The sequence below is a fragment of the Mchenga conophoros genome, linkage group LG7 (genome assembly GCF_057382185.1).
Source record: "Mchenga conophoros isolate Kocher_MC1m ecotype Shallow Benthic linkage group LG7, M_conophoros_male_GT1.1, whole genome shotgun sequence".
NCBI lineage: Eukaryota > Metazoa > Chordata > Actinopteri > Cichliformes > Cichlidae > Mchenga > Mchenga conophoros.
This window is the reverse complement of record NC_140532.1, coordinates 47807107-47951285: the sequence shown is the minus strand read 5'-3', so window position 1 is coordinate 47951285 and position 144179 is coordinate 47807107. Positions and strand designations below refer to the sequence as shown.

The window sequence follows — 144179 nt, the reverse complement described above, 5'->3', positions numbered from 1 at the left end:
AGACTGATAGGCTCGATAAAGGGAATACTATTAGAAGAGATAGTGGGAAAAAGGATGGGATGATAAGAAAGAACGGCGGTGGAGTGTGTAGCGGGGTATTGAGGGTGGTCAGGTCACTTGCAGTGTGCTGAATCAGCTCTTACCAGAAAGATCTATTCCAGAGTTTCCCCAGGGAACAGTTATGTTCTCATGGCTGCACTCTTTATATAACGGCAATATTCATAGGACTGTACAGCACTTAGTGACAGGGATCACATTACTAGAATGGTACAGAGGCTCCACATAACTGCACACATGTCCAACAATGAATCTAAACTTTAAAAACAAAGCTAATTTGATTAGAAATGTAAACAGGTGTTGTTTTTAGCTGTGTCACCATGTGGCGTTTTTTTCTATCTGTCCAAAGAGGATATACATGAAGTCAAATAGACTTAAATAAAAGTCTTTCCACATCTGTCAAAACAGTACTGTTCGTCTTCGATTCGCTCTTCCTCACACTACTTCCCACATTCAGCCGACTCAGTGCATCTAAACAATAGAGAGAAGAATAGAGTAGGTCAAGGCTGTCAACCGTGTCACTTAAAAAGCAGCTGAGCGGACCAGACCGGCCAGAAACTTAGACGTACACTTCTAATTGGCTGTCAGGAAGGAAGTGGATGAATACCAGGAAGTGAGGTTCATTGAAAAGACCCAATATGGCCTTGCTTGCTAGCTGTGCGAACCATGAAAATTTCATGAGTTTGCTCAAGTCTGGGTGCTGTTGCTTAGCAACACTGATTAAGTGTAATCACAGAGGGACTTTTATCTATTTATCTATTTTATCTGTTTGTGACAGTAAAGTGTGTCCTGCCCTTCGGAGAGGTCACCCCAGATAATCCGAGTGTATCTGAGCATCGCCGAACCAATTAACTATTCGGCTCTAGCATTTCTAGTCTGAGTCAGTGAGTCAGTTTATTGGAGAAAATCTTTCACGTTGGAGTGCTGGAAGGAGTCCAGAGGTGCTCAAGGTAACAGCCTTCAAGGTGGTAGTAAGCAAATTTAAAATAGGTTCCCACGTGGCTCCTCAGCATATTCATCATTCGGTTGTATATACAGTTTCAGTTTTGGTTTTGTTTTTTCACAGTTGATTTTTAACTTCATAACTGTATCTTTTAAAAAGGCTTTTAGGGTAATTATGCATAACCTCTGCTTGGCCACTGTATGTGTTAGTGTTTATATAATCCATTCATTACTATTGTATTTTTTACTTTGGAAAAATTAAAAAAGGGACAACAACCTTAAAATTCTTTAATCTTACTGCAGCTCCATAAACAACTCTTTATTGTGACCGAAAAATCCAAAATGTAACTAGCTGGAGGGGTTATGCTTGCTAGCCAGTGGCTCACTTATACTAGTAGAGTAAAAATAGGAAGGCAACTTTCTTGTGGCTAGAAAATGTGGTGATCGCAGTGAATTTTTATTTATTTATTTTGCAGTCACAAAAAGTAGAAAAGTCGATTGCAGAGCGCCTATGTCATTCTAGAGTCAAATCATCATCCGGCAGCAACTATGTCACTCTTTATAAAGGAATTTGTGAACTGTTTCAAATCTCGGAGGTTCTGAATGAAAGTGATCCCAATTAATCATTTTAGTACCACATCCATCCATCCATCCATTTTCCTCCGCTTATCCGGGGCCGGGTCGCAGGGGCAGCAGCCCAAGCAGAGAAGCCCAGACCTCCCTCTCCCCAGCCACCTCCTCCAGCTTATCCGGGGGAACACCAAGGCGTTCCCAGGCCAGCCGAGAGATATAATCTCTCCAGCATGTCCTGGGTCTGCCCCGTGGCCTCCTCCCGGTGGGACATGCCCGGAAAACCTCACCCAGGAGGCATCCTTGTCAGATGCGCGAACCACCTCAACTGGCTCCTTTCGATGTGGAGGAGCAGCGGCTCTACTCTGAGCCCCTCCCAAATGGCCGAACTCCTCACCCTGTCTCTAAGGGAGAGGCCAGCCACCCTTCGGAGGAAACCCATTTCCGCCGCTTGTATTCACAATCTCGTTCTTTCGGTCACTACCCACAGCTCGTGACCATAGGTGAGGGTAGGGGCGTAGATCGACCGGTAAATTGAGAGCTTCGCTTTTACGCTCAGCTCTTTCTTCACCACAACAGACCGGTACAGCGTCCGCATCGCTGCAGCCGCTGCACCAATCCGTCTGTCAATCTCCCGCTCCCTTCTCCCATCACTCGTAAGCAAGACCGCGAGACTCCTACCACAAACATATTGCATGTAATTGCCAACTCAACTCCATTCGATTACAGACTGACAGCAGATAGCAGCCTGACTCCATCTTATTGCCATTTTATTGCAGTCATGATGCACCAAAGTCACTTTGAATATGGGGACTGACTGCAGGGTCTTCATCCTCAAAGGAACCAAAGGCAATGAGATTGCAAGTTCATTGCCCACATCGGCAATAATTTTAGTCATGTGGCAGTCTCCAACTGCTGTTTTCCCTAATAGGACTCTGGTATAATCTTTGTTAACTATTTCTCCATTCATAGAGGTATTATAGAAATAGAGAGATCAGGTTTTGTGCAGATTTGCAGCTCCCAAAAAATATCAATAGACCAATCCACTGTTAAAGTTGGTGCACAGAGCATATGAAGTCAGTGCAGAAAAGTGCACTGACTGCTTCTGCCCCTGTTGGTGATGTTTTCATTATCCATTTATCAAAAACACAATTATTTAGACTGTCTGTCTGTTTCTCCACAGCACATTCCACACGATCAGCACTCTACCTTCTTTTATTCCCCACTCGGTTTTTATCTGCAGACTTTCCTCTCGATCTCTGTCTGCTCTTTCTCTCCATCTCCTTGAACATTCCTCTCTCACTTCTCTGCCTCTGTCTGTGGTTGAATGGAAACAACAGGTAAGCCTCTCTCCTTCAAAATTTGCTGGCTTTGCAAGGTCAAAGACAGGAGGGAGCGGGCTGTGTTGTTATTTCAGATGCAATAAATAATTTAGTCTAGACATGAAATCTGATCATTTTGTATTTCTGTATCAATTTCTCTTGGGTCGATGCAGAAGTGAAGCAACAAAAAAACATGCAGGGAATAAAAAACAATCAACAAATCTAAAAAGAAAAAAAAAATAGCCAAATCATTTTTACTTGATGAGATTGGTAACATGAGTATGTTATTCCATATTCTGATGTTGAATCTCAGTAGTGTCAAAGCACTCTGTAACACCAAGCACATCTTCATCTTCTTTCAGCTCTATGCCATCTAAAAGATGTTTTCTTATCTAGCAGCACCTTAAAGCAACACAAACATGCGGCAGTAGGACTTCCTGTTTCTTTGTTGACAACACAGACAGCACGCACAGACATATGTAAGCACTTTGTGCCACAGGACAGAAAGAGGCAGCTAGCAAAACCACAGAGGTTATTAATCAAACCACTGATATGAAGAGACAGATGGCAGGATGTGTGTGTGTCTAAGACAGCTGTGGCTGTCATACTGGTTTGACGTAAACTTTTACCAGGTGTTGCCTCCTGGGCTTTGCTGAGGACGGCTCAGTGGGCGCTGCATTTTTCTGCGCATGTTTGTGTAGATGTGCGCTTGTCTCAGGGGAAACCATTCCTTTCATGAGTGCGTGTATGGGGTTTTTTCACTCGGGTTTCAGTGGTAGTTTACTGCACAAGTATACGTGTCAAGTCATGCCTTCATCCAGGAGAGTGTTAGCTGTAAATCTCATGCTGTGCCTTAAAGTCACTGGTATGAAAGACAAAAGTGATTTTCCTCACGTGTGCATTCCTCTCCTGTCAAAGCCCAGCCAACACCTAGATGAAATAAAGTAAAAATATCTTTTAGTTATTGCACAGTGGTTCACAAAGTTACAATTAGAAGAGAGGTAGATAAGCTCACTGCTATATATTCAACATTCAAAGAATACCAACCAAGCAAAGGGCTGAAAGCCACCTCATTACACTATCAAGTGCAATCCACGTTATTCTTTTACCATTTAGCATGCAATTTACCACAATTTGAAATCATTCATACATATTGAAACCAATCATATGGCCACTATGAATGCTGGTGGGTGCAGCGTGGAACACTGGGAAGAACTACAACCATGAGCATGCTTGTAGTTCTTCTTATCTTGCTTGGCCTTCTTCTTCTTCTTACGTGCACAACATAACTTCAAGACAGTATATCCACTCAGCCAAAATAAATAAAAGTTCACCATTTTTATATATTGATCCAGTGCCAATTACACCTACTAATGTGAACTTAGATGTGCGTCTGTTAAAACTGATGGGTAGAATGAAGCACTATTAAGTGGTACCATTAAGATCCCAATATATTTTTATACCAACCACTTGGGTGGCCTCAGAATCTCATCTCTGCTTTTCACGGATGATGTGGTTCTGTTGGCTTCATCAAGTGATGGCCTCCAGTTTACTTTGGAACAGTTTGCAGCTGAGTGGGAAGCGGTGGGAATGAGAATCAGCACCTCCAAATCTGAGGCCATGGTCCTCAGCCGGAAAAGGATGGCGTGCCGACTCCGGGTCAGGGATGAGTTCTTGCCCCAAGCGGAGGAGTTTAAGTATCTCGGGGTCTTGCTCATGACTGACGGGAGATCGACAGACAGATTGGTGCTGCAGCTGCAGGATGCTGTACCGGTCTGTTGTGGTGAAGAGAGAGATGAGTGTGAAAGCGAAGCTCTCAATTTACCGGTCGATCTACGTCCCTACACTCACCTATGGTCACGAACTGTAGGTAGTGACCTTAGAGATACGGTGAGAAGTTCGGCCATCCAGGAGGGGCTCAGAGTAGAGCCGCTGCTCTTCCACATCGAAAGGAGCCAGTTGAGCTTGTTCGGGCATCTGACAAGGATGCCTCCTGAGCGCCGGGCATGTCCCACCGGGAGGAGGCCACGCTGGAGAGGTTATATCTCTCGGCTGGCCTGGGAACGCCTTAGTGTTCCCCCGGATAAGCTGGAGGAGGTGGCTGGGGAGAGGGAGGTCTGGGCTTCTCTGCTTGGGCTACTGTTCCCGTGACCCGGCCCCAGATAAGCGGAAGAAGATGGGTGGATGGATATATTTTTATATAACCACTAAAACAAAAAAATTAACCAAAGTAATCAGGGATAAATTGACGAAATCATTAACATTGTAGTGACAGAATAAGGAGATATACCGTAGATCATAGGTGTCAAACTCTGGCCCGTGGGCCAAATTTGGCCCGCAGCCTAATTACATTTGGCCCGCGAAGCCATACCAAATTACTATTAGAGCTGGCCTACTGGTATTATACAGCTAATATATATATTGTTTAGTATTAAGCTTTGCTTGTTCCATATTCAGTTTTCCAGCAAAACTTATTTGAGTCCATAAGAAAAGATTCATTCTTATATCTGGAGGAAGATTTTTTTTTCAATAAATATTAAAGTTAGCCCGCGACTTTGTTCCAGTTTTGAATTTTGGCCCACTGTGTATTTGAGTTTGACACCCCTGCCGTAGATGGTCACCAAACATGCTGTATTGCAAAAATGACTTTTTGTTCATTTGACTTTAGCTGATCTGATTTCAATTACACCATCAGGCCGGAGTCTTTCTGTCTGGAGTTTGTGTGTTCTTCCCTTTTTGCGTGGTTCTCTCCTGGCACTCTGGCGCCTTCCCATAGTCCTAAGACATGCAGTTAGTGAGGTTCAGTTAACTGATGATTCCAAATTGCCCATAGCTGTGAATGTCAGTGCAAATGGTTGTCTGTCTCCATGTGTTAGCCCTGCAACAGACTGGTGACCTGTTCAGGGTGTACAAGGCCTCTCACCCAAAGACAGCTGGGATAGGCTCCAGCTCCCATTTGACCCTGAACTGGATAAGCGGAAGAGGATGGATGGACTTTTGCTGACATTGCATTAGCTCAAAATGCATCATTTTTTTCATCTGACCTCTTAATCATTGTCTGTGCATCTTTCTGCTGACTCTGAGTCTTGCAACAATCTCCTTTTAATCGGTAGATTTACAGATTCTTTTCTGACTGCATTCATTTGAGTGCATAAATTGACAATCAACATACTAAGTGACTTTTGTTGATTTTAGGGTGTTTTCCTTCTGAGATTAATGTACCTGGGAATATTTTTCACAGTAATTTGCTGTAAATGTGATTACTCATATACAGTATAAGTCATGAGTAACACTGAAGAAAAAAGTCAGTATTCGTGTGAATCAGCTCATACACAATAGACTTTTATGGCTTTATGTCTTGCCGGTGAGTCTGCTGTGTCAGTCATTTGCCTTCTTATCACTTCCACATTCCTGTAAAGCATTGATCACTGGCACCACATCACTGGAAAACTCTTAAACAGTGAGGGAAGTGTGTGACTTCAGATCGTGATGTGGCTCGACCTGAGAGAGAAGTAGCTGTCACCTGCCAGAGTCACATGGACAGGAAGTTGGTCACTTACTGATTTTGTTTCACTTCCCACTGCCAACTCAAAAGCAGGAAGTCAGACCGATAAGCAAGAGTGACCACAGACAAGGACCAACTGTAAAATACAATACCACAAAATTAGTGCATGGTCACAGGCCTATATGCATCAGTTGACTGACCTGAGAGTGAGTTGATGATTGCGAAACATGATTCATGACCAAAGAAGTGCTTGCTTTGTTTCCCTTTTTGTGCGCTACTCTAAATGAGCTTATTGTTTCACTATCTGCAGAAAAAGACTTGGCAGTTTCCCCCCGCTATGACCAAAATTCATCATATTTCCCACAAAAAGTTTTTTCTCATCAAAAAAAAGAAAAAGGCCTGATGGAAACAAAGGACTGCGCTCCGAGCTCGCAAATGGAATCAGCAAGTGCAGCGTCGCAGTTTGGAAATAATAATGCACACAGGCACACATTCAGATAATTCAAAGATTAATCAGCACCAGGAAAAGTGCTACACTGTGTGTCTGTGTGAATTAGAGAAAGAATTAATCACATGCGGCAGGCTGGCTGCTGTCCAAGCAATGAGAAACTGCGTGTTTCGGTTCTGTGAGTTCATCAGTGAAGGGACCTGCAGACTCGCAGTTAAGGATGTCCTGCTGGTAGTGATGCTTCCTTAAGGAAAAGAGATGGAAAGGCTGTCACACAGTGGTATTTTTGTCATCCGGAGATGAGGATTTGTGTGTGTGTGGGTGTGTGTGTGTGTGTCTGGGAGATGTTCTAGATGCCACGCTGAATGAGGTTAAAAGTAACTGATGATTAGCATAACCCTTTTTTTCTACACAGTAATTATACACTCACTACAGCAGCAAACAGAACCTGAAGTAGCAGATCTGTCATGCTCAAGTTTGCGTGTAGAGTTAAACAAATGCACATTTCAACATTTACTGTGTTAGGACTTAGACACACGAGGATAGTTAGGGGTATAGTAGCAGTAGGTTTTTAAACTGTCTATTTCTTTTTACAGTCTATTTTTACATCCACAGCATTACCCTCAATGTCCCAAGAGCATGTGATTATATATCCTGGGTTACATGTTGTTGTTTTTTTGTGTGCTGTTTAACATAAAAAAAAGTCATTTTTCATAACTAGCACATCCACTGTGTAGTCTTACAATTAGAGATAGAATTAGAGATAGAATAGTGTGTAAATCATGATTATGCATAGAGCTAACCTCAGCTGATTTTTTATTTGCATGTTGTTTACACAGAGTATACAATGATGATGTTGACTCTTTCATTGCAATATCGTTCAGCACATTAGGCCTCAATCACACAGGCCTTGAGATTGATCATTGACCCACTGGTAAAATCCACTCACGAGGGAGAAATGCTTTGGTGAATAGTTGCTGGAGGTTCCTGGGTCTCACCAGATGGTTCTCCTAAAAACCTTATTGTGAGTTGTTAGGTTGCTAGCAGATGCTAGCCAGAGTACCCATGCGGACATAAGGAGAACATGCAAACACAGAAAGGCCTCAGACTGGATACGAATCCAGGACCTTCTTGCTGTGAGTCAGCGGTGCCAGCCACTGCACCACTGTGCCGTCCATTACCCCAAATTTTGATGGTAAAATCCACATTAATGTTTGAATAATTTGTTTGTGAAGGCATTTGTGTGCAAAAAGTTGTCTGGTCCTGAATAAAGGGCATCTTCGTTGTTAAAATATTCCTGACCAGCATACAGCATTGTTTACATGTCTAATCTCTAATCCGATGCACATCCTTTACCCCCATTCAAACACACAGACACACACACAGACACATTTCCCTCAATACCACAAACAGAGCATAGCCAATTAAGTAAGATGACCAGCAAAGCTTGGGGTTACTGGAAGCACACAAAAGGCTTTTGTATAGCTGCCTCAAAGTGACACACACTGGTTGAATGTATGGGAAAAGATTAACCATGCGTGCTTTACAATGTGGCCAGCAAGCATCAACAAGTGTGATTCACACGCATTGCACTTTTCTATATCTTCACAATACATCACATTAAAATCTATTTGGAGAACTGTTTGGAGAACTGCAGCTTGTAAAAAGACGTTCATCATACATCCTGAAGGTTTTCCTGTGTATTCGAGCAATGCTTTAGGCAAATCTAACATTTCTATCATTTAAAACAAAGGGAAAAATGGAAACTTTGAAAACTGTGGCCAGAAATGGAGGAAAATACACTGTAGTGGGGAGAAAGCCGATGGTGAAAGAGAAAAAGAGAGAAAAAATGCAGGAGATTGAGTGGCGGGGGGGGACTGGTGGGACAAAGACTGACCCTTCAGCAAAAAAGAAGAGAATAATAATCACTGTTCAGGCAGAAAAAGAATCACTACGAGACAAAGAAAAGGAAAACAGTAAGAAAAGAGAGTCGGGACAGAGAAGTGGGCACATCTTGGCTCATTTAGACAGACAATAGTTGAATGATACAGTGTCTACTCTGATAATAACTTGCCATATTTTGCACTGTTGTAAAGGAAACACAGAAAAGACAAGCGTGAAGTGCATAGCTTTATAAATTCATATCTTGTGGGAGTTCTTGTATATAAAGTATAGCACAGGAATTATCTTCTGAGTATAGCAGCAGCAAAAATTGTAGCAAATGTACATTTACTGCATTATAGGACATTTCACCTTTTCCTTTTTCCTTTCCCTTTTTATGTTTGATTTCTAAGTTATGTTGGCCCTGAGATGTTAGTGTGCCTCAGCAAAAACAAAGCACCACTGAATAAAGAGCACACCTTCACTAATCTGACAACGCAGATGGCACTTAGATAAAATGCTGCAAATACAGAGTCAAGCTGAAAACAGATGCAGTGTGCGGAGCCCTAAGAGCCACTCGATGAACACCTGCCAGCTCACAAAATCCATACATAGAAGACATCACGCATGCAAACAGAGACACTGACAAGCATACAAATGAAGACACTTGTTTTGATTCCATTACACCCACTGCTCCAAAATGATCTATACAAGTCCTTATAGAACTGAATAATTCATCTTCACACACACACACACACACACACACACACACACACACACACACACACAGGCACACACACACACACACACACACACACACACACACAAAGGCACAAACACACACAACTAGTACATTCACCGGTGTTGCCCTCCAAAAGCATTCAGGGTCAAACCTGTGAGATTTAAAAGTCTGAACTGCATGACTATATAAGAGCTGTGAGATGGTTCAGAAGGTTGTTCGTCTTTCAAGCAATAAAGATTTTTCTGGATATTAGCAAAGCTAATACAACTATCTGTTAAAAAGGGAAACAAAAATCTTGGCATGGCAAACCAGAATTTCTGCTCACCCTTTCTGACCTTTGTGATGTGCTAAGCTAACCATATTTTGCCTCTTGTGGTCATCTTCTCTTTCATGTGACTCTGCAAAGTGAATAAAAACATCTGGCAAATGCTGAAGCGTGCGTTTGTTCAAGCGATCACATGATCATGTTATGTGGATCACATGTAAAGCTCAAAAACCTGATTCTTGTTTTTCATGCGAGATGGATCGGGGTGGGGGGGTGATGCATCTGTTTCCTCCCTGTTCAGAGCAGGATCAAGGAACAAAGGTTACAACCCTTAAGGACTCGCTGGATTGATGTGTCTCTCCTCTTTGATGGTGACAGCATCAATAAGGAATGTGGGTCTCATCGTTCCCACTGAAGGAAATGGTCCACGACAAAGTAGTCATTACACTTTCCATTTAGACACAGAGAAAGGGAGAGTGTGCTGCCCCACCGTCTGACAGATAGCTTGCTACACAGAGCTATCTGCAAAGAAAAGGGTAGTTTATGGCATGTGTCTTACAAGGTGTTTTTGCATGTGTAGGATAACTCCACTTGCCAGAATTCAATACCTGATGAGCTAGTAAACAGTGACGACGATGTTTGATAGGTGCTCTCCATGTAATATAGCCTCCGGCAACTGAGCAAACACTGATCTGTGGGTGATTAGATGAATGCCGGATTTCAGCATTTGAAATAAGCAATGCAATCACTGGACCTGTCTTTAATAGCTTGCATTGCATCATGCTGAATGGCCTTTAATTGCACAAAGGAGTCTAGTCTTTATACCAGTGAGGACTGGGTGATCAGAATGTAAATTAATACTACCAGAAAGGACTGCACAACAGGTTCATCCCATTAAGTATTTCATCCTGAAAATCTGTCCATAAAAGAAAAAAATAGCAGTCAGCACACGGTCACTGCTAAATCAACAGCTCTGAACTCCTTCTTGTCACATTACAACTTTATCTCTTCAGCATATTTTTCCAGTATGTGAGGTACTTCCAAGTAAAATTTGTGAATTTGATGGAAAACAACAAGAGTCAGAGTGTGAATTGTGTGATATGACTTCTATGAACTAGTTTGTTAAGTTTCGAAACTACATCCTTTGAGTTTGGGGGTTACAAAGCTAACATTTCCCATCTGCAACAAAGCTTCTCTTCCATTTCCACGGTTGCCATAGTAATGTGTCCCACAACAGTGACTACACAAAAATGCCACATTTTTGAAGGGATACACTGTGACGCCCAATGTGAATTTCTACTATAACTGATCGCTTAAAATTCTTTTTAGTACAAAGTCCCATTAATATACCTAAGCACCTTGTCTCTAACTTTAATTCGGGGAAACCAGCAGGGATAATTCAGCATGCAAACTAAAGTAGCAGGGGCTCAAACTTCTGACTACCGCCACCCTGTTTCTTAATTTAATTTAGTGTAGTAACCATGAAAATAGATAAAGATATAATTTTCTAATTAAAAACTGCATTAAGCTGACAAGAAACCAGCAACCAATCACAATCCACATGCCAAAGACAGAAAAGCCGCCAACATCACTAAGCCTCGATTATCCTCTGTTATGGACACGGACAGCTGGAGACACCATGGCCGAGTAGTCATTCCTGTTATACTTCTTTGTTGTGCAGTACTTGAACCGGTCACAAAAAGAAACACTCACAAAAACTGAGCGGGAGTGTTTTCCCTCATAAGCCCCGAGGTTTGCTGGAAGAGGATCCAGAGCAAAGTAGTGCGTTTTTCTCTGCTGTTTCGCATATCAGAAAATGATCAGTAAACTAAATTTTTGGCAACAGTTTTGAGTGATATTGTAGACAATAAAGCTCAGATAAGAATGCTGCATACGACAGCATGATTGCTTGGGTGCTTTACTGAGCTGCCAGGATTCTTTGTCTGTTTCTGTGGATTGCTTTTCCCATGCTGCGTCACAAATACTAAAAAGCAGCTTTAAGTTATGTTTTTGCCAAACTCACGAATGCTAGCGTTAGCTTACCCTTCCATCTGAGTGTTTAGTCTGAGGTGCACTGTGCATATGTCGAGCCTTTCGCTGCCAAGGATTCTGAACTTGGTGTTAATCAAGTTTATTACTTTGTAATGCATCAAAATGTTTATGATACAAAGTCCACACTGCTTTGAGACTGAATATTTAAGCAATTAAAACACTCTTGGCCTCGTGTGCATTAGAGGAAACTTTGCCTTACTGCAAGGTTCTTTTTAAACAGCCCATTAAGTTGCTGCTCTAAAGTGTGAGGGTGAGGTTGTCAAGTATAAAAGAGGACTGCAGACCAAACAGAACAACCCCAGAAGGGCTGGATGAAATAATAATAAACACTGACACAGATGCAGCATGCAAGAATGCAGGGTGACTGCTCAGTGCTGGCATCAAGATCGCACTTTTCAGCAGAACCTCAGAATTAGGTGCTGAAATTCAAAGCATTTTTTAAATATAATTAATTATAAATAAACAAGGATCACATCTGTTCAGCCATTTACAGGGTCATTCACATGCTGCTACTAAATAAAGTAAAGCCTTGTTTAGAAATAAATAATGAAAACATCAGCGTGTTTCCTTATCCACGACGTGTAAAATCAACTAAGGAGATATTTTTTACCCCTCTCTTCCCAGCGGCAGAGTCAGTCTCTGAGTCTTCATATCATCTATTACTGCTGCAGGCCAGCATAATTGCACAGAGCCCATTTTCTGATTCAGCGTTTCCCCGGTGTTAGAACAGCAATCAGAACTGTCCCACAGCGATCCAGTTTATTGCTGCGCTCACTTCGTCTTATTTCAGATGATGTGAAGTGAAACACGGAACGATGGGCGGTTATGCTCCAAGGCCGCATCAGGGACAAGTTTTTCTCCATCTTGCCTAATCATGCTGTCTGCAGCCCACCGGGGTCATCTTCCTCCTCCTCATCCGCTGCTGAGGTTTGCACAATAGGAAGATTTAGAAGTCTCTTGTCTCATCACTCAGGATCGTCTCTTATTTGAAACAATAAAGATCCCATTAATCACCCTCAACCTGATTTTTTGCATTTATTAAAATGGAACTGGACATGTAGTCCATCATATTTGCATCTTATATCTTATATCATGGTTTCTTTACTTTTTAAAAAATAATAATCATGTCTAAAACATTAGCACACATGCGGCCATTTGCCCATTTATTTATTTTAATTCCAAAGCCAAAGCAGATTGATTGGAAGGTTTTGCATAAAGGCCCATTTGTAATGGCTCTGTGGGCGAGCTGATGAACCGCTGTAGCATCTCGATTAACTTCTAACACACCACAGTCGCAACGCTTGATTAAAACTACTTTCTCAATTTGGGAAATGGACTTTGATCTTGTAAGAGGGAGAATACATGCATTCAAACATATAAATGTAAGTTTACTCTCTGTTTTTAATTTATCTAACGTTTGAAGATGGAAATGCTAATCATCCAGTGATGAATGAGCATAACTCCAAACCAGTAACCACCAGCGGTGGGCTCGTTGTGCAGAATATCAGCCCAATTATGACCCAGTCCTGTGTAATATAAAAGAAAACCAACAGTGCATCTGGAATGTCTCACAAAATCCCCACAGAAAGATTGCTGTGTTTCTTCAACATGACACTGCCAAACCCAAAGTTGCCATTTGTCCATATATTAAATTCCTGAATCATCCCACAAATGAGTGTGAGGAAATGAGCTGAAGACTGAGGAGAGAAAGAGATGACTTGACTGCAGTCACTGGTTAGACTCGAGGCCCAAATCCTCCACTGAGCCCCCTCTGAAAAGAGTAATAGAGCAGGAAAAACCTGCACCTGTGGCTGTTACATCAACAAATGACAAGTAATCAGTGATCCCTGTTGTGATGGGGCTTACCAGACACACAAAAACCAGACAGGAATTTCTGGTCTCTCTAAGACAGGTGCTTAGCAAGACAGCAAAGCCCTTCTTTCTTATCCTTTTCGTGGCCTATTTAACTGAGGTCAAGAGCCTGAATGTGAGAGAAAATGCAACACAGAGAGTGAGATGGAGATTTTATCCAGGCCACCCACCATCCTCAGGACCGATGCCTTGTTTTTCGTTCTTCCGAGTAACTAAAAGTGGGACAATGTGCCAAATTCCCCTCCGCAGTTTGTCAGCTGCTTGTTTTGTGAACCCTTCAGAGCTCTGTTTAGGATAAATAAGCAACGATTTTCTATTTACTAGATTAACGCAGATAAAACCTGGGCTTTGTCAGCTTCCTGGGAACCTGTTTTGGAATTCCCAGACAGACAGGAAATCCATATAATTAATAAAGCTATTGAAAACAGATTAGAGACTTGTTTTGTTACTCTGTGCCCTCTCTCTCCTTATTTATAAGGCATTATAAAACCTCTGTTTTGTCACTGTTTTGTTTTTCATGAGCGAGCGTCTCCCATTCTCAGTGATAGTGACTCTGGACGATCGTCGGTTCTGCTGAGTGTGGCACTCTGAAGCGAGCTCTGCTTTTAATATTCTCGCGCTTGTTGTGGCTTTCCTAACCCTGCTCTTAATCTGGAAGTTGTTTGATATGTGATGCCAAAGTGCTCCAGGGTTTCTTGTGGTGAGTATGGATGTAGAGTGGTATGTTCTTTATGAATCAAGGATCGGCTAGATGGTGTGGGAGCTGGGACAGCATTCCCTGTGTGGGTTGATGGGAACTTTGTGGTCAAGCTGTTTTGTTTTTTTCCCTCTCTTTATATGAGCAGCAGGCATTGGTGCAGTGATGGATCGGACATGACAGCTGCCCAAACTGTAGACCACTTTTTGCATTTTTCATGTGTCTGTTGCATTACTTGTGGGCGGGCACTACTTTATGACTCTCCTTCAAAAGAAAGTTTGTGTGACTTTAAAGACCTCATTAAGCTTGGTTGGATGGTTACTGTAACTCATTAATTCCTACTTTGGCATGGGTCAGTGCATGTGTATGGAATCAGAAAACTAGTGTGAAAGCTATGAACCCGATTAAGGAAGTGAGTAAAGTTTACACTGTCAAGTATAACTGTATGACAGGCAAGGCAGGACCCGAACGCAGGACTCAGACACAAAAGGATAAACTGAAAGAAACAGTGTTATTTTTGTGACTACTTAAACATAAGAGCACTAACAAACCAAAACTCAGAAACAAGAAACTTGAAGCAAAAAACTTGAAACAAACAGGAATTTACCACTAGAACTTAACGAGGGAGACGAGGGAAACATGAAAACACAGGAAACGGGGACAACACGCAGAGGGAGACTGAGGACTTACTCACACAGGATAACAAGAGGATGAGCAGCAAGAGGAACAAATCAGGCATAACGAGACTAGCGAAGCAAAACTGAACACAATGCACGTGAGACACAGACTACCAAAATAAAACAGGAAACACAACACAGAGACACAAAGCGATGGAAAACACAGACAAGACCGAGAATGCCGGGATACGAAAGGGAACCGACTAAATGAACAAGTAACTAAGAGCTAGAAATACAAATGAATAAACTAGGAAGCACAAGGAAAAGCTAGATACACGCAACTAGAAAGAAACTACATAATAAACCTAGAAAAAAACCCAAATCACAAAGGCCAAACAACAGATCAACCTTCAAAAGAAAAAAAAATAGTTAATGAACAGGAATTGTAGCATTCCTTGTACAATGGTAATGTTTACATGCAAACGAATGGTGTGTAGGGTTAGTATCTCAGTTTCTGTCCTCACAAATGCGGCAGAAACAAAGTGCAGCAGCTACAAGTATACATTTGTTCCAACTGATAGTTCCATAACAAAATTCAGAGTTAGTATAGTATAGAGTTCATATAATTCACCCTATAAGCACTACGAACATTACCAAATGTTATAGCATGCAGTTATTTTCACATCACTATGTTCTGTAGCATCATATTTAACACGCATGAGAATAATATCCCTCCTAGCTCTCAGCAGGAATGCAAAAGCCCTCCTAACAAACATATACTTACACCATGGAGGGTTCACTCACTCATCTTTACAAGGGGAGAAAATTGATGCTGTTTTGGTAGCTGCAGTCATTAGAGAATGTAAGACTGTAATGATTTATATCCTCCAATCTGCTGTCAGAGCTTCATCTCACGCTCTTCCTCCATCAGCACACGTAATTATTAATCATCACATTTTAATTTAGCATCATAAACACCGACCTCCACTCAGTGTCTGATAATAGCTATAAAGGGGAGCAGGTGCTCTCATCGTCTAAATGCAGTAATGCGATCTCTTGGAGAGACAGGTTTTAAGCGAGCAGTTTCCCACTGTCATCTCTTCAAATCCCACGGGGCAAAAGTTACGCTCAGCTGAATTATTAAAATGGACATAAGTCTGAATGATTTATCATCACGGGATTTTTTTTGTATTTGTCACCTTAGATCACCTATCTTGCGTTTTGTTTTCCTAGGTATTGTTTGCAGAATTCGTCTTCCTGATGTTTCGCATTTCTAACGTGCTACGTAAAACCACAGTGTAAAAGACCTGCTCTGTTTCTCGAGGCTGAGATAGAACGTGGCATACGTGACAGGGAAGTGTCTTGTCAGTTAGTCCCCAAGTGTGCAAAGTCATCCGTGTGGTCAACCATCAGCCATATAGCCCTGAGTGCCAGATGTGGCCTGATACATTATAGATGACAACAGTGTCAGAAAACATGATTGTCTGCTGCACATTGTCCCTTCTTTGCCCAACTCTAAAATCATTTAGCACCTTATTTTGTTTGGTTTTTAAAGTATTACCAAGTATTTATTGATGTTTTGTAGTTTCAGTATAGATTTTGGCAACTCTTAGGAAAACACATTTTTAATTTAATAAGAGCTTCAACAGATCTTTGCTTTGGCATGGCTCTCAGTTAGTGGTTTCTATTTTTAAATCCTATTTTCCCCAACTAACAGAGTGAGAGAGAAATGAGAGAGACCAGAAGTTATGTCAGAACTTCTGGTCTCTCTCATTTCTTGTAGAGAACATTTGTAGAGGCTTATTTAAGGGTAAGTTACAAATAGATCACTCCATATTAAATCAAACGATTTCTAGAATATTTTCTGCTGGATCATCTCCAATTTGTGTAAAAACTTTATGGCACAAAGTCTGAACATATATAAGGAGTGCTGTGATATTTTAGCTTCATATATCAAATGCACACCCATATTTGTTAATAAGACTGCACATTTCAGCGTGCAACAAAAATGGCATGAACGCGTGTCAATGGAAGGTTATTCCAAAAAATGTATCTGGAAAACCTTTTGGTATATGAAGGTAAAATTTCACAGCAATCATTATATATGTTCAAATTTTGTGCCATAGCATTTTTATGCAAATTGGAGATGGTCAAGCAGAAGGTCAGTGTGGATTTGAGACAGAATGATCCAAATACGATATGGAGGCGGTGTGATCTGAAGCAACACTCTTTTTCTTCTTTTCTGTGTCTGAAAACAAGTGCTGAAGGGAGTAAGGCATACATAAAACAGATCAGAACATTCTCAAAATAAATAAATAAACACAAAATAAACGCAAGTTGTCTATATATATGTTGCAGCTTTGTCTGAGTGTGTCTTAAACTCCTAAGACTATTCGTTCTTCCTCCTTTTTCTTCTCTTTCAGCTTGTAATTGGTGGGCAGGTGTTTGGGTGCAGCAAAGGCTAATGCATCATTCTCCCATCTCCTCTGAGACCTGTGCACAAAGTCATGTTTAATGCCATTAAAAAGTAATTGTGATTAATGCATACACACACTCACTGGCAACATGTTCATTTAATTAAAGCAGGACTGTATATCTTCTCTCAGAGCGCCTCATATGGCTTTCAAAGTATGGTCTTATTATATTATACGTTTTAAATCACAATATAACCAAGTAATTACTCCGTCCCTTTTATTCCGAGATCACACTGGCTCACCGGCATAATGCTAACGTCCACACTTTGCTTCGCATAGCTTCCATTTTTCTTCCTGCTTAGAAGACAGGGGATTTAATCAAGACGGTTGTGTCATATAAAGAGACCCTATTAGTCATTACTACAAGCAGTTTGTTATAGCCGATAGTTACGTTTGATTAAAGGGTGACTGGGGGTGTATGTGTTCAGAGAGCTGGGCTGTATTCAGCCCCCAACAGAACCTAAGAAAACATTTACTTAAAAGTGCAGAAGACAAGTTGCAGCTTCAGCCAGAACCATCCAAAACGTGGAAAAAAAAGTACATACTTGCACTTTCACAGCCATCCTTCATTATCAGTAGATCTGCACATTCTTATAGGCATTTGTTAACTGTTTTATGTCAACATGATGATAAAGGAGTAGTTCTGATTTTTTTTTTTTTTTATTGTAATTTTATTATTGTCACAAAACAGTTCTGAAGTAAAAGGTGGTGACGGTGATAAAATGTGGAGAGAAAAGTGTTGGAGAAGGAGTATAGAAGAGAGAATATTCCTCTTCCTCTCTTCATCCCCTCAATCTCGTCTTCTTTTCAGCTTTCCTTTTTGCCTTTTGTTCCTTGCCTTTTCCTTGTTGTAAAGTTGGGCAAAAACCTGACACCCTGCCCACCCCAAAACAAAAAAACAAAGAGCAAACATGCACTGATTAATTAGTCTGTCTGTGACACAAGAACAAGCTGTTAATCCACCGAGTCGTCTCCCCAGTAAATTGCAAAGTCTGTATGTGTCTGTGTCCATCTGTTCTTTCTCTTTCTCTGTGACCATTCATCCAATCGGCTTCAAACTTGGCAGGTGTACTGCTGCGGTGCCAAATTTGAGGCTGTTTGGATGAAGGCTAATGACCAATGGCGGCACAGAATTAGAAGTGGGGCAGTTAGCGGGGCGATCAAGAAGGTCAAGATCAATGAACAGAACAGAACTGCCTGAGAAAGTACGATTTTACAATCAGGACAGCAACTGCAGTGTTTTACTGCATGAGTCGGCAAACTGATGAGCTGAAGGTTGGACCTGAATTCTCCTGTTTTCTTGTGTGAGGAGGCTCATTTCTTCCTCCTTTTTTTTTTTTTTTTTTTGCTGCAGTAGTTCCTGTGCTCTCTGCCAGCTTTTTAATGCACCCATGATAGAGCCACCATGTCTGCATGAGGAGGACCTGGAAAAGTTAATCATAAAATGAATAACAAACGATGACAAATATCTTGTATTTGCTACAGTAATTTGACCTCTCTCTACTTCTGTATAACGTGTTTTGTGCCTTTTGGGCCAAAGTACACCTGTCCACCCATCACAGGTAAAATGCTTCATGGACAAAGGACCTACATGGTTGCTGCAGGACATTTAAGCAAACCCTTGGGAAATATAAACATCTGCCAGAAGTATGATTACTACCTGGGTGTTGTCAGTCAGTATGGTGATTGGGGTAAATTGTTGTGTGGCTAAAAGCTTCCCATGACCGCCACAGCTTACCACACTGCTTAAACACTGATTTGATATCTGACTCACTGTGTTTATGAAGGGTAGAGGACGGACAATATTTAAAGGAAATTGGTGTTTTTTGCAGAGTGCAGTATATACATTCCAGAGATCTAGTTAATTTCAAATAAAAGCGTTATATTCAGTGTTGACAGTTTCTCTTAAGGTGGTATGATTACCATTGCATTCATGATTCAGTGTATCACAGCTGCTGACATGCACAATGCAAGAAGTTGCGATGCAGAATGCAGATGAGGCATCCTACTGAGGGAGAAGGAATGTTTATAGATGCCTCTCTCTGTGTGAAACTTGGACATGTAAAACAGGTTTATCTTCAGGGGCTTACCAGGAGGAAACACACTGCACATTTCTTTCATCTGACATCATATTCTGCGTTACACTGCGGATATGTTTGTTTTGTTTTGTCACTGCTCAAATATATTTATTGTGACACGCTTCTGTACTCTAATAACCCTCACACGACTAGCTCTGAATTCAGCTGGTGTGTTTCTCTTTTGCTTTTAATAGTTATTAACAAGCTGGCTGGATATTTGATCACCCTTTTTTGGCAGAATTGGCCAATTTCCCAGCACTGATCTGGCTTTTGAGCTTAAACCACAAATTTTCAATAGCTTTGAGGCCAGGGCTTTGAAAAGGCCATTTTAGAGGCTTAATTATAGCCTGCTATCCGGTTGTTCAGTGATGACGTGACGAATCCTACTTCCGGGCCTAAAGTAGTCTGCGTTTAATATGGCATTTGTGTTGTTAACATGTTTAATGTTATGTATTTTCTTCTATTTGATCTCAAAAAGCTCCTAAAACAGTCAGTGATCACTGCTGACCTCCCTCGGCTTTTATTACCGCTAATCATTTATTTAAGCTCAGTTTTTAAAACCTTAGGATGTAACAACAGCCCAGCCCATGCAGCAGTATATGAATGACTAACCTCGTATTGTGGATGGATTATCTCAGTTGTCCTCCTGGCTGAAGTTTGGTCCTTTTACAGCATCCTGCCATGCTATTACATTTGTTCCTGACCACCGAGAACACTCACGTTAACTTTTATCGAGTGGGAAAAAAAAGTTAGCTTGTTTATATTATGCTAACATAGCTGTGTCGCTAGCGGTCACGTAGCACATCATTATATACCAGCTAGCCAAACTTCAGTAACCCTACAAACGTCACTGCTGTTTAGTTTTCTGTCTTCATTTATGTTGGAAGTGATAACAGAGCTGTACGTTTTAATTTGTCTCCAAAACCCCGCAGTCAGGACATGCTATATTGTATTTGGATAGAAAACTAAACTATCGTATACACCAACCTGTAAATGCTCTTTTTGCACAATATTATTACTGGATTTTTGCACTAACTTCTTTACTTCCTAGTCTTCCTTAGATAGTTAGTTTTTTGTTAATTTATGTTGTAATTTATGTTAGGTCAGTTTGTCTTGTCTCTGCTAGCCAGCTAACTAGGCCTCTTAGTTGGCTAGTTTAGTGTTAACTTATGTTGTAAATTTATGTTGCATGTAGCACCTTGGTCCTGGAGGAACGTTGTTTCATTTCACTGTGAACTAAATGTATACGGTTGAAGTGACAATAAAGCCAACTTGAACTTGAACTTGAACAATGTACCACATCACATGCAGCAAAAACAGCCCCAGAGCATGATGTTACCACCACCATGCTTTACAGCATATACGGTGTCCAGTCATACCACTCGTAGCTCAATCTTTGTCTCGTCTGACAATAAAACTTTTCTCCAGAAAGCATTTGGCTCGGACATTTGGGCAGATGAAGATTTCAGTAAAGCTTGAGGGTGTTGATTTTGAAGGTGGTGTCTTCTTTCTGGGTGAGCACCCTCTCACCCCATGGCGATGTAAAGCTTATGGACAATGATGCTGCTGTTCCAACATACTCAGCAAGAGCACACGTTTTACTCACATCTTTAGCAGAAACGACTCTTGAGAATCTGCAAATTGTTTCCTGTGAAACTGCACCTAGTTTCCCGGTTTCAACACTAATGTCAAGCAACATGTAAACAAATAATCATTGAGCCTCATGCAGTCTCTGTTAGGGTACCTAGGTTTATTTATTAGGTGCTCTGTGTATTTTATATTTCCTAATCCATTATGCTTGTACTCGTGGGTTTATTCTGGATTTCTAGTCTTGGTGTCGCCCCTGTGCATCCTCCCCTGTTAGGTCAGTCCTGTCTTCATGCGCATCTGTCTGTTCCCCTAGTCAGTCTGCATCTCGGTGTACTTCCTGTTTTACTTTGATAGTCTCCCGTCAGTGTTCGTCATGTTCTGTTTTGCCCTCCCCCGTCTCGTTTGTCTTTCCCAGGTGTTTCCTCTTTGCCCTGTTCCCCTTTTGTATTTAGTTTCTGCGTCTTCCTCTGCTCATCATCACACTCTCCCTCATACCTCACTGTGTGTTCTGTCTGCCAGCCTGCCTGTTTGTTTAGTTTATTTGTGTTCCCAGTTTAGTTAGCGACAGTCTTCCAGGTGTTCAGCAATAAAGCTGTTTTTTGAGTTTACCTTTTGCCTGCATTTTGGGTCCTCCATTCCTGCCTGCCGCACACAGCCCGTGACAGACTCCACTAAACCCAAAGCTTATTGTCTCTGGTTATGATTCTATGCAAAAAATGTCAGAATCAGTGGATTTAAAGGCTCTCTGCAAATTCATCTGACTTTTGCTAACCTTTCAAGGTTTTGTGATCAAGTTGGATTTGAGAGACTGACAGAATTTGAAATGATGTACATTGTTTTAAAAACATTTCCTCAGAAGCAGAGTATAGAGAGGTCTACTGGGCTCAAGCTACAGTTTTCCATGGACCAACCCAAAGTATTTTTAATTGCTAAGAAATGACTACATCATACAGGGTGTTGAATGTTCGCATAGATGCTTATGACTAAGTGCTCATCACAAATAGTTGCTGAAACATGGTTTCCTTTTGTTTTGCACAGTTGACCACATCTACGCAAATGTGCAAGCAAGTTTACTGGAGGTGCAGAAAAAACGGGCTTCAGGGTGAAAAACCTCATCTAAACTTAGAATAACCTCTGCCACACTCACTTCATACTAGCGTAGATACAAAGTTGCAATAAACCACAGCCTCCAAATAAAATGAAAAGTAAAGCCATCCAAATATGCTGGTTTCATTTTTGTTACCAAGACGGACAAAAACTATTTCTGAGAACACTATCAGCTATTTTTACATGCTGGAAATGTCACCTTCGTGTTTGTCGTTTCTCTGACCCGCTTCACCCGTCTGTCTTCTCTGTATCCCACTCAGTCTGTGCTTAAAACCACAAATTTAACAAGAAAAAATGAAGACTCAAGTGAATCACACCCAGAGTCTGACTCTTTAAGAAATGTGTTTTCCTCATCTGCTCCTGTAATTTCATACCAGTCTGCATCTACTCTGACTAAATTGCCCTCTTGTATTCTTGCGCTTTGTGAAAAGCATGCTTTGCTATTTTCACATTCCCATATTTGTTTTCATGCTCTCAAATTCATGTTATAAGGGGTCAAATGAAATCTTGATATTTCTCAGTACTGTAGCAAACAAACTGTTTGCATACACATGGAAAAATTAGCTTGTTAGAGCTAACTGCAATGGCTGTTGAGAAATAGACAGAATTGTGTCTTCTAATACAATTCTCCTTTTATGCAAATAAACCAGTTAATACATAGATCTGTTTTCCTTTGAAACCTTCTAGCATAAAATAAATGGTCTGCTCTATAACATTCTTTGGTCAATACTTTTTTTTAAATCTGTAAATGTTTTTGTATTTGGAAATATTTATTGCAGGTAAACCATGTTCAGAGCAACAGTATCTGTGGGTGAAAGAAAGCACATCTCACTTGAAAGAATCGGTCTGGCAAACGCAGCAGCGATGTCGGGCCCACTGGCAAAACAACTCCAGGCTCTCGATGAAAATGTTTGAAGCACGCATAACTTTTGCTGTCTCACAACTTGATCCAGTTAAATATGTGCAAACGCACATTGGTGCCAGATTTGTTTTAACATGATTGTTGTGTTAATCTTTGTAATCTTTGTGCTCAAAGATGAATTGTAACTTTTTGAAATGAGGCTTTAAGGTATGAAAACTTGAATTTGTGGAATATATTGATAGATGTATGAAGATGATGTTCAACCTGTTACTCATAGATAGATCTCTAACACTTGGATGAATTGAAAAAACCTTTGTTTAACCAGCTTCTTACTCCTTGAGGATGTTATTTCCATTAATGCCATTACTTGTCATGACTAATGAAATATTCTTGAAAAAAAGAGTCTGAAATGTAGAAGCAGTGTTTTGTTTACCCTCTTAATAGGATGGTAAATGGCAGCCTGGTGCCGCACATGATCAACTGGTCACCTGCAAGTGTGAGTATCCCTGTAGAAGCTGTTTTGGCAGGTTGCTGAGTTTTCAGGTGTGTGTTAACACAATGCAAAGTAGGAAAGACATCAGCATTGATCTTAGATCAATAATTATATATGATACCAAAATAATGATAAATAATAATGGATTGCATTTATATAGCGCTTTTCGGGACCCTCAAAGCACTTTACAATACCACTATTCATTCACTCTCACATTCATACACTGGTAAAGGCAAGCTACAGTTGTAGCCACAGCTGCCCTGGGGCAGACTGACAGAAGCGAGGCTGCCATATCGCGCTATCAGCCCCTCTGGCCATCACCAGTAGGTGAAGTGTCTTGCCCAAGGACGCAAGTGTCTTGCCCAGACCGAGACTTTCCGAGCAGGGGCTCGAACCGGCAACCTTCCGATTACAAGACGAACACCCAACTCTTGAGCCACGATCTCCCCATGTAACAACGTCTTTTTAATCCAAATTTAAAGAAACTTTTAACAACCTTTTCAGCCAGTCACAATATCTTTTGACTAAAAATATATGCAATGTGTTTATTCATAATTTGTTTTCAATGGTTATGCTTAGATTGTCACAGCATTGGTTAAGGTGTCTCAATTATGAAATGAAAAATCTCGGTGACTTTAAGCAAAACACATTTACTTTTTTAACATACAAGTGTTTTCCAGGCACTAGTTTCATATTGGGGAACAGAACAGGATATTTTTAGGCAAGTCCAGCTTTGAGGAAAAACAGCCATTCAAGCACAACAGCTTAGTAAAGTGTAACAGAATGGGAATTGATATAAATACATTTAAAAAACACATAAAAGAACCGGTCAGCACTGACTGAATGCACTGCATGTATCGGACACACGAAGGCTGGTTACAACTGTTTTTATGCGCAGCTTTGGCGTTTGACATGATATAAAGACATGTTGACCTCTAGGAGAGAGATGAGCCACAGAGGAGGGGGGAGGTGAAGTCTGGAGCAAGCATGCGTCTGGGAACCAAGTGTGATTCACACGCTACTCATCCCCATACAACTCTGTTCTATAAAGAGCCTGAGGCACTTCACTAAGAGGGGGGCTTTGTTTGGAGTCCTCTGAGTATTTGTGAGTGAGAGTTTAAAAAAAAAAAAAAAGACCTCCCATGAAACAAATGTACGCTTCATTTGTTTCCACCTGACTGATCAAGGGTTCATCATTTATTCATTTTCTTTGTTTTACTGACTCAACACCCTGGAGGAAGAGGTCAGAGATATTATCTGTTTCACCAGGAATTGAGCACAAGACAATGCTACATTCTTAATAATGAACAAAGCGCTCATTTTGTTTTGTTTTTTAACCTGAGTGTGCTCCCTGTGTACAGGTTGTAGGAGGCATGACACAAGGGAGCCACACGCAATATGAGACTATTACCGATCAGTACAAATCACACCACCAGACATGATATTGCATTAGATGGCTGACAATGAGAGTCTGACATCCACATGCTCACATGCACCTCCTTCAGATAATAGCTCGGGAAAGTTAAGGGCTGCAGTGCATGGGTGAAGGGGAAAAGCGTTGACCTCTGATGTTTCACCATAAGTGGAGAAGTGTAACAATTTGAAGAGGGGTGTTATATAATGCACCTGCTCTTGCCTTCTGTTGGGCACCTAAAAATGACAGACAGCTCCATGTAAATTGCCTCACTGACACTTCTAAATTTATTTCAGGCCTGTTTTTCAACAACCAGCATTAAATTAATCTGGAAATACTTAAATTTAAAAAAAATTACAAGAGGAGCATGCTAGTATTCTGAGTGACCACGCCCATTGAAAGGTTGACCTTCATTCACAGAACCATGGTTACCTTGGTAACCCTCTGCTCTCATCATTGGGCAGTTACTGGAAGGTGAGTTTACATGTTCCTTCTTTGATATGACTTATTTGATTCCCAAGCTGAGAAAAAAAATGTTTACTTCATCTTCACCCATCATCACTAGTGTCAAGTAACAGATTACTACTATGATATATACTATTCGTATTAAAACAGCTAATCAAACAGGTGCATTATATAAGCTCTTCAATTTCGTCTGAATGCATGCTCAATCATCCAGGTAAGTAAATCTCCCAAAGTTGATTCTGTTCGTCTGGACAGTGGGAGACATCCAGATGAACAGAATCAACTTTTGGAGAAGCTCTTCAATTATTTGTATAATTATTTGTATTTGTATTCGTATGGCAGAAAATTAATCAAAATTGCTTTTATGTGCAGAATTACGTAGCCACCTGACAGAAATGCAATTTGCACCAAAGCCCAAAACAACAACAAAAAAATGCTCTAAAACCATTGTGTCAAGGCTGAAAGGACAAAAATGCAATATGCTAAGGTCTCATTCATCAAAAATACTTTATTTAAGCTGGAAAAAAGGCAAATGCATCAAACAGACAAAAGAAATCATGGAAGGTAACAGTCTTTAGAGCAGGGCGATATGACCAAAAATATTTATCACGATATACATTTGAAAATTTGCGATAATGATATAACTGACAATATAATTGACACTAGACAAAACAATTTACAACTCCACAACTTTATTAGTGCAAAAAAAAAACATGGATGTATTTTCACTTAAACAAGCAGCTGTTTTTTATGTGCATTAAAGTTATATAAAAATTTAACAGTGCAAATGCAAATTCCTTGCTGACAGTTTAACCAAAAAGGCATTTCCAGTGGAAATTGGCCGACATATCCTCAGCATAACCATGTATAATATCCACAAAACTTAAAAAGAGGTTATACACACACAATACGGTAATATTATGTTGAAGCACAGTACGTATCACTCCGCGAGGTGCCTGCAGTAATGCTCCGACAATCCATCAAGCGGTGCGGCTTCGTAGCTTAGCAAAGTCGTACTAAAACATTTGACAGATTTTTGAGCGCCGTTTACCACATAAAATCATTTCGAGGTCAGTAAACACAACCAGGCAAGGCACACGGGATTATAAGGGGCACTGTCGATTGTCAGAAAAATCAAAGGATTGATTTTAAGTGTAATAACGACGGCCCGCTAGCATGCTCTACCAAAAATAGTGCTTTGTTGTGTATCTGACGGACGAAAGCTAAACCAGTTCCACACCACTGAAGCTGGAGCATTTTTACAAACCACTTCTGTTTCATCCGTTTCATTCAACGATCCACTTTCGCTCTTCTCATTCTCTGTCGCCGCTGTCATACTTTTTCCGCCATGTGCGTATGAAAACAAAGGCACTGCGCATGCGCGTTTTACCCATATTCTATCGCGATATTTCATTTTCTTATTGTTGCCCATTATTATACCGGTATTACCGTGATCCCTAACAGTCTTTGTCACACTGTAACATATTGGAGTATTTATACACATCAAACTGACTTCAGTGACCAATTTTTAGAGGCTTTGGACCCCCTCCTTTTGTGGGGATAACATCAGTTACAAGCTGTGAAACCCGCAATGTTCAGGCACTGTGGTTGAAAGACTGGAGCATTTTCAGTTGCAAAGTGCAAGTGTTACTCCTCATTAACATAACAGTCACTAAAACTAATGCTTGTTCTTAAATAACAGGCTACTGCATGGATTTAGTGCAATGTTTAAAGGAGAGCTAAAAAGATAGGCCACCCCTGCCTACTTGTTTACCCACTGCCTTATCTTTGTGAATGATAAGAAGTGATCTCATGGTAAGACTGACAAAGAGAGAGTGCAAATCCAGTCACTCAGACAGACAGACTGTCAGAGTTTCACTTAGACGGTGATCAATCTTCTGGAAAACCAGAGGCAGACAGAAGGAGGAGCCTTTAGATGAAATCATCTAAATTATTGGACGATTTAGCAATATTTGTGGTAATTTCAAATTTAAAAACAGCTATGAAAGTCTCAGCTGGAAAATATGTGAAAGCATCCCTGTTTTTAAAAAAAACAAACATTGTATTTGCACTTTGAAACAGGCCGATCACAGTTGTTTACTGCATGGAATTAGGGCAGTTCCCACTGAGACTAATCATTTTCTTTAGTAATTATATGTTCACTCTCTTGAATAGTAGTAATGTGGAATAAATAAACCTGCAGATTGGATTTAACTCATAGTGGCTTAATGAAGTGTATCTATTTTGCTATTGCCCATTTTAATGGTATGTCACATCACCTCTAGTAGCCTACATGACTCGCTCTCAGCAGCCCTAGAGGGATATCCAATTACCTTGTGATCTGTGGTTTCTCTCTCTCTTTTGTTTTCTCTTGTGCTTTTTTTTTTCAGTCTCTTACCTCAGTTGGTTTCTGACTGCTGGTTATTACTCGCTGGTCCTGTCAGTACACTCTTGTACAGTCATTTCAGACAAGGTTCTGTTGTGAAACCGTACAAGTAAACCAAACTAGTTGTATAAAGCATCTCACTGGCTCTTTTTTACTAATTGCGGGGCTGTATGACTTCACATTTGTTGAGGGAGACAGAAAAGACGTGGAACAAGTCTAACCATGAAATCTGAGTCAGTTTTGAAACAGATGTTTTAGAAACTTGTAGCATGAAAAAGAAACAGATACAGTCAGTGAAGCAGAACAAGCAAAGTCCATTAGTCAGCACATCTTAAAAATGACATATAATAGAGAACTTCTAAAAAACTATTTTACACACTCAGTTCTTAGTTGGGTCGACTTTAACAGGAATTCCTGCATCATTGCAGCGTGGTATGGACATCAGCCAGTGCTGAGCTGTTACTGAAGCCCACATCGTTTTTATAACAACAGATATATATGGTATATGGTATATTTCCCCATTCATTACATTTGATAGTTATTTTTAACTTTAAAGACCATAATCCATTATTTTTATGTGCAATATTGCATCAGGATATATACACTTTCTTGAATTTTTTTCACCGTGTGTGTCTCTGATCTGTGCTTAAAGTCCAAGTAATAGATTCAGTCTCTGATTTTGACACAAAGCTCAGAGTGGGTGCATAAATGTTAATACGATTAAATAAAAAAAAATCAAAGTGTTCCTACATGATCAAAGCCCCCTGTGAACCCATGAACTCACACATGCTGCTACGGTAGTTGATCCTGCTCTGACCTGAGCATCTGTAGACCACTAATGCCTCTGGCAGATGGTTTGTGTGTGTGTGTGTGTGTGTGTGTGTGTGTGTGTGTGTGTGTGTGTGTGTGTGTGTGTGTGTGTGTGTGTGTGTGTGCACATCTGTGAAGATATTAACATTCATGTTTGTGTTTATTTGTGTTAGTTATTCAAGCAGAACAGCGCCCCAGGACAAACAGGTCAATAGTGTGTCTGTGAGTCAAATCAAAAACTAAACTGCTGATATGCCTGACTGCAGAAATCTATCAGCTTTCAGTGAGACTGTAAATAGACACTTTCTCTGAATAACCATATAAGATTTTAAGTGCTTCTTGTTAGTATTCCATGTAGATTTATCATGCAAATTATGCAATATTATAGGATGATTTCTGATTAGCAAGCAAGTGCAAAATTGATTTTAATCAAACTAGGACGCCTCAAATATAGACCCAGAGCAAAGCAGCAGGACTTGCAATACTTTGATTTAAATTACCATATTACCATACGGTTTTATTAAAATGTCATGCTATGAAAAACACTGACTCAAATTTTGGTCAGTCTATGCCTTTAAATACCACAAATCCCACAAATATCTACCAATCACAGCTGATGCAAAACCAAAAATTAGCAGGAAACCATATCAGTATTTATAGTAACCGTTTTCTTCTAAATTTTGCAGTGCGCCTATATATTTTTAGTTTATCCATCAAGTTTGTATGGCTCTTGACACATTCATGTTAACTAGCTCACAAGTTGAAGAAAATCACAGTCATGCTTATAAGAAAATACACCCTGTTTTAATTCTAAGGTTTTTCACAGCAGGACATTAAATCAATCTGGTGCTTACCAGGTTATGTGCCATGTATTGTGGTACATCTGTGGTTGCAGGTATGCAGATTTCTTAAACAAAATGTAACCTATATTGAGGTGAAGGAAATAATTATACATTATAAACTCCACGGAAGAAAGAAACTACACTGAGATCACATACAGAAGAAGAAATACATAAAACAGTATGACTCAGCAAAAGAGCTAAGACAAACTGAGGCTTTAAGCATACACGCGAGGTAAATCAAGGGAAGTGGACAAAGGAGGGTGATAAGACACAACTAAAATGAATTGAACACAAGGAAGACAAGGAAGTAAAATTGCAGGGTGCAAGAGACAAATTACCATTACAGTAAATCAGGAAGGGGATAACTGAAAACAGTGAATATGGAGAACTCAACACAGGAAGGGGAACAAAATCTCATAGGAAACAAACAGTAACCAAAAATCGAACTAATGGGAAGTGAGAACACGGAATACAAGAAAACACATTAAAAAACAAATCAGCATCCAAAACCATGAAACCCTAATGAACAAAAGTAAATCAACCCCTGAAGAACAATTAAACTCAACTACAAATTGCCGGACGCCCTTCCTGATGCAACCAGTAGGGCTTTGCAAAATGGGGATCTTTCACTTGTCAGGCAAGTGTGTAAACCACTACATTACAGGCCAGCTAGCTTCCTCTGTGACAGTTATCTGATAATGTTTAACCTTTTGCAACAAGCGCGTGCTCCCCTGCTTCTTTTTTTTCTTTCTTTTAACTTTGAGCTATGCTTTGTGTAGAAAATCATGAGTTTTAATCTGTCTCATCGGCAGTCTTTTGAATCTAAGGTCACAGATTGTCCTGGATTACATAAGTGCCATTGTAAAGGCTTGGCCACACTATAGGCTACAGTATATCCTCTGACTAAATTGCATTGAGATTATGTAAGAAATTCCCCCCATCTCTATCAACAAATGATGTGTTCTGAAATGTCTCAGTGTTTAATTTGTTTCATAATCAGATAGTCAGCCTGTAAGGACAGGTATAGGAATGCTTCAGAGGACACAGCGAGAAATATGACTGCGTAGCTGATAGAAGAGTTTACAGAGTGGGTTTGTGCGTATTGTTTTCATCTGTGTGTAACGTATGTGTGTGTTTGTGTGTGGGGTGTGGCTCTGCCTTGCATTACCTTTGCATTCCAAACTACACCAACTCAACTGCACGAACGCTATGGCAACTCACAAGGCACTATAAATCAGACACCCACCTCTCCTTTGAACACGCTATTAATTCCTGCTGCCTGGGTCTCAGAGGCATACGGTTACACAAGGGGGATACCTTTGAATGCTCAGGTTTTAAGAGGGACAACCTGTAGAGAATAAAGCGAGTCCTGAGGGACAGGGTCCCCCTCTCGCTCTGTGTAGTGTTTCCGACAAGCAGTAAACAGACTGACTGCAAACAGAGGTTTCTCCATTCTTTCATCATTTCTTTCAAGCACCTGTTGAAAATGTTCCAATTTCACTTTTTTCTTTATGTAATTTTATTTTCAGCTGAGGGAAGTATTGAGTTTCAAATGAAAAGTTGAATGTCTCCAGTGATGGCTTAAAGAGTAATCTTCGCATGCAAGGCCAAATGCAAACAAAGACCTTTTGGCGTTGTGACAGGATATCTTTTTATGGGGCCTCCTGTGGTAATGGGAAGTGACACTCAGGAACAGACAGAAACCTGAGCAGCACAGTACCTGGTTTGTGAATTAGCCCAAACAAACTGAGTGAGAGTGCAAAAGCTCTGAACCTCTCCTTCTGGCTAGGGTATTTGTGTAATGTGAAGAGGCTTCACAATTAGCAAAAAACAGTGCCTGCTCATGTGTACTGAATGGCATGGGAAATGACCAAAACAGCATTTCATTAAGTTCTTGTAACCACGTCATTTGATATGTGCTGCTTTTGTTTTAACTATTCCCCACCCGCTTTGGGGCTGAATGTCAGCAGAGCGCTGGAGAGGCAGCACTGAATGCATCTTCAGGGAACTTGTGATGTGGGTCACGATTGATCAAGCAAATGTGTTGTCACACCACAGCAAGCATCAATAATCACAGCAGTACGTGCCATTTTACAAACAGGACCATCAATAATCGAAAAAACGGGGCATTGGAGAGCACTTCTTGTACCAATAAAAACGGGATACAAACACATTAACTTTTAGGACATGTACCAGTTGAATGTACGGCTGAATGATTAAATTGCAGGTCATACAATTCTACAATGAAAAGGACAATGAGAACATAATACCAACGCTTTACTATCTATGGGTCTGAAAATCTTCCCAACTTAAATGTCTGCATGTGCCTTACATATAACCAACCCCACACTGGTATACACTCAAAAACGGTTTATTACTGAAAACATACTGATACAGCCTGTGTGTCTATACAAACAGTGCTCCTTATTCTACACAGAGTCACTCACTGCACTACAGTACATGCTTAAAGGGATGCTGTAAATAGTAAATGGCCTGTATTTTGTATAGCGCTTTACTAGTCCCTAAGGACCCCAAAGCGCTTTACACATTCAGTCATCCACACATTCACACACTGGTGATGCCAAGCTACATTGTAGCCACAGCCACCCTGGGGCACACTGGCAGAGGCGAGGCTGCTGGACACTGGCGCCACCGGGCCCTCTGACCACCACCAGTAGGCAACGGGTGAAGTGTCTTGCCCAAGGACACAACGACCGAGACTGTCAGAGCCGGGGCTCAAACCGGCAACCTTCCGTTTACAAGGCGAACTCCCAACTCTTGAGCCACAATCTGTAAGTCAACATTTTAACAACCGGCCTGAAGATGGACTTTAAAAGAAGCACTGATGTGTTTTTTGGTATTTTTTGTTTTTGTTTTTCCTAAAAAAAATTTAAAGAGCAGGAAATGTGGTTTTGATATTTAAAAAAAATTCTGAATTAAGTAAGACAATTATGATGAGGAAATACACAGTGCTGTGCAAGTCTTGAGTTACCCTCTTCATTTTTTACATGTGGTTAAAAGTGCTCAAAGTGCTCTGAAGCAATAGTTCTCGAGGCTTTCTGAATGACTTTCAAAGTTTTTCTTTGGACATTAGCTGCCTTTCCACTCTCATTTCCAGTCCCAGCCTTGTACCAGATCATTTCCAGAGTGATTTTTTGTTTGTTTGATTCGTAAACCATTAAACACCGACCGCTGAAGCACCCAAGTATAAAAAGGACACCTAACATCTAACTAATTTCTTCCCATTTCTTTAGCTGAAGTTATGAAAAATTACAGCAATAACACAGTTTGACAGTCCAAGTATTTTGGACCAACAAGGTAATTGCCTAATGGGCTATTAGCAGACAATTTGGCATATCTCAGTATACTGGGCAGTGTGTCCTTAAAAACATGACCTGACATGACCAGGCCTGAAAAGACAGCAGACGAACAATACCTGAACATCATATCTATAAGAAATGGGAAAATAATGCGCAGACCTAAAATAAGACCTGAGAGATCTATTCAAGCCTTCAACTGATCCATCTACTGTTCATTTATAACTGTCAAGAAACCATCTTAATGAAGAGAAACAGGGAGAAAAGTCTGAGACGCACCAAATTATACAAGAAGAAGCTGCAACAGTTTTTACATAGTGATGAGTCCAAATTTGAAACTTCTGGTGCAAATCATCATCGGTGTGTATGGAGGTAGTCAGAATAGAGGTACAACAGTGAGTTTCTGTAGCCATCTGGAAACCAATCTAGAGACTCTGTCATGGTTTGAGGCTACATTACGGCCAGTGGTGTTCGGGATATTGTAAAAATTTAAAAGTGCTCCACTGCAAAGCATCTGATTGGCAAAATCTTCATTTTTCAGCATGAAGACCTCAACATTATTGAAGCAGTGTGGGATCATGTGAAGCAGCCGACATCCAAAGAAGAGCTTTGAATGCTCTTCAAGAAGCCTGGAGATTGTTCCTGAAGACTACTTACAGAAATGGGAGGAAAGCTTGGCTCAGAATAAAGGTGTTCAGACTAAATATTGACTTTCAAGCTCCTTAGTTTCCAAAAAACGACTGCACCTTTTTCCCATTACCGTACATACATGTGCGTCTATGTATTAAAAGAAGAAAACCTAATAGCAAGACATATATTTTATTGAATATTCAATTTGGACTGGCTTTCTAGCTGAATAATAGGAACAGTTTTCACATTATTTCTTTCATTTTACAGCCCAGTAATTCACTCTGCAGCGCATTAATGTAAAACTGCGAGCTTCTTAGCTGTATAGTCTACTTTATTATCACTCTACTTATCAGGACTGACAGTGCTGTTTCTGTCTGACCTCAGTAATGTCTTTAATTACCAGAGGACTATTTCTTCTATTTCCTTCTATTTCTTGCTACTTTGCATTAAAACCCAGTTATCTTCTCTGTGAATTTAATTTTAAAGGATTGCCCCTTTAGTAATTCACAGGGAAGCGAGAGCGGGTAGAGTGGTGTTATTTCCAGCAGCAGATTGGACACATAGATGTGGGTGTTTAAAGCCTAAATCCGTCTTGCCCTGCGTATAAAAATGCACTAACATTAGCGTTACAGAGTCATTTTAATTAATTTATTCTGTACCTGTGTGGGAGTGATGATGGTGTAGAAGTAAAGGGACATCAGGAGGGAAAACAACCTACATCATGCAGAGGTGTCAAGGCCATGCTCATATTTCACTATCCTCGTGTTGTATCTGTGGCTGGGACCTGGGCAATGTGTGACTGGCTCTTTTCCAACAGCATCCTCATGTCGCAGCGTATAGGGACGTTAGCTCCATCTGAGTCTCCTGAGCTGCATACACAAACTCAGTGCAGCCTGCAGCATGCCAACAAACTGCTAATTCAACAGTGTTGATAGTATGGCAGAGGTCCTTCATACCAGCCAAATTACCATTCACTGGCTTTGGCTTTCTTCCTAATTTATAGCATCATTGTAAAAGTTAAGCAGCTAAAAATGCTTTATAGAGCACACTGTACTCAATCCCAACAACAAGCTCATAGCACATTTCGGTTATCAGTCATAAGGAATTTATTGTACATTTCATTAGTATACTAGACAGTATAGTATAGTAGACATAGTGTATTTAGTGGAAATAACAGAAGACTCTATACAGTCATGCAAAGAAAATGCTTTATACAGACGAAGGTCACTCATATCCTGTTTCTATAGGAATTAAGAAGGTAAGTCACAGCCAGGTGCTGCTAATAAATACACTTAACTGATTATCAGCTGGTGTAGGCGCCTCTGTAAGAGCAGAGGTTTTGGCAGTTTGCTAGTCTGAAGGTTTCAGGAGTGTGTAAACACAATGCTACAATATCCCTAGAAGTGGATGTCCCAGCAAATTTACCTCAAGGTAAGAGAATGCAATTATCAGAGAAACAAGAAAAAAACATCTCAGGTATTAGTTATCATGTTAAATATTAAAGTTCACAACAGCGCAATTAGAAAAAAGACTGAACAAGTTTGACAAGTTTGGAAGAATTGCCAGGAGCAAGTTTCTCCAAAAAGAGCGTTGCAGCACATCATAGGTTTACAAAGCTGCATCGGAACAAACCTGGCTGAAACTGGGTCACACAGCAGGACAATGATCCCAGCGCATCGGCAGCTTTACAGCAGAAAAGAATCAAGGTGTTGCAATGGCCCAGTCAAAGTCCTGACTCCAAACTGGTTGAAATGCTGTAGCCAGGCCTTGAATAAAAGCCCTTAAACTTCAATAAACTGATGCAATTTTGGAAATAGCGAGCCAAAATTCCTCCGCAGCGATGTGAGAGACTGATAAAGTCACACAGAAAACAATTGCTTCAAGCTGCCTCAAGCTCCTGAGTCATGATGTGTACTGTTTTTCACTGGGCGCCCTGCTACTCAAGGAGCCACACCCCTTAGTGATGCTTATCATTAAAACTTAGTGAGTTATAAGTAAATGAACCCCTAACAAAGGGGATAATATGCTGTAGAAACCAACACTTTTTTGTAGCAGGCTGCAAACATGTTAATTCCTGTTGTAAAGTTGGGCATTTTAACACAGTAGTCTCAGGGAGAATGACTTCCTTTTGGGACCTGCCTCATGTGGTGATTAAAGGAACTCCAATTATCCTCATCCTTTTTTTGGTACATCTGCTTGACTTTTAAGAGGTTTCTGCTTGGATATAACATGAATTAGGAAGAATTGAGTGAAATCACATTTCCCCACACACTTGCTATTCAGACATTCGGTGTGGAAAACTTCTTGTAGTAATGCAGTGTTTCCGAGCGGTCCTATCCGTCTGCTGTGTTCCTCTCATTTGGATGTTCCCACAGTATCTCAGTTTTATATGACAGCCTTTCCTCCTGTGACTTTGCAAAATGACACTGCATGAAGCTAATGAAGATTCTCAGCACAGATACACTTCAGTACAGGAACAACACGTACCACCTCCTGTACGAATTTCATATAACAAAAGAAAAAACCTATACATTTTCCGTGCAATGCATTGTTGCCTGGGCTATGTCGAATAGCTGAATGTGCCTAGAAGCTTCTCACACATCATCCAGCGCTCTTATGCAACGCACCAATCTGAATTACCCCATTAGCAGAATTATTACATGTGCTGTGCTGCCAAAAATAGATGAAATGCAACAAACTCTTAATCCTCTTGAGAGGATTGCAACTCTTTCCAAATTCAACAGGTGGTCTTGTAAAAGATATCCCTTTTCCTGGATCCAGTCTCCGCTCTGCCACTTATGCTGATTGTCTTAGCTCTGCTATAAATCTTTGGTGAGTTTCAGGATACTGCGAGGGTCTGTGTCCAATCAATTCATATTCATGGATGTGTTCTTCACAGGCAATAGATCAGATCAATGGGATACTTGGATTTGAGGCTTGACAGATTGAGTACTGTTTTTTCTTAGATTTTTCAAGGAGCCATCAGAGTCTGTCTCCTTTGCTGTATTTATGTCCTACTACAGAAAACCAACATTAAATCTTCAAAAAACTAATTCTGGTGTTGTTTTAAACAGTACTTTCTTTTTAAATTAGTCAGGAGACAAGTGTTATTGCTCGTTTCAATGTCATTTCTTGATAAGATGTTAGAAGACACACTCAGTTAAAAGGTTAATCTCTATGGCTGAGTTCATCCACACTGACTGTGTTTGTCAGTCCCTGAGCTATGCTGCCAGTAATGGAAATCAGCAGGGGTCCAGCCAGGCTCAGTAGCAGCAGCAGTGTTTTTCTATTACTCTGTCACCGTGATGAACAGAAGCAGGCACAGTCCTGGGGGTAGCAGAGGAAAAGAGAGGGGGGGGCAACAGAACTCCAGAGAAGCTTGTGTTGATCCACACTCTCTTTGCTTCAAAGGATCTCTTGATCCAGTCTCGGGGCTTTCTGAATAAACTTGCACAAGCCAGTGGCCCTTGGAGCCATGAAGTAGTGACCATCATTTGTAGCCTGAAGCTTAAAGTTTAAGATTAGGAAAAGTTGGGCTGTGTATTTTTAATAAATAAAACGTATATATGTGTGTGTGTGTGTGTGTGTATTCTGTAAGCCAGCAGGAGTGTGGCCACTGGGCCGACTGCATAGCAGGCAGGCAGGCAGCAGGCAGGCTGGTTGGTTAGGAGCTCCTCCCACCTCCTTGTGCTCTCCCCCACGTTGCTGCAGAGGGCTGCGCTCCAGCACTCCACCTCTGCACAGTGCAACAGCAGCAGCACCAGCATGCCTGGCTGGAGCCGAAAACAGCCCGCAGCAGCGCACAGTCTCCTGCGTCTTTAACCTGTCGGTGGTGGAATACTTGAAGACAGACGGATATCGACATCTGTGGGAATCACGAGAACATTTGCACGTGTATTCATTATTTTAGGTCTTTTTTTTTTAAACGCTTTTGTGTTACCAGGCAGGACGAAGTCCGAGCAGGTAAGCAGTCGGCGGATAACCTTGGCTACTTCAGCATGGTTTCATTGTAGGTGCCATTTATTTCCTCCCTCCCTTTATTTCCTTTGCATAGGCGACACCTGCTTCATCTGCTGAACAAAGTTGTTTCACTTGAATTTTCTATAGGCGTGCGCGTTGTATTATTCATTCAGGTAATAGATTTTTTTTTCTAAATAACGCAATATTCTAAGGACATCGTTTTTCTTTTACATTTAATCTTCAACAACCCATCGCCGACCAAATTTGGCATGGCGACAGCAACGTTTACCCAAATCTTCACGCACCTCATCTAAAAACAGAATCTCAGACCGAAACACGTGGGGTGTTTACCGCAAGTCGAGCGGATGTTAAAGCTGATGCTCGCAAAATAGACCAATAATCTATCTAAGATGGGGGTTTAGAAGAAAGTTCACAAGTTATTTTAGGGTGGCGGGGTTGGAAATACCCCCCTCGTGACTGTGGAGAAACCTGGTTGCGCCCCCAGAATGAATGAACGGGGCCGTGTGAGTGAGCAGGCGTGACAAATGTTGCCCGAAAAGGGATTTGTATTCAAAGTGAGGGACTACACACTGAGGTGACCTGCTTATCAGACTGTGACGTGAACTAGAGGTTGTCCAATTATTTTGATTATGTACGAGTGGATGTGTTTTGTTTTTGTTTTGTGTGTGTTTTTCCCCTGTTTTGTGGGCCTGTCATCCAATTAAGTGTGCGTTTGCTCGCACGGCACAGAGCAGCTCCTTAAAAAGCAGTCAGTAGGACAAGTCGGTGGATTACAGTAACCCTAGACTCGAGTAATAACCATCAGATGACCTACACTTCATAGCGACTGTCTCTGCGCTTGTTTGCTTACGCGTACATGTGCGCGCGTGTGTGTCTGTCGGGGTATGAGGTGGGGTGGGGGGGTTGGGGGGGTGTCATGTGTGTATGTAGGTGGTTGACTCCTTGGTTATGCGCTGCTGCGTAAAGATTCAGGATTCAGACAAAGTGCATTCTCACACCCTGCTCATCAAAGGGAAAAGAACCAATTTTAGGTTCAGCGGTTGGTTATAAGGTTTAGAATCTTTGAGATTACCTTTGGATCTGTTTGAAATATCAGTGTGTGTGTGTGTGTGTGTGTGTGTGTGTGTGTGTGTGTGTGTGTGTGTGTGTGTGTGTGTACAAAGGTCGAAAGAAATGAGGGCGGAGGCTTGTTAAGGTTTGCACAGTCTATATGAGGTGGTGGCTCAAAACTGTAAATTCCACATCCATCCTCAAGTCATTTTTCTAGCCCCCAGCTTCTCACATGCTCATGAGATATTCTCCATAGTCTGTCTTAGAGCAGGGTGATATGGCCAAAAATATTTATCACGATATATATTTGAAAATTTGCGTTAACGATATAACCGACGATATAATTGATGCGAGACAAAATACAACTCCACAACATTACTAGCGCAAAAAGACAACCTTCCATTTATTTTCACTTAAACAAGAAGCTGGTTTTTATGTACATTAAAGCTTTATAAAAATGTAACAGTGCAAATGCAAATTCCTTGCTGAAAGTTTAACCAAAAGGCATTTCCAGTAGAAATGGGCTGACATATCCTGAGCATAACCATGTATAATATCCACTGAAGTTAAAAAGAGGTGCTTTGCAACATTAAACTGCAGTGTGCAGTACGCATTTTTCGGACCATAAGGTGCACGGGATTATAAGGCACATTAAGCGAAACAAAGCAGTCAGATAAATCAAACTTTATTAAACTCATTCTTCTTGCTTCCTCCACTTCTGTACCATTGATTCATTAATGTTGAATTCTCTGGCAGCTGCTCTATTCCCATGTTGTTGCAGTATATTAATGACTAACCTCGTATTGTGGATGGATTATCTCAGTTGTTCTCCTGACTGAAGTTTGGTCCGTTTACAGCATCCTGCCATGCGATTGCATTTGTCTCTAACCATGAAGAACCTTCACGTTAACTTTTATAAGTGGAAAAGTGTTAGTGTTCGTCCTCCAGCTTCACTGTTTATGTTATGCTAACATAGCTGTGTCGCTAGCGATCACGTAGCACATCATTATATACCAGCTAGCCCAACTTCAGTAACCCTACAAACGTCACTGCTGTTTAGTTTCCTGTCTTCATTTATGTTGGAAGTGATAGCAGAGCTGTACGTTTGATTTTTTTCAGAAATCTCTCAGTCAGAACATGCAATATCATGCTTAGGTAACTAGCGAAACTAGCGAGCTAACTTCCGCTAGCTTCCTGCTAACTTCTAACTCCGTTAAATGTAATAACTTTTGTTTTCATGGATGCCTGGAAGTTAAACTTTATAGTTACACCTGGTAAAGCAGCAATGCTGATCGTTTTATTAAAGATGAAAGAATTTAGACAGTTTTTAAGTCTCAGTGATGCTGCAGTGTTGTTTGACCTGATGCATACGGAGTTTAGGACCCAGATTACTCCCAGATTTAAGAGCATCTTAGTCCGACAAATACGACAATAACGACGGCCGCTTGCATGTTCTGCAAAAAAATGTGCTTTATTGTGTATCTGACGGACAAACACCAAACCAGTTCCACATCACTGAAGTTGCACCATTTTTACAAACCAATTCTGGTTCATCTGTTTCACTCAACAATCGGCCATGTGCGTATGAAAACAAAGGCACTGCGCATGCGCGTTTTACTCCCATTCTATCGCGATATTTCATTTTCCTATCGTTGCCTAACATTATACCGGTATTACCGTGAACGGTATAATATGGCCCAGCCCTAGTCTGTCTTATATCGAAGGTACTGCTTCACTTTTCAACTTCTTGTTGCTGCGTGTGAGAGCTTTTACTTTTTTACTTTTAGCAAGGGGAAGTGAGAGAAATTGAACGGTGAACTTGAGAAGGTGTGGGGAATGTAGACCACAGGGTCTATCTCTGTTAAAACAAGTAGCTCTGACCATGCCAACAAGAGCCAAAATAACCAAAACCGTGTGCAGCTTCATTTGTGTCCCAGTGTTGCTGTGCAAATGCAGACACGAGTGCCAGAAGTGGTCTCAGGTGAAAATCCTGCGTGGACGATTGCGACTCTCTTAGCAGAGACTAAAGTTGACTGGCAGCAGGTCTGTGCACTCGAGAACCAGTGGCCCAATAATCCCTTGCGCCTCTGATCAGTCATCTATCCGCATGACTCATGCACGAGGCTGTAAGATGTTGGCCAAGCTGCAGTTTCCTCTGTTGTCGCAGGAACGGTAAAACAAACAGTGAGCTAGCGGATGCCTTCCTGCATGAACTGAGTCAGACAGAACAAAGAAAAATGTAAACATGCATCTTATCTTTGCCAGCGGGACCACTCGTCATACCCTGTGGCATTACTGGGTCATAAAGCAAGAATTAACTGGAGTCTTAATAGGCCTAACCTCTATTAAGTATTTTTCAATCCATGGCTACGTTAATGCTTGATGTCGCTCTAATGTTTCTCTGTGATGAGTCGCAAGTTAGCTGAGAACTTTCCTCAGTCATAAGAGGAATTGTGGATCCTCCTGCCTCTTACGACTGTTTTCCAGCCGGTGCATCTTAAATAGCGAGCTAATGTGGCCGTATGTCACTGCATCACCTTGTTGAAAGGCAATTAAAGCTGTGTCAGGAGCATAAATAGAGACACACACCCCCACCCCGCTCCCGGCTGCGAGGAAACAAATGATCTCTCTGAAAAGGTGTTGATCTTCTCTCTGTCGGCCCAGTTAAACGGGGCTCAGCGAGGGAGAGGAAGGAGGTGCGTGGTTCAGTTGTGTTTGTGAGAGGTGTAGGACGCACATGTTGTTTGTGTGTTCATGTGTAGAAGAGAGAAGGGGGGTGGGGGGTCATCGTGGGTGTGAGATTCACCCTGGTGAGACTTGCGCCTTTAGACATTCCTGACATTCCGACCTCCGGGATGCTTGAGGCTCCTCCGTCTTCTGGTAGCACGCTGGGGGCTGCGGAGGGCTCCGGACGGCTTTTAAGTTGCCAGGCTCACATCGGCAAAACCCTTTGGTTGAACAGAAACCACATACCCTCTAATTTAAGAGGGCATGGGAACATGCAGTGCACGCAGGCATCAGGTCTTCTCAAGTTACATCCATGAATGACACTTGAGTCTTAACAAGTCTTCTATGGAGTCAGAGACACTTGTCAGCCTGGGCCTCCTTGTCTTTGAGTTTTTAAATAGATGCTTGAACTTTTCACTGTTTTTTTTTAAATATCTGTTAGGATTTATGGCAGAAGATCATGCATATGTTAGGTTAAAGGCAAAATTAATAAAAACAGTCTGATACCTTTTCTCCGGGCACTGCAAAAGAGATATGAGCTGTCAGACAAGAACTTAAGGGCTGGGTGAGATTTATACATCAATTTTTTTTTGTTTTGTTTTTTGGGGGTTTTTTTGGTGACAAAGACATGTGGAATTATTATTATGACTTAATGTAATCACTTTTAGGCCATATGTCTAACTCAAAAACCTGTGCTTCATTCTTCTCTCTGCCTTTTACATGCTGCCCTACGACCGACACCCCGTGTCGCAAAATCAGCCATGACAGGTCATCCTGCATCTACCAGATACTTCCAGAGCCACCTCTGACCAAACCGGATTTAGCGAACCCAAGATGTCAGCGTGCAACGACTTTGCAGAACACGTGTGGAAACCCGGCTCTTGTAAGAACTGCTTCCACCCGTTCAGCGCACACAAGACCGTTGGCTTCCGGGATGGCGGCGCACCAGCTGCGTGTTTGAAGAGCAGCCCGGGAGGTGATGAGGAAGCTTTAGTGACTGCGCCTTCACCCTACAGCAAGCCGACGATAGCTGTGAAACCTACTATGATGAGCCTCGACACCAGCGATGCTGCAGATGTCAACATGAACATTGAGCAGGTGAGCCTCTCAAATGTTTCCATTTTTTATTTATTTTTTTGTCAGCTGGATGTGTGTTTGGTAATGTGTGTTCATGTTTGTTTGTAGGAGGAAAACACAAAGAGCCCAACTGAGAGGCTGCGCCTCAAGCAGCTCTTAGACCTGTCGTCTCTTTACATTGATAACAGCGGCTGCAATAAGGCCCACAGAGACGCAGTTCTTCAGAGTCCCGACGCCAAGAAAGACTGCAACAACTGCTTCTCTTTGACTCCCTTGTCCCCCACTATCCTGCCCACTGACTCTAAGATCATCAGCAATATCTATGTTACCCAGGAGGAGGGTCGAGGTTCTCAGAGTTTAAAGAAAAATGCCAATGAAGACTCCTGCAGGCAGCAGAATAGTACATCCGCTCTCCGAACCAAAAGCACTTTTAATGGAAATGTTGTGACTACCAGGTCGAATTATCAAGAATGTCAACAGGCAGCTGTGGAGATACCCTTTTCACTGGATATTGTCCCTACTAGCCCTGCCACAGTCCACAGCAATGGTATGAGCAGTGGGAGTGCGACGGGTGTTACCACAAAGACATCCAGCACTTCTACCACTTCCTGTGTGGATGTTGCTAGCCCTAAATCTCTTTGTCACATCCTGTCCAAACAGAGCAACCTATCAGACTCCTCTTATTCTTATCGTAGCAGCACAGATTCACTTCCTGGAGGCTCAGGCTCAGGAGCAAGAAAAGACAGCTCGAGGAGCCCCCAAAGCCCACCATCTATGGGTAGCCCACAGTCAACTCCCACCTTTTTCAGTGGACAGAAAAGCTCAGAGCCAATTTATGCTGAGAGCACTAAGAAAAAGCGCAAGCAGCAAGAAAACGGACTGCAATCTCAACCGGAGTCCCCAAACCAGACTGAGGAGTCCCTAAGCTCTGAGCATGACCTCTCAGGAGACAGTCAGCGGGCCACCATCACTGTAATGGCTGCTCACATGGAGGAGAACAACAGAACTTTCTACTTGAGCAGCCCGGATTCGGCTGTTAGCACCCAGTGCCACTTCAGCCCCACGGCTCGTAAAGACCAGAGCAGTCCTGCTTTCCGTTGGCCCAGCCCCAGCCACAGCATAGGCTCTCTTGCTACAGAAGTAGGCTGTGCCCCTACTCTGCACCCCAAGCCCCAGTCCAGCCCACCAATTCCTCCAAAGAGGAACACCCGCTCCCCAAAACTGGGCACCTCTAGCCTCTCATCGTCCATGTCTTCTCCAGTCCCGCTTCCTGAACTTCCCAGACTACTGACCTCCAGCCTCTCTCCGTCTGTTTCATCTCCCGTCCCTCTCACTGAACTCCCCATGCTTTTCTTCGTCTCTACTAAAGAGGTCACTGCTGAGAACCAGAGCCCAGCTCCCGAGCGATGGCACAAGCCCCACCACCACAGCTCTGGCTGGAACTGCCGCATTGAGGAAGAGGAGGAGGAGGAAGAAAGAGACCGGAAAGAGACTGAAAAGAAAAAGTTAGCCGCCAGTGCTGAGGCAACCTCTCGGGTGACAGGCGTAGTCAATGGTGCTGCTGTCTGGAAGGAGGCCAGGGACTCGAAGGCCCACAGCGGCCCCCCTCCGCTGACAGAGCCAGGCACGGCCCCCCCAGCTGCCACTAACAATGGTGCCTATCAGGGGGAAACTAAGGGCAACGGCGCAGAGGCGGAGGGCAAGCATAACGGGAGCATGCCGGCAAAGCAACCGTTGCATGGTGGCTCATCAGAGCCGCTGGCACCAGGGAAGGGAGCTACCAGCCATGACCCCAATCCACCGCCTCCCCCACCCAAGAAACTGCACAGGTAAGAATAGCAAAGCACTGTTTTTGTTTTACAGTCACACATTTGGTTGACCCTTGAACAGGACAGAGCAGCAATGCAGCAGATCTCAGAAAGATCTATGACTTTTTTTTTTATTACTAAATCTGCTTTTTCAGTTAATCGTGTTGTCAAAAGCAATGGCAGAATAGCAGCAAGATGGCTGAGCCTATCTGAGGCAACGACACTGCTCCATCACTCATGTTGACCAACAAACACAAAATATCTCAGAAGGTGTTCACTAACTTTGTTCAGAGTAGCTGGAAAACATCACAGGCACGAAATCCTTTTAGCTGATCATCTAATATCCAAACATGTAACACAAACAAATGCACAACGTGGCTTAAGGACAGGGGAACTGAAATATTGTTTATTCAAAGGCAGCAGTGAAAAAGTGTGATAGATACTGCATTATATGGAGGTAAGCTGTTGACATACTGTAATACAGTTTAACTGTAACGCCGGTTTATCACATGTGGATTGCCTGTTGTAGCAAATACTTGTTCTATTGTTTTGTCTCAGTGACTTGCATTAGGATTTTTGGGACTGTGGTTTGATTATATTATTTAATTTAGCACTTATAACATCCACTTAGGCCTAATGTAATGCTCTCCACAAAGGCAGTTCTGATGCATTTATGTCATGCAAGTCACTATTCGGTGTCTGTGACCATACATATGTGCAGATACAGTATCTAACTGCAGTCATTAGTGTGAAACTCGCAGTGCCTTCTCCTTTCATAGCATCATTATTCAGCCTCCATTCTAATGCCTTGTGATCATTCAGACTCTTGCAGAATATTCCTTAATGCACGCCTTGTTCTATTCATGCTAGCAGCGTGACCTTTTTCAATTGTAATTAATGCACAAAGTACGTCTGTTAAGTAGCCCGCTGCTATGTCAAGTTACTGTAAATTTGTTTTGGCTGCACCACTGTAGACGATGAATGCAAAAAGCATTTGTAGTACTGTGGAAAACTCTTGAGTAGCCCTTCCTTTCTTTATATTTTAATAGAAAATTGGGAGAAATCTTTAAACATGCATGAAAATACAGTGTGCACAGCAAAAACGAGCCTTATATAAAAGATTTCTAACAAGCGTGAAAGCCAATATTTATTCATTAACACAGCCTGAACTCTCTTAGGCACGAAAGTAGTCTTCAGGAATAGTTCCTGGAAGACTGTCGAAGCTCTTCTTTGGATGTTGGTGGCATTTTACTGTATTGTGGTTGGGATCTTTGTCAGTCAGATGCTAGTGGGTCCAAATCTGATGGCATTTTTCTGTGTTCATAATTCCATCAGTTTTGACAAGATCTACAACACCCCTGGCTGAAATGCATGCTCGAACCATGACAGAGCCTCCACCATGTTTTTACAGATGACTGTAGCCAGTCACTGTTCTGCATCTCTCCTTATGTCCTTGGTACATATTGACAGTGGTTTGAATCGGAATTTTCACATTTGGATTAGTCGCTCCAAGACCTGATTTTCAGTCAAATTCTTATGTAAAGTGACATACCTCCACCTTTTTCCCCAATTTCCTTCTGCATGAATGGCTTCTTGACAGCCACCTGTCCACTAAAATTATTTCTGATGAGGCTTTAGTGAACAGTACTTCGGATCAACTAAAGGCTCAAATACATCTCTCAGCTCCTTTTCAGGACCGTAATAGATTTTTCTCACTCTTTAAAGACATGAGTTTCAGGTGCTGTTCAGATATTTTAAGGACACACTGCACCACATGCTGAGAAGTGCCAAATTCAAGCTGATAGCTCTCTGGGAATCACTTTGTTGGTGCGAAAAATACTATTGTATGTCTGTCAAAATGTGTTATTTTTGTGAGTTTCATAGATTCAATCAGCTAAAGGAATGGAAACAAATTATGTCTGTAACAAAGATCCAATTTAAAATGGGCCCCCTGGTCAGTTTTCTCTTATATGTAAAAACAACACTGGTTCACATCCTTTGTGTTAAGAGCTTTTTTCATCCTTCAGTGATTCATAAGTCCGTGTTAAGAGGTTCAATAAACAAAACCCAAAAAAAAGCATTACTCAGAAAATGGGCAGATGCAAGGACTAGACTAAATATGATTTTTTTTTTAAAGCAGCCACTATCCAAAGAAAAACTTTGAAAAACTTCAGAAAGCCCAGAGAACTATTGCTCAAGACCACTTAAAAAACATTCCAAGAAAATCTGACTTCTTTGAAGAAAAATATAAAGAAATGAGACCAGAGGTGAAATTTTCACAGTACTGTGTGTTTGTTTGTTTGTTTGTGTGTACGATATTTCTGCTGAAGTCCACATGCTGGTCATTTGTGTGGCTTGATAATCACGTTTTATTACATCATGTGCTATATATGCAAAATGATGAATGCTCCTCTTTGCACACTCCTGGTTTTACCAGTCATATGTAAGCTATAAAAAAATGCACAGTTGCCTTAAACTGAAGTTGCGTGAGTCTAAGAATACATTGTGCTGTCTGAGTCAGTTTTCCAAACAAGAAAAAGAGAAGAGGCTCTGTGTTGAAGTTATTAGAGCATCAAATGAACCCCCTCCCCCCTTAAAATAAACTTTGCTTTGTCTATAACAGTGCAATGAGGTGCAAGCCACACACACACAATGTGACTTCCCCTACGTAAGCACGCGTTTTCTCATCTTGAGCTAGATTCGGCCAAAGCTCAGAAGACGACACAGACCGCTGATCACATTTCAGTGGGGCTTTATGTTTGTGGTAATTCTAGGAAGGAACCGTTTTTGCTGTTATGACATTGCCAACATTCTGCGCTGATAAAAAAAACCTTGTTGGGACACATGTGGGAACACGCCTTTACCCAGTCAGTGACAGCTCTCGCTTTGTGGCATTCCAAGTTTATCAGTGGGTTTAATGTGTTTAAGCAGTAAGCGACCCTGGTCACTACTGGAGACACAGTACTGGAGAGTAGTTCCACATTCCCGACTCAAAGACATGAGTACACGTCCCCTTTGAAGGAGCATTTTAAAGTTCTGAATCATTTAAAATCCACAGATGGTTTAAAAAAATCTGGCTCTCAGAGCCTTTGATCACGGCATAAAACACCAGATTTTGCTCTTTAATTCCATGTAACAGGTCATCCAATGGATTATATGTCGGGTCGGGCCTAGGAGGTGTTCGCTTTTGTGCATGTGCCTACGTCATGGATGAGTGTGCATGATTAAGTAGCCTACTCCTTAACAAGGAAGGCGTGTCAACTGGTGTGTAAATGTTGCCAAAGAGGGAGGGGCTTTAGTGAACAGATTGCTGCCCCCCGGGGCAACTCCCAAACTGTTCCAGCCTGGCGATCAGTTGCCACAGATAGAAGTAGATTTTATAGATCAGCATTGTGGACTCGACTTGGGTTTGAATTGGCTTCGCTCTGTGATCTGCTATTCCAAGATTTGCTGCCCCTCCCTGCACAAAGCCTTCCTGATCCCCTTTCTGCTGCACAACAGATAGCATCTTGTTGCAGTCTGGCAGACTTGAAGGCTTTTCTAAAGTGAACTCGTAGGTGAATGAAATTAGAAATGTGGGCGCTTTAACTCCCCGCATCTAATGGATGCTGTTGCTTTTCTTGTGAGACACTTTAAATACACACATTACTCGTGTGGCACCAGGGTTGTGTTACCTACACACACCGTGGCTCTAGGGAGCCGCTAGCATGATCCAGGGGCATTTTGTACCAACCGGCCCAGCAAGGACCTCAGCATGAGGTAGGCACCTGACGACAAATTATTCTCCTGCATCACCAGTGAGACACAAAATCGGACTGCTATGTCATTAGGCTGGTGAAGAGTTTGTGTTTCAGGTTGCTTTTCTCTCTCTTTCTTTCCCCCCACATCTCCATCAGATGCCAAAATTTAGATGTAGCATTGCATGTGGTCAAATTTGTTTCCTTCCTCTTTTACAAACTGCCATTTGCTCTTCTTCTAATCTCATGTAATGTTTTTCCACTTTCTTGATCTAATTCTCTGTTTTAACAAGTCTCGCTGGTACAGTAGAAAGAAGTGGTAAGATGAAAAGCTTGATAGTTCTAATAGATTTTACATTCTTAGACAGGAGGAGCGACAGAGTTGCATTTCAAAGATTGTTTTGGGGTTTTTTTTAAACACGTGAGCTGAGCGGCGGTGAATAAGAAAAGGGGGGAAAAGGCTGACAAATGATGACAAGGTAGGCCTGGAGCAGTCTGCAAGAGATAGCAAGGATTTGTGTCAAACATTAATGGATCTTTGGTTTATAAAACTGTACAGCCTTGGTAACTGTCCTACAGTCTTTGGAGGCAAACAATGTGTCTCTTTATTCTCTGTTGGAACATGTAGAGGTTGCACAACAGGCGGGAGAAAATATAACCCTGTGTAACAGAAATGCAATATACAGCTTTTTACCTCCTGTGAGTCTTTATATTAAAGGAGGACATGAGATATTTATATTGTCCATAATATCACAGAGATAGAGTTCAATCCGTTCCTCTCTGGCAGAGACTCATAAAAACTAACACTGCAAGCTTTGCGGGGATTGTGTTCATTGCATGGTGTGTCTGCTACCACCTCTGCTTCCTGCAGCATACATAAAGGAGGGACGGTGTATTATGAATTAATCGGGTGTATTCTTAATACTCTTTAACCAGCTAAGCCCGTGACTAAAAGATTACATCTCTACATGAAATGGCCCTGAAAATCCAAGTATATTTGTACATGGGTGAGCATGTGACCTTTTGCACGTAAACATACAAAGCGTATGCATGCTTTCGCTCCCACTGCATCATTTTATGTGATTACCACAAAGAACGTCCTAAGTAAGAGTCGGGAAGTGAAATCAGTTCAATTAGGCTAACCTACAACAACAACAACACTGCTGCAGTTTGGTTTATGTCTCATTTTACACTGTTACACTGCTATCTCTAGCTAGTTGGCTGCAACGCCAGTCCGATTCACTGGGGCAATAAGAGAATCTCAAGTAAGCTTTGTTTTTTGCTGGAAAGCTGATCAGATCTACTCAGAGGAAATGAGAAACCAAGGTTATTAATAGATGTTTAGTCTAAAATCAGACATTCTAGTCACGGTGATCTTGGAAAAAATGTTGTCTTTTGGTGCATAATGTGCATTTTATACAACACTGTATGTGTGTGTGTGTGGGGGGGGGGCTTTTAAATTAAATTAAATTCAAACTGCAGATACCAAGTGTTCACAGCAATAAAAATCTTCACTTGAAACATTTATGTGCATTTAATGGAACAAACAATAATGAGGACAAATATTGTACCACCCTAAACGCTTGTATCTCCTTCCTTGCGTGCCTCTCCTAAAGAAGCTTGCTTATCCATGCTCATCCTCCAGTATAAATCAGTGCCATTATTTTTTTTCACATAGGAAAATCTCATGTTTTGGATACAAATCGGAGAGATCTAGACCGAGACATGCACGGGCGCAGACATGCACATTCGCTCATAATCCCTGCGCTCATTACCATTTCTCCTGCGCCTCAGCGTTTCCACTGCCTTTCATCATGGCCGTTTTTGTCTGTAAAATGATAGCGAATCCTTTAGCTAACTACCAACAGAGAATACCTAACCCTTTGTCTCCCCCCTGTGCTTCTCTCCTCTGCTCCTCTGTTTTTTCTCCTAATTTATGGTGGAACTGAAGTCAGGGGCCGGCAGATAAATGGATAGAGGAGTCATTTTGTGACGGAGGAGAGGACGGAGAGGGGCAGATGAAGGGGAGGGATGGGACCCTGCTTCCCTGAGCCATTAGCAGCTGTAATGAGAAGAGCGAATAGCTGTCAGTCACCCTAATTGGTCAAATTTATTAGAAAGTGTTCATGAACAGTTTTCACTAGCATTATAAGACGCAGTCACGATGGTTAGATGGTCAGGTAATCAGGCAAATGGACAGGAGGAACTTTGGTTGTACTTTGTGCTTAAATTTGTAGCCTTTAGTTGAAGCTATATTTGGGAACCATAGTGCAGTTTTTAAAAAGATTATAAAAAACCAGAGAGGTCCTCGCATTTATTCTTCTTTTACAGATTTTAGTCGTTAATGTAACTCTGAGTCCCTAGCCACAAGCATAAATTAGGAAAATGCAACTAAATGTAGGGAAATCCAGTTTGCACCTATGCTCTTATTGCCACTTGTGGACACAGAGGGGCTAACGCTCAGCAGCAGTTGCTCAGTCTCACTTTTAGATTCCGATGTGATTGGCAGTACATTTTTCATCAAGGCTTGTTTATTGCAATTATGAGGCAACGTTGAATCAGGAAGCGTTGCACTCCTAACAAAGAAGTGAAACTTGACATGACTTATTCATCGTTTCATCTGAAATGATGTCGTCCTTCCCGCAGGTTTATTAATTGCATGGTGCAGGCGTAAAACAAGCAAGAGGAAGAGGGATGGTTCCACATTTACAAACGGGCATGCAAGAAAAATGCCCATTTCTGCTGCAGATCAGCAGATTGACTGCCTCGAGACACTGCACCGGGCCCTGTTGTAGAAAAGTAAATGGTAAAAAATCAAGTTGTGTAACATTATCTCTGCTTTTTTGTTTTCTCCATGACAGAGTGGGTAGGATGAGTGGCAGCAACATGGAGATGGACCGCTGTGGCCAACATGGGTCAGTAGAGAGCCCTACCTCGTCTCTACGGGGCCTGAGCAACTCCAGCCTCCCAATGGCCTCCACTGACAACCTGGCTGCAACTGACACTGGTAAGCAGCTCATACTGAATCAGTTAATAAAAATAATAATAGCAGTAATAAACATTCGTGTAATCCAACTGAAACGAGCATGACATATCTACATGGCAATGTCAGTGAATTTTCTGACATGTACACTTGGGTATCCGTGGAAGTTGTTTTGCTCTTTTATGACTGCGAACCATAAAGGTGCACTTTGTTCAGAGTTAACCTGAGCAGCAACATCGAAACAAGGAAAGGAAGCTCTGCAGGGATTTACAGTTAGTGGCTGTCAGCTTGTCCCTGGTTCCTTTTTTCGCATGCAGTGCACATGCAGTTTGTTGTAACGGGTTCATTAGTTCACGTTTTTCACGGTCTTCTAGCCTGAGACATGGCTCAGAATGAGAGGCATCTGTCCTCGCGTTGGAAACTGTCGTCATCCTTCACGTATCAGCTTTAAACCTCGGTGGCACTCAGACACTTGTAATTGCTGCAACTTCCTGAGCAATGTTGTTTGAAGAGATAATTATGGACTCTGATAACGAGGGGAAAAAGGGCTCGGCTACATCCTAGAGCCACCCCCCACCCGCCTTTACTGTCCACCCCCCCTTGCGAAAGCAGTTCTTGAAGACTGCACCGCACAATTATCTAAATATCTTCAGTCTTCTCTGGTGTAATGTCAGGTTCCAAGTTTAAGTCTTTAATTGATAAATGGTTCATAACTGGGTGGAAGATGTTTTGACTGTCACCATGGACCCTGGATTGTGGAAAATTTCCAGTTCTTCTGTAGAAACAAGGTATGTCTTTATATTATAGCCGAGCAGTGCGCAGTGACATGAGGGGCGTAGTAGATAAATCAGATTTGCAGCTGTCACCTGGGAATATTCTATCAGGGAATCCTGTTAAGGAAAATTAACTTAGAAGGACGCACAGACACAAAGGATACACTGTGTGAATCCACAAAGGCAGGAAAACGAAAGTCTGCCAAGAGACATTTCTCTCTGTTTGTGTCTGTATTAGTTTGTGTGCATGTGGAAGCCTGTAATTCCCAAGTTGACACAGTTTGTGTTTCATTGGTTATGTCTGTGAGTTTGGTTTTAATTTAATTGGTAGACCTGCTAACGTCTTTTTTTCTTCTTCCATAGATTCTCAGGATGCTACACGAATGTCTTGTTCTTCTCCGTTTCCTAGAAGCCCAGTGGCTTCAGCTCCAGGTTCTCCTAACCCTCCCTCCATTACCAGCCCAAGTAAGCAGCCGCCTCCACTCCCAGAGAAAAAAATGGCCAGCCGCACCGTGTCCGCTCCCGACGGAAACGGAAAGCCTTTCGTTCGAGCGTACCCGCGCCTCCCGTTTACCGGCTCAGAGAGCAATGTGTGCCGGACCGCTGATGCCAGCTCCCGTTCCAGTTTGCCATCCAGCCCCGTTGATCCACGGCCCATTTTCTCCTCCAGTGAGTCTCTAGAACGTTGTCACGCCCCCCTGGGACGAGCCTTGAGGTCCAGGACGCTGGACGAGCCAGTCAAGACTCATGGTCGGCTGGGCGTGCACTGCCGAAGCAGCATCACTTGCTTATCTTCTCCTCAGCTCAGCGTGCCGTTCTCAGCTGCAGAACCAGGTTCAGCGCCAAACTTCGGCTCGAGCCTGCAGCTCCAGACCCTTCTGAGCAACATCGACAGTAGAGAAGGAGTGTACTCAAAACTGGGCGGGCTTTATGCTGAGTCTCTGCGGCGCCTGGCTCTAAAATGTGAAGATCACTTCACTCGCTCACAGAAGAACCCGCTGAGGTTTGAAGAGAGCAACTGGTCTCTGTTCAGGCTCACGTCTAGCAAGCCCAGCTGCAATGCAGGAGACGCTGTATACTACTCTGCCGCCTGTGCCTTAGACCCCAGCAGCTCCTACGCTGTAAAGGTAATCCCTAAATACTGAGCTTCATTTGCAAGTGAGAGATGTTTTACTTTCCAGGCACGCAACACACTCTGTGAGCACTTTATCAGAATTAACCCAAAAAGACTAACTGGGCAACCGAATGAACAACTAGCTTTTTGTTTGTTGTTGTGAGCACCCAAGCACTTTTTCTGCAAAACAGGGAAAGGGTGGCAGGTGTGCAACCTGTTATGCTTCCTGTCACTACTTCAAAATAAAAGCCTCAGTGCCGTTTTCTACACACCTAACATGAAAAAGCAGTAGTTCAGTTAGATTGTCAGTAACTGAACACAGCTTTGATGCACTGTTTGGAGAGTAAACGATAAATAGGGAGGTACTAAAAAATAAAAATGTAAATAACAGTTACCTCTGACTTCTTTTGAAGTGGGTTCTCATTAAAATGGGATTGTAGGATCATCAATACAGTACAGTTTACAGTATTCATATTATTAATAATATCCTACATAGTTTAAACAAGTGGTTGCCAATGTTTTTCATTGGATCCCCTAACATACTTCGAAACTATTTTAATATAACATGTTTTATCTTTAAATATATATTCAGCAGAATTCATTTCAAACTGGTTTGGGCTACTTTTGGATGCCCCCAACCGGTCAAGGCAGATGGCTTCTAAAACTGGTTCTCCTGGAGGTTTCTTCCTGTTTTTCCTTCTAGCTGTTGCCAAGTGCTTACTCATAGGTGGTCGTTTGATTGTTGGGGGTTTGCAATAGGCTAATAGTAAAGTTTATCTTTCAGCATAAAGCACCTTGAGGGGACTGTTGTTGTGATACTTTTAGCAGCACTCTATTTATCAAATATTAATATCAAAGGATGGTGTCACCAACTCTACCCATTTATCCAGTATATGCCCTGTTAACACTTTCAACTTTACCTAGCTAGTCAGCTGCTAATCCATATTGCTAGCTAACGATTCACTGCTAGCCATGTTTCAGAACAACAGTTTGCAAATGTATTCATAAATCAGTTTGATTTGAAATATTAACTAGTAGTGTCAACTCTTGGCCAAACATTAGCAAGCTGTATCTTTATCACTTGGATAGTTACTCATTCATTTTAATCACTTACACATTTTTTGGCTGCCATTTTTTTTTACTGCTTATCCATTACTTTTAGCGAAGTGTAAACTTTAAACTTTGACCACCTATTGTACTTGTATTCTTGGTTTTCATATAATGTACTTGGATTTGCAAGGCTAACATTTAAATGAAATGGAAAATTTTAAGGAAAACATTTGTTGTTAAAACTGTGCAGAAGATAACCTGCAAGTGTATAGTAACAGAGTCGGGGACTTTGCTTGCTCGTAACTGTCAGTTCCAGTTGAGAGAAGTGAAAACTTACAGTTGTCTGAGGTACAGTTGACCTAGTGGGTGTTGAACTTTTAAGCAGGTACTTGACAGTTTGAGGACAGGATGAGGAGCTTAAAACTGGGCAGCAGTCTTATTTGTTCTAAGGCTGCAGATGGGATAGCCCCACTACAGCGCAAACCTTAAAGGCATGTAATGCAAATAACGAGGAAGGAGGGTGTGGGTGATGTGATCTTTGCCCGAAAGTCATTAGTGCTGTACAATGTAGCAGCTGTTTGTATTGTGTGTTTTGCCACAGCCTGGGTGCCCAGACTCTTGCTTAATATCTCTGGGCTGATTAATCTTTACATTCCAGGCAGGGTTTACAGTCCAGACAAACCCTTTCTGTTGTCCAAAGCCAAGACAAACTTACTTAGAAGACACTCATCCCTGTGCTAACGATAATTTTGTACATTTAAGCAAAGTCAGTACAAAAAGTCAGCATGCTTTTTTACATGTAATGCTGTTTACTGTATTGCCACCTAAACCTTCTCACTAAGACGAGATCATTATTTTTGGGGGAAAAAAACCAGTCCCATCAAAGACTTAAAATAAATGTAATTTAATGGGAGGTGTTGTTTAAAAAATTTGATGTAATATTTCACACAGACCAGTTTGAGAATGGACACTGGAGGGCTGTAGTAGTTTATTTTCATCCCAACAGAATCTGGTACTGCTATCAACTTGCCAAACTGTGGTATAAAAAGTATTTTTGAGAAAGCTTTTCAGCTGAGGCTTGAGCTTACATGTCCATCAGGGGTGCTGATTTCACATGAATAGGAACAGGAACTGAATTAGCACTGACCTTGGAACTTAACTAACAAGAATTCCTTTCTTATGTTTCTTGGCTCCACTCCCTTCCCGTCTCTGGAATTTTCCCTCCCTCCCTCTTTGTCCCTTTCTTCTTTTCTGCTTCACCCCTTTCTCCCTTCCTTTGTGTACATACCTCTGCAGATCTGCAAGAGTTCAAGCATTGAAGCCAAACAGGGCCATCTCTACGGCCTGTCAGTGCAGCAGAGCATGCCTCCTCACTTCAACCTTCAGCAGGACTGTGGTCACTTCCTCGCCTGTGTCCCCCAGAGCATGTTGCCTTCTGATGAAGTCTCCCAGCCAACCACACCTGCTTCGCCACTGCCTCAGTCTATGCAGGGCCAGCCGGAAGACAGAGAGCGAGTGGTGGTCATCACACCTGAGATCCCTCAGCAGACGGCAGCTGACTTTGTTCGGGAGTGGGAGGCATTCCACAAAGCTCAGCCAGAGGTCTACGAGCGTCGCATATGCTTCCTCCTCCTACAACTCTGCAATGGCCTAGAGCACTTGAAAGAGCATGGGGTCACGCACCGTGACCTCTGCCTAGAAAATTTGTTGTTGGTACCTCATCAGCGCAGGCCCGCTCTGTTCGCTCCACAGACTGAAAACAGCTCCAGTAATGGTTCAAGCGGTGCAGAGGCTCAGCGTCACCTTCCCCGGCTCCTGATCAGTAACTACGCAAAGGCCAAGCGTCGCTCCTCGGAGGATGCCGTGTCAACCAACGTGGACCCTCGCATCAAACGTGACCACGCCAGGCTGGCGCCTGAGATCCTCTCAGCAGCCCAGTACCGCAAATTTGATGAGTTCCAGGTGGGCATCCTGATCTATGAGCTCCTCCACCAGCCAAACCCGTTCGAGGTCAGTCCAGCACTGAAGGAACAAGACTACCGCTGTGAGGACTTGCCTCCAATCCCTTCTGTCTCCCTCTATTCAGCTGGCCTCCAGAGGCTGGCCCAGCTCCTTCTCCAACCTGACCCCATCAAACGCATCCACATCCAGGAGGCCAAGCGTATATTGCAGAGCTTGCTCTGGGGACCGAGGAAGGACCTCATGGATCAGCAGTGGGAGAGACAAGGACAAGGGGGAAACTTTGTCGATGGATCCCGACACGAGGGTCTCCTTAATTGGCTCGACGTGAAAAGGGCGCTGCTGATGATGAAGTTTGCCGAGCGCTCGCTGGAGCCAGAGAGGAACGCAGAGCTGGAGGACTGGCTGTGCTGTCAGTACTTCTCCTCAGCTCACCCTCTGTCCCTCTGCCATACAGCTGAACTGCTCTACTCACTAAAGTGAAAGCTCACCTTATGGGTTAAAAATCCATGTGGGCGAAAACATAGTTATATGCGACTGTAGGTGCAAGAGAGACCAATGATGTCAAAGAATGGGATAAGGAGGCACAATCCTCTGGAGAAAACCCGCACCCGTGTATTCGATCGACTTCATGCACGAGATCCATGCGTCAAACTAGCCGTCCAGTCTGAACTTTTTTTTAAATTTATACCAACAGTATCCTGCGACAGTGAGCTTAGTATAAAAAAGACCTGTGAACACACCACTGATTTTGTAATAATCAGAAAGATTCTCATGACAACTAGAATCTGTTTTCATTTTCTCTCGCGCTCCCGGTGGATGCATCAGGGGGGGAAAAAGAACATGGACAGTATTCATAATAATACACTTACCAAAGTTCATGTTTGGCACTGTGTTTTGTGTATTTATTATATGTCAGTGGAGACATTTATACGCGCTGACGACAGGATAGCAATTCATAACCTAATTCTGTGTCAGTAATGCTGTGTCGCACATACATGTGCAGCTAACTTTGTCTACATGTAACCTGTACGGCTAATTTCTCTGCTAATGGAAATGTGAGGTCACCTGCAGGCTTTACCGTATTGCACCTTTTACTCTCATGTTTTTTGTCATGGGCACATAGTGCTGTATTGCAGAATTACTGCAGGATTATCCTTTTTTTTTTTCTTTTTATTCTGTGTATACTTGGAAATGATCAACACAGCCTTTTGGAAAAAAATACTACTACTGTTCTACTACATGCAGTTTTTTCCCTCCTTCGCTCAATTTTATTATATATTTAAATGTTTGTTGACATTTGTCACAGTGCCTTTTGTTCTTTTGTATTTGTTACAGTGACTCGAGCCTAATGTAAATACTCCCCACCATTTGTCCTTTGTGAAACTGGCCTTTCACAGGAACAATGTTTTCTTTTCTTTTCTTTTTTTTTGGGGTTTTGTACAGTGATTTGCAGATGATAATAGAAGTGAATGGGCCCAAGCAGGTCTTAAAAAGCCATGAATATGAGCAGTAGTTAAAAAAACAAGATGATATTTATGATTTAAGTTGTTATCTTGTAGTAGTCACTGGAATTTCTGTTTATTTCCATGATATTCAGCAGCAGCTGGGCTTTTTTATGTGTCATGAAAGCTTCAAGTTATAAATTATATTAAAACAAAAAGTGTGGCAACACATTAACAGCCTGCACGCAGGTTTTTATTCATGACCGACTGTTTCTAATGTGGAAGAAAAGTAAAACACGCCCTGAACTCACGACTAATGCATTATTGATTGGAATTATTTTGTGTGTGTGCCTCTTATTTGCATCTATCAATAAACTGCATATATTTTCTCACTGCAGGATGTGGTGTGTTGAGGTAGTTTTTTTCTTTGTTTTGTTGTACTTATCCATTTTAATGATTGGGCTATTAGCAGGTGCCGCTAATGAATATCTGCAAGCTGTTTGTGACAACTGATAGATACATTCCCTGGCCTTTTTATTAGTTCCACAACTGCTTGTTAACGCAAATATGGCAGCAGTTCTTTGCATTTAGGCACGTAGAAATCATTCAAACCAAACAGAATAAAGATGAAAGGTGATTTTTGAATTGAAGTGACTTTGGACATGGTTGTTGTGCCAGACGTGTTGGGCTGAGTATTTTAGAAACTGCTGATTTACTGGGAATTTCCCGCAGATCATCTCTAGGGTTTACAGAAAATGGTCAGAAAAAGAGAAAATATCCAGTGAGCAGCAGTTCTCTGTGTGGAAATCCGTTGTTGATGCCAGAGTTTAGAATGGAATAGAACATTTCAAGTTCACAGGACAGCAACGGTATCTCTGAACGCACAACATGTTGAACCTTGAAGCAGATGGGGCACAGCTTCAAGGTTCCACACCTGGTGGACCACACAGCGTGCCACGCTGCCAGCTGAGAACAGGAACCTGATGTGACAGATCACACAAGCTACAAGATCGGGGGAGGAATACCTGCTCTGATGAGTCTCTATCTGCTGCCACATTCAAATGGTAGGGTCAGAATCTGCTGTAAGCAACATGAAAGCACAGATCCATCCTGCCTTGTATCAGTGGTTCTGCACACTGGATTACTTTGTACCAACTGATCGTTGTTTAAACACAGTCTACCTGAGTATTGTTTCTGTTCATGACCACAGTGTGCCCATCTTCTAATGGCAGCTTACAACAGTATAACGCTCAAACATGGACCATGACTGTGAGCTCGCTGTGCTGAAGAAATGGTCTCCTCAGTCCAACAGAGCACCTTTGGGATGTGTTAGAAAGGGAGTTTTGCATCAAGCAAGCAGATCTGAAGGCGTCACACAGGAAATAGAGGGTGTTTTTGATGAACGGGAGAAAACACCAGCCTTTTGTTATGTTGTTGTGTGTTTTGTGGATCCTATTACTCCAAAGTATGCTATGTAAGACTGTGTGAAACACATGCAAATTAACTAACTAACTCCGTACTGAAAAAAAATCCACAGCAGTAAACGATGTTGCAGATACCTCCTCCTATTGGTCCTAGCCTTTCTGTAGCTTGGCTGAGAGACTGTGCATAAACATAATAGGGAATTAACTTCTGTTGATTCTATTTAGAATAATTTCTCTATGTCTTGTAAACTATTTTTTGTGCAGGGACTAAAGCGCCGTGAGCAAATTAAAACTAGATTTATTTATTTTTTTGAAAAAGTAAAATAAGTACAGGATGAAAGGAGCCAAAAACTCCTGTCAGACAAAAGAGAAAAACATTTGCCGCTGTGGAAGACAACAGGTTGGTCATGTGGTGGAATCTCAATTTCAGTTTGGAGCCTCAGGCCAAAACAGACCCCAGACCCCCCTCCTTCCCCAAACACCCCCCAAACTCAATACCTCCCACCTGCTCCCCCCACACAGTGTAGCCTTCTGCTTCACATCACTCCTTCAAAACCACTGGCTGCTGCCTTGTCATAGGTGGAACTATGTTGCTATGGTGTTTTGACCAATGGAATGGCATTTCCAGGAAAGCAGTCAGTCTCTGTCTTCTTCTCCCTTTCAGTAGCTCACCAGTCCACACACACACACACACACACACACACACACACACACACACACACACACACACACACACACACACACACTGAAGCAGCCTGTTGAGCAAGAATCTAAATAACCCCCTGGTAACAACAGCAAAGCCCCTTCTTTGTTTGTGCAGTGAACACCGGTCAAGAGGTTGCATTCTTTATTTAAGAGAAAAAAGGAATGCCAGCAAACTGTCTTTAGCAGAAGACATAAGAGAGTACAAAGTGGCTCAGCTCAGCTAAAATATGATTAAGGTAAAGATCTAGCTATAGTGAGGGGGAAACGATTTATATGAGTATTTAATTGACTTTAAAAAAAACAAAACGCTAATTTACCAGTTATTGCTCATTTAACTCTAGAATGATTGTTTTGTTGGGGCCTTGACTAAAAGTTAAAACTAAAATCTGGTTATGCACTTTATTATCTCCTTCTGGTCTTTATACCTTAAGAAAGACAGAAAACCCATTCATAATGTTATATATCAGAGTGCTTACTGTATGAAGCTGCCCATTAAAAAAATGCTCTTTTAACACTGAGGAGGATTGTTACATGCAGCTCAGTGGAAATGTGGGGCACATCTAGCATGGCCTTAGTTCCATTTCCCTATAGCCAAGAATCAGCCTCAGGTCAACAGGCCCACAGGGCTTTTTCACAGGACACATCTGACATACCACAAAGAAAGAAAAATAATAAAAGTTATATATATTATTAACATGTGTCATTTACTACAACTTTAATTGACCAGAATTGTTAATATTAACATTATGAGTGAAAATACTTGCTATGACAAAGGCCCATTCAGTATCTAATAAGTAGTAGTAATTCTAATCTCTGTACTATTCCAAGGTCTTTAACTTGAAATAGTCAGCACCTTTAGGTGACGGCTGTGGTGTTTTGGCGCTATATAAATAAAGCTGAATTAAATAGTGACAGTCACTGACATGGCATTGGTCTTTAATTAATCACAATGATATCAGCAACTCTTCATGTCACCCAGCTTTCCCATATATCCCAAACGAGTGATGCACACAGCTGCAGCTTCCTTCAGGTGTTTCCTGCGGAGCAGTTGAAGGACTTGCAGCCTGCTGCTGGAGCTAAATAGGAAGTCAGAGTAATTTTCGTCCTTCCCCACTTTAAGTTCTCACACTGACGAGCTCCTCAGTCCTTCACCCTTGAACGTGTTTTGTCCCACTTGCACTTCCTCTTCCATTATGTCCTTGCTGCTCTGCAACAATTCTATGAATCATTAATAAGAACATAAGGCAGCCTTTATGGCAATAAAGAATATTCCCTAAATCAGTAAGTCATTGTGAAAAGGGGGGCACTATGAAGAAATGCAAATTGCTGCTTCATCAAGGTCAATCTTTGGAAGTTAGAAGGTGCCGTCTCAATTTTAGGATGTGTTTAAATTTGGCTTTTTAAGACAAAAAAAACAAACAAACAAAAACAAATTTCTCTGAAAAGGTGCTTGAAACGTTTTACAGTTATGCACCTGGACTTTATCAGCAGTAGTAAACACTGAAACACAGAGGCATGTCTCCCCCCCCCCATTGATCCTGCATACACTTGTTTCTTGTGTAACTTGCTTTTACAGACTTCAAAATGCAAAAATCTATGAATTTTTTTGCAGTATTCTGACATCTAGTGGCTGAATTCTGTCATTACTTTTGTATTCAATGCTATAGTATTTTCTAACAAAATAATTTAGGCAGCCTTTTAACCTCCTGAGATCCGAGTAAAACTAAAGTATCTTTCAGTTTAACTTTGTCTACTACAGAGGAAATATAGTTTGGGCTTCATCTCTGGAGGATGTGTTTGAAGAATACAAAAACTAGCTCTAGAGCAAACACCAACTCTTGTGACAGAGGTATAGCATGACGAAGAAACAACACTCCAAGGATCCTGAATGGAAATCTTTGGCAGATGCCCATTACAAAGGCGCCAGACAATCAAAGAAATCAAAGATTTGGCTGGTGATTCCTTACATGTTTTTTGTGTCTTCATGCCCACTGAACCTAAAGTTTAACTTGGAAATTATGTGTACAAAACTTTCCAAATAAGCGCCCTGGGACATTTCAAAGATAGCTGCCAAAATTTACCTGAAGTAGTTACTGAAGTGTTACTGGGATAAACGTAGTTTTTAAAAGTCTATACATTATCTGTATCTATATACATCTCACTGGTTTTGTTAAGACATTCTGTGCCACACTAGCTTTAAAGTCACACAAAGAATAATTCATGAACTGCCAAACTTTATTTATAGATCAAAACAACGCACAGCATTAAAACATTTCAACACTGTAATGACATCCACCCACTGTCTGAAGAGAGTGAAAAGATGCAATCAAGCACTTCTGGTTTATCATCATGCTCAGAATTAACATTAGTCTGAAGATGAAAAATAATTCACCTTTTTTTTAAAAAAGAAAAGAAAAATTTGACTTTTATTGTGTCAAAGCCCAAGCAGACGTAGGTGAAAGAACGTCACTGAACATTTTTTGTGATGCTTTAAAAAGCATTCAATCATTCATTTTTTGTGGTGTTTCAGAGTGTTTCAGATGACTTGTTAGTATGTAGCCTGCATTGCAGTGAAGCACCAGGTCCTATGACAGGACACGGTGGGATCAGCCCAGAAAGAGGATCGGATGGGAGGGGAAAGGAAAGTTTTTAAGGGTTCTAAGAGGTGGGAGGGGGATTCAGGATTCAGTTACAGATAACAGGAGGGGTTGGGGAGGGCTGATTTCGAGGCTTTGTGTTCATTTCTTTTTGGTTTTTGGCTCCAGGGGTTGGCCAATATCCTTCCCACGTAGCTTCAGTCCTGTTCATGGTCAAAGGTAAAAACATGTGGGTCATACAGCCGAGAAAATAACATAATTCAACATTTTGTTTTGGAAAAATTTAAAGTAACACACTTACCGATTGCTCTTTCTATTTTCCCCATGACCTGGTTGTTGGGAATGGCTCTCCCGCACTCATAGTCAGCAATGATTTGAGGCTTCTCATTAATTTTCTGAGGAAAAAGTGTGGAATAGATCATTTAGAACTTGTGGGTAGCACATTTCACATAACTGCAGGGTGATAATAAACACTCATTGTAAGGTTTGCACTGGAAAATTACTTTGCTAGCAAATACTTTAAAAAAAAAAAAAAAAAAAAAAACACAGCTAAAGTACAGTCATGGCTAAAATTTTAATTTTTTCAACAACTTTCCTTTCCTTTTTTAAGTTTCTATGATTACAGTGAGGAAAAAAAAAACTCACCATAGATTCTCAACTTGGCTAAGCTATCATGTTTGCCTTGTAGAAAAGTGCATGATCATGCACACATCACCCCCAAGTTGCTCTGGGATTGCTTGAAGAAGTTGATAACACTCTTAACATGGTCAATCCTTTAAAAAGCAAATGGAACCAAGCAGAAGACTACAAACTTTACTCGACTTTGAGTCCTGATAAGATGGGAACGGAGAGCTATCAGTCAGGATTTGGCCTTGAAGCACACCTCTTTGCATAAATTATTTTATTTATTATTTGACAATAAAACTCTGAAACTTCTGAAAGGCCTAGAGCTGAGCGATAGAACGATATGCATTGTGAAAAAACTTTTTCTCTATAGAAAAATTTAACTAATGCGATAGGCCTCATCTCTCTTGCTCTCTTAAAAAAAACAAAAAAACAAAAGAACAGCCAATCCAAATTAAGTAGCGCAGAGCCGAACCAATCACAGCCGCAGCGTCACGTCACGTGACTTGTTACACACAGCACAAGTGCCAAGCCGTACATGTGTATTTGTTTGAGAAGCAGCCAGCCGCCGTGCCACCCAGGTAACGGAGGAAATGAGTGTGCCGACTAGAAAAATCAACCGAGAGCGTGACCGAAGGTTACCGAAGAGAAAACAGATGATGGTTCCAATGCCGGAGAGATTGTCAAAAGGAAAGGCCAGAGAAGTTTCGGCTATTTCAAGTCTGACAAAAAACAGAGTAGCGCGCACTGTAAATTGTGCCGAAAGCAAGTCTGGAAATACAATAAACCTTTTTTATCACCTGAAGCAGTGCCACCCACTAGAGCATGCTCAATCTCTAACTGAAAGCGCTAATTCGTCATTTGTCCGACTAACGTTTTTTGGTTTTTTTTATAGATAAAGTTGCACCTTGGATGTGCACCTAGGATTTGAAGAATGTTCTGTTAGCATCTTTATTTTAAAACTGTTTGAAAAGCTAAGCTATACAACAAGGAGAGATTGAGAATTTCCTTTTAGTTCTCAGTTTATTTGATATTGACAAAAGTTAGTCAGTTTTGTCTGTTCTTCTGTAAAACAAACTAGATTTATTTTTAGAATTAATAATTTATTTCTAAGTGGAATTGACAATTTAGTCTGTTTTGTTTGTTCCATTTTGAAATTTAAACTCTTTAGCGGCTGCCTTTTGTGTAGTTTGCAATATTTGCCTTTATTTATCTGAAAAAGTCTCATGTTCCTTAAGTACATCTACCCTGTTGAACTTATTATGGGAAATAAATATTTCAATCAAAACAAGCTGCTGATTATTTCACATTTTACTCGTGAGCAACGGCACATTTAAATCTTACAAATATAGTTATTTGGCTTATATCGTGATATATCGTTATCGCCTGAAATGAAAAAAAAAAACATATTGTGATATGAAAAGAATCTTATATCGCCCAGCTCTAGAAAGGCCTGTCATTGTTCTTCACTATACCCCAGAAACATGTCAAACCGCTGAAACTGCTGAAACTGCTGAAACCTTTGCCCATGACTGTGATCATGTTAAAAACATGGATCATATTGATCTCACAACAACGTTCAAACAATTCGTCACTGACTTGGTTTGGTTTATCTTACTAAGTACTACTTTTTCTTTCAATACGTGTAGACTGCTTTCTGAGATGCTTTATAAAACCAGACATGGCACATTTTCCAGCAGTCTATGCACTGTTTATACAAGCATAATATATTTGTTTACTCACAGTGGCTAGATCTTTCTGGGTCAGGCCTTTTTCCTGTCTGCCTTGTTGAATGACCTTGCCCACCTCCAGAGGAACCCTATCATGGTGCAGCTCCTCTGTCTCCCTGTCCAGTTTGGCTGTATTTTTTGTCACAAGGTGCTGTTTGTTCTGCCCTGCAGCCCCTGCATGACAAGCCGTGGATAAAATCAAAGCATCACTGGGCAATGCGAATAATGCCGGGCATGCAAAGACTGCAGTAATCATAACACAGGTGAGTAAGAGGACTTCATTCTTATAGTGTAAAACCAACTACTGGGAATTTACATTTCTTGGATGTTTGAACTTCCTCCCCACGTCTCTGAGCAGATGTGATTGCCTGGGAAAAAAACAAAACAAAAAAATAGGACAAGTACAGGTCATAACATTGCAGCAGATTGCCCAGCTCTTGATACACACTCTTTAGCCTTATGCCATTTAGTTAATAAGTAACCAATCTGTTTATCAAAGCATATTGACTGAATTTAAGACAGTTCACCTTAGCACACAAACTGAACCTGAATACAAACAATATTTCAGATTTCTCAAGATAGAATAAGCATTCACACACAGAAATGTGACATTTAAGTCCACTCTTTTAAGAAAGGTGTCCTAAGGATTTATAACACTACAACCAACCCATATGAGCCCAAAATGACATCTTGAACCCTCCCCTTTCAATACACGTTTAAAACAGCAACAACAAAATGTCAAAATGGTGTCACAATCAGTTCTTAAACTTCAAAAATTAATTGTTTAGCGAGTCATTTTAATGTTTTTTTTGAAGTACCACTTTAAGTTACAGTTAAATTATACTTGTGGCATTTAAAGACGTTCGCTACGTGCCTGCTGATGAGCATTCCCACCATTCGTATAAATAAACACCAAAGTGAGTGTGCCTTTATCCTGACCATCCACTACTGATAATATAGAGGCTACCCCGGCATTAGTGTGATCATTATCCGTGTGAAGTTTGTTTTGTTGAAGGTACCATATGCTACTAGAAACTGTGGCATAAAGAAAAATACACTTCAAGTTAGTGCAGGAAGGTTAGCTAGCTAGCCCTCCTTCGAAGACAGCTAGCACTTGCTTAGTTAAAAACACTCAAACAGACGGTTTAAATGTCTCCAATACGACCGGTCATCTAGAGGCGGTTCATCTTGCTAGCTAACATTAACGGAAACGGGCGTTCATATCTGTTGTTATTGAAGTAAACCAGAAGGATGTGCGATGGTTCTTAGCGCTTCAACTAACGACCACGTGCACAAAGAGCTTTTACCAACACATTACACACGATTAATTCACTCAGTAAGGTAGATATCCGAAAATGTTGTTAGTCAGCAAAAGTACGGAAGCACAAACGAAATACGGCGTTCGCACTAACCTGCTTGGATTTGGCCTGGGCAGCAGTCGGCCCCTTCTTCCTCAAGACAGTTACGGTGTCCCAGTCGCTTTCTGCCATGTTTGTCGGTTGTTCACACAATACCCGTAACGTTGAATATATATATAAAAATAAGTTTAGCTGACAATTTTCCTTCGGGGAAAGGTGTTTCTACTTTAACTAACCAGGCGCACCTTCCAGAATTATCGACCATGCGTTCTGCCAAAACTTTATTTACAACAATGTGGTTAACAATGACATAATGCTGGCCTGTCAGCAGCGACCTCTGCTGGTGATTTCACGGTTAAAGAGCACCTTGCATCAGACACGGACACAAACCCAAGTTTTTTGTTTTTTTTGGGGGGGGTTTCTTCAAAATATTAAACTTTATTAAGAAACAGTATACAGAACATGTATACAATCAGAACAAAATTAACATATGCCAGGGGGTGTAATACAAGGAATTACAAACATTCAAATAATTTGTAATTACTACAAATAGTAATAGTTTTCATAGCCTTTTTGTTAAGTGATCCACTAATCAATTTTATGTAACATAAAACATCATTATAGTAATGTTTAAAATTAGACACAAACCCAAGTTTTGTTTTGTTTTTGTTTTTTTGTTTTTTTTTCAAAATATTAAACTTTATTAAGAAACAGTATACAGAACATGTATACAATCAGAACAAAATTAACATATGCCAGGGGGTGTAATACAAAGAATTACATACATTCAAATAATTTGTAATTACTACAAATAGTAATAGTTTTCATAGCCTTTTTGTTAAGTGATCCACTAATCAATTTTATGTAACATAAAACATCATTATAGTAATGTTTAAAATTAGGTTTTTTGTTACTGTATTTGCATTTGTGAAAATAAAATTTAGCTAAGATAACTAATAAGTTTATTATAAAGTAAACATCTTCTTTTTTTTGCCTTCGAAAGAAACAAAATACAACATTTTCCCATTTCACAGTAAAGTCATTATAGAGATGTCCAGCAATGAATCTACTGAAGTCTTTCCAAAATGTTCTAGCGTATGAACAGATCCAGAAGAGGTGTTGCACAGTCTCAGGATGGCTTCCACAAAATCCACAGTTCACATTTATGTCCCTTTTGAACTTCGTCATGTAATGATTAGCAGGATAAAATTTATGCAATATTTTAAATGAGACTTCCTTCACTTTATTCGTTACCAGATACTTGTTAGGAATTGTCCATACTCTTTTCCAGTTAATGTCACTGACAAAGGAATTCCAATAAGAGACCACATGTGGGATAGTTAGAGATTCTGTCTGGAACAAAGCACGAATATTCTTATTACTTTTACTGTGGTTTGTTAGACAGATTCTTCCTATGTGTGAATCTAAAGGGTTGGGGAGAGAAACAGATGATATGCAAGGTTGAATACCTTTAAAAAGCATTATAATACCCGTAGGTATTGCATCAAATAATATGGCATATTCTTTGGGTGTGGCTGGAAATTTATAGGTGTTTAAAAATTCTGAGTAGGACATGAGCTGCCCATTAGGATTAAACAGCTGATTCACTAAAACAATCCGTTTGTCAACCCACCTAGAAAAAAATAATAATTTATTTTTATACACTATGTTCCTATTATTCCAAATTGAATACGTATGGGGTGTAAAGTTGTGTTTATATATAAGGGACCAAGCTAATAGAACTTGTTTGTGAAACATCGAGAGCTTTTCTGGAAGCTTATCTATATTATAATCACAACCTAAGATAAAACTTAGACCACCAAACTTAGAGAAAATGTAGTGAGGAATAAAATTCCAAATGGATACCGGATTTTTAAGAAAATGTTTAGCCCAATTAATCTTAAATGTATTGTTTAGAGTAGTAAAATCCAAAACATTGAGACCACCGTGTTCATAGTCATTCATCAATACACTTTTTCAGATTGTAATGTGTCCGGTTTTTCCAAAGGAAGTTGAAGAGCATTCGGTCAATATCCTTACAAGTTTTGCCGTCCACATGCAGAGAAATTGCTGCATAAGTCAGTCGAGACAGACCTTCTGCTTTTGAGAGCAATACCCTTCCTCTTATACTTAAATCTCTCTGCAACCATTGATTTAATTTGGTTTGAGATTTTTTAATAATTGGGGGAAAATTTAGTAAAATTCTGTCTTTTGTATCTTTGCAGATAATCAGACCTAAATATGTTGCTTCATTTTTAACTGTTATATTACAAATACTCTGAACATTACACTCTTTGACAGGTAATAACTGACATTTATTTAAGTTTAGGACCAATCCAGACCCTTTTGAGAAATCCTCTATTACACGTAAAGCAATTGGCACTTGGCTGGCATTTTTAAGAAAAATTGTGGTATCATCTGCCAATTGACTGATGACAATCTCTCTGTCTGCTATGTTTATACCCTTCACAGGGCTATTCGAAATATGAGAGGCAAGAATTTGGGTGCAAAGTAAAAAAAGATAAGGGCTAATCGGGCAACCTTGGCGTACACCTCGATTAAGACTAAAACGAGAAGTGGTGCCATTTTTCATTCTAATAGAACTATTAGCATTGGAATACAGAGTTTTGATAGCTCTGCAGAAGATATCACCAAAACCAAATTTCTGAAGTGTAAGAAATATTAATTCATGCTCAACTGAGTCAAAGGCTTTATAGAAGTCCAGGAGAAGGATAAATGAGTCATCAGATATTAATGCTGAGTAGTCCAGAATATCCAAGACGAGTCTAATATTATTGGAGATGTGTCTGTTTGTCATAAAACCAGACTGTGTCTCGGACACAAACCCAAGTGCCCCTATCCGGTTGTTCAGTGATGACGCAACGAATCCTACTTCCGGGTCTAAAGTAGTCTGCATTTAATATGGCTTTTGTGTTGTTAACATGTTTAATGTTATGTATTTTCTTCTATTTAATCTCAAAAAGCTCCTAAAACAGTCAGTGATCACTGTTGACCTCCCTCGGCTTTTATTACCACTAATCATTTATTTAAGCTCAGTTTTTAAAACCTTAGGATGTAACTACAGCCCAGCCCATGCAGCAGTATATGAATGACTAACCTCGTATTGTGGATGGATTATCTCAGTTGTTCTCCTGGCTGAAGTTTGGTCCTTTTACAGCATCCTGCCATGCGATTACATTTGTTCCTGACCACCGAGAACACTCACGTTAACTTTTATCGAGTGGGAAAAAAAGTTAGCTTGTTTATATTATGCTAACATAGCTGTGTCGCAAGCACGTAGCACATCATTATATACCAGCTAGCCAAACTTCAGTAACCCTACAAACGTCACTGCTATTTAGTTTTCTGTCTTCATTTATGCTGGAAGTGATAACAGAGCTGTACGTTTTAATTTGTTTCCAAAACCCTGCAGTCAGGACATGCTATATTGTATTTAGATAGAAGCTAGCGAGCTAACTTCCTGCTAACTTCTAACTCCGTTAAATGTCATAAATTCCGTTTTCACGGATGCCTGGATGTTAAACTCAATTGTTACACCCGGTAGAGCAGAACGCTGAGCATTTTATTAAAGATGAAAGACTTTAGACAGTTTTTCAACTCTCAGTAATGCCATAGTGATTGTTTGATATATGGACCTGCAGCAGAGTTTAGACCCAGACACGGCTAGTGACGTCAGACTGAACAACCGGATATTGTTGTTACGAGATTTGTGTGAAGTCACCACACAAGCCAGTATACCATTATTTCCGGCCCCAAAGCCCGAAAAATAACAAAATAATAATAATAAAACCTAATCAAACATGTGAATCATTGAGAACAAGATTTCCATTAAGAATTAAAGTCAGTGGAAGACAGAATACATGAATGAATAATAAGTAGACAAGTTGTGGTTGTGGAATGATATAGGATGTTTGGGATGGAAGTAGCTGACCCTTAAAGAGGGCAGCCGAAACAAGAGTGAAGTCATTGCACTATTTACAGTTTTTGAAACATAACTTAACAAAGTAACAAATTTCCTACTTTGCAATATATCAAAAATGTTTAGATAGTTTAACTGACTATGTAAAAATGTTCAAGTTGCTAAAAGACAGAGCTGAGAAGAGACAATCTTACAAAATAAAAATCAAAAGCCATGGTTTTATTAACAATACAGGGTGTTCAGTAACATAGTACACACCAGAAGAAAACCACATTAAAGTATTAAATGCATGAAAACTATAGCTATAACAAAATGTGAAGCATTGTCATGTTATTTTGAAACCTCAGCTGACATATGGAGCTGGTTAAACGGTCACCAATTACAGGACATTTCAGAGGCCGCATCGCTGCCACGTCGTGTGCGAATGGGGGACCAGCCACACTCTGACAGAGCATCATCTGCTTGGTGGAGACGACCCCAGCGGTACCCATATTTGGAACTCTGTTTTCCTGCCCATGCACGAGGTTTTGGATTCATCTGGAAAACATACAAAGAATTTTCACGGTTATTTTCCAATTCATGAGTAAGCTACCCTAACAATCATTGCAACTGATCCTAAATCTTTTTGCCATCAGAGTTTTTGGTGTATACTTTCAGGTCTTCCTACCAGTGCCCAAGCGAACCCTAATGACATCATTTTTTAAAAGTGGAAGGGAGTCCTGTCTTCATTGCTGAAGTGACAGTTTTTTGACTGATAATGCTGGAAAATGAGTTATGAGAAAAAGACAGACGTTTTATTACATCCCCTCAGACAACCCATCCCGTTCCCACCTGAATAAAAACAGTGGTGTTCATGTGAAGAGTCTCAACTCGCTCAGACAGGTGATTCAGCCACTCCAAATGGTCACTGATAGACTGGCTTAGATCACTGTTGCTCTGAATTTAAAACAAAACAAAACAAAAAAGGTTTGTTTATAATAAAATTTTATTAAACAATTGTTTATATGATAGATAAGCATTTTAATGAAAGTACCCCAGACAAGTTATCCTTCAGTTCAACAGCACCAAGGCGAACATGCTCCAGTTTGTCAATCTGCTCTTTCAGGCGGTCATCAAGCTCCTGCATCATCATCAGGCCTTCATCGGGCCTGACAGCACTTTTGGCGGTCATCCTGGATCAGAGAAGCAGACCTGTTATGCAAAGATGTTTCAGCTTATAGTACCACCCTATAGGAATGTATTGGCATCAACCAAGAGCATGTTATGCCTAATGTCATTTGTTTTTTTGTGAACATGTAAACAGTTCGATATGTTAGCTGAGGTTTTGCTTTTGATTTTTGATATTTGTTTTAATCTTTTTGAATACACTGTTTTTGTTTGTTTTGTTTACTGGGCAGGTTTTTAACATTTTCTGTATTTCTGGGGTTGAAATCTGAGAAACTGGTGTTTATTAACAAACCACCAGGGGACGACACAGTTCTCATTCCACACAGATTTGCTGCAGAGTGGCCTTCTGTGATGCAAAGGAACACATCTAGCTTCCTGTTGATCTGAATTCACATAAACACATATAATGGTCTCACTGGAAAAGTGGCTGTCAAGAAGACATTTTTAAGGAAGGGAAACAGGGGGGAATTAAAATTAAACAAGAACTGGACTGAAAGTCTGTGGCAAAAAGTCTGACTGAGTGATGAATCCAAATCATCATCAATACATATGAGGCCAGAAAAAAGGTAAGACTGTGGGTGTCTAAAGCCACATTTAAAACACAGTGCAGGCTGTTTCATGATTTGGAGCTCCATTTCAGCCAGTGGTACTGGAAAGCTTGTCGCAATTAACAGAATTATGAACACAGAAAAAAAAGTCACATCTTAGGAAGCATGCATTGAAAATGGCTTAATTTTTCAGCATGAAAATGATCCCAAGGATCCCTGAATAGATAAAACATACAATCTGATACTATCAGTCATGGATTGGCCTTCATGGAGCCTGGTTTGACATTATTGAATGAAGTAATTCTTTAAGAGGCTTGGAGAATCATTCCCGGAGACTACTTAAAGAAATTACGAGAAAACCTGCCTCAGAGTGTGAAGAATAAAGGTGCTCATACCAATATAGATACCATATATGCCAGCAATATAAAGCACCTTGAGTTGAATTGCAACAATTTCAGCATTGTTGCAATGCACTGATTAAGAGTGACTTCCGATCTTGCGTCTCCTTACAAAAATAAAAAAAAAGATGAACCGAGAGCTGGCAGTTCTCAGGTGTGTGGAGCAAACACCTCAGACTGACCTTCTCTATAGTGTTAAGTAACAAAACTCTACCAAGCAGCTTTTTTTTCTCTTTTTTTGCCAGCTCTTTATTTATGGTAGAAGGCTCAAATGAACAACAATGTAGAATTTTCCTTTGTTTTGAACAGGCACAGAAATGTGTTAATTATTCCTTTTCTTTATCTATTCTGAATCAGTTAAGACACACTATACAACAAACAACTAGACCATCTGAATATTAACAGCATAAATAACATTGCGTTGTCTTCAAATGCAAGCTGAATATGTGAGTGCAAATAAACTTAGCAATCAAAATCAGTCGACAGTCATCTATTAATTAAAAATGACAATATAATAATTCGAACATAAATGTTCTATTTTTTATTTTCATAAATCAGTTGAAGAGTTAACTTTATGCGGCAAAGATGGCTGCCGTATGTTCTGTTAAGGAGCGATATGGATTTTTTTTTTCTTTTTAAGCAACTTTTCCGTGAACTGCTAACGGGGTCTGACGAATATTAAATATTTAAAAAAAATCCTATTAACGATTATCGTCTGTGTGAGCAGGCAGTAATGAGGAAAAACAGCCAGCTTTTAGCCAAGAGCCATTTTCCCCTGTTTGGATTCTGTTTGTAGTAGAAAATGCTGAAAAAAAAGAAAATTAACTAATTTTTTTTTTTTTTTTTTAAATCTAAGTTTTCAGATAAATTCAGAGCGAGGCGGTACTTTTTCGCTGTTTATCGTTATCGTCACGAGTGCAGCACAGGAAGAAAAACGTCGAAGAAGATGGTGCAGCTTTCTGTCCTCAGACAGCGAAGAAGAAGAAAGAAAAGTTACCTTAGCTATCTGGATAAGAAACACTCCAAAAGCTTCGTGGAAAGCCGCGCGGTGAGGTATGCAAACTCCCGCTCCGCACCCAGGAAGGAAGGAGAAACTTTCTTCGTCCAGACTCGCCTCCTTTGGGTTTTTTTACGCCGCAAAAATCTCCGGAATCTCTGACCCGAGTGACGTCACCGTGCCTGAACTACACAGGTGCGTTGTTGTCGTGTTACTACGGAAGTTATTAATACATGTGGACGTTTACTAAAGGTAACTTTGTGATTACAGTTAAACAATGTACAGCACAAAAGAAATAAAGCAGCAAAGGCGTTGCTCCCAAGACACAAAAACCTGCATTGTGTGTCCACTGCTGACCGAATAATAGAGTGGGTGTAAAAAAATCTGAAGAGAGTTAGAGTGGGGTTTTTTTTAGAGTGGAGGAAAAAAAAGGCAGAAAAATACGTGGAGCTTTTTCAGTTTTCTTTTTGTGCCTCCTCAGTTTTCGTGACCATTACATTTATTTTGTGGGCCTTGGGGAGTTTACCAGAATTTCTAATCAGAGTGCTTGATGATCATACAAAATATATCAAAAACCATTATTTAGATGCCACAGCCTACCTATGTATTGTTGCTTACTATATCCATCCCTTTATGTCCACAGTTTGCGCTTCTTCGGGACAGCATGCCATGTCACAAAGCTCAGACTACCTCAAACTGCTTTCTTGGACATTGAAATGAATCCACAGTCAATCTCAGTCCATCAGAGGACCTTTGGGATGTGCTGGAACAGGAGTTTCGCATCCTGATGTGCAGTCAACAAATGGAACCAAAATCTCTGGGGAATGTTTCCAGCAACTTGTTGAATTCATGCAAAAAAAAAAAAAAAAGTTTAACCTGAGGGAAAAAGGTTGAGTCCAACCCAGTCTTGCCTTTCTGGTGTCTGGTAAGTGTATTTCCTGCATGGATTTCATGGGGTATGTCAAAGTTGATCTTAAGTGGGCCAGACCAAATGAAATTCTCTTTTCTGTCAGCACAAAGAAGTTTAACTACACATTAAATCCTTAAGATATCATTGTATAAGAAAAAACAAGTATAATTTCAACAGTATGTCTCATTTTTTTTCTACATGATAAAGAAATGTTGCTGTAACAAAGAAAGAAATCTGTCAACATGACTCGCAGGGCTTAAACTGTAAGAAATAAATATATAATAAATATTTCTCTAATAAATAAAGTGTCCTAATGAAAAAATGATGGTAGCTTGTTGGCCAGGCTGTCCTATAATACTAAAATAAAGTTTTTGTTTATTCTTTTTTTTCTAAACTGTTGAGCCAAAAGGTTTTCATATTCTCTTAATTTAATGTTCATCTATTACTTCATTTCCTTAGGATAGTATGAATGGCATGGAAGTCTTTATCAGTAGGAAAAGCTGTAAAACCTATAAAAATAAACGGAGAAGCACAAAATCCATGTTCCCCTTCACATCTTTCAGTGGGCCAGATTTGATTAAGAGTGACTTCCAATCTCCTTACAAAAATGAAAACAATGATGAACTAAGAGCTGGCAGTCCTCAGGTGTGTGGCGCAAACACCTCAGACTGAACTTGTCTATCTTCAGTGTTAAAAACAAACATGGTTAGCAGAGCCTAAAACTTTTAAAAAACTTTTTTTTTTTGAAACTTTCCTTTGAAACTCACATATTTAGTACACAGTTAACCTTAGTGCCCATCAAGGACACCACACATTCAACAAACTGCAAACTATTCATCCCGATAATTGCTGCCATCAGAAGAATCTGAGGTACGAGAGTGCGAGTACAGAAACAACTGTGCATTTAAGAAATCACAACTGCTTTATTTATTTTCTCTCAATAAGCTCTTTTTCTTTAACAAGGGAGAGTAATGACCAAATACCTGAAAGGATAAAGGTCAGAGAGGATAAATAGAATGCTGGATCAGCTGTAGAAAGCACTGGTCCTCTGACAAAAACTGAAATATGCATCTTAAAAGTTAAAAAAAAAACAAAAAACAAACAACCTCAAAATGGGCAACATTGCGGTGCAGGTACAATGATGAGAAGCGCCAAGATCCTTTCAAGAAAGGGGTAAGAGGCCAAAAAAACCAACAACAAAAAATAACCCACACTCCAAGCCCGATAAACCTAACAGGTGAAAGCAGTCCGTTCTGAGAACACAGTGACCTTTTTTTTTTTTTTTTTTTAAACATCGAATCCTTTATAGTGCCACAATATCTAAAATGAAATGCAAGTTTAAGCCTCCCTTTGCTCACAAGGCTCAACTGTACAGTTAAGTATGCGTATACACATATAGCAGTGAAACACTGTTGTAAAGATAAACATTTGTAGTGTCATGGAGCATTATAGTAAGCAGTAACAGTTATGGCAGGGGCGTCATGAGTTTCAAATTGAGCGCCCGTTATAAAAACAGAAGACGAACAAAAATAAATGATTCCATCAGCTTCACATTTTCAAACAGAACACTTTTTTTTTTGTTTTTTTGTTTGTTTGTTTTAAAGTCCTTCGTAGTCTGCTGGATCTGCTGTGCTCGCACACACAAAAAAAAAAGAAAAGAAAAAAGGGTGGATTTGAGTTTAACAAGCAAACACCCCTCGTTATGTGATAATTAGCTTCTAACGGAGGAAAAAAATTAATTGGACCCTGATTGTGATTATAGTTAGGCTGCATTTATTGCTAGTGCCACCTCAGAAACCAGATTTTGAATTATCAAATAGTGATGAGATTTTTTTTTTTTCTTTTTTTTCAATAACTCCCCTCAGTGATTTTGAAATGGGATCTGAACAATATGGAAGTCTTTCAGGAGCCCTAAAGAAAAAGAAAACAAACGCTAATGGATGTTAAAGAAGGAAAAAAGAAAAATCGCTTGCATCACATGTTCATTAACACAGTTTGATTTCATTACAGCCCAAAGCAAAGCGATAAGAAAGCAAACATTTCAATCAGCTGTCTGAGAGTCCTTTTACAGCAACTGTGAATGCCCACCTCTCAGCCCTCCAAAACTTCACAATGAACCCACAAATGTTTTCAGCATGGTCAATCCAAATCCACACACACACCCCCGCACGCACACAGAGCACACGTCAGCATAATAAATGCCGAGTTCAGGTACAGTCTTTGTGAAATGTTGCTAGCTTCTAGGTAGATGTCCTGCAAGTTTACACACATTCAACACATCACATGCACACGCCATCGATGCCAGTGAACTTCCCATGGAAGCAACATAATTTTGGTAAAACCTCCATCTCTTTTTTTTCTCCTTTCAATTTACATACAGAGTGAGCAACAGAATCTAAAAGCAAAGAACGGTTTAAAGAGAAAAAAATGTTTCTAAGAATCTAAGCAGTTTTTACGCAGTTCATGTGTTGGGTTAAGTAGCCCAAAAAAGACGCATTTCTGAGGTGATCCACTTGACTTCTGCTATGTTTGACATGCATGATGCCCAACAATTGCGTTTTATTTTTTTCCTGGGTTAATGAAATAAGTCTTTTAGCATTAGTATGGATGTCTGGGTCGTGACTTTATTTACCAGAAAAAAATACCAAAGAAAAACAAAAAGTGCCCCACACTGCATTTAAAAAAAAAAAAAAAAAAAAAAAAAAAAGTTAACAGACTTTGTTTCTCAGTTGTATGAAGTTCCTGTCGGGTCTTTAAGGGATGCAGTCCATAAACAGGGAGTAATTACAGTTTGGCAAAACAGTATGGAAAATGAACCATGTGAGCTGGCCATTTTCCTCTTCCCCCACTTCAGAGAAAACGCACACACAAAAACAAAATGTCTTTTCTTCTTACCAATATCCCCTTAAAAGTGACTAATAATAAATTAAAGAGGACCTTGAAGAGATCTGTTTAAAAGACTGTGTTTATGCATATATTTATATATATTTATATATCTCTATACGTGATGTGAAATAACAGTGTCCAGTTCTGAAAGTTCAAGAGGGGGCATTTCATTATGTTGTCTGCCTGCAGGCCCCGGGCCTTGGAGCCTTGGGGGTAAGGTGGGTTTTAAAAAGGCTGACAGTGGTCAATGAGCTTTGTGTTGGCAGGCTTGGTGGTGATGAGGATTTTAAGGTCCATTATTACGCCTTGCCCTCTTCTACTTTGACAGCCTGGGGTTTGATGGCTCCAGTGCGTGCTGGTTTGGCTTGGCCTGTGGAAGGTAGGGGCTCCTGGAGTTTGCTGGTCATGCCCCCGGACGGTGTTTTGCCCTCTCCCACCGCCTTGCGTACATCTCTTATTGTTTTATTCTGTACAAAAAAGAAAGAGGACTTATTAAAGAGACAGCAGTGCTTGGTAAGCCGTACATACAGGGAGTGCAGAATTATTAGGCAAGTAGTATTTTTGAGGAATAATGTTATTATTGAACAACAACCATGTTCTCAATGAACCCAAAAAACTCATTAATATCAAAGCTAAATGTTTTTGGAAGTAGTTTTTAGTTTGTTTTTAGTTTTAGCTATTTTAGGGGGATATCTGTGTGTGCAGGTGACTATTACTGTGCATAATTATTAGGCAACTTAACAAAAAACAAATATATACCCATTTCAATTATTTATTTTTACCAGTGAAACCAATATAACATCTCCACATTCACAAATATACATTTCTGACATTCAAAAACAAAACAAAAACAAATCAGCGACCAATATAGCCACCTTTCTTTGCAAGGACACTCAAAAGCCTGCCATCCATGGATTCTGTCAGTGTTGTGATCTGTTCACCATCAACATTGCGTGCAGCAGCAACCACAGCCTCCCAGACACTGTTCAGAGAGGTGTACTGTTTTCCCTCCTTGTAAATCTCACATTTGATGATGGACCACAGGTTCTCAATGGGGTTCAGATCAGGTGAACAAGGTGGCCATGTCATTAGTTTTTCTTCTTTTATACCCTTTCTTGCCAGCCACGCTGTGGAGTACTTGGACGCGTGTGATGGAGCATTGTCCTGCATGAAAATCATGTTTTTCTTGAAGGATGCAGACTTCTTCCTGTACCACTGCTTGAAGAAGGTGTCTTCCAGAAACTGGCAGTAGGACTGGGAGTTGAGCTTGACTCCATCCTCAACCCGAAAAGGCCCCACAAGCTCATCTTTGATGATACCAGCCCAAACTGGTACTCCACCTCCACCTTGCTGGCGTCTGAGTCGGACTGGAGCTCTCTGCCTTTTACCAATCCAGCCACGGGCCCATCCATCTGGCCCATCAAGACTCACTCTCATTTCATCAGTCCATAAAACCTTAGAAAAACCAGTCTTGAGATATTTCTTGGCCCAGTCTTGACGTTTCAGCTTGTGTGTCTTGTTCAGTGGTGGTCGTCTTTCAGCCTTTCTTACCTTGGCCATGTCTCTGAGTATTGCACACCTTGTGCTTTTGGGCACTCCAGTGATGTTGCAGCTCTGAAATATGGCCAAACTGGTGGCAAGTGGCATCTTGGCAGCTGCACGCTTGACTTTTCTCAGTTCATGGGCAGTTATTTTGCGCCTTGGTTTTTCCACACGCTTCTTGCGACCCTGTTGACTATTTTGAATGAAACGCTTGATTGTTCGATGATCACGCTTCAGAAGCTTTGCAATTTTGAGACTGCTGCATCCCTCTGCAAGATATCTCACTATTTTTGACTTTTCTGAGCCTGTCAAGTCCTTCTTTTGACCCATTTTGCCAAAGGAAAGGACGTTGCCTAATAATTATGCACACCTGATATAGGGTGTTGATGTCATTAGACCACACCCCTTCTCATTACAGAGATGCACATCACTTAATATGCTTAATTGGTAGTAGGCTTTCAATCCTATACAGCTTGGAGTAAGACAACATGCATGAAGAGGATGATGTGGACAAAATACTCATTTGCCTAATAATTCTGCACTCCCTGTATATGCACCAACAAGTGTTTTATGTAACACCATAAAAGTCTCACATTACTGAAAATGAATTCAACACTAAAAAAATGTTACATTTTTAAGTCAAATCACACAACAGTGAACATGAAAAGCATTTCAAAATAAGAGAAAGATAAAATGGATTAAATTAAATTACCTATATTTACAGTGGGTGGCTCACCTTCATGCCATCCTCTTGCCCTTTAACTGGGGGCTCGGAAGCTGAAGGAGGGATGGAGTGGGGAGGGTCACGGCCAGGATTGGGGTAAGGGGGGGAACGGATGATGACGGGCTTATTGACCTGCATAACAGGTCTCTGAATAGGGTTGGGGAAGGGGCCTGTGGTGGGGGGACGCATGTGCATCACCATGCTGCCCTGAGCAGGAGGGACCTGTTGGTCACAGAGGAAACAACAGGAGGAAAAGCAGGTGAAGGGTTGGGAAATAAATGAAATGCAAATAATTAGCAAGTGCTGAATTTCTTAACACATTTTTAGACTTGACTTTTAGATTCCAAATACTGATGTTCAGGCTAAAGGATGTAGCGATCCTACATTAGGATATGATATTGGCAGCAGTATGCATCAAAGACTCTCACTGAGCAGAAAAGAGACCAGTAACAAATACCTTTAAAAAAAATAAAAAACATCTTGGTCCTCCTGTTATTTATTTAAAATAATAAAGCCCAAGCGAGTAAGTGCATATTCTTGTATTTGTATTTACCTGTGACAGTTTACTTGAATAACGTTCAAATCCAAGTCTGATACTGGCTTAGACATAAAATACCGGGGGGCTGCCAGTGCTACCCCTCAGCCTCCTAGTAAATACACATACGGTATGAATTTAAAACTCCTATGACTTTGAAATTCATACCGTATGTAAAAACAAAAATGATTCTCCGTCTCTTCTTTAAAGTAAAGTGTAGAGCTTACTCGTACTTAGTGCTCTGTATGAGCAGAAACCAAGGTAATGGTCCTGGAAAGGTTTTTTGTTTTGTTTTTTACAGTATACTATATTTTAATTTAGGGCTGTGCGATATGACCAAAATCTCATATCCCGATATAAGAATTCTATCGTCCCGATAACATTATAAATCACAAAAATGTAACATTTTCTGTAAATTCTGTGAATCTCGGTCAGCTCGACTTGCGTGAAGTGTTTCCAGCTGCGCGTCGTGTATTTGGAGTCGAGTGTTTTAACCGATGCATGAAACGATACATTTTTAGACATAGGTTGTAACGGCCGCCGTTTTCTTTGTATTTATTACACGGCGTGCTGTGGGGAAAAGCCTGTTCTAACGTTTCAGTCTGGCGGCTCTTTTTTAATTCTCATCCATAAATAATCTGCTCTTTCACGTGATTTAGTTTATTTTGAAAAATCTCAACAGGATCTTGAGCTTTATTGTGAAAGGTTTATGTGGAACATAAACAAGTGGACACGCGATGCTGTTACCGTCATTGTTGCTAACCACAACGCATAAAAACAGGCGCTTGTCCGTCTGTAGTGTGGTTATATTAAATATAAGAGAAAGAGAAAACTTTAAGAAATTAATATAGCCACTACAGTGACCATCAAAAAGATGAAAAATATTGCCGTAAACAGTTTATTTTGTGACACCACGAAACAAACGATAGCGTAAAATGAAACGATAGACGTTTTTATATCGTCATCCGATATATATCGTTATATCGAACAGCCCTATTCTAATTGCATAATGGTGCATTTAACTAATCATACCTAGAAAATAAAACATACATATAGGAATATATTGTGTGGCCCACTTTTAAAACAATGGTCGCATAAAAAGAAAAAAAATATGGTAATATTTTAAGGTGAAAAATCCATACCTGCTGAGCAAAATGTGTAGGCAGAGGGCCTACAGGTCCTCCAGGACCAGAGGGCTTCCCGCCGGGGCTAGCAGAGCCAGGTCTGATATAAAAAAAAAAAAATAATAATAATACAAATGAATTAGCCAACTGTGCACTGTTACACAGTGGAGCACATCTGAAGTGATAAAAAGATCTACATAACTAACTTCTACTACCTTCCTCAAATTATTTCCACTCACCTGTAAGAACCTCCAGACATGCCTGGGGAATGATTGGGCTTCTCAGAGAACTGAAAACCTTTCATTTCCATCTGTGGACCCTGACAGTGGAGAGACACACAGAGGTACATTGTCAGACAACTGTAGTGGAATTTCAGTAATGGTCAGCGGTGTAACAGGTAAAAATGGCACACCAGTGCTGAGATATCTAATGGATGGAAAGTTGAGTAACATGAAGCCAGTAAGGCTCACCTCTCTGCTGCCAGTCATGACAGCTGCCTGCGACCCTGGTGGTAGCATTCGGCGTGGGGCTCCCACTGACAAGTTCTGTCCCTGCTGCAGCTGGATGGACTGTGGGAGGATGAGGTGTTGTTGAGCTGAACCATAACGCAGCTGAGAGCCAGGCAGGGGCATAGTGACCTGGTGAGAATGAAGAATTGATTGTAAGCCTTTAATATAAGACAACAGTCCAATTATGCTATTTATATGACGGCTTATATTTGTTAGGCTAAAACAAACACTATGAACAATTTTAAAATCCTCTTATACGTTAAAATGGATATTTTAGTCCTGAGCAGCAACAGCCCACAAACCTGAATGAGCTGAGAGTCCATTAACTGTGAAGAGCCCATGCCAGGCCCTTGGTTCATCTGACTATCATAGACTAGCTGCTGGCTGCCATTCATAGGCTGGTAGTGTGAGCCTGACTGGGGTTTAACCATGTCTGATGGCTGCATGCCAGGGAAAGCTGAGTATGGGCCCTTGAGAGGGGCTCCACCTGACAGTACCATGGGGCTGGGCTGTGACAAGTTGGGGTGCATGTAAACCTGGGACCTGAAAAAGGAAGGAAAAGAAAAGCAGAGTGACACAATGAGCGAAAGGAAAAAGTATTTTTTTTTTTAAACTCTCGAAAAAGATTTTATCTGCTTTCTAAATAAATGAAGTGAAGCAATATGGAAATTCTTTAAGCAAGCAGTACCTGAAGGGGGGGATGGAGCTGAACATCTCTTGGGACTGAGAAACAGGCAGACCTCCCCGAAGCCCCAACTGGGCCTGAGCCTGAAGAGACGTGTGTAAAGAAATGGGAATCTGCTGGGCTGCAGCCGCCTGAATGAGTGAGCACATGCAGCATCATGACAATTTGCTGGTACACAAGCAAGCCTGTGTGTGTGTGTGTGTGTGTGTGTGTGTGTGTGTGTGTTACCTGTTGGTAAGTCTGCTGCTGGGTCATGGTAGGTGGTACAAGGCGTGGCTGGCTTGGAAAGACGTGACCATCCAGATACAGCGGGGGAATATGATTCCCTGCATCAGGGGCAAGACCCAGACAAGCTTTCATTTACTCCTCTAAGATAAATCCTTCATCAAACTCAAGAAACAAAATGTAGTTTTACCTTGCATGGACATGGAAGGTGCTACTGATGCAACGGGCATTGGTGGCATGGAAACGCCTCCAAACGAGCTGTAACTGACACCAGTGGATGAGCCGGCACTGCAGGGAGGCTGAGCACCTGAAGCGCTGCCACCAGGAGAGCCCTGCTCAGGAAGAGACTGGGAGTTCTCCCACGCCTTGCGTGCTGACTCCATCTGCAGAGACACAAACATTTCAGATCAGAGTTTTTCTAATGTTTTTCTTACATCAGACAGGCTCATACTGTCAATCTTTTTAAATCTTATCTTATAACGCATTTTTATTTACTGGCTTTTAATACAGCATGAGAGTTATTTGTTAATTCATATTTGGTGTTTGCTTTTAATACTCTTAAGTTGTTTTATTATGTATGTTGTATTCTTGTACAGCACTTTGGTCAACGCTCCTGTTGTAATTAAATGTGCTATATAAATAATTAAACTATTAAACTATTAATGTTTCCTACTAAAAGCACCACAAATCAACAGGAGTACCATTCTTTCTAAGTTATATATTTAAAAAAACCAAAACTATCTGACATTGGATTGTGATTTAAATACCTTGAGAGTGAGATCAGCACTGGGAAAGGAGATGGGGTTGAGGTTGATGCCAGGCTGCAGGTGGTTGGAGCGCAAAATGGGGATACTCTGATTCAAAGCAGTCTGTTTGAGGACAAAGAAGATTATAAATACTTACAAATCAACATATCTTATTTTCAAATAAGACACTATTCCATTAATGGTTTCAGGTGTATTACAGCTAATTTCATTGATTTCTATAAAGTACAATAAGTCACTTACGTCCTGAAGCTTGTTCACAGGATTGGACACGGGTACTGGGGTAGAACCCGGCGGCAGGCTGAAATCTGAATCTTTGGCACTGACACCAAACTCAATGGGTGGGACAGGCAGCACAGTGTCCACATGGAGGTCCACACCATTGACTGGTGTGATAGGGCCACCTTCCAGCCTATCGACACCTTCTGAGCCCTTCCGGTGTTTCAGGGAGCGTTCATTTCCGATGGGCCCTGGTTTGTGCTGCTCTTTGTTTTGTTCTGGGCCCGCATCAGAGTCCTGTCCCAAAACATGCAATGTTATGAGTCTATGTTTTTGAAAGCAATACTAGAACAACTGAAACTAATGTGAAAAAGAAAGTTAAAATGAGATTAAAAACAAACAAACAAAAAAACATGCAGTTTAGTAGCAGCTGCATCACACTACCTCAGAGTTGGGCTCACTCCCAGTGTAAGACACCTGTTTGGTCCATGAGTCTCCCCCTGAAGACTGCACTGAAAGAGCTTAAACAGATACACAAACCTCACTGTTATTAATGAAAAATGCAATCATTTGAAAAACAAAATGTTCACAAAAAACTCAAGCTTTCATATTATGCACATTCATATTACAACATCTGTTCTTTATGGACTTTGCCATAAATACTAGGAATAATGCTGCAATGCTCTTGTTCTATATGTAGGTTAGATTATATGATTAATCTCTCATGGAGTAACGAGTGCCCAGGCTTCACCACAAGCTATGAAAGGACTTGTCAGTTAATTTTAGTTAATTTTGAGTCCCAGGAAAAAGGAGAGTAAAATTACTTTAAGTTGGTGCAAAACGTTTTGTTAAAGCCCTAAAATTAAATATAGAAGTCTGTACTTAAAGCATGCCTTCATTGTTCAAGTTCACTGTGATGATGAACAAAGGTAACCTTTCAAAAAGTGTAATTGCCCAAAAATTCATGGGGCCTGACTGTATGTGCCGTCAGTGTGTGTTGAGGCTAAAGGTTTATGTTTAATATAACAAAATGCATATCTCAATGAAGCACTGACCAAAAATTTAATAAATAACAATACCTGAGCTGTTGGTCTCCCAGATTTCAGTTCCCAGATTGTTAGAAGAAATTCCTTCCTCGGGTTGTTCAATGCTCATGCTTCCCTGCTTTTTGGCAAAGCGTGGTGGCATCTTGGAAGTGACTGTCCTGTTTTTCACTGGTACCTAAGATGGTTAAAAGAAAAAGCTTCATGGTTCGCTGTGTAAAAATGGCAAGCAACTAAATGGAACGAACACTTTTGTGTAAACATAATGTGATATATCCTAGAAAATACTGCCGGCCTCCAGTGCTACCCCCCTCAGCTTCCTTGTACATGCACCTGAGTTAGAAATGTGAAAATCCTAGATCACTTCCTTGAGTTATCCCTGAAATTTTAACTTGTCCCAGAGTTTTGGTAAATGTACCTATGGTACACATGTGAAATTCCTATGCCATCACTTTTTTACGCTTGAGGGATAAAAAAAAATAAAAAATTACACATTCCCTCTCTTCTTCACATGCCGATGTGCTTGCAAAGTCTGATGTAATGAGTTAATTACAGTGTAATTAAGTTAAGGCTGTTCGATATAACGATATATATATCTGGTGACGATATAAAAACGTCTATCGTTTCATTTTATGCTATCGTTTGTTTCGTGGTGTCGCAAAATAAACTGTAGTGGCTATATTAATTTCTTAAAGTTATCTCTTTCTCTTATATTTAATATAACCACACTACGGATGGACAAGCGCCTGTTTTTATGCATTGTCGTTAGCAACAATGACGGTAACAGCATCACGTGTCTGCTTGTTTATGTTCCACATAAACCTTTCACAATAAAGCTCAAGATCCTGTTGAGACTTTTCAAAATAAACTGAATCACGTGAAAGAGCAGATTATTTACGGATGAGAAGTAAAAAAAGATCCACCAGGTGCTAAAAAATAAACCTTAGACTCAAACGTTAGAACAAGCAACCCGCAGCACGCCGTGTAATAAATACTCAAAGAAAACGGGCTTTACAACTTATGTCTAAAAATGTATAGTTTCATGCATCTGTTAAAACACTCGACTCCAGCTACACGACGCGCAGCTGGAAACACTTCCAGCAAGATGAGCTGCCCGAGATTCACAGAATTTACAGAAAATGTTACATTTTTGTGATTTATAATGTTATCGGATGATAGAATTCTTATATCAGGATATGAGATTTTGGTCATATCGCACAGCCCTAAATTAAGTGAGTGTAATTAAGGGATCAGTGCAGCCACATTCCCAGAGATCAGTGTCCAGGCATCACAGCCAGCACTTACTAAACTAGGTATCATCTGTGTAATACAAAAAGAGTAGCACTGCCATGTATTTGTGCCCGTTTGTTTTGTTTGGACATGTTAAAGTAAGGGTTGAATTATTCTCAAATTTAGCACATGTTCAGCAGTCAGTCAGGCAGAGACAATTATATGGAGGAAAAGACGCAACAAAAACTGACAGCATGGCAGCCAACAGAGCATCTTAAATAAAACAACATTAAACATGAAGTTGCTGTGTGATTTAAGTCAACTACCAGAAGGTCATGATAGAGGGGTTGACAACTGACTCGCTTTTTAGGACTTACATCTTGTAGAGAAACAAATGAGCAGTGCTGCAGCAAGCTGGAAAGACAAGAAGGCTTTGCCAATGCAGAAGGAGCTTGAACTCAAACAGTATTATCAGAAGGTCATTGCTGTATCACTTAACAATTAAGTAAGCTTGCAGCTTTCTCCAACTCCAACAATGCATGAATGTGACGATTAGTTTGTAGCATTTTTTAGCAAAGTTGTTTGAAAGCGGGAGGCGAGCCAATTTACAAGCAAGGGTTTAGCGAATTGCTGAACTGATTTGCTCAAGTAAACCTTGTCAAGACTGTATTATACCATTCTAGGTAGATAAGATCACATCGGTCAGCTAACCCTTGGCGACCAGTCGCCTGGGGAAAAAGGTATATTTCTCAGTGGGGTGTGAAGTAGCTTTAACTGGCTGCTGCCAGGTAAAATATGTGGCAAAAAATCAGCTTGCCCAAAAACCTCCTTGTGAATTCACAGGGAGATTGCCATGGTCAGCAGTATTTTGCATAGTAGACAGTGACTTTCCTGAAAACATCTGGCAACTGCTCACTGATTGGTGACTGAGTACTAAAGAGCATTAACAACCAACCACTGCAGGACTCATAAAGGGAGCAATAGGGCACTTATAGGACTGCAGTTCACATATTGGGCCAACAGTGTCATAAAAATTACTTTCCGAATTAAACACATTTTAGAGGGCCATTTTTATTAAAAAAAAACAAGCAAACTAATAATATTTTTTGAGTATTTAGAATTTGGTGTATGTTAAACTTACAGCTGCCCCTTGTTCTTTCCTCCTCCTGTCATCTTCCTGTGGGCGTCTTTGCTTTTTGGACAAGGCATCCTGGTATCCATCTGCATTTGAACCTGGTCCCCCTGCGTCTCCTTCAACTACAAAACAAAGTTTTTGTCAGAGGAAAAATCAAGAGTGCTCAAGTAAAAGCTGCAGTGCTGAATCGCATCTGTACCTGTGTAAAATGCTCCATTAATACATTTTACCGTGAATTAAATTACCCCACCTAAAATGTAAAGCTGCTAAAGACTTTCTCCCAGTTTAAACCTAAAATATGAGACCTTTCAATTAATTTTACTATTTAAAAATTATTAATGGTATTCTCACTGCACCTAGAAAAAAAATCAGTTATTCTGCTGTCTGAAAACAAAAAAGGAGGTCACCAAGACTCAAGCTTTTTTTGCTTTACGAGACACACCTATAGTATCAATTTCAAAATCCTGTGTTTCCTTGTTCTCAAGTTATCGCTTTCAGAAACTTGTGTCCTCACCCCCTACACCAGCATGGTAATGGCGCCTTTTACAGCTGAGGGGTAGAAATGTGTATATAAAATATAGCATATGTGAGCACAGAGAGTGAGAGAAAAAAGAACAGACGTCAATTGCAAACAGGAAGCCAGCGCACTGAAGTGAGATTAAAAAAAAAAAAGAAAGTAGCCCACACCAGAACTTCTTTATTGCTTGCAAATCTGTTTCCACCACCCATGGTTATCCCTCAGCATTAAATTTTCCCCATAGCTTTGGCCTGTGGGCATGACATCAAAGTTAATCATCATGTTAGCCACGTTAGCTGGGTTGCGTGCAAACAGGATTGTCCTACTGCTGTGGGGACACTGCCATAAAAAGTTATTTACTAACTTTTCAGCTTGTCAGGGGACAAGAGCACATTAGAGTACTATTTGTAGGCCTCACACCTCTAACACGTTATCTGAGTGTTTAGTTCTAAATCTATATTAACAGACATGAACTTCACCTTGGAGTTGCTGTTCTGCAGCTGTGCAACTTAATTTTTAAACAAGTTAGTCTGATTCCACACATGTTAAGAAAAACAAAATCACATAACACAAACAAGATTCAAGGGGATTAGAGGAATGAATGAAAGCAAATGTGTTTACAGTATTTTTAACACTAAAACTACACTATTGCCAACACTTTGTTTCCATCAGAGTGCATTCCCTATGCATTCCATAAAGATGTGAAAGAAAGTTGGACTCACTTGGGTAGCTGCTGAGCTCATATGGGGACAGTGGTTCAGTGATGTCTGTTTTGACAGGTCCTGGCTTCAGCTCCTTGTCTAATTTCTTCCCAGCGGGCTCAATGGGCTCCCTCTCTTCTGGCAGCTGCTCTATGCTGTATACAGAGCCTGACTCATCTGGACTCCTGCTGTGAACAGGACATAGAAAAAGTGCTTAAATTGTGTGTTTTTTCCAAAATAAACCAAATTGAGTAACTGAAAATGGTGTCCTTGTAATCAAAATTATAGTCATCATCATACAAATAACAAAGTGTTGTTGGTTTCTAAGTAGCTATAACAGACGACTGGTCAGTAAGTTATTTGCCTCACCTTTTACAAGAAGTGCCTCCGTTCTGCCAGCTGTCACTCCTGTTCGATGAGGTGGGGGGATTATCAGGTGCACGCACCATCTTGCTTGCGTCCAGCAGTGATGGTTCTCCTTTCCTGTTCTGCCGTTCCACCAATGGTCTCTGACTAGAGAAGCTTCTCTTAGAAAGCTCCCTCTTCTCACTGGAGCCTGGCTCCTGGCCAGAGTCTGAGGGAATATCGCCATGGCCCTGTGTAGCAATGCCTCCACCTCCACTCCGTTTCTCTCTCCAGTCACCAAAGTCGCTGTTGTCTGAACCCGTCTCCCATTCCTCTGTCTGGCCATGCTGGCTAGGACGTCCAGAGTAGTGGCCACTGGGCCAGTTATCATCACCAGTGCTTTTAGAATGACCTGGCCAGGGATTTGCAAAGTCTCCGTTTATGAACTCATCACTTGTCCACTGATTTGAGCCAGGTTCACGCTCTTGTCGTAGACGACGGAAGCGCGGAGGCTTGTCTTGACGTGGAGGACGCCTTCTCCTTAAAATCTGTCTGTCAGGGTTCTCGCTGTCAAAGTAGTATTCTCCTTCACGCTCCTCTGTTCCATTTTCCATGAAGGAGCCAGTAAATTTAGGAGTGTACTTGAGAGCGTCACGCTCAACTGGGGGTCTGCGGGAGTAAGCAGTCTCTGCTCCAGGACCATAACCATTTTCTTGCATCGAGCCGCTACTGCTGCCACTAAATTGAGGCCCACGGCCCCTCCATGTAGAAATATCTCTAGATCCTCCAAAGCTTCGACTGTAACTACCAGTGGTGTTCAGTCGTGGAGGCAGCACCCGATTTCCAAAGCCTCTGGTGACCTTGGTCTTTTCTCTGGAATCTGGGGCAGTCTGATCATCTGTGTACACCTTGTTGGATCTCCAAGACTCTCTATCAGCTTTACGGACATCCCCAGACTCTGTATAGCCTTCTCCGTTTTCAGATCCTTTCTGGCGACGCCTCTTGGGAAGTTCCTCATACTCTGAGGCTTCACTCAATGTTTCACTGACATTTCGCCTACGGGGTTTGCCCCTCTGAAACTCCTCGACCTTGATTAGATCCCTGGGTGGTGCTCGACCTCTGCCTGCTCGCTGAGTGCTGCTGCCACTGCTGTTGTTATTGTTGTTATAAACACCTCTGAGATTATCTCCACCGCGGCCACCGCGGGTTCCACCTCTGGAGTTAAATTCCCGGAAGCCTCGACTGCGGCCTCTACCCGTCCCCCTCACTGCACCAAAGGCCTGTTCTTCATCAATAAAGATCCAGTTATTGCGCCGTGGTGCCTGGGGTTCTCGGTTCTCCTGACTGTCTCTAAGTGACTGGCTTTTAGCACTGCTCCAAGTGTTCTCCTTGGGAGAGTCATCGCTGTGGGTGCTCAGAGGTCTGTCCATTTTACTGGGAGCTGGAGACTGGCGCTGCCTCTCTTCAGGTTGTTTTTCAACCACAGGTGATGCAGAACGCCTATTGTTGGCAGGCTGGTTGTCTTTCTTCAAGTCATAAACGTTAGTAAGGACTTCTTTCTCCAGGCGGTAGGGGACAGGCTTCTCCTCAGGCTCAGGTTTAGGCTTTTCATTCTCCTTGTCTTCCACTTTGAGAGCCTTAAGAACTGGTTTCTTGATGGGACCAGTTCTGCGTATCAAGGTGCGTCCACTAGCCTCAGATGGCTGGTTGACACTACTTGAACTGGAACTGGCTTCAGACCACTGGTTTTGGGCACTGTTAACCCCTCCGTCTTGTTTCTGGCTACCATCTCTTTTCCAGTTGTCTGTGGAGCCATCTAAGGCCTCGTCGTGGGATTCAAGGCCATCTTTCAGATGCTTGTCTCTCGACTCTTGCTTTGGGTATTCACTATCTGAATAATTCTGAGAGAGGTTCTGAGCGGTGGTGAGCAAGCCTTGGTCATGTTGTTCTCTGTCTGAACCTCTGCTCTGATAACTGTGATGGGGAAGATCATCTTGAGTGTGGGACAAACAATCACTGGCCCTCTCTTCATAGGAGTCCTGTTGGGAAGAGGCCATATCACCTCTGTGGATACGAGGAGACATTAAAAAAAAAAAAAAAAGATTAGGAATGAAAAAACCAGACAGAGGCCCATTAACAGAGCCTCATGCCCTTAACAACATAGATTCCATTAAAAAAAACAAAAAAACATGGACTTTACAGCGTTGAGGAAGGAATTATTAAAATGCTCAGTTTCACAGATTAAAACACAAGAGGGCCTCATGCCTTAATTTAAGGACTGCAGAATTCGAACAAAATAAACTTACCTGTCATCGGGATGTCCGCTTTCCGAGCTTTCACGCTGTCTCTGGTAAGGTGGAGTAAAGCTACGCAAGGGATAGCCATCTTGATTCCACACTGGGTAAGGCTCAGTGGAAGGCGCTCGTCTCTCCTGAGGCAAGTTTGGATGGCATCCCTCATCAGAACCGGGACTGTTCAAGTGATCTTGGTGCATCATAGGTTTTATCATTCCTGCTGAAAATCAATCAATCACATATTAATCATGTTAAACATGATTTCAGGTGTGTCTGTCCTTCCGTTATTGACTGTATAGTTTGTTTATACCGAAACAAATGTGTCTGGCCAAACCACCTGTTATTTGTTTAAATTTAATACATATAAGTATATAAGGATTTAGTAATTACCAGGGTAGTAGTCAACAGGAGACCGTCCCTGGGTCATGCGGGGATCCATGAAAGGTGGCATCATCATCCAGCGCGGATCAAAACCGAGGACATGTGGAGGGTAGTAGCCCCGCTGAGTGTGGCTTGACCCTGATGGATTAGGGTGACCTGACTGCTGCCAATGCTGCATCTTGAACATTTGTTCCTTTAAAATCCACACAATAGACATTCAACAAATGGGCAAAATTGACACTGTCTGTTTTGTGTAAAATGAGAAACTAATTGAAGACATTTCCAGGCTAAGCTAACAAAGTCAGCAGGATATTGTTCCCCATTTAGCATTCATAACAAAAAAATCAAAGTACATTTATTCTCATATATTTTAGAATGAACCAAGAAGATGCTGGAGATTCTCTTCTCAAGAAATTAGACCTAACGTTCTAAATATCCTAGTTTCACTTCTCTAGCACAACCCCATCATGGTCAATATCAAAGAGGCTGTTCTTTATGAAGGTGACCAGTTCCAACACACAAGCTGTACTTGCCTGGGCTGCCCAGGTGTATTAGTGGCCTAATGCCGCATAATAAGGTCAGCAAGTAAGCCATCTCTAAGAGATCCTGAATGCAGTAACACTAGAAGTTCCAGATGGCTAATTTGTGCCTCTGTAAAGCTGCGGGGAGTTTATGGTTTTCACCCGAATATACACCATAGGCTACTGTCACACATTTGTTACATTATTTATAGATGTTTTAGTGCAGCTCCTCATTTCCTAAATCTCTACAACCAAGGTGGACAGTGCAATGTTAACATGACCATGGGCCACATTATTAAGAACAGTGCAATGAAACCAGAATTCTCCTTAATTTGGAGTTGAAGCTATTGGCATCAGCTGGTGCTCACCTGCTGCTGGTGGTGTTGTGGTTGCTTTTGAAAGCGGGGTGGCACTGGTTTGATTGGCTGACGCCCACTGTAGTCTCCTGATGGTGAGGAGGGCTCTGGGCCATCGTCTTCACTGCCACGGTAGGTAGAGAAGCCAGACTCTTCACGGTAACTATGGCCAGGGGAAATGTCCGAGGGACACTCACTTCCATCTGGAAATCGTGATAAAACACGCTTGAATAGTTGCATTTGTGCATTTTTAAAACTATATTTTATATAAAATAAAAAAGGACTAAGGACTCTTTTTACCTTTTGTGCTGTAGTGCCAGTTATCATGGTGGCTTCGACTCTGTTCCCGACTTGGGGACAGTGGAACTTCTTTTCCCTCTACCTCCTTCTGGCTGTCATCCGTCCTTGATGTCTGCCTTTCAGTCTTCCCAAATTTTTCATCCAGTTTTTTGAGCTTTTCAGCACATGCTGCCAGACGTTCCTCACGAGCACGCCTCTCTTCCTCCTCCCGCCGTCTTCGGGCTCTCTCAACAGCCTCAGACAGCTCAGGCGACACATACTTGGCCCTAGCTGGTGCCTGAGACTGCCGCTGGTGATCATCCTGGTCAGCAAGTGGGTCTCCTTGGTTTCTCTGTTGGACCTAAAGGAGTTAAAGGGGAGGAACTTGAGTGATGAAGATTATTCCTTACTTTTTTTTTTTTTTTTTTTTTTAAGGAGGTCCATTAGATTTTATTTCACTCTAAATTTATTTTGGGGGGGGGGGGGAGGACTAGCAACTATTTCTCCCAGATTAGTTGCTACTCAAACTCGCTGTTACCCGTAGGACACTTGTCCTGTTTCTTAAATTGCATATCCTATAGTATCTCTTGCTAAAATAAACAATTACCCTGGGAACAGATAAAAGCTTTGTTTTTATTGTAAGACATATTTTAATATTGTGGAATCTTTAGCTTATTTTAAATAAGTGGTTTGACAAATTTTCTACAATGAATTGCAACTAACAAACACCAAACGGACTTGGCAAATGAAAAGTGCTTAGACATATCACTATGGTTACCGCAAGGTCATATCTCCTAACTCGCAATGACAGACTCACTTCAGGTTATGTAAAGGCAGACAGCTATTCATATGCTCTACAGTGGTGTCTCTAACGTTCCACAGTCACAAAGGAATTAAAGAAAATGGTGTGTTTTGACTGTGATCATCATAATAATTTGATCTTAGGTAAGTAATCTCAAAAGAGGGCTGAAATGGAAAAACACTGCCCTGTGCATGGTTACCTGGGTGTCTGTGGAGAGATATTTGCCGTTGGTCTTCCTGGGAGGCTCGTGGTGGTGATGCTGGAAAGAGTAACTCTCTTCTGGACCCTCTTGTGGGTAAGATGCCTCCCCCGAGCTAAGGGAGGAATGGCAGTCCCGCTGGTTATCTCTCTCCCTCTCCCAGTCAGCCCTATGAAGAAAAATAAAGCCAGAAACATTTTTAAATAAAGACAAAATTGGAGTGTTTAGAGTAATAAGCAGCCTTTAGGGACGCGCTCTCACCAGATCTTGTTTTTGTCACTGGAAGAGTGTTCTTCTTCATCATCACTAAATTTGAGCTTCTCACTATAATCAACCTCCTCATGAAGTCCTGTGGGCAGGGGGAAAACAAAACAGTCAGTCACAGTGGTGAATCAGGGTGAGGTCTAAACTATACTGTCCTGGCTGTATTTATAGAGTGAGGTAACACTAGCTGTGAGGTTGAGCAGACAAACAGTTTGTTCTCCTGGGTCATATTTGTATTGTGAAGAACAGTCACCCTGTTCTTTAGAATCACAGTTTAAAACAACTCTTTTTTCCCCATTTATCTGTCAGACTGTGGTGAATAAGTCACTTGACTTGCTCTAAACAGGTAGGCCGACATCCCATTTATTTAACAACAGTCAACCAGAAAACTGTTATTAAAAAGCCACAGTTGGAACTGGATCTCATCAGCAATTGCCAAATTATACCGAGCTGGTATTTGGTTTTCATAGTACATACAAAGCCCATCTGATTGCGTCCTCTGTGGCTTTGCTTTGGGAAATATACACATAACCGTTCGCAGTGTGTGTGAGGAAGATTAGCATTACCCTAAAGTACACAGGCTGCACCATTGAGGATATGACGAGATAAAGAGAAAGCACCACTCCAAGCCTTTAACTGGAATCTCTTGATCATGTTACACATTCAATAAAGTAACATTAACATTTATTTTCTTACTTATAAGCCACAGACATATCATGCATCCGCAGGGTTTTTCTTCCATATAAGAAATTTTAATGGCCACTAATGAGATTGTGACCCTCTCCCAAAGGAAAAAGATCACTGTGACTGCAATTTAAAGCTTGCAGTCACAGTGAAATCTACCGTGAAATATATTTTTTGTTAAAATGGTCAAAAATGATGGGAAATACTCATCACCTTCTGTAAGATAAATTAACAGACTGATCATGTATAAGTCTATGGCCAAAAATGAATACTAGAAAGTGATAAATACAGCATTCCACACATAAAAATATAAGGGTGAAAGATATTCACAAGCTATAGAAGAATCTCACAGTGAGAAAGTGTCTGGGACCATTACACATGTCTAAGATATACTGACCAGCCCATCCATCTTCACAATCATTGTCAAGCTCATCCAGATCCTTCAAATCCTCTGGATTAATAATGGCTGGGCGAACTGGTCTGTCGGTAGGTCTACGGATAGGCTGCGAAGAAAGTCGAGGTGCAGCACGGACAAAGCGATTCTCTCTCCTTACGTCACCACTGCAATGAGATTATGGCAAATTAACAACTGCCAAGTATCCCAGATCTCTATGTCAAACTGCTGAAAAATGGATAACTACTTGGATATTTAAAATGAACTTACTTTACAAGCTCAGGTTTGGCATAGCTCTGCCTAAAAGTAGGTTTGCTGTCAAAACGGGCGGGGGCTGCTACGGTGGTGGGAACATGGTCTGTACCCGTAGCTTCACGTGTCTCTTTAGAGCACATCTGAAAACAGCAGCACCACACGGGACGATCATATCAGGCATGCAAATGCCAAACACTCTGTTTTAGATTGTATCTAAAAGTAGGCCATGTTGTTTTCTTCCACAATCACCTGTAATGTTATGAGTCATACATTACTTACAAAGGCAGGCAACATGTCATGGTAGACAGCAGTTGAAGTGTGATGAAGCTGGTACTGCAATGCAGTAGGGACGGCTGTTCTGCGGACAGGCTGAGCAGGTCGCAGGGAAAGCTCCTTGGGGTCAGGGCCTGGTGACGGAGCCGTCACCGTATTAGATGAGGTGGTGACTGTGGCGGAGGAGGGGTGAGACGAGGCTGGAGGGGTGCCAGTCTCAGCCAGGGCAGTGGCCTTACCCTCAGGATCTGCTGGCAGGCTGAGGGTCAGGGATGAGGGCTGAAGGTTCCTGCCACCACCTTCCCTCCAGCTTGTCACATCTAGAAGTAAAAAAGGAAAAGGGGGAAAAAAATTAGAGGACCAGACCAAGCTAAACTAATAAAATGTCTAAAGCCCTGTGAAATTAGGAACTGCACTGAATTTCAAATAGCAATAGGTAACAACTTTCATTGAAAACAAGCAATGACTATAAATTAAAAACACATCCACTGACCATGTTGTTTCATCTCATCTCAATGCGGTAATTTCAAGAACTAATTGCAAGTGAATTAGTTCCATACTTTTTTTAATCAGAAATATTTAATCAAGTTCCCAGCCTGCATAGACAGATCATGGCCAAATGTGAGGGTGGGTGGTGTGAGCCAGGAGTCGTTAGTAAGAAAGTTGTCAGATTTCTGCTCTGAAAGACAACTTGCTTGGAAACTATGCAAGTAAATGACATCAAGAAGCATGAAATGCAGGTTAGAGGAACCAAAAAATAAATAAATAAATAAAAACGCCCTCTTTCCTGTATTTCTTAAATAAAGTAATGTCTGCCAGTTTAAAGCTTTGCCTTCCAGGAGGTGTTACCTTATCTGTGAGACTGCCAATTTTTAAAGAAGGTGATACACAAAACATAAGTTACTCTGGGGGCGGAGGCTTGGTCCGGGCCCATACGACGGATCGAAGCCGCTTCTTTCCTTGCCAGCCCTGTCCTGTTCTCCAGCTGCCTTCAGTGTGGGAAATTCCTCGTGAGAGAAGGGCTGAAGTCGGTTTGAGGCCCTTGAACCTGATGTAGACATTGAAAGACACCGCATAAAGAGAGATGCTTGTCTGAGCTGAGCAAACAGAAAGCCATTTTCTCAACTGGGGTTTGAAATCTGAACAGCATACTGAACACTAACTGCGTGACATTTCATTTTAAACAGACTTTATTCTGAATTAATGAATGACTCACCATCTTGCTCTACTGCCTTTCCATTTAGCTGGGCCCATTGCTTTGGTCCACTTGTGTTTGTGTTCTGTGAAAATTAAGAAACCAAAGTCACCATCCCCACAGACCTAATGGAAGTTTCTCTACCTTTGAGGCACAAATGAGAAATTATCTTAAATATTCACAACCTTTCTTGTTCAACTTGGTAGTGTGAGCTTTCCTCCATAAAGAAGGTATAATTCTTTGCTCTTCTACCATTATTAGTCTTCATTAGAATATCCACTAGACACTCATTTGTATACGAGTAGCTCTCAATTAGCAAATAACCGAAAACACTTAAACACAATCAATGTGTTAATGAAAATCTGCAATAAATATATGACTGAAGCAGATTTATAAGCATACGTATACTCATACATACCTCCTGGTTGGCTACCGGTGAGGACTTCTGAAGATTGGAGACAGATTTCTGCAAAGGCAGCGGCGGCTGCAACTCCGGCAGCTGTGGTGTTGATGCAACAGAACTACGAAAAATAAAAAGACAACTGTGAGAAATCAACCCTCAAAAGCCTCTAAACTGCTTCTCTTTCTTCCTGGTGAACAGCTGACTTCTATCAAGATCAAAGCTTTAACTTATTTTATCCTGACACTGATCCCTGAAAAATATGTGAGTTTAATGTCAATGTTGATACTTCAGGAAGGACATTTCCATTTCAGCCACTGTAATCAACTAAAAAGGGTGTCTGAATATAAAACATTATAGCATAATTAATTTACTTGACAGACATATTTTTATTTTTTAAATCGGAGAAAGCGGGTCTATAAAACGCGCCTTACTTCTTTTGATCGGGTTGTTCCTGCTTGTTCGCCCATCCTGTACCGTCTTTGGGCACTATAATCACGTTGGGATCGTTTCCTTTGTTTTCAGACTTCAAGCTCGGAAGATGAGCTGGTGGGGGCATACGCCGGGCTGTGGCCACTTTACCAAGACTCTGCAAGCCATGTCGCGGAACTACTGGGAGGCAAAACATGTAGATAAAGAAGTAGGACCAACATTAGTAAAGGGGCTTAAACTAGATAACAGATGAAGAAAAAGTATCGAGTGGAGAAACAAAATGAGCCTTACCTGTGTTTTTCTGAGTTTCTATTGATTTTCCCTTGTACTTATCAAATAGGCTGAGTGAGGAATACTTGCTTTTTCCATCCTTGGACTTGGTTATTTGCCCCAAACGATCGGACATTGCGATGTAATGTCATCTAGTATGGAAATTTTTCTTTGCGCCTCTTCCCAGTGCCTTCTGATTCTAAAAAGAGGAAATGAAATATCCACCTTAGTACAGAAGTCACCCAAGGAAAAACCAAACCTCAAGAATAAACAATGTTAATTCACAACCTTTGTAAATATTTAGTGTTAATCTGCCAATATAGACCAAACCAATAACTATACAACACAGCACACTGTAACTGAGATATTCTACATGTAATACTGGTTTACAAAATACCCATGTAAATAAAGATAAATGTTCACAGGAATAATACACATGAGTAAACAATATACAAGTTAATATAATATAAATATTATATATTATTAATATCAGTTAATGCACTCCAAGTAAGCCAGTAGGGCATGTAAGCAAAGTGTGAAACCAAAACAGCCATTAAGTCACTTAGAAACAATTTTACAAGTCCCTGAAACTGCATTATCTCCAGAAGAGATTAAGTGGTGTGACATTTTGATGGTGTTTGATGGTGGAGAGAGCATCAAACACATGTCCCAAAATCTTCGGTTGGTTCAAGACCCACTGACAGCATATGATCGAAACACTTTAGTGATATCACATCCTCTCTGGATCGGTCCACGGCTCCCTACAGAAATGTTTCATCAACTCTTCCACTGAATTACAATGACCATTCACACTGAGGGAAGAAGAAACCCAAACCATGGCAGCAAAAATGCCTCCGACATCATAATGAAACAAGGTCACCAGATTCCCTTAGTGTGGGTGCCAGGGGTCAGGGTTTTATTTTAATGCGTCTCTTTACCACATGTATAGGAGTTTCATAACCTAAAACCTACCAAGAACCAAAAGACCAACACATTTTGGTGTGAATTGTGTTTTCGATATATCAATAAATAATGAGGCCAAGTAAGTATTCCACAATACCCATATGGTGAACTGTGTTAACCAACACGAAACGGCTACAAATGGCAATTCATTTATTTAAGTGCTAAAAGTAATTTTATACTTTCCAGCTAGACTCAACAAAGATGGCAATGCTTCTGCAAAGGTATAATTAACCACATAAAAACACATTTTGTGTAGCGGAAACTTTATCTAAATGCAATTATTTTGAAACCACTACTGCTATTCTTTCTTTGAAGCAAATATCCCCTGTCCACCATCTATTGTGGACATTCACTTGAGTTTTGTTTTTCCCTTCTATCTGACCTCTGAACATTGTCAGAAATGTCTTTGAGGCAGGGACAACAACAGTTATTTACTGAAATTGTTGTACAAATAAATTTAACTGCACCTCAGAAGCAATGCAGGAGATAGGCTCTAAAATCCTTGTCAACAAGTTGTTCACTGCAAATTTCAATCCAATATATATTGTACTGTCAAATTTAAAGATGCTCCCTTCAGACACCACATGTGTTACAAAGAACAAGTCTTTGGGTGACAGGAAATACTTGAACAACTGTCCTACAACTGTAGAGCAGGGCAATTTGACCAAAAATATTTATCATGAAAACATTTGAAAATTTGCGATAACGATATAACTGACGATATAATTGACACTAGACGAAATACTTTACAACTCCACAACTTTATTAGTGCAAAAAAAAAAAACATGGATGTATTTTCACTTAAACAAGCAGCTGTTTTTTATGTGCATTAAAGTTATATAAAAATTTAACAGAGCAAATGCAAATTCCTTGCTGACAGTTTAACCTAAAGGCATTTCCAGTGGAAATTGGCCGACATATCCTCAGCATAACCATGTATAATATCCACAAAACTTAAAAAGAGGTTACGATAACCACAATGCTCCGACAATCCATCAAGCAGTGCGGCTTCGTAGATTAGCAAAGTCGTACTAAAACATTTGACAGATTTTCGAGCGCCGTGTACCACATAAAATCATTTCAAGGTCAGTAAAAACAATCAGAATTCATACATAAGGCACACAGGATTATAAGGGGCACTGTCGATTTTCAGAAAAATCAAAGGATTGATTGTAAGTGTGCCGTATTTTCCAAAAAACACGGTAATAACGACGGCCCGCTAGCATGCTCTACCAAAAATAGTGCTTTGTTGTGTATCTGACGGACGAAAGCCAAACCAGTTCCACACCACTGAAGTTGCAGCATTTTTACAAACCACTTCTGGTTCATCCGTTTCATTCAGCGATCCACTTTCGCTCTTCTTATTCTCCGTCATACTTTTTCCGCCATGTGCGTATGAAAACAAAGGCACTGCGCATGTGCGTTTTACCCATATTCTATCGCGATATTTCATTTTCTTATCGTTGCCCAACATTATACCGGTATTACCGTGAACGGTATGATATGGCCCAGCCCTGATCTCAAGTCAACATTATTCAAGTGGTTTATCACATAAACTTGAACCACAATACTGCCATCTATTCTGATCCCTGGGTAGTAGCTGCATATGTGGATCCATCTGCTGTGGTGACCCCTTGTGAATAAGGGAAGTGCTGAAAGAAGCTTCTATATGAATCATGAAACAAGGTAATACAAGAAATCCATGAGTGTAGTTTTTACTGTGATACACTAAATTTCTTCTGAAGCGATCCAAATCTGCTTTGTAACTCAACGTGTTGTTTCACATGATTTTACACATTTTTTTCCTGGTGAATTTCTGCACATTTTTTAAATTGCCATTTCTCATCTATAGCAGGAAAATGTATTGAGGATATGGTTTAAAAGAGATGTAACACCCGCCCAAAAAAGAAAATTTACACTATCAACGCACAGACCTTATGTTTTAGTACGCATGCATAGAACATCTTTATGCAGTCTTCAAATATCTTCTGCAGGTAAACATCAGCCAACAAAACATTACGGGGTGACTAACCGTGAGATACAAAACACTATAAACTTTAAAAACATCAATTACTCTCACAATATTTGAGCTAAATAAAAAAAAAATGCAGAGCTTAAGACAGTCTCTAAATGAATATCTGATATTATGTCCAGGTCGATGTCTAGTGCTAAAACCAAACAATGCCACCAACTTTCAAGAAATTATCAATAACAATGTCATCCTATGTTAAGCCCAGTTTTCCCCTACCATTTCAAGAAACACTGATCGGGGAAAAAAAATAATCCCACCTCACACCAATTATTAAGCACATCCCTATGTTTTTTTTTTTTCTTTTATGCACTTAGGCCTACATTGCCACTTTACCACAGTAAGGTCCTGACATGAATGATGGCTGCAGGTTTAAATGTAAGCATGAAGAATGGTTATCTGTCTTTAATGTGTTCGCCTGATGTTAAACCGGCAACCTACAGGGTGTACCGGGGCTTTCACTCAGTGACAGCTGGGATGGGCTCAACCACTATCCCCACAACCCTGAAATGGACCAGCAGCTAGGAAAATGGATGGATTTTTATGATTAATAGGAAATAGTTTACACTGAAAACAGTAAGCCAGTATGATTATTACAGCCAGGAACCTTGCTTTTGGTATGCAACATATTGCTTTTTAAAAAATGTTTCAATATATAAAAATACATGTGGCACTGTGTCCCAATATCTCAGAAGCAGTTGTCTTGACACCTAATTATAATTGCCAGTATTGCTAAATATCTCTGGGTAACAGAAAAAAAAATTTATGCAATCCAACCTGAGAAAAATAATGTGACATGTTAAATTCAAATCAAACTCAAGCATGTCCATATTGACAGGAAGCAAATGTTACAATGCCAAGAATTCCTTCTCTTTCCTGGCTAGTTCAAACTCCATTTCCATCTATTCTTTATTCAGTGTTGAACTATTCTGAACAAATGATGGAGGTTTGCAGAAATTTACAGGATACTTTAGTGAGAAACATCAAGTTAAGCTGACAGAAGCCATAGCATGAACAAAACTAGAGATGGCTTATCAACCCCACATGTAAACAAATAGTATTATGGTGACTTACTTTTTCGGTGTGATTAAGCAATACACAACCTTGGTAACACAGTTACAAATGTCTTCTTTGTCTTCATTTAAACAGTTTCATGTATTCTTTTTTCCAGTGTTATAATTATTGTTGTTGTGCTTGGTCAAGCGTCTTTTTTCATGATGGCTACATGAGCATATTTTCAGTGTTGGATAACACAGTATCAAAACAAAATACATCTTGATAGATTTATAACAGGACACAAGCACTAGTGTATACTAGGAGTATTTTCATGTGTGAATGAAATTAAGCAGGTTTCAACCATCAGTGGATAGTTGATTATCGTATTTGCAAATCTAAATAATAGTAAATATCATTTGAAGCTAACACCCGTCAATCCATAGCACAGTGGAGGCCGCTCGGTTAAAAGCCCCGCATAGGCGTTTTACAAAGACTTGTAGCCATAAATATGTCCATCAAGCTAAATTTAGTTATGTAATACACTCTGTTATGGTCGCTCGCACTACTCCAAAAAAACATAAAATCTACCAACCTCTCCAAACACAATCAATTTTTAAAATACATTGAGATGTGTAAGCTAACGCCTTGACGGCTAACGCTAGCTCCGCCTTGACTTTGTGTGAATTTCAAAAGGCTACATCCACCAGAAAACCCAAAGAAAACACCACAAGCAATAAAGTGGGCATTATGTAATCGTAAAACAAAAATTTGGACTGGATTTTAGTTTCACCCCGAGTTACTGTTCTTATTTTTTTAAGCTAGCATACATGCTAAGCTCTCCAGCACAAAACTGACATTAGCGAGTGCTGCACAAAAACAAGAAAGTCAAAGGCTAATGCAATCGTTTAGACTACAAATCGATCGTCTCAGGTCTGTTTAACACACCTATCAAGACGGGCTAACTGTCTGTTAAATTGCAAGAGATTCACACAAACGTTACCAAAGATGTAGCGGCTACTACTCGGCGACAAAATGTGCTAACTGCTGGCTATGGTTATGTATATAGCAAATGGTCGTAGTGAGGATCCTGTAGAGTCATCTAACTTCACAGTTAAACGACGAAGACACACAAAAAAAATGTAAACTGCTACTTTTCTGTTTTTTTTTCCCCTAACAACGGCTCTAATTTAGCTTCAGCTAACAGCCGTAACTCTGGCAGCTTGTTGGAAAATTAGCGAAACGCCAATCCCGTAAAACTTCCAGTGATGACAAATTACAACCGGTGTTTTTTTCAGTGCTTCTACAGTGGTGCTTTTATTACTGGGGATATACAGGCTTTTCTGTGGAAATTCTCTATAAAATACTCTGACCTGTGCTTATTTTTTCCCCAATCCCGCTTGGCTTTTTGAACGGCCTGAACACAGCGATGGGAATGTAGGACAAGACGATTAAAAATGGCTGCTGCCAGGAACAAAGCAACAATAAAACTGGGCAGCGGAGAAGACGAGCGAACCGGGAGCTCCCACGGAGCTATCTGCACGTATAACTCACCGATTCAACAACTTGGAGTGTCTTCTGATCAGTGACGGTGAGAAATTTCCACAAAATGTTGTCTACTCAAAGGATGGCTTGCGATTGTACAGCCGAATCTTCTTTAGGTTTAACCGATTGCAATGTTGTTGCTGGGGTCCTACCCGGCCTGAGAATGAACAGGGCAGAGTGGAGGCTGGATCGGCTCGGCTCACTACGTCCTACGTCACCGAGGGACGTCGCCAGCACAACATCGCCTCCTGTCGTTTAATTTCAGAAATCACAAAAACACTTCCCTTGATATTTCTAGGCCCTTAACCCCCAAAAGCCCTTTTTGATTGACCCCTACACACGATAGAATGAAGCACAGCAGTTTTTTAAAGTATGAAATAGATTTTTTCATAAATATTTTATAGTGAATGCGGTTAAACTGAGAGATATTTAAAATACAAAATAACAAGACAACTAGGAGATGTTATAATTTGACTCACACCTGTAATTTTATGATGGAGGCATTGATTCATCATAAATTGAGTGTAACAGCAGGCTAATGGTTCCTCTAGGTGTCTTCAAAAATGGATGTACTCCTCTTTATGCACTGAAGAAATACAGAACTTCTTTTCTGGATCACTGCTCCACCTCACCCTAGCATTCTTTTGTCACACCAACCCTCTGCATGTCCTGTTTCACTACATCCATGTGATCTTCTTATATTCCTTTAACCAAAATATGAAATCTGTCTTTACATTAATCAACTTCTTTCAGAACTTTTGTTACACAAATACCAACGTGTTTTACCACAGGGATGTCAAAGAGTACACTGTGTGCACGTTTATGAACAGAGAAAAGTTTATGTTTTCGGATACAGAGACCTTTGAAAAAATTCCATTGTCTTGAATCATCATCTGAAGTTCATCCTTGAGCTGCCTTCTGCAGTCTGGCTTGTTACAAGCTGTTTTCTTTTTATTATTATTCTCACAGTTCTTTAAAAAATGAAATAGCCAGCAGCATTAAAGCAATTTTGGCTGCTTAAATGAATAGTCCTTGGTGGAAACACTAAGAAACCTTTCTTTAAAATGCTGATTAAAGACCAGATTAACTTCAAAGTGAAATAAATCACAGACCTGAAAGCCTACTAAGGAAGGTCGGGTATTTGACAAACGTGTTATTAAGCGAGCATTGTCAAAAACATAAGAGATAAGGTCTTTATTGTCATTGCACAGTCATACATAGTACAACAGTACAATTAAACTGGAAAACTGTCCCACGTCGGCACTATGTACAATACAACACAACACAAATCAAATCAAATCAAATCAAATCACTTTTATTCTCACATCACATGTGCAGGCACACTGGCACAGCACATGCGAGTGAAATTCTTGTGTGCGAGCCCCACAAGCAACAGAGATGTGCAAACACAACAACACAAACGAGCAAAATACAAGAATGGCCAACCTGAAACTAATAAATATATGTACAATATATAATAGTGTATGCATTTCTGGATGTGTATACTAAATATTTTCCTACGTGTGTGTGTGTGTGTGTGTGTGTGTGTGTATACACATTTTTACAAATTAAATAGTAAAAAAATAAAATAATAATAATAATAATAATAATAATAATAATAATAATAATAAAATATATAAAATATACAGAGTTGAATATGTGCAAAACAAGTGGCATTTATATACAGTGTGGAGTGCATAATGTTGAAGTTCCAGTAGTGAAGCTGAGGTGTCTATGACGTGTTCAGCAGTCTGATGGCCTGATGGAAAAAGCTGTCTCTCAGTCTGCTGGTACGGGACCGGATGCTGCAGAACCTCCTTCCTGATGGAAGCAGTCTGAACAGTTTATGGCTGGGGTGACTGGAGTCCTTGATGATCCTCCCCGCTTTCCTCAGGCACCGCTTCCTGTAGATGTCTTGGAGGGAGGGAAGCTCACCTCCAATTATCCGTTCAGAGCACCGCACTACTCGCTGGAGAGCTTTGCGGTTGTAGGCGGTGCTGTTGCCATACCAGGTGGTGATGCATCCAGTGAGGATGCTCTCAATGGCACAGCGATAGAAGGTCCTGAGGATGCGGGGGCTCATGCCGAATCTTTTCAGTCTCCTGAGAAAGAAGAGGCGCTGCTGCGCCTTCTTCACTGTTTTGTTTGTGTGTACTGACCACGTAAGATCCTCAGCCAGGTGTACGCCAAGGAACCGGAAGCTGCTCACTCTCTCCACAGCAGCGCCGTTGATGGTGATGGGGGTGTGTACTTCTCTGCACCTCCGGAAGTCCACTATCAACTCCTTTGTCTTTGCGACGTTGAGGGTGAGATGGTTGTCTTGACACCAGTGGGTCAGTAACTTAAGTAATAAAAAGAAGAATAAGTGTATGTTTATTGCACATTGTTATTATTGCACCATGTTATTAATATTATTATTGTTATTGTTGTCCCCCCCCCCACCCCCACAAAAAAAAAGTCCAGGGAGGTAGAATTCAATGGCACAGCGGTAGAAGACGATCAGCACCTCCTTCTTCGGGTCCATTTTTCTGAGGATTCTCAGAAAATGGAGATGCTGTTGGGCCTTCTTTAAAACTGCCGAGGTATTTGAGCTCCATCGGATTCCTGTGTCTATGTGCACACCCAAGAACTTGAAAATGGAAAATGCTGACAGGCTGCATCAACGGGGGCCTTCCTTCTTCTGAAGCCGACTACCAGCTCTTTTGTCTTGGTGATATTGAGATCCAGGTTGTTGTCTACACAACAATCTGACAGCCTCTTAACCTCAGCTCTGTATGCCGTGTCGTCTCCCCCAGAGATGATCTGCGAACTTAATGACTGCATTGTCTGGGTGGGAACTGAGGAAAGATAAGGCCCCACTCTAACTCTGTGTACACGGTCTGAGAGGAAGTCTCTGATCCAGCGGGTGGTGTGGAGCATTGTAGCAATGGTGTCTTCAGTTGATCTGTTAGCTCTGTATGCGAACTGGAGCTGGTCGAGTGTGGGTGGCAGGCAGGACATGATGTGACGTCGGACCAGTTTCTCGAAGCACTTCATTATAACAGGTGTTAGAGCAACTGGTCAGTAGTCGTTGAGGCTGCAAATGTTGGTACGCTTTGGCTGTGGGACAATTTTGGCCGACTTTAGGCATGGCAGGATGCAGGACTGGGACAGTGAGGCATTGAAGATTTTAGTGAAGATCCCAGCCAGCTGGTCTGCACATTCTTTTGGAAACCTTCCGGTCACCCCATCTGGACTGACGGCCTTCCTGGGGTTCACCGCCCTCACTGTGCGCCTCACGTCATGTTCCTGCACCATGAGGCTTGGGCTGTTGCTGCCGTCTGATGTTTTAGCTCCTGCTGCCTCTAGTCCCTTCACCTCAAAGCGTGCTTCAGCTCCTCCGCAAGCATCGCGTTGCCCTCAGTCAATGTGGTATTGCCAGGTTTGTAGTTGATTAGTTCTGAACTCCCTGTCATATCTGTCGTGAGTTGTTGCTGAAGTGGTCTTCAATCCGCCTCTTGTACGCTGCCTTGGCCTCTCTGATACCTCTTTTCAGCTCAGATCTGGCTGTACTGTAATGCAATAACATCACCGGATCTGAAAGTGGCGTCACGTTGCTTCAGCAAGACCTGGACTTCTTTAGTCATCCAAGGTTTCTGGTTGGAATACACTCGGAGATGTTTGTCACAGTAACACTGTTGATACATAAGTTAATATATGAGAGCACTGATGTTGTGTGCTGTTCGAGGTCCTGGTGTTCAAACACACTGTGCTTTCAAAACAGTCCTGCAGCTGATGTGATGCACCTTCTGGCCACCTTCACAGTCTTTCTGGCTGGGGGACTCTCCTCCTAAAAGGAGTGTATGCAGAGATCAGCAGCATGGATATGTGGTCTGACAAACCTAGATGTGGTAGAGGGGTTGCTCTGTAGCCTTTTTGGATGTTGCTGTAGGCTTTATCCAGTGTGTTTTTCCCCCTTGTTGCACATTTAACATGCTGTTCAAATCTGGGGAATACTGACCTTAAGTCAGCATGGTTGAAGTCCCCAGCTATAATGTGCACTGCGTCGGGATGGGAGTTCTGCTGACTGCTTATTGCCTTGTCCAGCTCCTCCAAGGCCGAGTTAGCGTTAGCATCGGGTGGTACATACATGGCCGTTACCATGACGACAGTAAACTCGCGAAGTATGTAGAATGGTCTGCATTTCACAGTAAAATATTCCAAATCCGGGGAACAGTGGCGGTCTACAGTCTTTGTGTTTTTGCACCAGCTGTCATTGATGTAGATGTATAAACCCCTTCCTTGGTTCTTAACGGAGTGGCCGTTCCTGTCGTGATGGTGGACCGTGCGGCTTGCTAACTCAATAGCTCAAGTCTCTGTGAGTAGTAGGATGCTGCTGTCCCGTCTTTAAAAGAACACGAAGAGAGAAACGGCAATGAGACTCCTGACTAAAAATCTAAAAAGGCTTCCAAGGTTTTTTCAAATGTTACTTTGGGATAGAGTCTGCAAACTATGTTTTATGATGGGTGCTGAATGATAAGACTTGCTTCTAGACAGATTGTTGGCGATTACTGTTAAAAAACAACAACAACAATAATAACATAAAAATTATCTTATTCAACATTTTAACACGATGACTTTCAATATTAGCATTGTGTTCATATGTAATTTCTCACTTATTCTCTCGAAGACCTCTGTAAAGTCTGGTATTGACGGGGTGCTGCTGGAAACTCTAAAGTTTGAGAGACTTTTGCCTCCTCTTTGCTTTTGCTTTTTCCTCTTCATCAGCATTTTCCTTTGCTGGGAATTGGGTATCATTGTGCTCCCGTTGGTCTCCTCCAAAAAAAAGCCCACACAGCAACCTACGTTTGTCCACAGCCCGACATTCACACACAAGCCCCAATATATGCCCCATCACTTTGCACTGCCACACTGACTGGCCATAGATGTAGCCATCTGATGGCTCTGTCAACACTGACTTGTAGTGTCAGGGCTAACCCCATCTCAGACATGCATGGAGATATTTTTCTGACATTTTCAGCGGCAGATTACCTGTATCTCCTCCTCGTTTTTCCCTCCGTGCTCATGAGTTTGTCATGGATTCTGATATATAATGCAGAACCTCTGTGCTGTCAGCATCCCAGATAACAATATTTCCTTTTGCTGAACGCAATAAGTACTCCGGGTTCAGGCACATTTGTAATAGCAAATGTCATATAATTATTAAAAGTCAAAAAATTGTCAAATAGTCAAACAGTTACTTGTTTCCTGAAGCAAACAATCTGGTGATTGAGCTCTTTTCCATATTAATGTTCCACTTCCCCCTGCTGAGAAACTGTGCTTCAGAAACGCAGGATGCTGGAGGGATGCTGAACTGCATGGTGTTAAGGTATCCCACATGGTGATCACGCCATTTTATCAAATGGAGGCAACTTGCTTAAAACAGGAATAACTCATTGTTTGAGTTGTAACAGACTGTGGACCCAGATCCAGTCACCCTTAGACCAGAAAAGTAAATTCAAACTCCAGAATGAAATCACTGAAGTTTGATCAGTGCAACTGTGTATGATGTGGGTGATGAGTTTGTGGTGTCCCTCTAACTTATATTTCCAGGATGTTGGTTTGTTTGGATGCCAAAACCGCAGTGATATATCTGATCCACCAGTCACCAACCTCGGAAATGATGAGGATCTTTCAACACACGCGCAACACTCTTAAAAGAACCATTTCTTACAGACTGTTTTAGATATGCTGGGTTTGGTGAACACAGGTGAGAACAGCGAAGCTCGAGCAAACAATTGAATCATGCTGCACACACTGATGAAGATGGGAATCCTAATGTACAAAAAAAGACTTAAGAGAGATTCTTTAAGAGTGTTAAAGGATATGCGCCTCTGTATGATGGGAGATGAGCACAGACAAAAATTCTTTTGAATCGCCAAAGGAAATAAAAATCCCTTTGAGGCCACTGGATCAGCAGTGCATGATCACCACTGGGCTGTCCTGCTTGATAATGCAGTACTGTATTTCAAACCGATGAGGGAATTCATTCCACATTGTCGCGAAATCGATCAATGTAGAGCAGTGTCACAAACCACGGAGGCCCCCCAAAATACATGTTGTGGACACTTATAAAGCAGTGGGGTACAACAAGTCAGACAAATAAACAGGTGCCAGACCATTTAGAGATTTAAAAACCAATAAAAGGACTTTAAACGGATTCTAAATTCAATTGGAAGCCAGTGTAGAGAGGCCAAAATCGGAGTGATGTGATCAAATTTCCTTCTCCCAGTTAAAAATCGTGCCGCAGCATTTTACATATGGAGAGATACACACATCTCTGACTCTTTCTGGGATGTTTTGAATTTTTGGAGTTGCTATTTGAACTCCTGGTAAGAAGCTGGTTTTTATAATCATGGATCGCGGATATTCATTGATGAGTTCTTGGAGTCTTCCAGCAGAAGGCAGTTTCTGAAACTCAGAAATTCGAATGAGATCCATATCAAACATAAATCTATAAAATTGAATTCAAATTTAAAATATGGTATAAAGCAGACTAAAGACAGCCGTGGCCCATATACGCATCTGAAAATCTCCCTCCAAACCTTCACTGAGGAGCCCTTTTTATGTGGCAGGTTTCCTCTGCATGCTCTGTTCTCCTCCTGCAGTCCAGAGACATACATGTTAGGTTAACTGATGACTCAGAGGTGGCAATATGTGGAGATGTGAGCTCGATGAAGCTATGAGTGAGCAGTAAACCTATAAAAATGCAAGCCCAAGTGTGTGAATTAATATTATAAATACATAAAAAGCTAACATAGCATTAGGGTTCAGGATAGGTGTGTGGGGTACAAGCCACAAAGATAATAAGTACACCTTCACCAGGTTGTCCTTGCATGACACAATGTGGTAAAACTCCTGGGATCAAATCTGAGATGCACTTTTTGTATCCATCTGTCTGCACAGTCGTGTTCAGCAAAGTCAGATTCTCTGAGCACCACAGTTCTCTTTTCCTAAGCCCTTTAAATCGTTTATCCTGACCTTTCCCATCACAGTCAAATAAAGGTGATTTGGAAAAGGTTGGACTATATTCCACCACAGCCCACTGTGTATTTGGATATGACGTCCTGGAGTGTAGTCAAGGAGAGTCCTCTAGAGGGCACACCTGTCTAACCTGTTACTTTTTATTAAAGCTGCACAAAGCTGCAAATGACCCCATAGCTTCTTTTCATTGCCTTGCAGTATTATTTTTATGGCCTATTGCACCGCAGTTGTTTTTAGTCCCCATGCTCATGCTTCAGTGTATAACATTCACAGTCACACACTGAAGCATGACAGCATTTTACCCATGATCAACATATATGTCCAAGAAACTATTTCTGTCTGTTCTGCACAACACTTACTGTCTTAAACTCTTGGTTAAATATTCAAATAGCACATATAGTTTCACAATAGATCCTCAGTTCCAAAAACATTAAGGTGAGAATCTGATTGATTTTGAAATCAGTTTTCATTCCTGCTTTTGGTTTCACAGCGCACTCCTTTGCATTGGTGCGGTTTCCTATAAAAATCCTCTGAGGTAAGAACAGTGTGACAGGAGAGCTATAAGGGTATGAAGTATGAACAATAGTCTGAATCGGCACATTAAAGTGTGCTTTCTGGATAAAAACTCTGTCGAGTAAGCGTAATCTTGGATATTCCTGTCTATTTTTGATCTCATTTAATTTGTGTAAATTAAAATATTAATTTATGTCGCATATTTAGTCGTGCAATTTCATTTTATGGCTTTGCGTGATTGAGTTTATTATACTATTAAATACTTCATTAATATTTAAAGGCAGACTGTGGCCTGCCATACACCCAGAGCATTTTAATCTATAATTGTAATAATACAGGAAAAATTAATTAAAAAATTAAATCTCTTTTTCATTAAGTAATTTTAGGTTGATGGGAGGCTGTAGTGTCCATGTTATGCACACTCATCAGCCACACCTTGCAAGTATTGGAATGCACCCCCTCTTTCAGCCTTCAGAACTGCTTTAATTCTTCATGCTATAGATTCAGCAAGGTGCTGGAAACAGTTCTCAGAGTTACGTCCATATCGACATGACAGTGTCACACACTTGCTCCAGATACAGGCCATTTATTTACCATTTGTTGGCTGCACATCCTTGATGTCTCTTGTCCCACCAGATCGCAAAGGTGCTCTATTGGATTGGAGACTGTGGAGGCCATTGGAGTACAGTGAACTCACTGTCATGTTCAAGAAACCGGTTTAAGAAGCTTGAGCTTTGTGATGTGGTGCGTCATCAGCAGAACTCAAGACTCATCCAATCAAGGAAGTTTGTTTTGTTTATGTTTTGTTTCTCCAGCCTCCTACTGTCTGGTTTCGTGAGCTTGTGTACCAGTTTCTGTTCTAAGCTGACGGGAGTGGTCTACTGCTACTGTACCCCAGCTGCCTCAGGGTTTGGCGTGTTGTGCGTTCCAAGATGCTCTTCTGTGGTGAGTGGTTATTTGAGTCATTTTGTCTTCCTATCAGCTCAAAGCAGTCTGACCATTCTCCTCTGTCCTGAACTGGCGCTAACTGGATATCATCATTTTTCAAGCCATCCTCTGTAAACCATAGAGCTGGCTGTGTAGGAAAATCCCCGTAGATCAACAGTTCTGAAATGCTGAGACCAGCGTGACTAGCACCAACAACCATGCCAATTTTAAAGTCACTTAAATTCTGATGCTCAGTTCGAATGTCAGCAGGTTGTCTTGACTATCTCCATCTCATCTGTTGTGGATGGAGGCAGTGTGCAAAATGTGTGGTGTAACTGCTGGCCAGAGGGGCCGATATGGCAGCCTCGCTTCTGTCAGTCTGCCCCGGGGCAGCTGTGGCTACAACTGTAGCTGCCTCCACCAGTGTGTGAATGTGAGTGTATGAATAGTGGAATTGTAAAGCGCTTTGGGTGCCTAGAAAAGCGCTATATAAAAGCAATCCATTATTATTATTATTAACTGGTCTGTGAGCCCCTCATGCTTTTGCTGTTGTTTATCCATTGGCAAGTCACAGAGAAGAGTAAAGTTATAACATGTAAAGAGCTGAGGTTGAAAAAGAGTGAAACGTGTCCACTGTATATGTATATATATAGTGGGTGCAAACACCCCATCTGGAAAGAAATGGTGTAAAATGTCTTTCCAAATGAATAGCCCTCTCCGTATGACATCCCTATGGAAATCCATAACTTAATTTTCTTGAGCTGTGGGGCATTTTACAATCCTTGTGAAGTCTGAAGTAATAAAAACTACTTTTTTTGGAAAGTTGTCTTAAGAGCAGACAAATAAGCTACTGGTAAACAGAAAACAACATTTATCCTATTAATTGTAATAAATATTTTTCCCCCACATTCTGCTTGTGACATATCTGCCCAAATCTTTAATCACAGACAGAATAGAGCAGCAATCCCAAACACCCACAGGCACATATACATGAAAACAACAAATTTGGACTGCTAGTGGCATCCTCTTACCAAAACTAAATAAAACACATTTACATTTTCCTAACGGTTCATTTCATTTTATTGAGATAGAACAACATAGTAAAAACATCATATACAGATCCCTGTACAGCACATACTCGCGTACACTAAACTGTTTAATCATACTAAACCAATGAAATGATGGCAGAGTTCATTCAAAGCCATAAAAAAAGGCATAACATGTCCACAGCTGATATTTCAAACCAATGTTTGCTTCTGCTTCGTATGCATATGTTCCCACACACATGCACTTGTTTTTAGTGAGGCATAGAAATAGTTTCACTGCCATAAACAGTTTATGATCAGCTAATTTAGAGATTTTAATGAATCATTAATGAAAGTGCTGTGGAGAAATATTAGCTTTAAAAATGATTTAAACTCATTAAATCACAAATGGCACATTGATAGAAATTAAACTTGAAAGGGTAAGAAAAAAAATTCTGGGTGATAATTGTACATAAACAGATTAATTAAAAAAAACTTCAAATATGATAAACATATGAGCAAAAGAAATAAGAAATGTAGACTATCCAAACTGCCTTACTTTCATATATACTTGAATGTTACATACAACAATATAACTCCAAATTTCAGTGTTCAGTTGTGGCTTCTGTGTTTAACTCTCCTAAAATAAAAGAGAGAAAAAATGAGATCCAATGGAGTTTGGTGTCCTTGATAGAAGTTAAATAATAAATGAATATGAATGAAAGTCTTTTGAAAAAATCCAAACCACTTTTCCTTCATGTACACTTTCAAGAAAACCTGTAGCCAGTCTGCAGATATTTTATTTTGCTTGTGGCTGTTAGTGTTTTGTTAAAACTATGAAGCAGTGTCATACTAGAACTTGTAAAGCGTTATGAAGGTCTTGTGAGCTTCCTGGTTTAGGAATTGCATGCAAGTCAGCATCTGGATCCGAATATTAGTGGGTTCCTGCTTGCAGCCTGCAACGAAAACCTGCTTTGCAACTTTAACCAACGCATAGGTGACAATTTAAAGGAAAACCCCAAAGACTTGAGCCTTCATCATGAACAGAAGAATGCAAGTCTTGTTGAAACAAAGCCGAGGTGCAATAAGGCTGTTCTGGCACCAAGTGTTTCCTTTAATTTGTCACCCGTCTGTGTGTTTGATATTGCAAGGTTAAACAAGCCATGTGTGCTAGTAAAAAGCTCAGAAAAAGGGGCTCCAGCTCAGCGTGCTTATGGAAATAAGAGTCTGACAGGTGTTTGATGAGAGCCACACCGTCTCCATTAGGCTAAAATGGAGCATGCCAAGCGCAAAGCCGCACACCATATCTGTTAGGTGGTGCTTGCCCAACAGCACCCGGGACATGCCCACTAGGAAGGCCCACAGCACCAAAAGGATGCGAAGCGGCACAGCCAGCACCAAGTGGGACAGCAAGAACTTGGAGACCATGGCAGCTCGGCTGGCGTGGGCAGCGGGGAAAGAGTACACGTCCATGGCGATGCAGTCCAGGAAGCTCGGTGTCATCTCCCAGGGTCCTCTCCGTTTCACCAATCTCTGGACTCCAGCCACGGTCATCACGTCAAGGATGAGGGCTATCATGAAATAAAGAAAGCAGACAGTTAGTATGAATATGCAGTGAAAGTCAAAGAAAATGGTTAAAGGAGTACCTGACTTGAATCATGGTACAAGTAAAAGATCATCGCTTGAAACCATATTCAGAGAAGTATAGAGGTGTTACTGGTGATATGTACATTGATTTTAAGGTAAATGTGATCATTTTGTGGAAAAACAACCACTGTGAGTGGTTTTACTTTGTCTCCCCTAACTGGACATCTCTAAGGTGTGAGATGATTAATGGGGATGGATGTAGCTTTTAAAAAAAATCAAATGGACATCAACTCAATAATCAGTTTTATAAAACTATTGGTCCATTTGTTAGTCTTCACATAAAACAGAACAACTGTAGTAAATGTGTAAGTAGATATTTCGGTGACTAGTACTAACCAGCGAGTAACATTTGCTTCACATGACCAGACATTCGGAGACGCCTTTTATAACTCCACAGCACTCCTCAAAAATATTTCTACTCTGACCATCAATAAAGCCATTTAAAGCCATCTTCACACTCACTAAACCAAGCCTACGCTAAGTAACTGTCAAGTGTGTGAGGTACTAGTTATACTGCTCTAATACTTGCTATCCTAAAGGGACTGTTCTTTCAAAATCAATCTCAGCTCATTAAAGGCAATACAATGTGTCCATGCATATAAAATCAACTAAATCTGAAAAAGTTCTCTCAGAATCAGACGAATTGTTCTGCACAGTGAATTTAGTCTGTTTAAATTTTACACTCATACAGTGAATTTTTTCCCAGTTACAAGCCCTACAGGGTCTCACACGGTCTATTTGCAATTTGTGGCTTCATTGCTTTTTGGGCTTGTTACAGATTTGTTTTGGCGTAAAATAACAGGTCTCTTTTACTGAATTTTCTGAACTTTAGAAGGGGGAATTCCAGTTGCTAGGACCTCGTCTGCTGGCTCATCCACTGACTAAAGATGTTTGATCAGTGTGATGATTCCCAGCTCTTACACAGAACACCAACGATGAGGGTTAAAATATGACAGAAAATCATTTGACAGATTGAAGATGAGCCTGGAATCAAAATGCAGATAAAAAAAAGAGGAGACCTTTCATAAGCAGCCGCACTAAAACATCCACAGTACCAATGCTTGATTCTATGTCACAGACATCAAATTGGTGTCATCATTTTGTTAATGAAGCAATAATATATCCCATAATACTGACACTTAGTGTTGGTTATAGAGAAAAAAAAGTACCTCAAAGGCCTACAACTTGGAAATATCACCAATTGGGAGGTAAAATTTTGTTATAGTTAAAATAAAATGAGGCATAAGATGCCAACTGATATTGAGTAGAGGTGCAATGGAAGGACATTTGGGGTCTTTGCTGCACGGCCCCATTGTGCCATCTCAGCAGACGGGGACGGTGCTTGTAGCCAAACGGTGACGCATTGTATCGGCTGTAAGCACAAGTCTCTTTGCGACTGAGGTTCTCTAAGGTTTGCTGTCACTGCAGACAAACTAAGATTTTCTCTGTGCTCCTGCCGTGAAAGATTGTCTGCAAACCTGCGGTCAGCATTGTGGTTCGTTTTCAGAAGTACGTCATCTAAGATTTGAGGTGATGAACTTAGATTTGCCGTTTGAGGGTGGAAACTCCGATTCTAGGAAGTGTAGCAGGCGTGAGCAGACAGTAGGTCAGGCTGCTACGCGCTGCTGAGAAACAGAAGGAGTAGTCAGTCTGTCGCGTATTCTAACATACACACTGTGGTTAGTCAGCTCACATGCACTTATAGTCCTGCTCTATATACTCTACATAGATGTAAAACACAGTAATGACCACAGCAAGCCATTTTTCTATGTTTGCTGTTGTTCACATTTACTTTTCAACAAGGGAGGTTACATGTATTTATATAAGGTTTTTTGTATTGGAGGGGGCGGCATGGAGGCACAATGTTTTTTGTGCCATTTTTGCCATTATTGGAAAGTACAATGCGAGAAAGACACGAAATACAAGAACAAAGGAGTAGGGGGGTGACATATAGTGAAAGTCGAGCTGGTAATCAAACTAAGAGCTTTGGGGAATCCACCTAAACAGCTAAAAGTGGAAAGATTGTTGAAATTTCCGTTGTGAAAACCAGCGATATCTCATATTTTCATCTCAAACAGACATACCCTGCGCTGCAACACTGAGATACTTCACAAATGCTTTGTCTATATGTGTTTAACATCAAAAAACACCATTCATTTATTGCTTCTCAAAAGACAAAAAGAAGGGAAGGAGGGCTACACAGGTAAGCCCCTTGAAACATAAAGCTTAATACTGAGCTATCTGTTCCATCAAGCATGATGAAAAATTAATTAGAGACAACAGCTGGGTGAGCATGACCTAATCCTGTCTGTTTGTTACTGTCACCCTGCACACAGGCCTCGGCACAGAGAGATGGTTATTCAGAGCACACCGGACTCTCTCTCATTCATCCTTGTAATAGCAGCGAAATGGATGCTGACAATAATGTTGCAATCTTACCTGCATGCTTAACAGAACCATATAGATGATAATATAACATGAAATAAACTTGAGTACTTTAAAAGTAGAAACAAAGCCGCACACACACACACAAACCACACCTGATAAAAATAGGAACATCCCCTCCACAGCTAAGACACGTCTCTGACATGTTTAATAGTCTTTGAGAAGGTCCCAGGTTGCATGCGAGTAAAACAACTTAAAACCTAAAGGAGAAACATTTCTACGCTGCACAGCACCACGTGTTTGCAACAGTGGGCTGAATCAAACTAATCCCGACAGACCAGTCATGGCCGATTAGTTTCCCCGATAGATAAAAACAAAATATACTTTCAGCGAGTATTTAACATTAATTCCTCTTCCCTCTGTTGACCATGTTGGGATATTTTCTCCTGACAGACTTCAACAGACCAGAAATGATCCTGCAACCAACAAATATTGAGCAAGCACTTAGGGCAAAAAAAAAGTCCCAAACACAATTCAACAGTGTCCCAAATCCAGAGATTTAATAGCTCCCACTCAGAGCTCAATGCAGCTACAGCTACACAAGATTTGTGTTTCTGTTTGGTCTTTAATCTGTGTTTGGGACTGTGTTTATGTGTGCATGCCTGCACATGAACAAGCATACACACAGGTCCCCCAGACTTTCAGAAAATTCTGATCTGATGTAGTGAGATCAAAATTTTGCTGCAGGATAATATTAAATGTGCTGTAGTAAAGCTTTATGTAGTTACTGATGGAAACAATAACCCAGTACTGAGTCAGTAACAGGACTTGTAAGAGCAACGTGTGAACCCATTCTTAGGAACCTGGGCCTTTGCATTGTTTGTACATACTGTTCCACTGTACCATGACAACCCTGATTGGAAACATTGATAAACTGCTCATGAACACAAATAAAAACTTCAAAAGAGGATATTTGAAGGGTCTCGAATTGAAAGAACTTAATGTGAAGGACTCACTGTTGTCCAGCTTCATAGATGTGACGCATGGTCAAACTAAAAAGTCTGCTTCACTCAATGCAGCCAGGACACTGTGCTGTGGGACACTGTCACTGTCCTCAGCCCTCCTCCTGCTCGATATCTACCCATCAGTCGTCCCGGGCTGAAGTGATGGTCCATAGCTGCCTGAGGGATCAGAGTGGTGCTGTTTCTCCACCCAGCCTGAACCTCTCCAGCTGCTACACAGCAATGCCTGATGACAACTTACTCCATGTGGACGGCCAAGCGGGTGTGGACCCAGAAACAATGCCTGATAACACTGCAGCTTTTCCACCACTGGTGGCTGATGACACCAGAGCGGCCGGCAACCCCATCATGAAGCCAAATAAACGGACCTCATCCCAGCGTAGGATGCTACAGTTACAGCATTCTCCTTTCTGGGCACAAAGTAAGGACTATGCACTTCTCTTGCGTAAGAACAAACAGCCTTAATCTGTCATGCCAAAAACTGATTTTCCCTAATTTAGCAAAAAAAAGAAAAGAAAAGTATTTAAATTGTTGTAAATGACTTGTTGGTATATAATCTGTCTAACATATAAAGTTATTTTGGGTCACAGAGCAAATTCCTGTCACAAGACAGAAGCTGCAATCAGCTTTTGGCAAAGTGACTTTTTTTCTATCCTGCATTTATCCGGGTTAAAAGTTTCACTGGCGTTAGAAATGTCCCTTTCAAGAGTGAGCCGGCCAAGAGGGCAACAAATATAAGATAATAGTTCCATAAAGATTTTCTAATTAGCCAAAAAGGACTGGATAGATTATAATGTCATGTCAGAATCATAAAGACGCTTTCAAAACAGGCAGTTTTTTAATTTTATATATAACCTCTTTCTTAATCTTGTTCACTACAGCCTATTTGCCATTATAAACAACAATATTACACATGAAAAACACAGAAACAGAAATCACTTTTTGGCATGACAGCAGCTAGTCTGGTAATGATTAGTTGTGTTTTATTTAGCAGCTCCCCTTTCAGGCCTCACCAACTGAGTATGCCGGATTGCCCTCCTGTGTTCATAATGCCCATTATCCGTTTTAATAAACCAAGATCACAATTTAAAACAAAAAGACCCAGTTATAGTATTTCACCAACCTCATATTTCACTGATGCTGCTGTTTTTTTTACCAATCCCTGTAATTATAAAGGCACAGAAGCAAACTGTCTCATTTTCATCAAATTTCTACTTCCGGACTTAATCATCTAATTCCTTTGCCCTCTAAATCACAGCCCTCAAAGCCTCTAAGTCCAGCAGTTACTGCCCTTCTTAACTGCAGATCTTTAATCTTCTGCCCATTATCTGTGACCTTCTGTTCTGCTAACATGTGTGTATGTAGGAATGAATGAAAGCCTGTGGGCTTGACTCTGTGTTTGCATGTGTAACCATTTAGACTTTTTTAAGTGTTTTTATCCAAATTGTGAAGCACTTTGTAACTGTTTGTTTTAAAAAGTGCTATACATATAAAGTTGTTATTGTTATGTATGACTGCTGATTTTGCCTTTGGGGGCATGGGTCAATTTGTCCGGGCTTTCAGTACAACAAGAACTTCCTGTCTACTTCCTGTTCCAACGAATGCAGACAGATCAAAGAAAGGAAGTTTCCAGGTTGAGTTTCAGCAGATGAAGTCTCTCTTTTGCTCTTGCCACATACAGTTTAACTCTATATGCAATCAGAGGCACCTCAGACGTGGTTGGTCAGTTGATTAGTCTACTCGAACTACAAACAGAGTACAAATAGGAACCAGAAAACCTGCAGTGGAAAGAATCTTGCCCACAGATTTCAGATTCATATGTTTTAATGAAGACGGTTCAGAAGGTTCTGAGTAATCATCACTGAGTGATACAATTTGACAGAAACGTACTGCAAAAGACAACTTTTGCTTGAATGATTGACTGCTTTGACAGTATTAGACTGTGCTGTGTTACCAGTTTGATTCGAATATACTTGAAAGTTAAATCCAAACCGGAAAACTGAAGATTTACTAGATGAGAAAATGATAAAGGTTACATTGCCTGCATAGGAACCTCAATACGCAGTTGTGACTTCACTAAAAAAAAAAACTGAGACTAGGTGATATTTTGTCTTTTTCTTTCTGAATTTGCAGGTTTTCCTCTCTGTTGCTTATTGATAACTGGGAAAAGGTATCAAATGTTGAGATTCTCATTGCTCTACTATAAAAGCAGCAGTTCAAGTAATATTAAGCAGACGTGAATCAGTCTATAAACACTTGTGAAATGTGCCTTCAGAAAATGTCACCCACACTTGTTTGTCAATAAACCCCTGCACTGGGAGGCCGAATACACTGAAACTCATTTGGCAAGCTCATTTCTGGCACAGCTGGCTGGTTTCAAGTGTGAGAAGGACAGAAGCGGGAAAGACACTGTGTCACTGTGGGTGCCAGGTATGGCTGCGTGGTGCATTTTGGGTACTGAACGACAGAGGTTGGTGAGTGTGGTGTGGCATTTACCCAGCAGCAGGTTGACTAGGACCTCCTGTCCAGCCAGGGTATTACTCCGTGTGAGACACACGATAGTGCCAATGATCCACGTGATGCCATGCCCCGTGAGAGCCAACAGGGCAACCATGGAGCGGCAGCCTCCCCAGGAGGACGACGTGTAGGCGCACACCCCCATGCGCTTGGACAGGCAGATGTCAATGGCAAGCAGGGAGTTCATTGCTATTCCTTTGAAGGAAGGGTTCAGCTGCATGCAGTCTTCCTCTGGCATTTTGGTGGACTCTCTTCTGTCCCTGCTGCCTCTGTCGGTAGGTTCTTCACTCTGCTGACTTGTTTGGTGCTTGATTTGACCCAGTCGCCTTGAGCTGCCTCGGCTCTCAGCGGGGGCCCCGCCGCTACAGAGGGGCTGATGGTTGAGGGACATAAACTCAGGTCTGCCCAGGACGCTGTTTCTCTCCCGCGCCCTGGATCTCACACTGGAGGGCATACTGGGGGTGTTGGGGCCAAGTTTTCTTCTGTGGCTATAATAACCGATTGCCAATCTCCAGAAGATAATGCAAGTGGTGCAAGACAGTGAAATGTCCCAGGATAAACCCCCCTCCCCTCCCTACACCACTCCTCCCCCACCTCCTGTGGCCTTAATAGATATATTTAGACACGCTGGAATGCACGTTGTCTGTGGTGTTTATGCCATGCGGGGAGGAAGAGTGTATTGAATAGCATCTGCTCCGTCCAATCCAGAGAAACACGATCTAAAGCACGGAGATAAAAATTACAACATGAACATTTCGTTACGCACCGATACACCACTAACAGGTGCCTCACTGCGCGTGCTTTTGGTGGAAATCAAGCTCAGTGCAAATTTAAAACAAAAGAAGAAAGAAAAACACTGTGTAAAGAGACACGGCGTTGTCATCTTACCGAGCGAAGAAGGGAGAGCACGGGAGCGCGCACATCTCTCTAAATCCTCTCCGATATACAGAGAGGACGTTCACGTATATAAAGCGATCCGCGCAAAATCAGAGGAAAGTTGACAATCACCAAACCGTCGACAAGAAAAGGGAAAAGACAAGGCAGCGCAGCGCAGGCAGTGTAGCGTTTGATTGTTCCTGGCGGATTTGACGTAGCTTACGCACGATTCCCGATTCAGCCTGGGCGCTGCGCTCCAGCGCCAACAGCGGAGTTCTCCAAGGTGCTTAAACAGACAGCGCCAGGACTCACAGAAACCCCGCATTCGGCTTTATTACACACAAAGACAGGGGGCAGGGCTTATGGAGGGCCACGGAAACAATTTCAAATGTTCAGAAATGGTTAAAAAAAAAAGAGAAAAGAAAAGAAAAAGCGATGAGCACACAACCTACATTTTTACAGAATTTATCGCACCGATCAGACCATTTGTTGTCTGCTACTGCCACACTACAGCAAAATACATAAATAAATCAAAATTTATCAATCATTTATAATTTATTTAAAGCTGACTGTGATCCACTGATTAGTCAGTGGAAAGACATTTCCAAAAACCCCACAAAGATGATTTCATTTGTCTGTGTCCAAATTTTCAATACCACCCAAAGAGAGCGGACACGCGTCTTAAGTTACCTGTGGGGGCTCTTTTAGGCTCTCAAAAATCACTTACTAATTATATGTTATCAGTTATAATTATAACCTTCTCAAAATGAGGGACCTTTAGCCTCCATTTCCCAGCATGCTTGCAACACTCGCAGAGCGGAAGTGTCGTCAGGAAGACTACTAAAAGCTGCTTCCCAGGCAGCTCAGATAGACCAATGCGTGTCGGGGTGAACCTGCCGAGGCAGAGATGGGACGAGCGCGGAGAAATGACAGCTTGTGCAGGAATTTAGGCTGAACTGCAGCCCATCTCTCGGAGCACTGCAGCTGTCCGCTCGGTCGAACTATGTAACAGTTGGAATTTCTTCCATCAGAGCTGCATTATACATATTTTGTATCTATATATTATTATTATTATTTTTATTCAGTTTGACACCTGATCCCGTGGAATGGTCGCAAAAGTTGACCCGGCGCCGTCCTTTTGGATGTTGCGGTGCTCAGTCTCAAACTCGACCAGACTGTCAGCGCTCGGAGAAATGCTACCTCTGTTAACGGGACGCTGAAATTGTTTGCAATTGGAAGGAAAAGGGAGAGAAGGGGACGAAGAAATAAATAACGGGATCGGTTGTGGAAGGAGATAACGGAATTACCTCTGTGACCGGAGAACTGTGCGAGCCGCAGTTTACGCTGAATTTCTCCAGGATTTCGCCCCAAACAATTCAGTGGAGACTTTCCAGTGAATTGTTTTATAGGTAGACTTTCTTTCTTCTTCTTTTTTTTTTTTTTTTTTGCATGTTGCTTTGTCGGCTTTAAAAACGGGAAAGAAAAAAACAGACCTCAGTTCGTAATTGTACTGCCAGAACCTCTGTTTCGCAGATGTAGCGTTCAATGGTACTTTTCCTTATGAGAAACTGAAGCCAATATTTTAAGTTTGGTGGAACATTTTACGCTTTTGTTAAACGGACTTTCGGCTGCTCCGCGTTACACTAGAGGCATTTTAAACTGCGGGCGTCCACTCTTGAAAACCTCCAATATTTGTGATTAGGATTCTCGTCACCAGCTGGACGCAGTCACAGGGTTATATCTTTTGAGTGCACACGCAAAGGAGAATCTGATGCCAAGCTGTAACACAAGTAGTTTTTTTTTTTTTTTTTTGCGTGTGTTAATTATTTAGCTCATACATGCCACGAACCTTTCCAAATGGACCCACTTTGCCCAAAGGCCAGAACTTTGTGTGGCAGTGTCTTGTAACTTTGGCAGCATGAAAACATCTGCGCTCGGATAAGAACATTTCTGGTGCCAGAGCCTGTTTTGGTGAAGCTGCGTTCACGCACTGGGAAGCATGCGCTCTGTTGTGAAGATTTTCTAGGCCTGCCTTCTTTTGTAGTTTTGGATAAAAGAAAAAGAATGCATGGCTTTTCGTGAGAAACATTGCTTCATATAAATACTTTCTTTGTGCTGGTAAACCATTTTTTCTTCTCTCTGTTGGGGAAACATGATGTGGAACCAACTGTGGTGATCGTTTGCTTGTTTCCATGCGTCTTTCCTTTCCTCCAGACTGCTGGACGTTCTTGTGGACTGTGTTGCTATTTAATGCAATGGGCTGCATCCAGAGTATCAGATGTAAGCCCAAGAGTTTCCGAGACAGCATCGTCATCCTGGAGCTGAACGCTACTATCGACTCCAACCCCACCAGCATCGACGAGACATCCGGCGTGGTCTTGCGCTACCGGACGCCGCACTTTCGAGCGAACGCCCGAATACTGGTGCCACCAGTAGCAGCTAAGGAGACATGGACCATCGGCTGGATCCAAGCCTGCAACCACATGGAGTTCTTTAACACGTATGGGGACAAAGGAATGTGAGTATCCTCGGGTCTTGTTGTTGCTTGGTCAGGTGTAAGGGATGACAGCGCGTTGAACGCATGTGGATGAGATTCAAATATGAAAAAAAGAAAAATCACCTTTGACATCATTCCAGCTGATGAATAAATATGTCATTTGAGTTAGTTTGCAAGTGGCATTTTTTGCTATTGACACTTTTGGTCAATATTGGCTCTTCTACTTTTAATTAAATGAATTTTATTCCAGTTAGCCAACTGTGAGCTTGGTTTCCAAAAACTATTCAGATTATTTTGCCATTCTAGATTTAATCCACGACAAACCCCAAAGAAAGTATCTAATGCTCACAAATGTTAAGGAACTAAATGTGCTTTCTAATGTACGACCCCAACACAGGGAAACAATCACAGCTTCACTACTTGTCTTAGTTCTGAGCAAGTTCTGAGCAAAAGCTCAGAACTTGAAACTATTTAGCTCACAGATGTGACAAAGAGAAGTTAAAATTTAAGAGACTTAAAGCTGACACTGTTATAACAACTTTTTGGGAGTGCTTACATCTTGAAAATGTGAAGAGTCCAAGTAGGAAGACTTTAATTGGATCAAAAAATCTGCCAGGAACAGTTACTGAAAGGACGTCTAGGTAAAAGGTTTAACAAGTTTAACATAAGCAAATGAGCTTGAGTTCTTTAAGTACGGGCAAAGACGAGTAGCAGAAAGAGTCAGTGCCAGCCACCCAACAGAGCCAGAACCTTAATTCCTGTGTAATTTATGGTTTAAATTGTAAGAATATCTCAGTTTCTGGTTTATATTGCAAATAATGCTAAAATTACTTCTTAGAGGAAATATTTCACAGTAGTGAAACTAGCCTACGGTTGCATGTGGTTCTCCCAGTTCAGCAAGGGCACACGTGTGTGTCATGCAAGCGGAACGTCACATATTAGCATCAGTTTTAAAGAACTTAAAAGATAACTGTGAGTGTGTTTTAATAATCAATAGCTTGACTGTCCCCACAACACATGGGCTTTAAGCATATGCTTGCAGGCTGCAAACACCTTCAAGAGCTTACACGTGTTTGAGTGCGGGACACTGATGAGAAATAATAGTTGCTGTAACCTTTCTGATGCCCCCTCCTTGGAGTGGAGTTATTTTTTCATCAGTCGTTATTAATAAAGCAAACATGAACAAATGCTGCTTTTAACTGTGCTCATCTCACCCAGGGACTATAAAAAGGTCTCGCTCGCTCTTTAATTAATAAAGTTCTATCTAATCTAATTTCCTTTATTTCTCAGAACGAGTGTTTACATACGTAGGGTTTGTCTTGTATCATGTGATAGGCAAACGCAAGTTGATCCGTGTGCTTTATCTGTAGACACGGCAGCAGAGGATGTTTGGGTGCTGCACGACTAAGATTAGAGTCCCGTCCCGGACACCCCACACCCCAGTATGGGCCTGTATGACACAGAGAGAGGGACAGAGCCCAATTACTTTCTGAAACTCAGTGTCACTGGATCTTATTGGCCCTTTTATCTGGCTAGATTTTACACTTTCCATCTTTTGTCAAGTTCTTTTTTTTTTTTTTTAGATAATGGTATACAAATACATGCTGAGAAGAAAACCCACATTCAAAACCATGCATGCATTTAAAAATGCTGAACTTGAAAAAGACGTTTTTCACAATACACCAGTAATGAGAATGAAACATAGATGAAATGCAAATACATGTATGATCATTTAAACTAGCACCTGTAACTATCTGGTTACGCAGCATATAAGTGGTGGTACCATAAAAAGACAAAAACATAGACACTATAAGCTCGCTGTCACCAACGCCACGTTCCCGAAACAGACAGAAAACAAAATAAATGACGCTGAAGACAAACTGATGGCATTATGCTTTTCTCAAATTTTCCATAGCTGTTGAGATAATATCATTTTGGTAAATTTTGTTTTTGACATTACTGGTAATGTCTGATATCATGACTATATATAATTCCACTTACCACATTTTTTAGTCTTCTCAGAAACCACATAAGGGTACACTCACAACCATTTCATTAGTTCTACTATGCTAGTACCAGCTTGGACGCATTTTGCCTTCAGGATTGGATTGGATTCAAATTCTGACCCTCCTACCCAAATGTTGCAAAGAAATCGAGGCTCATCAGTTCAGGCAATGTTTCTCCAATCTTCTATTGTCCAGTTTTGGTGAGCCTCAGTTAGAAGTTAACAGGAATGGCACCTGGTGTGGTCTTGGCTGCTGTAACCCATTGCTGTCCATGTTCAACCTGTTGTGCATTAAGAGATGCTCTTCTGCAAACCATGATTGTATCAAGTGGTTATTTCATTTACTATGGCCTTCCTATCAGCTCAAAGCAGTCTGGCTATTCTTCCAAACTCTGGAATCAAAGAGACAAGTTCGCTCACTGCTTTTCCTTTTTTTCTCAGACCATTATCAATAAATCCTCAGACCAGCCCATCTGGCACCAACAACCATGCCATGTTTAAAGTCTTCAACGTGACTTAAATCACTTTTCTTTCTCTTTCTGTTGCTCACTTTGAACTTTAGCAGATTGTGTTGACCATGTCTACGCACCTAAAAACACAGAGTTGGTTCTGTGTGGTTAACTGTTAGATATTTGCGTTAATGATCAGTTGAACTGGTGTACCTGATGAAGTGGCCAGTGAGTGTGTAGTAAATGCACTCTTGACTTGAATTACCCTACATGACTGTAACAGATATGGTATATGTATATATAGCACTGCGCTGTATATAGGGGTGTTAGAATGTGCGCACCCAGATGTACAGCAGTGTTTACAGAGGGAAAATCCTTGAATCTCGTGCATTCGAACATTGACTTTAAATCATTGTCCAGTGTTAGGAACGCTAAGCATTTCTTTCCTGCAAAGACAAACAATGAAAGAAAAGGCTATTCCTTATGTACATTTTTAAAGGCACACTTAGGTTGTAAGAGATGAGTCTGCTACCGCTGCTGAGACTCTCATACTAAGTAGCTCCTTTGATGCTAATAAAACTTCAGTGTACTGTAATTGGACAGAACAGCCGAGGATGGTAATGCTGCTGATTTCTCTGCTGGCTTTGGATGATGTGCTCGGGATTCTGTTTGCATCCATCACTTCTTCTCCCCCGTGCACCCATGGGCTTTTAACGAGGTGCAGTTTATCGAGTTTGAACAGTTTGTGTGTATTCAGAAAAAAAACATAACAGACATGCACAAAGAAAACAAAAAAAAATCCAATTTATTATAGCTACGTCTTGAAAGAAATCGTATCCCTGTTGAATATAGAACATAACAGTCATGGGAGGAACATTTATTTTCACAGAAAACGGTGAAGCTCGATGATGCAATTATCTTGTTGATTGCTCTGACACCCTGTTGTCTTTACTTTTGTTCCTAGTCTTCAGTCTCCGTGGGGGAGGGGGGGGAAAGAAGCATTTCCTGGGCGTCTTTATCATTTCTTTCTTTCTTTTTAAAAAATCAAACAGACTGCTTTCCAAACTATTTGCCCGCAACATGCAAACGAGTGTGAGAGCAAAGGTGCAAAAACAGGAAATAAGCAATTCCACTGCTTGCTTTTGTTCGCAGTTGTGATGGGACCTTTTCAGTGCATGGACAAATCCTCAAAAAAGCTTATTTAAAATCCTTTCTTTCGGCATAAAGCTTCAACTTTTCATATATAATTCAGTTTTAAATAGATTCTTATTTAGAACACATTTTGGTAGGCAGCTTTCAGTTTTGACATGCAGCGTACGAGGCCTAAGACCGGAAGAATTCTAGGTGAGAGGGAATCACAACTATCTTTATGACAGCAGCGGTTACAGGTTTTTTTAAGACTTGCCACATGAGCTAAACTACCTCTTCTGTAACATCACACAATTCATTCATTAGAGGTGAATAAACCAGATGTCATTTCCTGCATACTCAAAGTGGGGGTTTTTGCAAAGAATTTGTCATACAGTTAAACTCAGTATCTTGGTCAAGTTGCTCAATTTTCCACTGATCCATTTCTTTAAAAGTTTTTTTTATTGCCCTTCTATCACCACGCATTCAGTATTTCTGTAATACTTTTAGCCATTTACACCTTTTTAGCCATTTTCTCAGACATGGATTAGGCCTAAGGCTAGACTGAACGTTTAAATCCAGCGAGCTTCTCCTTTGAAACGAAGTTTTTAGTCTAACACTCATCTCAATCTATGTCTGGGAAACAGAGTCTGTCTTTATTCACGCTAACTCTGAGAGTTACATGTTAAAACTTTTCTGCTTTCAAAATATAGATGATAATTTAGATATTTGTATCTATGGTCTTGCACACTTAACATTATACAGAAACTGACATGCTCACAAGTCACGGTGTAAAAAATGGCCTAGCAGCTCTTTAAAAAAGAATGAAGAAAAAAAGAGTGGGTGAATCATTTTAGCGTGTCTGCGGTTGTGTCACAAACACGACCTATGGGAGGCCATTTGCTTGTGACAAAGCAGGCAGTGAAGGCGCAAACAGGAAGTAAGCCCTATCTCTGCAGTGCTTTCCCCAGGCGTGATCAAAGTTCCTCAGCGTGTAGATGAGCCCGCAGCTCTAGGTTAATCCTCCTCCGATACATGTGCTCTTTTTACACTCAATGAAACACAAGCTTGAGGTTTACCGTAAATCATACAGTCATAAATGATGAATTGGAAGAATTTTCAACAGAAGGTGTCAAATAATTTGAATTGAGGAAATGTGTGAGTTCATGACAAAATGGAGAGTTGCTACAAAATGTTTGGGAGGCATCGTATTAGAGGATGAAGGGATCCTTCAGAACAGAAATGCACATTTGCACACAGACACACACGGGCCTGCTATTAGCATGCCTGACATGCTAATCTCACCAACCCCCCTGGGTGAATTCATAAATCACAATGTGAGGCCAGGCGTAGCAGGCTAGTAAGTCATGCGGGCTGGTGATCGCACTGTTATCTCTGTTCTGCTGAGCCTCGGTTTCTTTGAACGAAAGGTAATCTTTTTCCTGCTGCGGGCGGAAAGTCGATAGGTGGACAGAGCAGAGGTGCAGGGTCGCTAAAGTCGTTCGGTGTCGCCCGCTGTGCATGTCAAAATATTTCATCACTGTATTGGGTTCCAGCTCAGCAGGACGTTACTGCTGGAAGCATCCAACTGTGAGACTTTGATCCAATTTACTGTTCCTGTCCTGTGTTTGGTAGATAGACCGAAAAATCTATCAACTGAGGAGGCCACACTTGTGGTTCCATTTATTATGTATTTACTGTTCTTCATCATTTTTATCAGTGTTTTAAAGGGGTCAAATGACCTAAGATAAAAGGTCAGATTACTGTGCTGTGTCTTTCATACCCTGTTAAGCATTATTATATAACATTTTACATGTGCTTACATCCAGTTTTCCCTTCAAAAACAAATGATTTTAAATAAAGGATCAGTGTCTGTGAATCCTCATCTGTGCTTCCTTTCAACTTCCAGGTCAAGTTGGGAACTCCCTGATCTACGTGACAGCAAGATCCAGGCCATCAGCGACTCAGACGGCGTCAACTACCCGTGGTACGGAAACACTACTGAAACCTGCACCGTCATAGGCCCCACCAAGAAGGACAGCAAATTCGTAGTCAGTATGAATGACAATTTTTACCCCAGCGTGACTTGGGGAGTGCCCGTCAGCGACAGCAATGTGCCTCAGCTCAGCAGCATCTTCCGCGACCAGAGCTTCACGACTTGGCTCGTGGCCATCAATCAGGCCACCTCAGAGACGCTGGTCCTGCAGACGATCCGCTGGAGGATGCGGCTTGACATAAAAGTGGACCCGGAGAAGCCGCTGGGTCAAAGGGCCGTTCTGAAAGAGCCCGTGGCCCAGGTACAGCCACAGATTCTGGGAAAGAATGAGCCCATCCCCCCCAACGCCATGGTCAAGCCCAATGCCAACGACGCCCAGGTGCTGATGTGGCGGCCAAAGACTGGTGACCCTGTGGTGGTCATCCCACCTAAATACTGACCTGTTTTCCCTCTGACTTTCACTGACTGGCCTTGGATACCTTAACAGTATCATCTTCTTTAGTTTCTTTCTTTTACTCCTGCTCCTCACCAGCTCTCACTGCTTTAACTCTTCTTTTTTTCTGTCTCTATATTCTCTCATGTTTGAAAATGAAACCAGCTCTCAGAAAACAAAACAAAAGACCAGCTGTTGCTTTGAGCTACGGGCTTGAACACTTTCTAAAGGCACTTTTGAAACCGGAGAAAATGCAACTATTCTACCTTCAGACTTGGTCGGGTCTCACTGTGCTAAACTGCAAAAACGAAAGAGAGCATTTGTTTTGTTTTTTTACAGTACTGTATAATTGTTTGAGCCAACCGACGTAGGGTTTGGGAGTCCAGGGCAGATTGAAGTTTTTCTATGACCGTGCGTGTGCAGGTGGATATGCACAAAGGTCATGAACAAGCATCAGTTGTGTTTTGTTTTGTTTTTTTAATTTATGGACTGGAAGAGAAGCGTATTTAATTGTATTTGATGTTATTGCTGTGTTCTCTACATGACACATTGCATTGGGTGACATACTAGATTTTAGTACTTTTTAAAGAAAAAAACAAACATGCAAGACATTCAATCCATGCTGCCTTACATTACATTGCTTTCCACTGCGAACTTCTTAGCCTTAAACAAAGTGCAATGCAGTATGTGGTAAACTCATGCCCGTTCCTTCCAGACTGTTGGCGCTGGCACGTGTGGGTTTAGGACAGGAACCACAGCACTGAGGAAAAACTCGGGTTTCAGATCTTGGCTTCTGGGTTTCATTTACCTGCTGAATCTATTGTCTTAACAAACGCAACTGGCATTATGCACAGACACAGTTACACAACTGAGCTAACTAGCTGAGCTGTGTTTCAAGTGCTTTATGCAAGAGAGGAGATGCTCTGTGCAGATGGACATACAGAGAGGCGAGTCTCATCAGCAGCCCTCAGCACACACACATAAACACAAAAACATGCAATAACAACTTGAGCATAAAAAAAACTCCACAGCTGACCTCATTTCACTTATTTTACTCAAACCTTTACTGTTTTAGCAAAGTAGCAGAAAACAAGTTCTCTTTTCTCGATATTACGCCATCTCAGGGCCCCTTGTTACTTCCTTCCCTTCTCGAATCTTTTTTTTCCACCCATCCTGTCTCGCCTCCTTATCACATTGCTCACATTGAGCAATCAATATCTGTTATAAATAAGAAGGGAAATATTTTTTAATAAGTGGTCAATGAAAACAGCAGTCTGTCTTTTATTTTTTGCTCCTGCAATCTTTTTGTCATCGCATTTTTATTGCTGCTGCCATTAATTTGCCTTCCATCTAATTTAATCCAATCATTTGTCTTCTATGTTAACAGATTTTTCTGTTTGTTTCCCCCCCCCCCCGTCCCTCACCCTCAATCACTTTTAATCTTTATCTACCACCAGTGCTCCTCCTCCCACTCGCTCACTTGTTCACTTCCTCTCTGCCTCTTTTATTTATTTTTTTCATCTGCTGTCGAGGCTGCAAAAGCAGAGCAGGAGGCATGCGAGTTCGATGCTCAGTTGGCATATAGATGACCCACTTCTCCTTAGCTCTCTCCTCGCTGCAGAAATGTGGGGCCCGTGTTTTTTTTATTTCACCGCTGGTGCACGACCCCCCCCCCCCCACACACACACACATAAGGAAGTGGCTCTGGTCAGCTAAAGATCGACGGTCGATGAAACGATGCGTATTTAAGTGCTAATCTTTGAGAAGGGCTTTGGTGGTGAACTGAAACTGCTTGCAAAAGCGTGAAGAAACAGGCTAAATTTGGCAATAAGGGAGGAGGGGGACAGGGGTCATTTACTTATCAATGGTATCCCAAATATACTATGGGTTGTGTAGACAGTTTTTCACTTCCAGTTGTTCGAAGCATCTTGCAATTTCCTTCCGCCCCTCCCCAGTCTGTGTGTGTTCAGCGCCAACTAAAGAAATCATCTGCATTCAAGTCTGATCTGCTCGTGCATTTCACAAAGGTCACTGGGCTGCTGTTTCAGAGTCCAAGCATCATACGCTGTATACCACCAGACTTGGTCCGGTCCTTCAGTGGCCCTACATCAGCCACTTTCACTGAGAAAGCAGGCACACACAAACGTAAATAATCACGATCTGTTCCACATAGGAGTGGAGTTTAATTAAGGTGACGGGTAACATCTGCGTTTACCTCGAGCAAAGAGCAGGCGGCTGGGTGGAGGGGTGGGGAGCGGGGGACGCTGAATGTGAAGGTGACAACAAACCGGATCCAACTTAGATCTTTGCAGCAGCTTAAAAATAACGCTGGCATTTTCAGAGAACTTGGATGTCAAGTTGCTTCAGCTTGTGGCTTGTAGTGAAGGTGATGCCGCTCATGCTGCGAACCCACCGACCTCTCTCGGGCAATAAGCGGCCCGTCTGCTCCGCGGAAAGCCGCGCGATGACCGGTGGACACCGTGGATCGTACTCAAGTTGGACCACGTGTAATGTAATTAAGTGCTGACACACAGTCACTGACTTTCAGTGTGTGCGTGTGCTTTAATTCCCGCTGGGAGGATTTAGGCAAGATGAGGAGTTTCACTCGTGCTTATGCTGTTGTTGAGTCATGACCCTCCCTCTGTCTTTCTCTCTCTAGTCACCCATCTCACTCACACACATAAGCAGAGGGCAGGGAAGGTTGTGTCCTTGTCATAAAATGAGCTTGCCCTCACAAACACACAAAATCACCCCGAGGCGAAGGGACCAGCCTGGCTTGGTATCTGTTTGTCACAGCAGTGTCACATTGGCAGTGAGAACTCATTTATCAGCCCGGCACGTGGACCGTCTGAACACATGCACAAGCCATATTCAGCAGCATGCCTGTTTACTAGAAAACAGGAAATGCTTCGCAGCATGTAAACATTGTATTGTAATTGTATTGTATTAAGATCCGAGAGAATTAAAGTACTGGGCTCACCAAGTGGGTGCCTGCCAGCTATCAACAGCATTTATGTAATACTGAAGGCAAAGGGCACCAATTGTCTTCTGTGTGTGTCTCAATCTTTTGAGCTTTGTGTAGATGAAAATGTGTGTTTTGTGTTTGTGCGGAAACTTCAAAAATGCTGTATGTGCTTCCTTGACTAAGCCACAGAAAAACAAAACCACAATGTTGTACTTTTGCTGTACAAATAGTGAAAAAACAAAGGTGCCAAAATTGGACAAAGCCAAAACTATGCATTGTTTTTAGAGACATGTGAACTCAAAAAGCTCTTGGCACTTAGTGACAGACCTGTTTCTTTGGTTGTTTTTTTATTGAATGCACGTTTGTATTTCCAGAGAAACATTATGAATATAGCCATGCTAGTAGGGCTGTGCCAAGTGAGTGTTTCCTCTCCTAAACCCACACCCTTTACAGTTCCTGTGAGGACTGCTAGCTTTGTTTCATTTCCTTATTTAGTTATCTAGTGAACTAAATTCAAATTGAGTTCACACTCAGGACCACCTGCCTTCATTTTCCGGCTTTTACTTTTGGCCATACCCCACGAAAGTTAGTATTCCACAGGTGCTGCTCCATTGTGCTGTTCTCCTCGTGTCAGCGATTATAAGTCGTCATTTTAAATGTAGCCCAAAAGATAATAGGAGCAACTAAGTGTGTCCCTCCTTTCTTTTTGGTTTGTTTTCTGGAAATACAGCACTGAAACAGTTCAGGCCGAATGTGTTTTTTGGGAATTTTTTTCTGTTCCGCTTTGATTTTTACACCAATACTTGAAAATGGGTCAGTTCTGGTAAAATATTTAAAACTGTGAAAATGCACACCACTGGGGAAACAAACCCTCAGAAAAAAAAAAAAAAAAAAAAAAAAATATATATATATATATATATATATATATATATATATATATATATATATATATAATATAAAGAGGTCTTTTTCATGCCTAATAAAATGTAGAAATATTATGCACAGTCTGGCTTTTTTTTTTATTTACACGTGCTATTCGTTACCTGCAGATGTTGAAAACTTATTTGCAAATTATAATCTTTATATACATTTTAATTCAGTGAGGAATCCTATATAGTCACGGTAAAAAGAAAGGACACCTTAAAGTTTGATATATAAGGAATTAATAAAGGATTATCTGGTCCTTACCAGGTCTTACGATAAGGTAAATACAACCTGAGATGAACAACACACATCACACAATGTCACTTTATACAAATTTCTTAAACATTTCAATCAGGTTGAGATCTGGACTTTTTTAAGCCACCCTGTTATAGTTTTGCAGTTCGGGATTCTTGTTCTGCTGTAATTTTGCCAAGCTTTAGCTGCCAGACAGACGGCCTCACATTTGACTCTAGAATACTTTGGTTTACGGAGTTTATGGTCAACTCAGTGACTGCAAGGTGCCCAAATCATCACCGCTCCACTACCGTGCTTTATAGCGCTGATTTTTTGCGCTGATATGCTGGGTTTGTTTTCGTGTCAAACGTGGTGCTGTGGATTAAGACCAGACATTTCCACGTTGGCCTCACTTGTTCAGAGAACAATGTTCCAGAAGTCTTGTAGCTTATTTGATGCAACTTTGCAAACATAAGCTGTAAGATGGGTTTGTTTTGGAGGAACGAATCATTTCCTGGCAACCCTTCCAAACAAAAAAAATAAAAAAAATGTATTCAGTCTTTTTCTAATTGTGCTGTCATGAACTTCGGCATTTAAGATGCTAACTGAGGCCTGCATCTCTTGGGAAATTTGGTGTCTTGAATATTTTCCACTTGTGAATAATCTTCCTCACTATAGAATGATGGACGTCGAACTGTTTGGAAATGGTCTTATAACCCTTCCAAGATTGATGGGCACCAACAACTATTTCTTCAAGATCATTGCTGATGTTTTTCCTCCTTGGTATTGTGTTAACACACTCCTGAATACTCCAAAGTCCCCAAAATTCTGCTTTTATAGAGATGCATACACTGGTTCAGTTAATCAAGTGCATTTGATTTGCAGCACCTGGCCCCTACTATGAAAGTAACGCAATGCTTCTGCAGGATTTATTTATTTTTTGTTAAATAAGTAATGACATAAGTTTTGTAGTTCATCTCAGGTTGCATTTCCATAATCATAAGACCTGCTAGTATTATTCGTATTCAGTCCTCACATGTAAAAACCTTCACTTCAAAGAGGGTGTAGTTTCTTGTACTTTTTACCATGAAAGAAAAAAGAAGCTGATTATTTCCACTGATAAATGTATTGATTTTATTAGTAGACCACTGAGCTGATGGTTCCTTGCAGCCCAGCATACATTCATCCATGTGTGTCACTTCGGGGTGTTTTTCTCTATGATGGATGGTGTTTTCTTTCAATGTGTACAAATCAAAAGGACCAAGCATGCTCTGAATCAGAACAAAGAACGGCAGAATTTAAGAGCTGAACTGAAAAAAATCTTGAAAGCCTGCATGCATACGCACAAATCCCCCAGGCTTCACATACACAGCTGAGCACACAGTAGATTCTTGTAACACTGGTATGGATATTACTACTTTATGTATGCAATTATGTCACATTTTGCTGATGGCAGTAAAGCAAAGTAAATATGGGACATTAAAAAAAAGGACAAGAAGTGATTTAAAAAGATAAAGTCCAAGAATGCAGTTAAATATGGCATGGGCTCGTGTGCTCAGACAGTATATCATTTTCACTTGAATTTGATTTAAGAAAGCAGCAAACACAAATGTTTTCTGTAGATTCTTTGCAGTCAGTAGAGCTGAAACTACTGAACACCTGGGGCCAGATGTATAGACAGACACAAATACACACAAAAACCAGTGTACGCCTTTTTCCACACGTATACTGGTATTTAGAGGGAAAAGTGGGTCGAAAATGTTCTTAACTACCTCACAAATACTTTGTGTACACAGAATCATCCATATTAATATGCTGAATTTTACAAATCACAAACTGCATTGTAAATAATTGAGTGTGTACTAAATTCTCTCAAGCCATTTTGTATTTTACTGTTGTTTAGTGCATGAAGCTCATGCTTTTTCTTTTTTTTTTTAACCTCTAGCAGGGGACTTTGTTCTCAGCCTGCAGAGTTGAGAGCTCTTTCTACAAATTGCTCTATGTATCCTATAGAAAAATCCGTGTGCATATTTCTAACTTTTTGTATGCACAATATTAGCTCAAAAAGAATTTTGGAAAGACTCCAAAACTGCATAAAACAATAGGAATATTTTCACATGAATGGTGTGCAGGGGTATACATCGTACTTATTCCCGTTGCAGATCAAAAGCTCTCCGATGCAGACTGTTTGGATTTGGAGACCACAGCTGCACACGGATTTAGAAATCTGAGATACAAAATGAATGAATAAACCCACTTTTTAAATATTTTCAGTTATAAAATATTAAGCTGGGAATATCTGTGTTTTTCGTTTTGTCAGTCAATGCCATCTCTTAATTATTTTTTTTTTTACTTTTCTCCTGTCTGCGTCACACAAATCTTTAAAAATGGGTCACTGTCAAATAGTTGCATTTGTATAAGTAAGAACAGCTAGGAACCTTTTTTTTTTATTTTTTTTTTAAAGATGTTATTTAAATAGGAGAAAAACAAGTGCACTGGTTAGGGACTACTTTTGGTTGCTTATTAATGCATATTTGGTGCATTTGAGGATTTTGCAGCATGAGGGATTGACTTGGAATAAACTATAATGCCCAAGGACAGAATGAGTGTTATGCAGTGCAACAACAGAGTTCACACAAGTGCTCTTACAAGTGGGGCTTTTAGCTGCGTCGGCTATGCAGGTAAAAGTTACTACTGCTTTCTTTCTTTCTTTTTTGTGTCAATAAGACAAATTTTGTCTTCACCCTTACTCATTTATGTGTTCGGTCATCCAAACTGGAGGTATATATGCATAGACATAACCCAAATTCCAAAGGATTTCATCTTCAAAGCATATGAAACAGTTAACAGAGAAATAATCAACTTAAATTCTGACATTCAAAACTCTCATTGGATTTGGAATTATTTTTCTATCCCATGAGCACAAAATGTGCGAGTTTAGTCAAGTAATTTGTATGCAAGAGGACACATATGCTGAACAGTATGGATTTTTCCCCTTCTCACCTCTGCCACGAGTCTCACAGGACATCTCACAGCCCTTTGTTGGATTCTTTTAATTTTCTGTTCATCGCTTGTGACCCCATATCTCAGAACCACCTCTGCAATGGAGGACACTGACTGTCCAGCTTTAAAATAACAAAATATGTCCATTTCCGAAACAAAATCTTACACGCGGTGTCGGGAGACTAAAGAAACGCCAGAGTGACGCGTGGAAGGCCATGTGTAAAAAAAGGGTTTTGTCCAGCAGCCTCTGTGTGTGTTCAGTTACTTGAGTCAGTTTGAGCCTCGACTGTCAATGCTATCCCGGTCGCATTCCTGAACTGCACATTCACAGCTATATTTACACGGCTCAGAGTCTCTGTGAGGGTGCTGCAGTATCCACCTGTCCCTATTTGTAATACCAAATAATCACTGCATCGCTTTATCTTTGGAACCAGACATTTCTATTAATAGTCCAACGATGCCAGCGTTTAAGTATGGAGAGATTGTCAAGTCGACCTGACGATTTTCAAACTGACTATCAGAATGGAGAAGAAAGGTGATTAATACAATTCTGAATGTGGCATGGTTGTCGTTGCCAGATGGGCTGATCCAAGTATCAGATTTAGTGAGACGTCCCTGCACAAACACATGGAAGTACTCTCGATGAAAATGCCTTGTTGATGCCAGAGGTCAGAGCAGAAAGGCCAGACTGCTTTGAGCTGATAGAAAGGTAACAATAACTCAAATAATGCTTTATTAAAACCAAGGTATGCAGAAGAGCATCATCACCACAGCCACCAGATCTCAAACAAATAGAGCAACTCTGGGATGAGGTGAAATGAAAGATTCACATCATTGATATACAGCGACTGTGTGATGCTGTCGTGTTAATATGGACCAAAGTTTTTGACAAATGTTTCCAGCACCTTGTTAAATCTGTGGCACAAAGAATTATAGCAGTTCTGAAGGCAAAAGAGGATCAAAGCCAGTCCTAGCTTGGTGTACATATTTATAACAACTGCACCATGTTGATTCTCATGGTTTGGACACACTAAATGCTTTTCTACTCTATTGGAACACTCAAACATGTCCTATTCACACAAAGTAGGCTTTATCTAAGGAAAAACAACCACAGATTTAATATATAATAAAAGAAAAATACAAATAAAAACAAATGTTATATGTTACTTGGGATTTTTTCCCACAAAGCTACGGCTTTACACAACAAAGGGCAACGGTTGGAGATATACCTAATATTTAAAAAAGCTCCAGGGTGAGGAGCTGAGACACAACAAGGACCCAGATATGCCAAGAAACCTAAGCTGTGTTTGTGAGCATCAATTAATACTGGCTCATTTTTAATCTATCACTTTAAGATGCGGGGTCTGCTAGCTGCTACTAGCAACATCAAAGCATATAGCTGACCCTTATGGAGGAAGCTTAATCTAGTACTTTTTAAGACTTTTCAGTGCCTGCAGGAACCATCCAGAAAATATTACGTAACATCTATTTAAAAACAAAATGCTGCAACAAAGCAGATAAATCACTGCTAAGCTTTAGCCCTGACAAACACACTGCAACCCCTACAATTATGTAAGAGATTGATTTATAAACATGTACATCTGGGCTGTCCAGCTGAGCCTTGAATGAGGACAATTACTGCTTAGCATACACCATTGTGGAATTTTCCATTTAAATTAATGATGCTGTTTGAGTGCTGAACATCGCATAAAATAAACCGGGCAGGGATACATAAGTACAGGGCAAGCTTTAACTGTCTACTGTGTAATTACAGCATGTGACAGACCCCACACCTCCAACATGTTGTAGTAAACTCGAGCAGGGAATGCATCCAGAGCCTTTGTGCAATTACGAGTTCAACTTCTAAACACCTCATCAGACATGTCCATCATTAACTTCTGTTAATATTAAAACCTTAAGCTCACATTAATAAAACACGAGACTCGCTCCGCTTTGATGTCATAATTTTTCTCCTCACGGTAGCTCAACTTCATTGACCCCAACAGAAGGCCTGGAAATCCAGTAGGCAGGTGATATAAACAACTATAAACGACAGCACATTGTGAGTGGCCTGGGCTTTTTTCTACCTTGTAGTAATTCAATTAAAATGTTCTAATGAAAAATTCAACTGATGAAACGTTCATTTTTAAATTAATTTAACATTTGCAGTTAATAAATAGACGATGCGCCACAAGATAAATGATTGAACCGCTCAGAGGAATGACTCTCAGTCTGGAGAGGTCTTATTACAAGATTGCTCATTTATAACCAGTAAATTAATAATGCATTATTTAATAACAGAAACAATAATTTATATAATGATATATATAGGACTTGTACAGTTTATTATAGTACTTACAAAAGTGAATCTTGATAACATTGTGAGAAATACAAAAGGTGAATAGGGCTTTCAAAGTTTTTCTTTGCACATTGGATAGCAAAGACAATTTTAAATTTTATCTTTAGGCATTTTGTTACTAGCAGCCTGTTGCAAAAACACATGATTTGGTCCCACTCTTCAGTTAAATCTGTGAAACATGACAAATGTAACACATTTGGACAGGCAAAGACCCAACACAGGACTTGAGAGATGCATCTGGCTCTTCAGTTGAGCCATCTACAATGAAGCCTCATCAGCAGTGTAAAGGGGGCTGTCAAAAAGCCATCCTTAGGGAAACGAAACAGGATGAAAGGGCAGAGGAATCCCAACTCACATAAGAACTGGAATGAAAATCGGTGGCAACAGATCATATGGAGCAATGAATCCAAATATATGACTTCTGGTTTAAACTGTCAGCGAAACGTGTGTTGTTTGGGGTTGAATTTTAGGTCAGTGGACTATTGTCAAAACTGAACAAATTATGTGAAAAGTGTACACATCCACCATGCAGGACCATGTGGAAAACAACGGCATAATTTTCATAGCACCACTGCCAGTCAGACATGGCAATGATCCTAAACACACCGTCAATGCAGTAACAGCAAAGCTAGATTGAAAAACACACGGTGGAGCACTATTAGACATTGACTGGTCTCCCCAGAGCCCAGACATCAACATTATTGAGGCTGTGTGAGATCCTTGAGACAGAAAACAGACCAAAAAAAAAAAAGACATCCAAACAAGAGCTTTGAATATAATTCAAGAAGCCTGGAACACTATTCCTGAAGACTTTTTAAAGAAATTACAAGAAAGCTTGCCTGAGAGAGTTTTATTGTGAATAAAATATGGGTTTATAAGATCTGCAAATCACTGCATTCTGTTTTTATGTGTATTTTACACAACATTCAATCTTTTTTAGAGCCGATTTTGAATGACTTGTGTGTCCTCTCTTTTAAAGTTCAGGTCACAGAATAACGTTGTGACCTTTGTTTAGTATTTGCTGGCAATAATTCAGAATTACATAATACCATTATTACACCGGCTGGAACAACACACCTTATACATTAGAGGGAATATTATTTCCTCAAGTATAAAGTTCTGATGAAACCAAAAAGCTCTGTTTTGGTCTCATCTGCTCAAGAACGATTCCCCAACAGCCTTCTGCTTTGTATGAATGACAGACGTTTAGTGTTCTCTTTATGATTGCCCCATCAAAACATACATTTGGTGTTTTAAGAGAGGCCTACAGCTTTTTACAATTAACCCTGGTTTTCTTTGAGATCTACACACCTTCCTCTTGAAGTGGGTGTGCCAAACATAAGATCCATGAGCCGGTATTGGCCCGGCAAAGACTAATCTTGGTTATTGGGTGGCTTTAGACAAAGGGGAAGGAAGACATCATTTTTTGACTTTTAACTGTATCTTCACAGGTTTTACAGCTTTTCCTGCTGATAAGGACCTCCCCCATGTCCATTCATAATAAACCAAAGTCATTAAATTATTGATTTCGATAATTTTACACATTTATGTCTTACAATTTAAGCCCAAAGAGTCATGCTGACAGGTTTCTTTCATCTTTATCATGTAGAAAAACGGAGACATGCTGCTGAAATTGCTCTTAGATGAAGATCTCTCACCGACTAAATGTGTAGTTAAGCTTTTCACATAAAAGTAAATGTGTAAAAGTAAAGATGTAAAGTGATTGACATTCTTGTCTTGGAGTAATCTGAAGTAATTTTGGGTGCCCAGGGAGAGTAACAATGGTCTTCAGGTTTCTTTTTTTGGATCTCTGACTGTGAAATGGTGAACTCTAGACTCTTCGAAGATGAATTTGTAATGTCTGCTGATCTGATGAGGATCCAGTTCACCAGTTCACCAAAAAAAAAATCTCCTGTCTTCATGTGATACACTTCAATAAAGGTGTTGAGAAGGTCATATTTTGATAGATCCATGCATATGCTCCAAATAAAAATTCCTGTAACACCAGATCACTTGCAGTGGCTCCTCAAAATATCTTAAGATTCTATTTAGGATTTTTAAAAAGAGGGTGAGAAAGACCCAAAAATAAAGAATACTTTTTGGTGGATATATTTCTAAAACATTCATATATTAAAACCGGTGAGGTCAAAATGATGTTTAAAGGGGAACACCAGAAAGCTTCACTGCAGCAGCTGTCATAAGTAGCCGTTACAAGCCTTTTGGCCTTTCTGAAAAACCTGAGTGCCTCTAACATCTGATGCAACACTGGACATCCACGATCATGTCTATTAGGTAAGAGCTTAAAGCCTTTCCTCACTAATCCACTCACATGCAGTGTAAGTGTTGAAATTGTGGTTTCACATGTTACTGATCTTTTCGGCTAAGGCGCTGGCCTGAATACTTTGGATGTACTTGGAAGACTAAGTGAAATTTGCATGAATTTAGAACTTGGAGAATTAAAAAAAAAAAAAAAAGGAAAAAAATCCTTTGAAGTATCAAGATAAGCGATTAAGCGATGACACAGGCCTTGCATAATCCCTGCGAATGAGTTAAAGACAGAGAAGGGGAAAAAGGAGAGGAGATTTGGAGCTGAAGTAGGGAAGTAATAAAAACAAAAAGAGATAAACCCTGAGAGGTTGGGGGGGGGGCTCAGATATTGTTTATCACTCATTCTGTTCATCGGTGTGCTGCTACAGTGCTCAAAGCGGTTGTTAGCATTTAAGAAATAGGCATAAAGTGACCATTGCTTTCTGCCGCAACTGCAGGACAAAAACATCTGGAGGTGATGAGAGTGAAACAAAGAGTAGAGTGTTCAGTGGTGTACAAGTTGGCTCCACACACCGACGCTTCAAACTATTTAACTGTGACAACATTCAAGAAAAAATGAAAATATCTAATATAATCAGAGTATGAAGTAAAAGCTGAGCTTGTACCAGTGAGATGTTTTTAAAAAACGCTTAATCATTCTTGCAGTCTACATCAATGACTGCAAGACTTATTTAGGTAAAGAATGAGACAACTTTCAGCTATAAGCAGAAAAAGCTGCTAAACAAGACCAAGAGCCTACAGTCACGCTGGCAGCTTTGAGAGTTTGCACTTTTCAACAAGTTTTAGTGCTTATATTCACCAACTTATTTCGCTAGCGGGAGAATTCTGGCTTTAGGCATCTCTGACAGAATGCTGTCTTTTCTTCAGTTTTTAGTCACAGGTTGATTTGATTTCAGAAAAAGTCTTTATTTTGGTTTTACAAAGTCCCTTGTCAGTAACAGTAACCATGCCCTGTTGAGTCCGTCTGGCTTCAAGATTTAAATGAAAAATTGTTACATGTACAAATATAATTGTATCATCTTCAGACATTTAGTCACAAACTAAGGCATCAGGATGTGACATTTTTAACTAAGTTTAAGGTTTTATAGAATCACAGGCCATTTCTTTAAGTACATCTTCCTATTAGGCGCCTCTGTCAGTGCACCCCAGGGTGGCTGTGGCTACGATGTAGCTTGCCATCACCAGTGTGTGAATGTGTGTGTGAATGGGTGGATGACTGGATGTGTAAAGCGCTTTGGGGTCCTTAGGGACTAGAAAGGCGCTATACAAATTCAGGCCATTTACCATTATTTTTTCCCCCTAGATATTTTTATTAAATTTTCTGCATCCACTTTTACAAAAGACAAATTGAACAATATGCCGTTTTCTTTTTGAAGAACATAAGACAATATGGAACATACACTCCCACCTCATAAGTATAAGAGTACCAGTGGGTGTACACACAAAAAAAAAAGATCCAATCTAATAATACAAATAGTAAACCCTGGAGTACAAGATAGCAGTTCCTGAGTATACAAGAGAGATGTGCAGAGTTTCAGAACCCACACCCCTACACAGACTACATCTTCCTATTATTGGGTTGGGCTCCTTTTTGCCTTTATATCTGCCTCAATTCTTTAAGGCACAGATTAAACAAGGTGCTGGGAACATTTCTTGGGATTTGGATCCATACTGGCGCGATAACATAATGCCGATTTGTCAGGTAAATATCCATGATCCGAATCTACCCGATTCACCACATCCCAAAGGTGCTCTGTTGGATTGAGATCTGGTTATTGTCGAGACCATTTGAGTACAGCGAACTTACCATCTACACAAAGCTACTTTGAAATGATTTGAGCTTTGTGCTTAAAGCAGCCATCAGAAGATAGGCACACTGTGTCTGTAAAAGAATGGGCATGGTCAGCAGCATTACTCGCATAGGCTGAAGCACTTAAATAATGATGAACTGGTACTAATGTTTCATGTTGTTTACACCAAATTCTGAACTGACCATCTGAATGTTCCAGCAGAAAGCAGTCTGGGCATTCTTTTCTGATCTCTGGCATCAGTAAGGCAGTTTTATGCAATGTTGTTGGTTTTTGGATGTTTCCTCTTTTTAAAACCAGTCTGTAAACCCTGCAGATTGCTACTCTGTCATTTTCACACACACAACTTCTAAAGTAGTCAGACCTGTGGCACCAATCATTTCAAGTCACATTCAAAGTGACTTTAATCACTTTTCTTCAACCTTTCTGATGCAGTTTGAACTTAGGCACACTACCCTTGACCATGTCTACATGCCTAAAATGCATTTTTATAAAAAGAAAATATCCAAGTTATTATGAGATTTCACTTGAATTGATTTATCTTGAAATCCTAAATGTCTGTAAAAAATTTGGCACTGATCTATGGATGAAAACGTTTATGTCACTGCTGGCACAGGAGAAAATACCAAGGAATCACCACAGAGATTGGAATGGATTGAATCCCTTCAAAGTACTATCGATATCTGTGCCCTACTTCACGGCTGTTCATTGGATAGCTGTCAAGATATTTTAGTGTGGAACAAAATGTCAGACTAACACACCAACATTGCGAACTGTTGATGACAGCCGTTACAGACAGATCCCCTTTAACATAACATAATGAATATGGTCCAAGTGGTCTGTTTTTGATTGTTTCTCTGTTAAATACTGAAATATTTCACAATAGCATAGTTAAGGAATAAATCCATTGTGCACCACAAAGTCAGCAAGCATGCAGAAGGCAGGAGAAATAGGAAGTGAGCTCTCTGTTGTCTGTTAGTGGATTATTGGATTATCTGCAGAAACACGATTACCCATTAGGGCATATTGTGCATTCTCCTTCAGTAGAGATGCTGCTCACAAAAGCCTTGGTTAACCCTAACCTTGCAAAACAGGGACTCAAAACAGGCTAGCTGCTAAAATATGCACAACTTGGGCCACTTTAGTGACCGAAATCAGCAGCATTTACTGTAGAAATAGCACTCTGTTCATAGATATGCCTAAAGACTCGAACGAGCACACACCGAGGCTCATGCAGCAATGATGAATATGTGCTCAGGAGCTGCTAATCATCACTGAATGGGGGGTTGGGCTGGGAGACAACAGAGAATGAGGGTGGGGCTGGGGGAGGGATGGGTGGGTGTTTGGTTTGGACTAAACTATTTTTATCCGGATTCCATGAAGACAGCTGCCAACCTCCCGAGTGTGAGACTCTCCTGCCCTCCTTATCCCCAGGAACAATGACATTAGACACCACCTCTGAGTATTTCGGCTAGGCATGTGGTAAAATAATAATAATTACAATAAAGGCTCCTCTTTTAATGCTTTCATTGAGGCCAGTTGTGGAGTGGGTGCTGAAAATCTCATAAGCTCATCCGGTTTAGCTGAAAGCATTACAGACTTCAGGCTCTGCAACAGCCCGTGTGCTGCTGTAATCTGCCATCGTGTCCAACTATCAATCTTTACCTGAGATGTCAAAGAGGCTTCGGTGCGATCATGTGTGTAATGCTGATAATCGAATTCTTCTTCAAAATAAAATTGTAATTGCTGAATATTTTCTTTGGATCTTCATTGTTCAATTGTTCATTAACCAATTACTTGCATATAAAATCCATTTATAGCTACTTATTCTTCACTTGTGGATGCCAAAGCCATCAAAGGCT

General features: G+C 40.9%; 6 protein-coding genes and 1 long non-coding RNA gene across 13 annotated transcripts; 3 read left to right on the top strand and 4 right to left on the bottom strand.

The window, feature by feature from the left end:
• The first annotated feature begins 37180 nt into the window (after positions 1-37180).
• On the top strand, positions 37181-57539 carry prag1 (PEAK1 related, kinase-activating pseudokinase 1). The gene is made up of 6 exons (XM_085279779.1): positions 37181-37401; positions 41956-42294; positions 42382-44102; positions 50680-50825; positions 51938-52701; positions 55035-57539. The coding sequence occupies exons 2-6, from the start codon at positions 42031-42033 to the stop codon at positions 56178-56180; spliced, it is 4041 nt and encodes a 1346-aa protein (XP_085135905.1). The 5' UTR covers positions 37181-37401; positions 41956-42030; the 3' UTR covers positions 56181-57539.
• A 3949-nt stretch (positions 57540-61488) lies between these two features.
• On the bottom strand, positions 61489-65881 carry edf1 (endothelial differentiation-related factor 1). The gene is made up of 5 exons (XM_085279778.1): positions 65635-65881; positions 64539-64590; positions 64236-64396; positions 62170-62263; positions 61489-62071 (listed from the first exon to the last, which is right to left on the bottom strand). The coding sequence occupies exons 1-5, from the start codon at positions 65710-65712 to the stop codon at positions 62010-62012; spliced, it is 447 nt and encodes a 148-aa protein (XP_085135904.1). The 5' UTR covers positions 65713-65881; the 3' UTR covers positions 61489-62009.
• Positions 65882-69710: 3829 nt separating this feature from the next.
• LOC146570942 (uncharacterized) lies at positions 69711-72771 on the bottom strand. Of its 2 annotated transcripts, none has more exons than XM_085279775.1 (4): positions 72631-72771; positions 70554-70692; positions 70352-70456; positions 69711-70057 (listed from the first exon to the last, which is right to left on the bottom strand). In XM_085279775.1, the coding sequence occupies exons 2-4, from the start codon at positions 70689-70691 to the stop codon at positions 69893-69895; spliced, it is 408 nt and encodes a 135-aa protein (XP_085135901.1). In that variant the 5' UTR covers position 70692; positions 72631-72771; the 3' UTR covers positions 69711-69892. The 2 variants fall into 2 exon arrangements, with proteins under 2 accessions (XP_085135901.1, XP_085135903.1); XM_085279777.1 differs by having other exon boundaries at positions 70554-70711; positions 72631-72753.
• LOC146570941 (uncharacterized) lies at positions 72686-74883 on the top strand. Its single transcript, XR_014893049.1, has 2 exons — positions 72686-72825; positions 73274-74883. It is a non-coding gene; the product is annotated as an uncharacterized LOC146570941 (long non-coding RNA).
• prrc2b (proline-rich coiled-coil 2B) lies at positions 74444-102417 on the bottom strand. 4 transcript variants are annotated; one of them, XM_085279771.1, is made up of 31 exons: positions 102263-102417; positions 96745-96922; positions 96456-96633; positions 96040-96142; positions 95643-95706; positions 95331-95474; positions 94433-94746; positions 94169-94293; positions 93902-94065; positions 92818-92905; positions 92557-92725; positions 91577-91916; positions 91289-91479; positions 90409-90592; positions 90031-90238; positions 87749-89788; positions 87401-87567; positions 86168-86283; positions 83833-83974; positions 83198-83274; positions 82778-83050; positions 82538-82639; positions 81961-82153; positions 81774-81871; positions 81549-81676; positions 81163-81403; positions 80822-80989; positions 80591-80670; positions 80370-80451; positions 78705-78914; positions 74444-76893 (listed from the first exon to the last, which is right to left on the bottom strand). In XM_085279771.1, the coding sequence occupies exons 2-31, from the start codon at positions 96857-96859 to the stop codon at positions 76726-76728; spliced, it is 6672 nt and encodes a 2223-aa protein (XP_085135897.1). In that variant the 5' UTR covers positions 96860-96922; positions 102263-102417; the 3' UTR covers positions 74444-76725. The 4 variants fall into 4 exon arrangements, with proteins under 4 accessions (XP_085135897.1, XP_085135900.1, XP_085135899.1 ...); XM_085279774.1 differs by having other exon boundaries at positions 87401-87564; XM_085279773.1 differs by having other exon boundaries at positions 90031-90235.
• Positions 102418-106458: 4041 nt separating this feature from the next.
• Positions 106459-132560, top strand: fam78ab (family with sequence similarity 78 member Ab). Of its 3 annotated transcripts, XM_085279768.1 has the most exons (4): positions 106459-106610; positions 110605-110734; positions 122403-122706; positions 128177-132560. In XM_085279768.1, the coding sequence occupies exons 2-4, from the start codon at positions 110722-110724 to the stop codon at positions 128700-128702; spliced, it is 843 nt and encodes a 280-aa protein (XP_085135894.1). In that variant the 5' UTR covers positions 106459-106610; positions 110605-110721; the 3' UTR covers positions 128703-132560. The 3 variants fall into 3 exon arrangements, with proteins under 3 accessions (XP_085135894.1, XP_085135893.1, XP_085135895.1); XM_085279767.1 differs by lacking the exons at positions 106459-106610; positions 110605-110734 and adding an exon at positions 116925-117216; XM_085279769.1 differs by lacking the exons at positions 106459-106610; positions 110605-110734 and adding an exon at positions 121053-121597.
• Positions 111773-119872, bottom strand: LOC146570939 (inactive phospholipid phosphatase 7-like). The gene is made up of 2 exons (XM_085279770.1): positions 119292-119872; positions 111773-113312 (listed from the first exon to the last, which is right to left on the bottom strand). Exons 1-2 carry the CDS (start codon positions 119764-119766, stop codon positions 112924-112926), a joined length of 864 nt encoding a protein of 287 aa, XP_085135896.1. The 5' UTR covers positions 119767-119872; the 3' UTR covers positions 111773-112923.
• Positions 132561-144179: the final 11619 nt, after the last annotated feature.

Bases quoted from the DNA above. Each gene is read 5' to 3' on its own strand.
- LOC146570942 (XM_085279775.1), bottom strand. From the start codon at position 70,691: ATGACCGCCAAAAGTGCTGTCAGGCCCGATGAAGGCCTGATGATGATG. The intron at 70,457-70,553 runs GTACTTTCATTA...TTTTAAATTCAG, and splicing joins TGAAGGATAACTTGTCTGGG to AGCAACAGTGATCTAAGCCA. The intron at 70,058-70,351 runs GTGGGAACGGGA...TATGTTTTCCAG, and splicing joins ACACCACTGTTTTTATTCAG to ATGAATCCAAAACCTCGTGC.
- fam78ab (XM_085279767.1), top strand. From the start codon at position 116,940: ATGGTCCATAGCTGCCTGAGGGATCAGAGTGGTGCTGTTTCTCCACCC. The intron at 117,217-122,402 runs GTAAGGACTATG...CCTTTCCTCCAG, and splicing joins TTCTCCTTTCTGGGCACAAA to ACTGCTGGACGTTCTTGTGG. The intron at 122,707-128,176 runs GTGAGTATCCTC...TTCAACTTCCAG, and splicing joins ACGTATGGGGACAAAGGAAT to GTCAAGTTGGGAACTCCCTG.
- edf1 (XM_085279778.1), bottom strand. From the start codon at position 65,712: ATGGCAGAAAGCGACTGGGACACCGTAACTGTCTTGAGGAAGAAGGGG. The intron at 64,591-65,634 runs GTTAGTGCGAAC...TTTTTTTCCCAG, and splicing joins CCCAGGCCAAATCCAAGCAG to GCAATCACATCTGCTCAGAG. The intron at 64,397-64,538 runs GTAAATTCCCAG...CTTGTCATGCAG, and splicing joins AGTTCAAACATCCAAGAAAT to GGGCTGCAGGGCAGAACAAA.
- prrc2b (XM_085279771.1), bottom strand. From the start codon at position 96,859: ATGTCCGATCGTTTGGGGCAAATAACCAAGTCCAAGGATGGAAAAAGC. The intron at 94,294-94,432 runs GTAAGTAATGTA...TGCTGTTTTCAG, and splicing joins ATGACATGTTGCCTGCCTTT to ATGTGCTCTAAAGAGACACG. The intron at 92,726-92,817 runs GTGAGAGCGCGT...TTTTCTTCATAG, and splicing joins AGTGACAAAAACAAGATCTG to GGCTGACTGGGAGAGGGAGA.
- prag1 (XM_085279779.1), top strand. From the start codon at position 42,031: ATGTCAGCGTGCAACGACTTTGCAGAACACGTGTGGAAACCCGGCTCT. The intron at 50,826-51,937 runs GTAAGCAGCTCA...CTTCTTCCATAG, and splicing joins CCTGGCTGCAACTGACACTG to ATTCTCAGGATGCTACACGA. The intron at 52,702-55,034 runs GTAATCCCTAAA...ATACCTCTGCAG, and splicing joins GCAGCTCCTACGCTGTAAAG to ATCTGCAAGAGTTCAAGCAT.
- LOC146570939 (XM_085279770.1), bottom strand. From the start codon at position 119,766: ATGCCCTCCAGTGTGAGATCCAGGGCGCGGGAGAGAAACAGCGTCCTG. The intron at 113,313-119,291 runs GTAAATGCCACA...ATTTCATGATAG, and splicing joins CCTAGTCAACCTGCTGCTGG to CCCTCATCCTTGACGTGATG.